Genomic DNA, 130729 nt, shown 5'->3' with positions numbered 1-130729 from the left:
TTAAAATTGAAAATAAATACATAAATAATTAATTTAATCCCGATTTATATCATGTAAATATATATATTTCTCTCGCTATTTAATTAATTATTGCATTCTGTTTATTTAATTATTTCATTGCCCTGTGTTCCACCACATCATGAAATAATTAAATCTGTCAACCTCACCCATCAAAGTCTGTGGGCGTATCCTAACACCTGATTGGTTGCCCTGCATATCAAGTCTTGGCAGATCGATTGTAGAGATGATGATCACTGCCTGTACAGAACACACTGGGAAACAAAACTATTGCAATACACTGGGTGGCGCTGTTCGTTTCGCCAGAGCACTCGTGGACACACAATCTAGCGTCGCGTGTTGGCACCGAAAACAGACAGTGGGATGCTGTGCTGTGTTGTTAAACTGTGCATATGAAAACGGAAGAAAATGCGCAAAAGTTGCCCAGAGCTTCTGAGGGAAGCAGCCAGTTTAATAGAAGAAGCCCTACGATGTCCTCCAGCTGTGTCCGGAACATCCTCACATGAACCTGCTGCCGCGCCACGAACACCCGTTCAGGGTAAGCTAATTAATGTTATGTTAGACAGGTGCACTAGTAATCATTAAGGATTCAAGACACGTGTCAATTTGGATTAAGACTTTAAAAATAAATTAGCCTGGCTCATTATGGGTAATAGTTGTTGCCGATGTGTAAATGGTATGGGCAATTTGTTGGTAGGCCAATGGTTTAGATGGGAGCTAGTTTGCTAATCTGTAAAAATACTTTAGCCAGCGGCCACGTTTAAAGATAGAGGCGTACGCACTTATAGCTCAGTGGGCGTACGGCTTGACGTTAATTTGTATTCAAAAACTGCTCCCATAATGTTGGTATTCGATTTTATTTTTTGAGAGGTGGTTGCTAAGCTGATATTGCTCTGTGTTATAGCCGAAGTAGCGAGACTATTTGCGCCTTACGCCAGAACAAGCATGGCAAGACGACCAGGAGTCCAAGCTACTCCTAGAAGAAATTACAGCTACACACACATGTTCTGCTGTGTGGCTGACCACCGCACCGACACAGTCCCGAGCGGAGGAGTGAAAGCAGACCTTCTCGCCGCAGGACTGGGAGAGCAGAGAGTGACATTTTCAGGTTAGTAGGCCTCATTGCAAGAGGTTTTTTTTTCTGTATGCTGCAGTTAACCGGTCTCATTTCATCTCATCATCTCTAGCCGCTTTATCCTTCTACAGGGTCGCAGGCAAGCTGGAGCCTATCCCAGCTGACCACGGGCAAAAGGCGGGGTACACCCTGGACAAGTCGCCAGGTCATCACAGGGCTGACACATAGACACAGACAACCATTCACACTCACATTCACACCTACGGTCAATTTAGAGTCACCAGTTAACCTAACCTGCATGTCTTTGGACTGTGGGGGAAACCGGAGCACCCGGAGGAAACCCACGCGGACACGGGGAGAACATGCAAACTCCACACAGAAAGGCCCTCGCCGGCCCCGGGGCTCGAACCCAGGACCTTCTTGCTGTGAGGCGACAGCGCTAACCACTACACCACCGTGCCGCCCCCAGTTAACCGGTCGTTTAGTGTAATCTCCAAAATGACTCAACATTCCTACTGCCTAGCTTGGGGGGATGAGCCAATAACTTGGTTTTTGGATATCCATTTCTATGTAGTCTTTTTTTCTAATACAGGGAATCCCAGTGATCCTATGGTTACAGTGGCGATCCTAGAGTGATTTACTCCCCGGGCGAAACCCCCTGCTGGCCCCCAACCCCCCCGCCCGTCTTTTTTTTTTTTTTGGGGGGGTTTTTTGGGGAACCTTTTTTTTTTTTTTGGGACCATTTTTTTTTTTTTTTTTTCGCGCCCGCTGTCTCCTTTTTTGTATTTTCGACCCTCCGTTTATTTTCTTTCCTTTTCTGAAAACCCGATTTGTGTCCAGATTCCGCGCGCTGCCGTTATTTCCCCCTAATCACGAGTTTGTTGGTCTTCCAATATGGCACAGGGTTTGTTTACTTCCGGTTTCTGGTGACGTCAGTGAAAAGGGTCTATTCGGCTTCCTCATCCAAAATGTTCACACAGACACACACACACCTTGGTTTTTTTTTTTCTGGGTTTTTTTTTGGGGGGGACCTTTTTTTTTTTTCGCGCCCGCGCTCATGCTGCCCCCCCCCGCAATGCCGCCCTGGGTGGCTGCCCGGTCGGCCCGCCCCCAGGACCGCCCCTGTATGGTTATAACGAATAAACTGATGGAAGTTTATCCAAAGCTGCAAGAAGGAGGAGGCTTTGAACTTCTTAAAATTACAGGGCCAACTCGCAGCCGAAGTCTTGCATTACTGCCATGTCCCAGCACAGGATACACCTTAGCCTTTTTGAAGGATCCATCAACGATGATTGGACAGGCCACACTCTACATACGTCCACTACAACAGGATCTACCCTTAGACTGTGTAAGTTTTTATTTACAGAGACTTTCAAGCTCAGTGGTGTATTTTATTTATTGAAATTATTGATCAAAAGTCATTTGTTGTTCAGGAGAGGCCATGTCATACCTCTGGTCCTGCCATACCTTGCATCACTTGTCAGAAGGTTATTTTTTCTGAGATGAAGTGTCACAGATTGACCTGCAATGAGTATGTATTTTCTGAAACGTACCATATTTGCTTAAAGAAAATGTCTCTTGAGTGTTTAACAAAAAATGAGGTAGTATGACGCTTCTATATTTAATTTTTGTTAACTTTTAGGGCACCAATGCAGGATTCAGAGAGAGATCAAGAGGGAGGCCCAAAAGAAGATAATGGAGAGACCCCAGTCAGTGATGTTGAAGTGCCTGGACCATCGGTTGAGAATGCAGTAAAACCAGTAGTGATTGACTTGGAGGAGTGTGATTACAATGAAACAGACAATGGTTAGTGACACAACAATGGACTGCTAGGAGATTGGAAATGTAAAAAAGTAAATAGGAAATATTGATTGACAACATAATGCTATTTTTCTCACATAATGGCTTTGTAAAATACAATACATCTTAGCATTTCAGACTTAAAGTTACTGAAAAAAGTCATTACAATTTGGGACACAACCTTAAAAATCACATCTTGCTTTATTTGGCCCCCAATGTATATTACAGCTTAAAATATGTAGCCGGTCAGAATGCTGCTTTGCTTGCTTTCTCTCTGTCTTAACATGCCTATCAATATTAGATATCCTTTTAATTCTCTCGATTGTTTTTTAGATGGGAAACTTATTTAAGAGCCAGCTCGAGCGGCTAAAGTTTTTAAAGAGAATCTTCTAAGGGAGCATGCCAATGGGGAAACACTTAAGATGAAGATGGATGTTCGAGACTCAGAAGAGGAGCGGGAACAACAGCTTCTGTCATTCTACAAGCAGCAGCAGAAGTGGGCATGTCCACTCAACTGTACTTTTGCTGGTAGGTGTTAGTTTGTCAGGGTTGTGTTCTAAAATAAAGGACAAATTGAGTAACTAATACATAGTCTGTAACATAAATACATTAAAAGTAGAGTGTGTAATTAAAGTAGTTTATTTCCAGAATTTATGCTGCCGATTCACAAGTTTGGACTATGGAACTATGAACTATGGCTTGGAAATTTACAAATAAATTTAAAAATATGTGTATGAGTGAAAATGGGGTCTCAGTCACTGTGCTTTTATGAGTATATTTCACTTTCTCAGGTGATGCTGCTGTTGGAGAGGGAGTGATCAGGTTCTTCATGACAACAATAATATCCAAACTCCAGTTTGGATTCAGTCTAGGGCTTGGTAAGTTTCCTACTGTTTTGCTGGATAATATGGTGTTATGTTTAATTTAAGTAATTAATAATTGCTGTGATTTCTGCTTTGCTGGTACTTGACAGGAGGAATAGGCCGAACACTATTATTTGAGGGAGAACCTGACCATCTTGTACCAGCAGCATCAGAGGCACTCATTGAAAGCAACCTCTTCAGGGTTGCAGGTAGGATGTTGGCCCACAGCTTTCTGCATGATGGCCCCCTTGTCACAGGGTTAAGTCCTGCTGTGATTCATGTGCTTTTCAATGGAGACCCCGAAGTGGCAACGGTTGTTATTGAAGACTGCCCTGATCTACACATCAGGAATATCATAAAACTGGTAAGCATACAAATTGACATGCTTTTTTTTTGTGGAAATAACGTTTAAGCATGGATTCTAGCTTGATAAAGAAGAACTTACACCTGAAGTGAAGGACACTATTTCAGCTCTCTGCATGTCCTGGGACCTCCCAGCAGTCACAAGAACAAACAGGAGATGGCTGCAAAACAAACTTCTCCTCCATGCAGTGAGTTCCTCCTTGATAAGCTGTTGAATTATATAGTTGCTGTTGTGAAGTTTGTGAAGTCTTATGGCTTATGTTAACACTGGCAGACACATACCATGCGTGCAGTAAATAAGTGGTGAAAATCATGCTACACTTGTTTAAAAGGAGGCTGAATACTTTTGCATGCAGTCCTCTTTTTTTTGTAGATCAAGTTTAATATGAAATGGCATTTTTAAGTTCAAGGGTATGAATGTTCATGTAAACCTCTGTACATCTGATATTGTGAATGAGCGTTATGATAAACCTTTAAAAAGTTATTTGTCAACTGTTCATTATTAACTATTATATAGTGGCTCATTGTGTGATTGTAAACAAGTTACCTACTGAGTGTTGCCAGCATCCTTAATAGTTGAGTTGTGAATTAGGTCTGTAATATGGGTTATGTCTGTCTCTTAGGTCATTGGTAGGATTACACGGCAGATAAAACAACTGAGAAAGGGCCTTAAAGACGTAATGCTCTGGCCGCTTCTCTCCTCAAGGCCAGATGTGGTCCAACTGATGTTCCCCAGAATGTCCGAAATTGAGTTCACACCCCAGGTGAGTCAGTTTTTTGTTTACTTGATTAATTTATGCACCATGTATGTGCATGCTGAGTGACGGCCCCAAAGTATGACTTCATGTGGTACAGTAGACAAATCTTTTCAACATGTCATCATGACGAGGCGTAAATATACACGCCATCCTGACCGTCCAATCTCGTGTTGTCTCTACGCGTTAAGTTGTGAATGTCAACGCCTTTTCACACCGTGTTTCAGCCACCATGATTACAGCTCCACCCTCTCCGTAACGAGTCGTGAGTTGAGTCCCTGTGTAGGTCATTAATTAACTAAATCAATTTGGTAAAGCGCGTTGTGGCAACACGATTTACCGGCACATGGATTGGCGTGTTATACAGACGCAAATTCGTGAGAACAGTCTCTGTACTCTGGGTTGAAAAACATTTGAACGGTGAGGGGAGGGAAAAAGACATTTTTATGACCGTGTAGATTTTTAGGTACCACAAAAACTGTGTCGCTGTGAAATGTTTGTGTTCTTTTAGATGATATTCCTACAGAAAATCACTTGGCCTGTGGAGGAGGACAGTGATGAGGACTTTGACCTGGAGAGCACGTGCCGAATCACAGGGTTCCTGAGAACGTTCGTGGAAGCTGGTATGGAACGCTTTATTTGGCGAGTGTATTGTACACTTTACATTTTGTTCGTTCGTCTCATGGATATTCTAATAGATGAATATGAACATACAGTGGCAAAAGTATTCATACCCCTTTAATTTGTCAACATTTTGCCCAAATCGCATCCATAAACATAGTTTGGCACAATCACTGGAAGTAAATGGCTCCATTAGCATCAAGCCAAGTGTCCACTTGAGGGAATTGAGTATCACTTTTGCGCACTGCTGAATTTTACATTCATTTTGAAGTGCTTTATAAATAAATTTGATGTTTTATTTGGCACCATAGACTTCCATTGCAATGTTAAATATGGCTATACTGTCACATTTTGCAAACACAGAGAAAAAAATTTTTCATATTTTACGAGGGGTTGACTAAAGATAAACAATATCTTGGAATAAGGTGGACACATATGCTGTTTCAGCACTGCACATTAAAGATCAGCGGGCTTTTTAGATCATGGTGATGCAAGATTTTTTTTTTATTACATCTTAATTACTGTTAGGTAGTGGCCACTCACATTTACTTTGCCCTGAAGCCATTTGAACCAGTGTGCTGGTATGCTTTGGCTGACTGTCCATTTAGAAGACCATTAGGTGAAAATTTTTACCATTAAGCCAATTTTACCATTTAACTTCTAAAGACAACTATTTACTGAGAGATACTGGGACTGAATACTTTTGCATGCACAAATATAAATTTGCTTTCACTTCATGATTTAGTCCTTCGCATAAACTTTCTGTTGATGTGGCAACATCTGAACATTCAGCATCTGAAGGGGTATAAGTACTTATGCAAGCCATTCTATGTGTTTAATCCCATGTATTAATTTTAGCTTCATCAGGTACCCTGTCTCAATTGGTTGGGAGAGGCTTCCTGCTGAATTAAGGGTGGAGATTTCAGGCGGGACCCTTCCCACCTCTGCCACCTGCTTCGAAACACTCAAGCTGCCACGTCATTTCACAACATACAGTGACTTTGAAAAAGCACTTACCTCTGCCATAAATACTGCAGACACAGGATTTGGACTAGTTTAATTGTTTGTACTGTTTTAAAGCGGTCATTGCATGCAGTAATCCATGTCAGCTCATCTCACTTAAGTTCAAAGGTGTTAAATTGTGTTTACATTTTTCCGAAACCCTGAAGTTGTTAAAGAAAAGATGCAGTAGTTCAGGAGTGTGCGTGCATTTGTGTGACTGTTTTCAAAGCGTTTTTTAAACATTAAATGAAAGCAGTAAAACTAGTATTTTTGTCTTTACAGCATGTGAATTTTGTGCCGGTGTAACATGCTGAATAAATCTGAAGTTCTTCCGTCAGTTTGTGTCAAGAAATTACTCATTTATCAATATACCTACAGCGAGACTGACAGTATGCAATCTTCATAGGGCCACTCCGACTGGAGGAAAGAGGAAAAGACACAGCACAGTGCAATCTCTTTACCACTCTGAGGGGAGAGAAGCCTCCCTTGGGGTTTATTGTAGCAAATCATGTGGTTATACAAAAGTTGGCAAAAACAACTCATTAATAAAAAGATACAGTGTGACATATGTAAGGAGTCACAGACAGTCAAGGCCACAGACATGATCCCAGACAGAATGTTTTCTCCTCTCATGCGCACCTGGCCTCACAAACAGGACACAGATATATGTGTCCTGATAATGACTGAACATAATGCAAAGCATTTAACTATATTTTCTTTAACATTATGTCATCATTCTTGACACAACTTCAACGGTTTCAACATAACATTGTATTGCATCAGATGCAGATAATCCTACATGTGGCAAAATGGCAAGTTCTTCCTCTGTGAGCTCACGTGCCAACTGAACCTCAGGGACTGACACCATGCCTCCATCCAGACGGTGTGGTCCATTCCAGTCGATTCCATAGTCATCATAAACCTGAAAATCGGAGAAGCATGATCAGTATTGAACTTACAACTAATTTGACATGGCTCTGAGGAAGACGACAGTCGTACGTCGAAACATGTCAGGTAAACAAACCTAAAAACTAGATGTCTGATAAAAAAGAAAAAAAAAACCTAACTATAATTTGACATGGCATTGCACAAGTTAATTAAAATGTTAGGTCACCAAGTTGGGAAGAAATTGAAAGTTGGATCATTCTCCTTTTGTTAAAAAAGTTATGCATACTGTGCACCAGGTAAACTGAATTAATCATGAGTTATTTAGGAAACAATTTGAAGTAGATTTCTTTAACCTGTGTAGGATCCTCCATAGGGCCTTGCTCTCTGTATCGTATCCAGAGTTGCTGAGGTGACTGATTCCTTTCGGTTCTGAGACCATGGAAGTTCCAGGCATCTCTGAAACTGTTGAGGCTGTGCTGAATGACAGGAAGGAAGGAAGGTGTGGTGCAGTGCAAAAAGATGGACCTCGCTATCCGGATTCAGTATTCCCTGACCTTCCAGTGAAGTAAAGATCTGGTAGAAGAGGTCCAGTGTGTGTTCATAAACGTCCCTCCACATCCTCTCAATCCTGTGTTCAGTAAAATAAGAAAATCAATGTTTTAAGACATTTTAGAGTCTCCTTACTACACAACCGCTCAAAAGTTATAGAACACATTACAGTATCACAAAAGTGAGTACACCCCTCACATTTCTGCTGATGATCTATAATGTTTCATGGGGCAGCACTGAAGAAATGATAACTTTCACAGTTTGCTGAAGACCAACAGACTGAGGACATGGATTACTGGAACCATCTCCTGTGGTCTTCTTGGGAAGTAAAGTTCACAGAAGGAAACATGAATGTCAACATGTATTGTTAGATAGTGAAGCAGAGCACGACCCTCTCCCCCCATGTTTCAGTGTCCGGGCAAGTGTCATATTGCTGGAAAGCTTAGATTCTACTCCTTGAAAACATATTCTCACTCATCAATGGCAGAGCTGTGGAGACTGAAAAGCAAAGTTCAATGAACTGAATAATCTGGAATTTCAATGAAAGCACTAGGAAAAAGTGTGGTTCACTAACGTTTGACCAGTAGTATGTATGTACTGTATGTGTTTATTTATTGAAACTATTTATTTACCGCTGATTGTGGACACTTCTTCCAGTGATGTGTGAATTCCTGTCGGCACCTCTACTTCTGATCATAAATTCTGCGACATCTGCATTCTCTCCCCCTTTATCAGACCGTACCCTTGACGGCAGTCCATACTGCTCAACAGCAGTCATGAAGCTCCGTAAGACCGTACTGGCTCTATTATTGCCAGCCACAGTGAGGTAGACCACAAGACGACCGAATCTGTCCACCCCTCCATGGATAACAAATCTCCACCTGTGAAGCAGTTGTAAACACAAAAAGATGTCTGTAAATGAAGTGTTTATGTTGCTTTAAGACAAGCAATTCTTGTATAGTCAAATAGCCCTTGTTAAGAGTCATTGCACCATCAAAGTGTTTTTGGTTAATAATAAAGTTATAATGATAACATTATGGCATAACTGCCATTGACTCCAATCAGCAAAAATGGTCAAGCTACTGAAGGCTTATATAGGCCCTAATGGTGATTAGATTGATAAGATGACAAAAAAGACATAAAAATGTTAAAATAATTTGATTAGTTTCCACTTTCTTCATGTTCAAAGGAGTGAGGATCTTCACAGACATTTTCTTCTTGTGAAATTCTACCCTTGATATTGAAATAAACAGGTGGCCCATTTTAACTAATCGCATACATTTTCACCTGAGATTAAAATGTGTTCATTTATAAATACACACTGCTCAAAAAAATAAAGGGAACACAGAAACAACACAGTGCAACACAATGTCAATCATACTTCATACATACATCTGAATTTAGCCTGTCCAGTTAGGAAGTGACACTGATTGTGAATCCATTTTGCCTACTGTTGTGCAAATTCAACAGGCAACAAATACAAAGGAGAGGCAATATCCAAAACGCGCCCTAACAGCAAAATGGATTCACAATCAGTGTTGCTTCCTAACTGGACAGGTTGATTGAGAAGTATGATTGACTTTGTATTGCACTGTGATTTTTCGATGTTCCCTTTATATTTTGAGCAGACACATGACTTTAAAATCACAGAAGGGTAGATTATAAATGACTTTTGACAACAAATTCAATTTATGGTTATTCACTCCTGAGACTTTACGACAAAAGAGGCTCATTTCACTTAATGTTGTTACTACTAATATGACTGACCTGATGAGCTTATGATTCCCATCTATATGCCACAAGGAATTCGGGCCAGGTACAGAATACTGCCTTCGCCTTGACACACGCAGCCTTAAACGTCTCATGTGAACTCCTTCTGCATTGACTCTGGTAGAGATTCTAGTACTCTTGAGCCTGGACGGAGATAAAGTATAGGCTAAAATCTTTGGACGACATGAATGAATGACAATTTTCACAGACAGTATAGCGACTGGCAACCTCCTTAAAAACTCCTGTTCTGGTCATATTAATATGCTCACTTGGAACATGCACACCTCTTGCATTTAGATGACCACGCATGAGCTTGTACCCGGTGTTTGGGTGTCTTCTGTGGATTTCAATAACCATGCGGTCCAACTCAGCATCGTCCACAGTTGAATAAAGGTCTTGCTTTCTGCACAAACAAAACATCAACTGCAATGGTCCTCGTTGAAACTCCAAACATTGTTGCAATTTCACTTGCTGGTATTCCACTAAGAACCTGCTGCTCAAGAACTGTAGTTGGAATATCAAATACGAAATTCCCCGATCCTTCTGGGTGGTGTAGAGGCCTGGTTGTACTGCGAGCTAAGCGATGGCGTACTTCTTCTAAATTTTCTGCCACTCTCCTGCAAAAGTCGCGGTCGGAAAGTGCGGAAACAACTCCAATAGCTTCGGTCAACTCTTCAATTTCATTTACTGCGTTGTCCGACTCCATCGTTCCTGCTTCCACACTATCTGCTAGGCTGTAAATACTATTTATCAAATTTTGAAACATTTAATTTGAGTCATCCGTACCCGCCATGTTTTCGGACATCATCATCATCATGCGGTCTGCTGCAAACGGGTTGGTTGTCAGACACATGGCACAGCCGCTTTACAGAACTGCACATGGTCAGACATGCAGAGTGCAGACCAAAGCAATCGATTACTCCAGATTGGCGTTAGTCCCGCCCACTGACTTTGATGGGTGAGGTTGACAGATTTAATTATTTCATGATGTGCCGGAACACACAGGCAATGAAATAATTAAATAAACAGAATGCAATAATTAATTAAATAGCGATATAAATATATATATTTACATGAAATAAATCGGGATTAAATTAATTATTTATACATTTATTTTCAATTTTAAACATTTAATTCAAATTTTATTAAATTAATGAAACATTTTATTATTTATTTAAAGGCTTATTTAAATAATTATCCGTGTCACAATTCATCCTCCATAGGTAGGAATGCCGACACTTGTTGCTCCACGGAGTTGCTGCCCAGTTCATCAGATTCTCCCTCCCTTGTCACTGCTTTTGCATCTGACCCGGGTTTAATCCTACACTCAAAGGGAATGGATATTGATTGCAGCTAGTGATGTGTCATGCGCAAAAGCTTTGTAGTGAATCAGAAGAGCCGACTCCCATCGAGTGAGAGCCGACTCCCCACTTTTTTTTCCCCTTTCTCTGCTCAGCTCTCACTCTCAGTGGCTCAGCTCTGCTCACGGCAGAACTCTGTTTTGATTGGCAGCATGGCGGCCTTGTGGCCAATCACATGTGAGGATATAGGATCATACCATTATGTGAAAACAGAGAGGGGGACAGACGCGACAGTCAGGTGGAGCGTCTGTCCGTCCCCGTCAGTGAGTGAGACAGTAGACAGCGGTGAGGAGGACAGCGCGAGTGCGGTGCAAAAACACGTAAATATGACCGACTCCCGTAAACGAAGCAGCATCTGGCTGCAGTTTAAAGATATTGGGAATTGAGGTATTTCACCCACGTGACCAAGTCACGTGACGCAGCCATTTTGGACGGCACGCTTAGGTCCTTCAGTGCAAGGCGGTATGAGATGGTGGAGACCTTTGCACATTTTAACAAGAAAGTAAGCTGTGATTCGTGTTAAATTGGATCTGTCTTTTATCACAAACACTGTACCCAGCCTTGGTCTGGAGCCCTGTTTATTTATTTCTGTGTCCCGTTTCTTTCTAGCCTTTGTTATTGCGTTTTATGTCTGATGTCTGCTACATGCAACCCTAGACAAATTAACACTGCCTTGTTTCACTGCTCCGATGGGTTAACAAACACTGACCCATTTACTTTTTGCTATATATTTTATCAAAATTGCGTTAACTGATAAACTAACCTGAAATGAAATGATCACTGCGAAGTCTGGAGTACTCTGGCTCCCAGTCCTGTCTCTTCACAGCTGTAATCCATTTGGCCCTCTTGTCTGGGTCAGTAGGAAACTGGTAGTGATGTGTCGGTCGCGAACGATCCGGTTCAAAGAGCCGGCTCTTTGAAGTGAATGACGGGAGCCGGCTCTTCGGTGGGAGCCGAGTTGGGGAGCCGAATTAGTTTTTTGTCCTTAGGTGCCTCAGAGAGAGACTTTCACAAAAAAAGTTGCTGTCCGATTGCGTCTTTGTGTTGTCTATTGGTGCGTTCATGTGCTATGGGAATTATGGTAAATACCAAACACCGACATGGAAAGCACACATGAACGCCTCCTCTTGTGGTATTTTCCACTGGGCAACTCATAGAAAATTTTGATACACGAGTTGCCGAGATGAGATGAACTTTAACCTTTTCAACATGGCGGCGAGCGGTACAAGACTAGCTTATGAACCAAGAAAGAAGTGGTTTTCACCTACGGAAAGCAGACTCTCACCTTTTAAACGAGTCATGTTATGTATATTATAGTATTATAATATGTATATTATAGTCTAATACAAAATATTCTGTGGCTGTCCAAAGAACGCCAACAATGATCTAGATACTGGCTACTCTCATTGTGGCTACAGCCAAATTTCCAAAAACTGCGTGGCATTCAGTGTGTTAAGAAAATCTCTACTCGTCATGATCAGGAAATATTCAGCATTATTTACCTTTTGACTTTTGATAACTCATATTCCTGCTGCAGCTGATGAACAAGGCAATCTATAATTGTTTTAGCCAAATAACAGGCCTGATTCTGAATCTGGTCCACCATCTTTAATTTGTCAACAACAACAAAAGCATGTGAACACAACACACTGGTAAATACCACTTCCCAACTGGAAAATATCATCTTCCCATAGCACATGAATGCAGCATATTACCATTCAAAGGAAAAAAAGTAGCATGGTGTACGCCTACTTTTTTAGGTTGATGTCATTCACAGCTGCGAAAATACGAAAATTGGTGTAATGCTTAAAGCTGTGGAGCACAGGGGAGAGGAGTCTGTAAGGCACCTGAGGAGGGGAGAATCAGCTGTGTATTTTATATTGGTAATATAACAGTTTTGCATTATGTTTGTGAGAAAATAATTTATTAATTGGTAAGTAAGTTTTATTTCTATAGCTAGAACATTGTTATACTGCTATACTTTACAAAGCTTTACAATGGCTACAAAAACTAAAAAATAAAATGGAAAACATCCTATTGATAAAATATAAATAATGTAATTAATTAACTAGTTAATTGCAGCAATTAAATCAAAAATAAAATCTCAGGAGCCGTTTGGGAGCCGAAAGAGCCGGCTCCTTATAGTAAGAAGAGCCAAAAGAGCCGAAATTCCCATCACTAGAAGCCGGTAAAAGGAGCGTCCTGCACGCTGTCCCTGTCTGTTGTGGCAGCCCACAGCACAACAAGCAAACACCATGGTTATTTATAGAGTGCTTACTGACAAATTAATCTATTCTAGGTGTCTGTAACACGTTTTTTTTCAAGCTGGTTCTCCCTGTCTGTCTGCAGCGTTAGTATGTAGCTTGACGTTCAAAATGGCAGGGCGTCATGTGACCCTGTGACGTCAGGTGAAATACCTCAATAGCAGAGCAGAGTGCCTTCACTATAAAATGAAAATAACAGTAAGAGCAGGTTCCACCACAAACCTGCACAGACGCATCAGAACTGTCCATCCCACAGTGCAGTTGGAGGAGAGAGGGCAAGCTGGCTCAACGTCTACTGACCCTGGTGTGTCTGGTCCCAAACCAACAACTGCTGCAGCAGCTTGTCCAGGGTGAACCCCGCCTTCCGCCCGTAGTCAGCTGGGATAGGCTCCAGCTTGCCTGCGACCCTGTAGAACAGGATAAAGCGGCTAGAGATAATGAGATGAGATGAGATAACAACATCACGCTTTCACGCTAACACATTTAACACGCTTTAAAATAATTATACTATATTACACTTTATAGAAATAAATTATACTAAAATATACTTTAAGTGAAAGTTATGTGCAATTTCTAAAGTGTACTTAGTGTACTAATTTCTAAAGTGTACTATAATACAAAGTACACTTTAATTTGACTAATTAAGCATATATTAGTACATATAAAGTCATATAAAGTATACAAAATATACTTTAAGTTGTTCCACTTTAGCACATAAAAGTACACTAAATACACTTCAAGTTGCACTTTTCTACAATTTAATTACAATTAAAATATATTTAGTACAAAATTAGTTGTTCCAAAATAGCATGCCTCAAGTTAACTAATCATAAACACACTTGAAGTATATTGATGATTAGTGCGGCTTCAAGTACACAAAAGTCTGCTAAATTTTAGTACACTTAGCACATTTATTTTTCACCAGGGTAAACAACGGAAAATAAAATACCATTTTGGCAAAAATGTTGGCATCCATTAATTTATTGTGTTAAGTAAAAAAATAATGTAAAGTGCACACAGTCCTGTGAATTCTATGAAGATTATCTCTTCATAGAATTCAAAGGCAAACCCATGTGTCTGGTTTGCTTAGAAACCATAGCAGTCAAGAAATATTTCAACTTAAGTCGCCACTACAACACCTTGCACAAAGTTAAATATGAGAAGTACACTGGAGCTGCAAGGGCCGCTGTCGTAGCCGACCTCAAATCAAAAGTAAACCAACAACAGCAACTTTTCACCAGAGCCACAACTACACAGGAATCAGCACTCAAAGCCTCTTATGCTGTTTCGCTTGAGCTTGCCAAAGCAAAGAAGCCATTGTCAGATGGGGAAATTGTCAAGGTGTGCACCGTGGATATGGCTAAAGCTTTTGGTGACGATAAGATGGTTAAACACTTTGAAACGGTCTCTTTGTCCCGACGCACAGTGACGCGCAGAATTTTTGACATTCACGATCATGTTGAAATTAAGCTGAGAAAAGTCATGCATGACTGCAAGTACTTCTCTTTGGCTTTGGATGAGAGTACAGATATGATGGATGTTAGCCAGCTACTGATTTTTACGAGAACTATTGACAGTTCATTTGAAGTACACGAGGAGCTATTACAATTGGTTTCTCTGCATGATACGACTAATGGCCCTTTTCCACTACCCTTTTTCAGCTCACTTCAGCCCGACACGGCTCGCGTTTCAACTACCAAAGAACAGCACGACTCGGCTCGCTTCAGCCCTGCTTAGCCCCTAAAACTCGCAGCGTTTTGGAGTGGGGCTGAAGCGAGCCAAAGCGAGCCGAGTGAGGCTGGGGGCGTGAGCAGACACTCCCCTGTGCACTGATTGGTGAGGAGGAGTGTCCTCACATGCAAACACACGCCCCGCGAGCATGCTGGGATCTGTAAACACCATAAACCCGGAAGAAGAATAATTACGAATTATGAGAATTTCTGAAGCCTTATGCGCCTCGCCTCATCTATACGCTCTTGCCAGTATCTGTTGGCGTTGTCGGTGACAACAAGCCACAGCACCAAGACCAGCAACACTAACGACACCATGTTTATTGTTTACTATTCGGGTCGTGAGACTACCGCTTAAAAGCTCACTGATGTCACTGTTTGCGCTGCTTAACAACATCACGTGACGTCCACCCACTTTCGCTAACTCCACCCAATGTGTCCACCCACTTCCAGCCAGCACGGTTCAGCGCAGTTGTAGTCAAAATGCAACTCCAACAGCCCCGCTCAGCTCGACTCAGCCCAACTCAGCACGGCACGGCTCAGCCCGACTCAGCCGCGTTTGTAGTGGAAAAGCGGCATAAGGGCACTGATATATTCAGTGCCGTTGACAGTGTTGCAAGTGGATATGGTGGCTTTGACAAGCTGTCAACTGTTGTTACGGATGGCGCACCCGCGATGCAAGGAAGACACGGAGGTTTCGCAGGGCTCCTCCGACAGAGCGGGGTAAACTGCCCTATACTGCACTGTATCATACATCAGGTGAGTAGCCTCATATTAACTGTGAGATGTAGGCCTGAGTTTGACATGGCAGGACAAAAATATTTTTTTAACATGCCATGCATTTTATCTCTCCAGGAAGCCCTCTGCGCGAAGACACTGAACTTTAGCCACGTTATGGATTTAGTGACCAAAGTAACAAATCTCATCGGGGGGGAACAGGTCCCTTTGTCACAGGAGGTTCATTGCCTTTTTGGATGAAGTGGACGCTGCGTATGGGGATTTACAAATGCACGCTGAGATCAGATGGATGAGTCGAGGGAAGTGTCTGGAGCGTTTTTTTGCGCTGCGCTCTGAACTACCAGTGTTCTTGGAGAACAGTATTAGTGGTGATACAAGCACCTACTGCAGAAAACTCAAAGACACACAGTTTATTTGCGACATGGCCTTTCTGACAGACATCACCTCGCATCTCAACCACCTTAACACACACTTGCAGGGGAGAGACCAAACTGTTTGCGATCTGTATGCACACACAACCGCATTCCAGCGTAAACTCGACCTGTTCATAGAAGGATTTTCTTCTCATCGTCCAAATTTGGCACGCTTTCCCGCTTGTGAGGAGATGCGAAAAGATAACCCCAGGTGCGAGAAACTACTTCAGAAGTATCGGGCCGACATCGAAAAATTGCAGGAGCAGTTTAACGATCGTTTCCAAGATTTTCATGTGATGAAACCACGAATTGCGCTATTCATGGACCCCGTCTCTGCTGCTGTCAGCGAGCAACCATCAGAACTGCAGCTCGAACTCTGCGAGTTGCAGTCAGATCCATATTTTCAAGCAAAGCGCAACGAGAGGGGAGTTTCATTTTGGAGACTGCTACCAGAGGCACGTTTTCCACTCCTCAGAGATTTTGCTCCGTCGATGGCCAGCATGTTTGGGAGCACTTACATTTGTGAGAGCAGCTTTTCAACAATGAAGCACATTAAGTCAAAAGACAGGAACAGATTCACGGATGATACTCTTTTTCATTTGATGCGGATTGGATGCACAAAGATTGACACTGATATCCAGTCTATTGTGCGCCAGCAGGCAAAACCACAAGTATCCCATTAAGTTGCACTTAATGTTGGGCAGCTGTTTTTTGTTTAGTTTTGTGCCTCATTGAATGTGAGCCCTTTGCACTTTGTTTCTTTTAAAACAAACTTGTGTTTGTCGTTTAACAAGACGGGCATTATGTTAAAAATGCATTTCAGTGTGGAAAATATTAAATAAATGTATGTTGGTTCAATAAACATACAGACATAAGAATATACAAATATTTTGTTCTTATTTAAAATTCTTTTGTAACTTCTCTCATATCTGATTAGTTGAAGTGCGCGGTCATGTGGCCCTCTGATGGTGATGATGAAAAATTGTGGCCCTCTTTATCATGCAAGTTGCCCATCCCTGCTGTAAACATAACACACTTTCAGTAACAGAATTTAAGCCTACATAAACACTGACTCGCACATGCTGCTTCTCTTGAACGGAAACACGGAAGTAAGCAGTGTTGCCAGATACTGCTGACGTTTTCCAGGCCAAAATATGTTCAAAACCCGCCAAAATACACTTGAAACCGCCCAATCTGGCAACACTGGAAGTAAGGCGGAAGGTAGTTTGTCGACGTCACCTCAAGACGACGCCAACGATTGGTCAAATTTGCAGGAAAGTTGCAGTGATTGGATATAATTGCAACACTGCCCTGAATTCGTGGGGATTGGTTGAATTTGCGTTGAAGTTGCAAATCGCAACATCGTGAAATCCTGGAGGGTCTGATTTTCTGATGTAAGATTTCGTCACTTTTAATACCCGCCGGGAGGATCCGACAACTACCTCGGCAGTGTTCGGCAGTTTCCGCCATGCATCTCCCAGAATTCAATGCGGCACAACAAACATGGCTCCCGAGAAGAGGATTGTTTCTTCGGGGCAAGAGTCCGACAAAAACGGCAAGAAAACAAGGACGATTTTGTCGTATCTCGGCAAAACCGGCAGCCAGCGTGACTCCAACAACAACAGCGACAGATCGCGCGTCCGCGAGGTTGACAAAAATGAAGACGGTCGCTGTTATAGTTGGATGGATATATATTGGTAAATTGTATAGGTTTGTATATATTGTATTGTTGAATCATGCAAAATTATACTGATATTATATCCCTTTTGAAGACAGCAACAGTATTTTACCTTTATTCATAGATACTTTTGAATATTTTGTTTTCTCATACCAAGCTACACTAATACATGTTTTATGTCCATGTTCTATTTTTTTTTTTTTTACTAGTGCTGTGTTGCCTGTGGTGCAGACTAGCACAAAGTAAAACAGTTTCCCTGCAAGACAAAGCTCATCGGTTCAGTTCTGTAGCTCTCAGTAGTTCTGTAGCTCTCAGTTCTGCCATGATTAGTTTGTACCCAGTTCTCTGTTGTTAGTTTAGAGCAGTGAAGCCGCTGCAGTCGTTCTCAGTTCAGTTCATGACCTTGCACTTTAGAAGCCAGGCAAACACCATGAACCCAAACGTCTTTCCATTTGCCAGTTGGGTTTTATTCCTTAATGGCATCAATTCTTTGCATCATCATAAGATGTAACAGAGTGTAGAATTGAAACCTTGCTTTCAATTTAAAACTACAGGTTGCAGATGCAAACACTGTGGATGAAGTACATTTTGGGTAACAATCTATTGTTCAAGCTAGAAACTTAATCTTGACAAAATGTAACATGACATGTAACATGAAAATGAATGTTTTGTTTCTTGAAGAACAGCTGTGTTCTATTTTGTATTGTGGTGATACCTTTATTAGTATGTTGTGTGGAAGAATAATGTGTGGGTGTGATAATAGTACATTTATAAATTAGTTGGTATACTTCAAGTTGTAGTAGCCCGTAGTGTCAGGGCGAGGGGGATGAAAGACCTGTGGAGTGATCATGGAATGATAACTTTGCTGCAGAGAAGGATCTGTGAAGACTGAAATTAAAAATAGTGAGAGAATAAAGAATTACAGTAATGCTATGAGTTGTAAAGCTAGATATGATGTAAATATAGGCATTATTAGGTTGAGAAGAGTGTAGTATGGAGGCTTGTGTATTTGCAGAAAAGATTTCCAAATTGCAGAACAAAATTGACATTCTGCAATATTGCAGAACACTGGAAAAAAGTATTTCGACCACTGCATTCATATGCTTTACAGTAGATTAGAGTCTCACAGAATAGCTGAGCCAAAATAATTGGGGATCTTTTTTAATGGGCCCCGACTCATTACAAGTATGAATAGGTGGGCCTTAGAGTAGAAAAGGTTGAGAACCCCCGATCTAGAGCATGTACAGAATACCCACAATGCCCATCTGATATTTATAGAGAACACAAGGTAGGGTGATTATTTCTTCTGTCACTTCCAGTTCCACTATTAAAGCTGGCACTTAATTAATACAAAGAGTCAGGTTTGTTTGAGCAGGGGCGTTGGTAAATAGTGCTGGACTCTGGCCCTTTAGAACTGCAGCTACTTTTAAAGAACTTTCCCTCAAGCATGTAATAAGACTGAAATAGTGTAAATGCACAGGATGTTTTGATGTTCTTATTGCTTTTACCCCAAAACACCATTACGTACAAAGTATTTGCTGAAAACCTGTGAGCAAGCAGAGATTGGCTTGGATACTCTATTTGAATAGGGTGAGGCCGTGATTTGTTTGCTAAAATGACTGTTTGCACTGTTGTCAATAATAGAGTTAACCAGTGAGCTTTGTAGGAAGCTAGAAGATTAGACATGCTGGGTTTCATGTAAAAATGCTGTCTTTTAAAACAATCAAATAATATTAGTTGCACGACGCCATCAAAGTGAGTCCCTATACCGTTTGGTATGTGAAGTTTGTCCTGCCATGTCCTGATAGTCAGGCTGCTAAATCAGGAACAGTGGAGTCAGTCAGTGTTATAAAAGTATCACCATTTTCATATTTCATATCACTCAGCCCTAGTTTTAGATGTTTGTGTTTGTAATTTGGTTTTGGACAAAATACATGGAAATATTTATTACTTATTCATTTTCAGCATCTGCTTTATCCTGGTCAGGGTCACAACTAGGAGTAATTTAGCTTAGCCAGTCAACCTCACAGTATTGCTTTGGGAACTGAAATAAAATTGGAAAATAGAATATTATTCGTGACTCTGCTGTATGTCATTTCACGAGACTCTTAGGCTACATTCACATTACAAGCCTCATTGTTCAATTCCATTTTTCTGCTCAGACTGGATTTGCCCATCTTGACGGTTCACATTCATAATTACAAGTGACCTGTATCTAATTGTAATGTGAATGTATCAGTCCTCCAGAACAGCACGCATTCACACATTAATACGTTTTTCCTTGAGTCATATGCGTCACCAACATGTTTGTGAGACAACTCATGGTATTAAAACTGACTGAATGGATGCACCAGTGGCTCGTGTATGCATTACATTTTGCTCTGGAGGGTGACAAACAGTTCATCAGCCGTACGTGATCAGGTTGAGAAGACAGAAAAAAAGCCAGGCAGCTAATTTCTGCTGTTTTTTGCAGCTATTGTGGCTCTCCTCCATTGCTGTTTTGCCGGTGCTGGCTGATGAAGACAGCATTTAGCGCATGCATATAGGCAAAAAGTTACAAATTCCGCTTTGACCGTTCTCATTCATTTCCCATGGGCATGGTACCAGATATGCATCCGATTTAGGACCACGTATGAAAGTGACTCAAATCAGATTTGAAAAGATTGGATTTCTGTGTCCCCTCCTAGAACTGCCACCTTATTGTGGTGGAGGGGTTTGTGTGCTTGAATGATCCTAGGAGCTATGTTGTCGGGGGCATTATGCCCCTGTTAGGGTTTCCCAAGGCAGACAGGTCCTAGGTGACAGGCCAGACCAAGAGCAGTTCACCAAAAAACCCCTATGGAGAAAAAATCCAGGACCGTGACGTCGCCCGGTAGGACGCAGCCGGGGCCCCACCCTGGAGCCAGGCCCGGGGTTGGGGCTCGTATGCGAGCGCTTGGTGGTCGGGCCTTTGCCCATGGGGCCCGGCCGGGCTCAGCCCGAAGAGGCGACGTGGGCCCGACCTCCTGTGGGTTCACCACCCACAGAGGTAGCAGTAGGGGTTTGGTGCAGTGTGGATTGGGTGGCAGTCGAAGGCAGGGGCCTCGACGACCTGACCCCCGGACACAGCGGCTGGCTGTTGGGACATGGAATGTCACTTCGCTGGGGGGGAAGGAGCCTGAGCTTGTGCGGGAGGTTGAGAGGTACCGGCTAGAGATAGTCGGGCTCACCTCCACGCACAGCTTGGGCTCTGGAACCCAGCTCCTCGAGAGGGGCTGGACTTTCCACTTCTCTGGAGTCGCCCATGGTGAGCGGCGGCGGGCTGGTGTGGGCTTCCTTATAGCTCCCCAGCTCAGCCGCCATGTGTTGGAGTTTACCCCAGTGAACGAGAGGGTCGCCTCTCTGCGCCTTCGGATTGGGGAGAGGGCTCTTGCTGTTGTTTGTGCCTACGGGCCAAATAGCAGTATAGAGTATCCGGCCTTCTTGGAGTCCCTGGGAGAGGTACTGAGGGGTGCTCAGACTGGGGACTCCATTGTGCTACTGGGGGACTTCAATGCTCACGTGGGCGATGACAGTGACACCTGGAGGGGCGTGGTTGGGAGGAACGGCCTCCCCGATCTGAACCCGAGTGGTGTTTTGTTATTGGACTTCTGTGCTAGTCACAGTTTGTCCATAACGAACACCATGTTCGAGCATAGGGGTGTCCATAAGTGCACGTGGCACCAGGACACCTTAGGTCGGAGGTCGATGATCGACTTTGTAGTCGTGTCATCTGATCTCCGACCCTATGTCTTGGACACTCGGGTGAAGAGAGGGGCTGAGTTGTCAACTGATCACCACCTGGTGGTGAGTTGGATCCGCTGGCGGAGGAGGAAGCTGGACAGACCTGGCAGGCCCAAACGTATGGTGAGGGTCTGCTGGGAACGTCTGGCCGAGCACTCTGTTGGGGAGGTCTTTAACTCCCACCTCCGGGAGAGCTTTTCCCAGCTTCCGAGGGAGGCGGGGGACATTGAGTCTGAGTGGACCATGTTCTCTACCTCCATTGTGGACGCAGCTGTTCGGAGCTGTGGCCGCAAGGTCTCCGGTGCCTGTCGTGGCGGCAATCCCCGAACCCGGTGGTGGACACCGGAAGTAAGGGATGCCGTCAAGCTGAAGAAGGAGTCCTATCGGGCCATGTTGACCTCCGGGACTCCTGAGGCAGCCGACGGGTATCGGCAGGCCAGGCGTGCTGCAGCTCGGGCAGTTGCGGAGGCAAAAACTCGGAACTGGGAGGAGTTCGGGGAGGCCATGGAGAAGGACTATCGGTCGGCCTCGAAGAAATTCTGGCAAACCGTCCGGCGCCTCAGGAGGGGGAAGCAGTACTCTGCCAACACTGTTTACAGTGCGGGTGGGGAGCTGTTGACCTCGACTGGGGACATTGTCGGGCGGTGGAAGGAATACTTTGAGGATCTTCTCAATCCCACCGTCATGTCTTCCACTGAGGAGACTGAGGCTGATGACTCAGAGGTGGACTCGTCCATTACCCAAGCCGAAGTCACTGAGGTGGTTTGCAAGCTCCTCGGTGGCAAGGCACCGGGGGTGGATGAGATCCACCCTGAGTATCTCAAGTCTCTGGATGTTGTGGGGCTGTCTTGGTTGACACGCCTCTGCAACATCGCGTGGCGGTCGGGGACAGTGCCTCTGGAGTGGCAGACTGGGGTGGTGGTCCCTCTTTTTAAGAAAGGGGACCGGAGAGTGTGCTCCAATTATAGGGGAATCACACTTCTCAGCCTCCCAGGGAAAGTTTACTCCAGGGTACTGGAGAGGAGAATTCGACCGATAGTCGAACCTCGGATCCAGGAGGAACAATGCGGTTTTCGTCCTGGTCGCGGAACACTGGACCAGCTCTATACCCTTCATAGGGTGCTCGAGGGTTCATGGGAGTTTGCCCAACCAGTCCACATGTGCTTTGTGGATCTGGAGAAGGCATTCGACCGTGTCCCCCGTGGTATTCTGTGGGGGGTGCTTCGGGAGTATGGGGTTCGGGGCTCTTTGCTAAGGGCTGTCCGGTCCCTGTACGAACGGAGCAGGAGTCTGGTTCGCATTGCCGGCAGTAAGTCAGACCTGTTCCCAGTGCATGTTGGACTCCGTCAGGGCTGCCCTTTGTCACCGGTTCTGTTCATAATTTTTATGGACAGAATTTCTAGGCGCAGCCAGGGGCCGGAAGGAATCCTGTTTGGGAACCACAGGATTTCATCTCTGCTTTTTGCGGATGATGTTGTCCTGTTGGCTTCTTCAAACCAGGACCTTCAGCATGCACTGGGGCGGTTTGCAGTCGAGTGTGAAGCGGCTGGGATGAGAATCAGCACCTCCAAGTCCGAGGCCATGGTTCTCGACCGGAAAAGGGTGGCTTGCCCTCTCCAGGTTGGTGGAGAAGTCCTGCCTCAAGTGGAGGAGTTTAAGTATCTCGGGATCTTGTTCACGAGTGAGGGAAGGATGGAGCGTGAGATCGACAGGCGGATCGGTGCAGCCTCCACAGTGATGCGGTCGCTTTACCGGTCCGTCGTGGTGAAGAAGGAGCTGAGCCAAAAGGCGAAGCTCTCAATTTACCGGTCGATCTACGTTCCGACTCTCACCTATGGTCATGAGCTTTGGGTAATGACAGAAAGAACAAGATCGCGGATACAAGCGGCTGAAATGAGTTTCCTTCGCAGGGTGGCTGGGCGCTCCCTTAGAGATAGGGTGAGAAGCACAGTCACTCGGGAGGAGCTCGGAGTAGAGCCGCTGCTCCTCCACATCGAGAGGAACCAGCTGAGGTGGCTCGGGCATCTTTTTCGGATGCCTCCTGGACGCCTCCCTGGGGAGGTGTTCCAGGCATGTCCCCCCGGGAGGAGGCCCCGGGGAAGACCCAGGACACGCTGGAGGGACTATGTCTCTCGGCTGGCCTGGGAACGCCTCGGTGTTCTTCCCGAGGAGCTGGCCGAGGTGTCTGGGGAAAGGGAAGTTTGGGCTTCCATGCTTAGACTGCTGCCTCCGCGACCCGGTCCTGGATAAGCGGAAGAAGACGAGACGAGACGAGACGGGATTTCTGTGTCCACACAGACCAGTCACATTAAGGCAGAAAATCAGATTTGAGTCACTTCAGCCTAGTAATGTGAAAGTAGCCTTAGTCTAGTGCAGTGGTTCTTAACCTTTTCTGCTTTAAGGTCCACCTATTCATACTTGTAACGAGTTGGGGCCCATTAAAAAAGATCCCCAATTATTTTGGCTCATTTGTTCCATTAGAATCTAATAACTTATTGTAAAGTGTATGAATGGGATGTGACATCACTTCCTGTTACAGATGGGAGCCCAGGAATTAAATAAATGCAATAAAACACTGTTTTCAATTGTAGATATTGTATTTAAAACTGTATGGATGTGCAAGAAGCCAAACCATGCATGCAGGGCATTCTCTGTCAAAAAGAATTAATGATCCAAAAGTGGAGTCTGGTCTACAACCCCGATTCCAAAAAGTTGGGACAAAGTACAAATTGTAAATAAAAATGGAATGCAATAATTTACAAATCTCAAAAACTGATATTGTATTCACAATAGAACATAGACAATATATCAAATGTCGAAAGTGAGACATTTTGAAATTTCATGCCAAATATTGGCTCATTTGAAATTTCATGACAGCAACACATCTCCAAAAAAGTTGGGGCAGGGGCAATAAGAGGCTGGAAAAGTTAAAGGTACAAAAAAGGAACAGCTGGAGGACCAAATTGCAACTCATTAGGTCAATTGGCAATAGGTCATTAACATGACTGGGTATAAAAAGAGCATCTTGGAGTGGCAGCGGCTCTCAGAAGTAAAGATGGGAAGAGGATCACCAATCCCCCTAATTCTGCGCCGACAAATAGTGGAGCAATATCAGAAAGGAGTTCGACAGTGTAAAATTGCAGAGTTTGAACATATCATCATCTACAGTGCATAATATCATCAAAAGATTCAGAGAATCTTGAAGAATCTCTGTGCATAAGGGTCAAGGTAAGGTATTAGGCAGAGACCCGTCCACCCGTAAATTTGACGGGCGATTGCCGATTTCAACGGGCAAGTATACACACAGACGGATACTGAAACGGACGATAATGCCGAAAATTTTCGCACATGAATACTCCCACATGTCATCCGATAAATCCAGTTATGTTCCGCCCACACACGGACTGGCCATCGGGAGTAGCGGGAGTTTTCCCGGTGGGCTGGTGGTTCAGCGTGGGCCGGCGGAGAAAAAAAAAAAAAAAACAGTTGCGCGCTGGCCTTTAATATGATAAGCAATGTTAACAGTTTCTTTAACAAACTGTTAACATTGCTTATTACAGTTGCGCGCTGGCCTTTAATATGATAAGCAATGTTAACAGTTTGTTAAAGAAACTGTTAACATTGCTTATCATATTAAAGGCCAGCGCGCAACTGTTTTTTTTTTTTTTTTTCTCCGCTGGCCCACACTGAACCACCGGCCCACTGGGAAAACTCCCGCTACTCCCGATGGCCAGTCCGTGTGTGGTTCCGCCATCATTTACAAATCGTAAGAAACACAGTTTAATACGAAAAATACTGAAAACTTGAAATGAAAAATCAGAATATTTCATCGTTTCCGCCATTTTGGCCCGCACTGAATCTTGTAACATGCGGACTGAATAAATCGCGAATTCTGATTGGTCGAAAATTGCCAAACACCCTGCGTTGTAGTTTTCTCTTTCTTGGCGGGAGAACCGCATTTTTTTTTGCTGACTCACTCTTCTGGATCAAGATGAATCCCAACAAACGCCCCAAATTGAATGTGACAAAAACTGATTCGTTTTTCCACAAAAAGACAGAAAAGGTATGTGTGATACATTGATTAACAAGGGGGTTTCATTGGGGTATGGTAAAATAGAATACTGTTGGTTTTTTTTTTTTATTAAATACTGTAACTAGATCAAAAGATTATATACAATTCATTGTTGTTTATTTTCTTTTCACTTTTGTTACCAAATCAAACACCATACATACATCTGATACATTCAGGAGTGAAACTGAAAAAAATACAAAGTAAAAATATGCAATATTTCTGATCAAAAATTACACGCCATTTCACCCTGAAAATGTCCTAGAATGCAGGAAATGAAGTCTAAATTTCAAAAATTTTCTGGGGGGGCATGCCCCCAGACCCCCCTAGAGGGACTTCGCGCCTGCGGCGCTCGTCTTCGCACCTGCGGCGCTTATCAGGATTATATAAAATATTATTTTTGACTGGTAAATTTCTTTTTCTGCCTAATACCCTAGGTCAAGGCCGGAAAAACATACTGGGTGCCCGTGATCTTCGGGCCCTTAGACAGCACTGCATCACATACAGGCATGCTTCTGTATTGGAAATCACAAAATGGGCTCAGGAATATTTCCAGAGAACATTATCTGTGAACACAATTCACCGTGCCATCCACCGTTGCCAGCTACAACTCTATAGTTCAAAGAAGAAGCCGTATCTAAACACGATCCAGAAGCGCAGACGTCTTCTCTGGGCCAAGGCTCATTTAAAATGGACTGTGGCAAAGTGGAAAACTGTTCTGTGGTCAGACGAATCAAAATTTGAAGTTCTTTATGGAAATCAGGGACGCCGTGTCATTCGGACTAAAGAGGAGAAGGATGACCCAAGTTGTTATCAGCGCTCAGTTCAGAAGCCTGCATCTCTGATGGTATGGGGTTGCATTAGTGCGTGTGGCATGGGCAGCTTACACATCTGGAAAGACACCATCAATGCTGAAAGGTATATCCAGGTTCTAGAGCAACATATGCTCCCATCCAGACGATGTCTCTTTCAGGGAAGACCTTGCATTTTCCAACATGACAATGCCAAACCACATACTGCATCAATTACAGCATCATGGCTGTGTAGAAGAAGGGTCCGGGTACTGAACTGGCCAGCCTGCAGTCCAGATCTTTCACCCATAGAAAACATTTGGCGCATCATAAAACGGAAGATACGACAAAAAAAAGACCTAAGACAGTTGAGCAACTAGAATCCTACATTAGACAAGAATGGGTTAACATTCCTATCCCTAAACTTGAGCAACTTGTCTCCTCAGTCCCCAGACGTTTACAGACTGTTGTAAAGAGAAAAGGGGATGTCTCACAGTGGTAAACATGGCCTTGTCCCAACTTTTTTGAGATGTGTTGTCATGAAATTTAAAATCACCTAATTTTTCTCTTTAAATGATACATTTTGGGCGGCACGGTGGTGTAGTGGTTAGCGCTGTCGCCTCACAGCAAGAAGGTCCGGGTTCGAGCCCCGTGGCCGGCGAGGGCCTTTCTGTGCGGAGTTTGCATGTTCTCCCCGTGTCCGCGTGGGTTTCCTCCAGGTGCTCCAGTTTCCCCCACAGTCCAAAGACATGCAGGTTAGGTTAACTGGTGACTCTAAATTGACCGTGAATGTGAGTGTGAATGGTTGTGTGTCTGTGTGTTGGCCCTGTGATGACCTGGCGACTTGTCCAGGGTGTACCCCGCCTTTCGCCCGTAGTCAGCTGGGATAGGCTCCAGCTTGCCTGCGACCCTGTAGAACAGGATAAAGCGGCTACAGATAATGAGATGAGACATTTTCTCAGTTTAAACATTTGATGTGTCATCAATGTTTTATTCTGAATAAAAAATGGAATTTTGAAACTTCCACATCATTGCGTTCCGTTTTATTTACAATTTGTCCCAACTTTTTTGGAATCGGGGTTGTAAAAATTAGCTTCAACTCGGGGGGGTGGGGAATTTGCGTTCCACTAGATAGCGCTTCGCGGCCCGCTAATGAGCTGCAGCCCAGTGGTTGAGAAACACTGCTGTAAATGATTGCGTGTTTTGTAAATTATAGTATATTGAATGAACAAATTCAATGTTGTTGACTCCAACACTAAGACAAATTCCTTGTACAAGTAATAAAAGTGTAATTATGATTTCTTAGGCTTATTTCTTAGTGTTTTCTTATGATGCCAAGTGTAGGCCTGTAGTAAACAATTATGCTTTACCTTACTGTAACAATAATGTTCACTTCTGTAACCTTTGCTCATGTAGAGGTTTTGTTTCCTTCCAGTCCTCCAAGTGTGGTGATCTCATTCTGAAGACTCCCACAAGTTTTGTTTAAGCCGTGACTCGACCGAAGGTCTAGAAATAATGACTGTTGCTAATGCCAAGTCTGGTACAGGTAAGCCCCTGAGGAAGGGATGTGCTGCTTCATGGCTTATTGTAGATGGCAGTCCAGCATTTCTGTGTTCTTACAGATGTGTACAGAGTGACAGTGTACTGCACTTTAATATTTTAAGGCATACTGAATGATTAATAGCTTTTGTTAAATTTATTTTCCCCCTGTATCTGCATTAATGAATTGTACATGATTTGAACAATTTTTAACCGCGTAGACCGTTCTACTTGAAAGTTTAAATTAAAGGTCTGAAGGTGCAAGGGACTAGTTTATATTCTAAGGAGAGCTGAATCTCATCTCATTATCTTTAGCCGCTTTATCCTGTTCTACAGGGTCGCAGGCAAGCTGGAGCCTATCCCAGCTGAGGCCATCCTTAAAAAAAATCCGTTTCCTGTCCACCGGGTGAACAAAAAAATTTTCAGTTGGGAGGGAGGGATTTTTTCTCTTTAATATATGGATGGATAAGAAATCGCAATGCTGTGTTTGCGTTTTCTTTCAGTACTTTCTTACAAAAGCAGACATTTAATAAAATATGACAGTTTAATCAACTGAAACTTGTACAAAAACTTTAAGTTAGCATTTTAAATGCTGACTGCAACATTTGCAAAACTTTTACAAAGGTACTTAAAATGTCCGACACACAGACTTTTTGTAGTTCTAAATCAACCGTTAGGCCTAGTTCGGATGAAATTACACTATTAAAATGATCACTGAATGATTTGTTTTTCTGAATCTTTACTATTTTGTTCGCTAGAATACCATTTTGCGATTTCACACTTAAGCAAATGTGTGAAAACTCCGGATCGCCTTCCTTCATGGTGGCTGCCATTTTTTGTGCTGCATGGCGCATGTGCAGAGCTGGTTCGATTCTATATTCTGCGTGGAATGCAGAGCTTTCCACAAGCGCCGGCTGCCGGCCATACAGCCGACTACACAATTAAGTCCGGCCGGCTACTTTAATGACTATTATTTTTGTAGCCCACAGGCTCCAAATATTAATTTTCGATTTTAATAAAATTAAATGTTTATCTAACGGACTGACAATAATGTCAAACTGAACCGCACTCATTTAAGTTGTGATTTGTGCTGTTTGTACCGATAATAACCACAAATTCCCCGCCGACTTCGTTGATCAGGGGAGAGTAACTCATCCGCGGCCCCGACATGTGGTGTGTGCGCGCGCACTCGGCGGAGGCAGTAGTGTGTCGGAGGGAACAGAAGCAGAGATAATGCTTATTTTGTCTCCGATAAACCAGTCTTCTCTCGTTCAATTCCGTGCTGGCATCAAAATACATCGTTGGTTGTAAATGAAACCAAACTGAGTGGTTGGAGTGTATTTTCATACACAAATAGAGAAATGTTCGCTGAGTGTGTAATTGTGTAGCCCCACTGCAGACCGTTGTCGTTGTTAATTCATAGCATGCTCAGCTGCATGAATGTGTCATGCACCGAAAATAAGAGATTTACAAGCCAGGAACGCCTCATGATGCAATACGCAAGAAAGGAAAGAAGATTTACTGCCATTTTACTTTGTATTTGAGTAAAGTGAATAAATAAATAAATGGTCTGTGTAAAATACATTTAATCCTGGGAACTGCGTGCACAGGAGTTTATTTTGTGTTTACTCCCGATCAGTTCTGGAGAAATTCTGGCTTTATAATAGGTGTCTATGGCGTTACACTTCAGTGGAGCTCGTTAGAGAGCTTGAAAAAGTAGCTCAAACTTTCTCATTTAAACTGTGTTTTCAGCCACAAATTTCACTCTACACACAATTTTCTCAAAAGTGGGAGTCACACTTGTCTTGATTCACACAATGTGTCTACCTAACCGATGGGATTTACAGTTTTTGAATGAGAAGCCTGAAAGTAAGGAGAGGACAGGCGCGCTGCCCCATAGACTCCCATTATAAACCTGGCAGCGCTGTGACTGCAAAATCACTTGTTTATAACTCGCTCTATTGTCCACATTTTTTTTTACACTAGAGACAAAAAAATTACATCAATGTGTTCATGGGAGCGTTGTAGTGCTCAATGTGAAAAAATTTTGTGAATAGCTCCTTTCATTTCCGTGTAAATCTGCGTTGTTCGAGGAGAGGGAACTCTGAGAAAAAGCGCTCTTTGCTTGTCATATTGTCTCTTCCCTGCACCTGAGCACCGTTAACAAGGCGACAAGCTCCACTCAGGGAGCAGAGAGGGGCGGGGCTGCTCTCTCTCTCTCTCACACACACACAGGCTCAGAGCATCGGAGCCTCACAGCCTGCGATACGCGCCCTGCAGCACTCTCACCATTTCACACAGCCTGGGAATCGTCTCTAGTTTTGTATTTACTCCCCCCCGGGCTGGCTACTTATTTGTCATGGCTGGCTAGTATGAGCCTTAGTGGAAAGCCCTGGGAATGCGTAAATGTCAAGTTCAATTTTAGATTTATGAACCCGAAAAAAAAAATGTCGAAAAACCGGCGTTTAAAAAAAAAAAATTCAACCGCACAAACAGCACTCACCCAGCCGGTGGACCGGAAACAGAACATTTTTTTTATAATGGCCCTACTAGTAGTGCAAATATAATAACCCCTCCTACTGCAACTCGAAGCAAAATAAGTCAGTTTATACCAAAGCAGATGACCCCAGCCAAACAGCACCGTATTGATGAGGAGTTGGCTAAAATGATTGCCACTGATTTCCAGCCCTTTTCCATTGTGGAGGACAAAGGTTTTAAAAGTTTTGTCAAAGCCTTAAATCCCACGTACACTCTACCCAGTAGAAAAACACTGTCCCCAACGATGATCCCAAAACTATATGACACAGAACGTGCATTATGGCAAGACAGGGTGAAAAAAGCTCCATCAGTTTGCCTGACAACTGACTGCTGGACCTCTAGAACCACCTGCTATTTCATGTCCGTCACTTGCCACTTTATTGAAAATTACAAGATGACATCTTGCCTGCTGGACTGCTTCGAGTTCACTGACAGACACACTGCAGAAAACTTGGTAGAGGAGCTATTAAGAGTGGTAAATGAGTGGCAAGTACAGGACAAAGTGGTGTGCTGCGTGAGTGGTAATGCTGCAAACATCACCAAAGCCATAAAAAATCTGAAGTGGACCCACCACCCATGTCTGGCGCATACATTAAACCTGATAAGAGATTCCCTGAAGGTGGTGAAAACAACCGTGGACAAGGTAAAGGCTATTGTGGAGTTTTTCCACAGAAGCACAGTAGCTGCAGAGAGACTGAAGTCCACACAGCGCCAGATGGAGTTGCCCGAACTGAGGCCCAAACAAGAATGTGCTACCAGGTGGAACTCAACATTTTATATGTTAAAACGCATTCTTGAAACAAAAGATACCATCATCTGCAGATGCCAGGTCCCCCCCCCAAAAAAAAAAATCTGTCCCTTTGAGTTACATGTCGGTCCTGGGATCGAGATGCTGACCTATTCTACTCCTCGGACCTGCCTGATCCATCCTGGTGCCCTGTGTCTGGTTGGAGTCTCATCGCATCACTCCTGTGGAGGGCAGCCCCATGTGGACAGTTGGGGGTCGCGCCTGGAGGACGCTCTGGACTCTTAGTGGTGCTTTTGTGGCTGGGGACTGCGGTTGTCGTGAACGGTTTTGTGCTCGGATTTCCATCGGTGAGGGGTTTATAGCATCAATGAAGCTGACTTTATGTTGACTGTTAATGTTATAGTCATGTTGTCTGTTGTTGCCCAAATGAGGATGGGTTTCCTTTTGAGTCTGGTTCCTCTCGAGGTTTCTTCCTCATGTCGTCTGAGGGAGTTTTTCCTTGCCACTGTCGCCACAGGCGTGCTCATTGGGGATAGATTAGGGATAAAATTAGCTCATATTTGAAGTCGTTCAAATTCTGTAAAGCTGCTTTGCGACAATGTTTATTGTTAAAAGCGCTATACAAATAAGCTTGACTTGACTTGATCTCCACCCTGGCCCTCATCAACGCACCTGTTGATACGTTCAGTCAAGAGGAATGGGAGCTGGTGAAAGAGGTCTGCACCGTCCTGCAACCATTTGAGGAGGTGACTGTGGAGATAAGTGCAGACAGGTACCTTGGACAATTGTTTTTTCTCTACTACTATTCAGTCACTATTTTACATTGCAGAAACAACACATATGATTGACAAATCTAAATTGGAAAAAGCAATATGCTGCATAATTTTTAAAAAGGCTAATTTTAAAAGTTGCTGTTTTCTCTCCTTCAGCTATGTCACAGCCTCCAAAATGCTCCTGCTTTGCAAAGGTCTTCAGCCTGTGACAGCCCAACACCAACTGACAGTAACCATGCAGAAAGTAAAGGAATTGGTTGCGGCTCTTTGTTCAGCCATGGACCGAAAATTTCTGCGTATGGAGTTCAACACTGTCCTCTCAGAAACCACATTACTGGATCCTAGGTTTAAAAAGCTTGCATTCAATGACAACAGAGCTGTTGACGAGGCACTTCAGAGAATAACTGCCGCAGCAGCAAAATGCACCCCCAGCAGCCAGCCAGCTCCACCATTAGAGGGCCAAGTGGAGGAGGAGCCACAAACTTCTGCTGCGTGGAGGCTCTTTGATGTAAGAGCTACAGGAGATGCTGCAAGGAGAAATACTACAGCTGATGTTATAACGGAGATGCGATGTTATCTTGAGAAGCCCCTCATCCAACAAGCAGAAGACCCACTGAGCTGGTGGCAGGCCAAGGCCTCAGTCTTCCCACACCTGGTGAAGGTGATGGAGGGGAGACTGTGCATTGTGGCAACATCTGTTCCTTCAGAGAGAGTCTTCTCAAAAACAGGGCAGATACTAACTGAGAGGAGAAACCGCATCAGCCCATCCAAGCTGAGGCATTTGAGTTTTTTGAATGCCAACCTGCACTGAAGACATACTGTTGGGTTACTGAGTTTGGTTCTGTGGATCTGTTTGCAGTGTTTTGTTCATTTGTTTGTGTTAAATTTAAATTAAAATTTTGATTAAAATATTAAACAAAAGTAAGAATGCCTGCTTTTGTAACAGAACAAATACACAAAATTAGGCAATTATAAGGCCTCTCATAAAAACACTAAATGCAAAAGGGTTTATCAACACACAAAGTAGGGGTCGACCGATATGTTTTTTTCAGGGCCGATACCGATACTGATTATTATGGAATTGGGATGCCAATAACCGATATGTGCAACCGATAAATGTAAACATTATAATTCACATGAAATTAAACATAGCACACACTGACACAGACCTTCATATCCATGAAATGCATGTTTAATTGTAAAATTGAACATGAAATTTTGTGCAGGGAGATCCAGCAGCATTTGTACAATAAAGTCAAACAGTTAGAATAAAATGAGAAATAAAATAATAATAAAATATTCACCAATAAATAATAAATCACTCCCTACTATATTACAGCTCACCATTTTCAGTGGAAAATAAATGAAAATACACTCTGGATTCTTTTACACTAAGAACTAAGTAAGACTTACCAACTTCAAGTAGTTTTTAAATAACAAATCAAGTGTAGGGAGCTGCCTGCAGCATTTTTTAAAAAGTAAAATCAAACATAAAGTAGGCTATCACTCCCTATTATGTAACAACTTAACAAGTAACCATCTACATTCTAATGCTTTTAATGCCCTCCCTACAGTATTACATAGCCTACTAGCACCATATCACACCTGGCTTGTTTGAATGTTCAAATAGCGCTTTATAAAGTTACCTAACATATACAAGTACAATGCGCTTTTTGAGCACGAGTCACGTCATGAAGTTTACTCATCACCATAACAAACAGCCAGTAGGCTTGCGCTAGCCTACAGAACACAAACACTATGTTTTATTTCATCTTCCCTTGACCACCTCTCTGTATGGCTGTCATTCTCCTGTTCGAGTAGAACTACTGACACATTCACAACGTTTCCAGACGGGGATTTAAAAATGACTGCAGCCTACGTAATGCTGGGGACTGCTTACTATGGACAACATTACATGTAATTTCAGCGAGACTAGTTGGTTGTAGGCTAATTCACGTGCTTCCTTCCGGAAGCTAAGTTTGCCTGGCTACACAGATGCAAATGGACAATTTTAACGAGTAGTAGATGAAGAATGTAAACAGCCATATATAATAATGTTGTGCTTTTGCAACTTGTGCGTTTGTGACTTATTGCGGCAAAAGCAGCGTGTCCTTACCTTGAAGTGGGATCTGCTTCTGCCCGAGTGCCCATACGGCCACCTTGATACAGTTCACAGCGTTTAGCTACGCGTGTTGATTGGCTGTATCCCTTGTGCTGCTTCTGTTCGAGTGCCCGTACGGCCGCCTTGAAACAGTTCAGTGTTTAGCTACACGTGTCGATTGGCTATATCTCTTGTGCCAAACAAATCAGATGTTGTGGTGGGTGGGACCATGTTCTTGAACTCAGAGAGGCGAGTGCAGGAAAGGACGTGCAGTGACAGTCGCATTAGGAATGAAATGGCTGCAAAAAGGCATGTTATCGGCATATCGTTGGAAATTATGGCTGATACCGATAACCCTAAAAATGCAGAATATCGGCCTGATATATCGGCCAGGCCGATTATCGGTCAACCCCTAACACAAAGCATTCATATTTGCCAAGTTAGGCTAAAATATGAGGCTACAGATGATAAATTAAGAGCCGTTTGGGAGCCGAAAGAGACGGCTCTTCTTTGGGAGCCGTGCCACAAGAGCCGGCTCTCTGAAAAGACCCGAACATCCCATCACTAATTGCAGCAACATTGAGGCCTGCCACATTCTACCCAGGAGAGACAAGGAAAACACTGCCATCATCATGAGATTCATCAATCGGAAACATAAAGCTGCATTGCTGAAACAAGAAAGGAAACTGAAAAGGTACACACGTCTACAATCAACGAGCACCTGACAAAACGCAATGCTGACATCGCCAGAAAAGCACGACATCTGAAGAAAGAAAATAAAAATCTACATGGATCAACAACTGCAAAGTATTCATTAAGCTGAACGGTACACCGGAGGAGGCGAGAGTTCCGGTCACATCGAGGACTTGGACAAATACCAGTGATGGCTATCAGGACTGTAAGGTAATCGATACCGACGTAACACTACACCAAACTCAACCATGACACACACCGAAATAACTCTTCATCCATTACTCGGAACACTACTCGGCTAAAGCAAACGCTTGTTGATTATGAAAACCTGGAACTGAAACCACATGAATTCACTGACCATAAACTATTGGATATAGAAAATGACATCGACCCGGACAATAACTTTTTCTCAACCATTAATGACAATTGCCACCATTACACAGAGGAACAGTACAATCAGTCCACTCAGGCTGTGGGGAAATGATCAATAATACACTTCAACAGCAGAAGCATGGACACTAACTTCAAATACATCAAGAAATACTGAAGTCAGTTTACTCATCCATTCAACATAATTGCCATATCGGAGACCTGGATTGACCTGGAGAAAGGAGTGGATTTCGAACTGGCTGGATATGAATTTAATTCTATAAACAGGAAAAATAAAGGTGGTGGAGGAGGAGTGGCGGTGTATGTGGACTGTAATTTGAATTATAAGTCTTAGGACTGGGACTGTTTTGGCCTCTAGAGGCCGCTGTTATTTCCTTTTCGTGTCATGTTTGTTTTGGCCTCTAGAGGCCACCACTGTTCCTGTGTTTTGTGTTTGGGTTAATTGCCTGTTTAGTCCTGATTATTTTCACCTGTGTTCTATTTAGTTTGTGTATTTATACCCCCTGAGTTCAGTCCTCTTGTCACGGAGTCTTTGTGCTGTTATGTTTATCTTCAGTTTCCTCTCTACTGTGTTCTTTGTTTTGCACTTTGCTTTGCTTTTGGATTTAGTAGTGACTGTGTTTTTGGATCTTCTGAGCTTTTGCATTTTTGCCTTTTCCTTTTTGAACTTTGAACTTTGATATTTTATTTTTCCCTTTGTCTTCCCAGTGTTGGATTATACTCTTTGTTTTTTTTTTTGTTTTTTGTTTTTTTTTGCCCTGGATTGTATATCGTGTATATAGTATAAATAAACCTTTTGATACTTTTTCTACTTCTGCCTCACGCCTCTGCATTTGAGTCATCCCCCTGGTGGCCTAGTGGGGGTTTGCTGGATTATCACACCAACGAACCAGATCCGAATCCCAGCAAAACCCTAACAATAAGTTAATAGATGGCATGACAATGGTGATTTAATAATTTGTTAGAATTTTTAACAATTGAAGTTAATATTGAAAAAAGTAGAAATGTGTTAATTAGCTGTATATATAGAGCGCCAGAAACTAGTATAGAGGCGTTTAAGGACTGGGTAGAAAAGACATTTACAGTAGATAATAATAAAAAAAAAGTTATCTTCATTTGTGGGGATACTAATATTGATCTGTTGAACCCTAATAAGCACAGTATGACTGAGGAATTTATTAATACCATGTACAGTATGAGTCTCCACCCAAAAATTACCAGACCCACCAGAATTACTGACCATAGTGCTACTTTAATAGAGAATATATTTACCAGTGACATAGATAACATTATAAGTGGAATATTAATCAATGATATCAGTGATCATCGACCAGTTTTTACAATTTATGACTAATTGCAAGAGAAATGTGACAGACCATAAACTTAAGTACAGAAGAGTTAGGACAGAGGAAGCCATGTTTGCATTAAATAATGATTTATTACTGCAAGACTGGGAATCAGTTTATACAGAGAATAGCATTGATAGAGCATATGATAACGTTTTAAGTATATTCAAATTATTATATGATAAGAATTGCCCACTGAAGCAATAGAATACAAAACAAAAACTATAATGACCAACCTTGGATTACTAAGGGATTACAAAATGCCTGTGAGAAGAAAAACACTCTATATAGAGAATTTATTAAATTAAGAACCAAAGAGGCAGATAATAAATATAAAAAAATATAAAAAGTTAATGAGTATCATAAGGAGATGTAGGAAGGATCATTATGGCGAATTAATAGATAATAGCAAAAATAATATTAAATGAAGATGGAATATATTAAATAGTATTATTAAAGATGGCTCTGGACAAATACATTACCCTAAATACTTTAATGACAAAGATATCGAAAATTATAACATGGATGTAGTTGCTAATAGTTTTAATAATTTTTTTGTTAATGTTGGACCAAGATTAGCTAAAAATATCTCTGATCCGGTAACAAATGCTGATTGCATTGATAATATTATAAAGAGGAATTCTTGTTCAGTTTGATGGCCCTCCCTTGCTGAGTACTATCTCTGCACACAACTAAAAGTGCTCCACTTCGTAGTATCTTGGCTCTTCACATCACCTACCAGTTTGTTTATCGCTTTGGTTAGTTGAATCGGGTTCCACTCACTGAATGCCGCTCCTTCTTGAGTTAGTTTAATTATCACTTTATACTCTTCAACTTGTTTCCCTGCAGCTCCCATGCTTTCATCACTGTCCGTGTCTTCAACACTCACATTTTTCCCTCGTTGCTTCCGCTTCCTTCGTTTAGGACTATTTTTAAAAGTTTGTCGCATGTTTTCTGACCAGCTGTAGGGGGGTTGAGGTGTGATCCGGGAGGAAGCAGGATGGCAGGTGAGGATGAGGGAGAAGAAATAGATGGTATGGAGCAAGGCATTGACCCGATACAGGCTAATGAAAGACGCACTGAAGCAGGTGAATTTCAGACAGTCAATCACAACAAGAGAAGGAAGGGACAATCATCTGAATCTGACGAGAGTGGTAGGGAGGAAGGTAAACCAACTGAATTAAAAGTAATACTTCGATTTCAATCCCCGTGTACTGTCAATCCCATAAAGGCCAGTGAAGAAGTTCACAAACTGGTCGGAAATGTTCTTGCAGTCTTGCCTTTGAGAGATGGTAATCTAATGATTGTTTGTCGAGATAGAGACCAGCAACAAGGTTTAATGAAGTGTAAGATGTTCTTGGGGAAAGCGATTAAACCACAGGTGTAGGAAGAGAGAGGAAAAGTTTTGGGGGTGATTTCAGGAGTATCGACTGACATGTCTGAAGAAGAGATTAAAACTAGTGTGAGAGGTGCACGAGTTATTAAAGTGAAACGTCTACCTCTCACAAGAAATGGAATTAAAAGTGCAAGTCTGTCTGTTATGCTAGTGATGGATGAGGATAAATTGCCAGACAGGATTAAAATTGGGTATGTCAGTTACAGCGTTAGACCATATATCCCCCCCCCCCCCCCCCCCCCATGAGGTGTTACAAATGCCAAAGATTCGGACACATTGCCGCGGTATGCAGGGCTAAACCCTGCTGCGCCAAATGTGGGGGCGAACATGATTATGGCAAATGCGCTGAAGGTACAAAAATAAAGTGCTGTAATTGTGGGGGCGAACATAGTGCAGCATATAAAGGGTGCGAGGAACACAAAAAAGCAGTGCAAGTACAGAATGTGTGAGTAAAGGAGAAATTGTCTTATGCTGAAGCTATTAAGAAAGTGAATAGCAAAACAAAGCCCATCGCCCGAGTACTTTCTGCCTCCCAGCCTCTACCGCAAACATTTGTTCAAACTCCGAGACACAATGTCAACGACAACACCCTCATTGTAGACAAACGGAAATTTGTTGCATTTGTGGTGGAATGTATTAATTGTTCAGCAACAGTAGAAAGTAGGACACAAAAAACCTATATCATCATACGAGCAGCTAAGAAGTATCTTGGAATGGAAGATCTGTCCTTTGAAGCAATTAATGAAATACTAACAGCAAAGGTAAATGAAAGTCAGCAGTCATGTGGTGGCGGATTGTGATGGTACTGTCCATACTGCAGTGGAACGCCAGAAGCTTAATAGCAAATGGCCAAGAATTTAAGTATTTTATTGAAAAGCAACATGATAAACCAAACATCATATGCGTACAGGAAACCTGGTTGAAACCATCACTGGACTTCAGAATATTTGGATACACAGCTATACGGAAGGATAGAGGTATAGGACCAGGAGGAGGAGTAGCTATGTTCATCCAACAGGGTCTTAGTTATAAGCCTTTAAAATTAAATATAGAAGCGGAAGTTATTGGGACTGAAGCGTGGGCTGGGGATACAAAGTTTGAAGTGGTTAATTTTTACAATCCATGTCTAAAGATTACAAGAGAGCTACTTGAGAGAATCTGCGGGCAAGTAAGTAGCAAATTGATTTTTTGGGGGGATTTTAATGCTCACAACACACTATGGGGAAGTAATAGAACAGATGACAATGGGCGGGTAGTCGAAGAGTTTATGGATGATTGTAAGTTAGTGTGCATGAATGATGGAAGGGGGACAAGATATGATGTGTTGCGTGGGGTGGACTCAGCCATAGATCTCACTATAGTATCAGAACAGGTAGCAGGAACCACTCAGTGGGAAGTGCTTAAAAACTCCTTAGGAAGTGATCACTTCCCTATTTTGGTCAAGATAAGAGAGCACTATGTTCATTTGGAGGACAATTTGCATCCTAGGTGGAATATGAGAGAGGCCAATTGGGGACTATATAGCATGAACGCGGATGTTAAACTTATGGGGGTTCTGTCACATGTCGGTGATGATGTAGAGGAATTGAACTCAGTGATCACGGCTATAATATGTGACACTGCAGAGGAAACCATAGGTTAATCCACTGGCGTCAGGCAAAGGAAAATGGTCCCTTGGTGGACAAATGATTGCAAAGCAGCTGTTAAGGCTAGGAACAAAGCATTTAAGAAGATGAAATTAAATCACTCCTTTGATAATCTAATAGCATATAAACAAGCTCAGTCTAAAGCTCGAAGGATTATTAAAGACACAAAAAAGAAATACTGGAGGGAATTTTGCAGCACCCTTGGGTCAGATACTAAAATTGAGGATGTGTGGGGCATGATTAGGAAGATGGGAGGAATAAGGAGGGATTTTTCTTTGCCAGTACTTAAAGATAATGATTCTGAAGCAGTAACAAATACTGAAAAAGCAGAGATGCTTGCAGCAGCCTTTGTGAAAGTTCATAGCTCCCACAATCTGTCTACTGATGAACTAGTATGGAGGAAACAGGTGATACAGGATAATGTAGAACTACTGGGCAGGAAGGAAGTCAGTGATAATGCACCTGATAAAGATTTTACATTATTTGAGCTGAAGAGAGCTCTCATTGGTGCAAAAAATACTTCTCCAGGCAAAGATGGAGTATGTTATAAACTAATTGAACAGCTATCTGATATGTCTAAGAGTGTAATACTAAAACTATATAATAAGGTGTGGGAACAGGGACGGCTACCTTCCTGTTGGAAGCATTCTATAATTGTCCCTATACCAAAGCCAGGCAAGGACAAAACGGAGGTCAGGAGCTATAGGCCAATAGCTCTAACGTCAAACTTGTGCAAATTAATGGAAAGAATGTTGACTAAGAGATTGGTGTATGAGATTGAAAGGAGAGGTCTATTCTCTCCGCATCAGAGCGGTTTTAGGACTGGGCACACCACCATGGATCCAATTGTCATTTTAGAGAACGAAATTAGGAAGGCCCAGGTGAACAAGGAAATGGTTTTGGCAACCTTTTTCGACATAGAAAAAGCCTACGATATGTTATGGAAAGAGGGCCTTTTAATTAAACTGAACAAAATGGGAATTGGTGGGAAAATGTATAACTGGATTAAGGACTTTCTGAATAATAGGACTATAGAAGTGAGGGTTGGAGCAAGTTTTTCTGGTACATATAATATTGAAAATGGAACTCCACAAGGGAGTGTGTGCAGCCCTATTTTGTTCAATATTATGATTAATGATGTGTTTAATGATGTAGACCTTAGAATTGATAGGGCCCTCTATGTTGACGATGGGGCCCTATGGATGAGGGGTAAAAGTATCTGTAGCCTAAAGAGTAGGATGCAAGCTGCTATAAGTCAAGTGGAGAAATGGTCTCATGAGTGGGGTTTTCATTTGTCTGTAGAAAAGACGCAGGTCATTTGTTTCTCCAAAAAAAGGGTCAATCCTAAGATGGATCTTAGATTGTATGGGCAGCTACTTAAGCAGGTAGAAAGTATAAGGTACTTAGGTGTATGGTTTGATGTGAAACTTTCTTTTAAAGTACATTTACAGAAAACAGTAGACAAATGTAAGAAGAGTATTAACATATTGAAATGTTTAGCAGGAAGTGACTGGGGGGCAACAAGTACATCCCTAAAAAGAATATACACTGCACTGATCAGACCGGCCCTTGATTATGGGTGTATAGTGTATAATTCAGCAACTAAGACTTCTCTTCTAGAACTGGACAGAGTGCAAGCTAAAGCCTTATGCATATGCTGTGGTGCCTTCAGGACCTCATCCATCCCAGCACTTCAGGTGGAATCAGGGGAGATGCCACTGGATCTCAGAAGGCTTCAGTTATCAAGTATGTACTGGTTAACCCTTCAGGGACACAACGACAGTCACCCTACCAAAAGAGTACTTGTAGATTGTTGGAAATATGGACATTCTGTATGTAGCTTTGGGTGGGAGGGAAACCAGCAGGCAAATCAGGTGGGGTTAGGTGGTATCCTTGTATGTAAAACTTCTGCCAGACCTATCATTCCCCCTTGGTTTTTTTGTTTTAACCAAGTCAACATGGAAGCAAAGGAGATTGATAAACACTTCCAGGTTTAACAGACTGTACAACATTATATCGATATAATGTTTGACACAGTCCAAATTTATACCGATGCTTCAAAGGACCAAGATGGCAAAACAGGTGCGGCAGTACACGTCCCTCAATTTAATGTTCAAATTACAAAAAGGACATCAGATTTTCTTTCAGTTTTTTCAGCTGAAATGATAGCGATAATATTGGCCCTGCAATGGGTAGAGGAGACAAAACCCAGTAAAGCGGTAGTATGTGCAGACTCAATGTCTTCATTAACTAGTATTCTTAGCGGAAGGTCTTCAAGCCGTCAGGATCTTTTGGAAGAAATACATCAGATAATATACAAGATAACACAGCAAAAAACATTTCTGCAGTTTTTTTGGGTTCCTGCCCATAGAGGAATTCAGGGTAATGAGGCAGCAGATAAGTTGGCAAAAGAAGCAACTGGGGCTGAGCACGTAGAACTTGAAGTTCCTTTAAGTAGATCAGAAATGAAAATTATACTTAAGGAAAACATTAACAAATTGTGGCAGGGTCGATGGGACCAAGAGGAAAGGGGAAGACATCTGTACAGCTTACAGAAGAAGGTTGGCATTAGATGGAGTGGGGTACTGAAACGTAGAGAGGAGGTGTGGATTACAAGGCTGAGGATTGGACATACAGGTCTGAATAGTGGGTTACACATTGTGGGAAAGCACCAGACAGGAGCCTGTATGCATTGTGGAGAAAGGGAGGGAGTGGGACATGTTTTAGTTCACTGTTCAGCGTACTCTAATGAGAGGGAGAAGATGCAAAGGGCAATTAAGACACCCATATCTCTGAGTACCTTGCTGAGTGCACCCAACAGACAAACAGCAGCTATAGTCAGGTACCTGATGGAAACAGGATTAGCCAATAGAATCTAAAGTTTTCACTGCTCTCCATTTTTTTTTTATATCAGTTTGATAAAGCAGTAGTATAACTCCCTCAAGGATCACACCTCAGCCCTGTAGATGGCGGTAGTGCACGTCGTATGCAAGCTGCCAATAAAAAATACAGAAGAAGAAGGCGTGGCCTGGCTATGTTAGCAAATTGCTGTTCAGTGTGAAGAGATTTGAAACGGTGTGTGTGTGTTTCCTGCAGGGCATATAAACTTGAACAATCTTGCCAGTGGTAGTTTAAAAGAAAAGAAAATCCATTTTTAAAATACAATTATGAAGATAGTTTATATCATAATCTAACGATTCATGTGAATAATTGAAAATTAGGAGCTCACACAACAAAGATCTCCATCTCCGAAAGTCAGTTCCTATGCAGAATGGATGAATTCATGGATACCGCCATTGAAAGTATTTTAACCAATCAGAAAATTCCCCCCGATCGTTTCTGGCAATTCTGACGTCATTTGGGTGCAAGACACAGAAGCTCCGCATAGCCAGTAAGACTTGAAGCTTACAAACGAGACAACACGGTCAGTAGTCCGCAAAAGAGAAATTCAAAGGGTAAGAAAACACTTTATGGCTTCCCTAAGTTTTTATGAAGCGTGATGTTATTTTGAGTTCCTTTGGGCGTAAACGTAATAATTGCTGATGCAGCTAAGCAGCTCGATGTTTGTTGGGTGTCTTGCTTTGATTCAGTGTTCTCAGAAAAGCCTCAGTAATGACTGACTAAAACAACTCTATAAATATTGTTCACTTGTGTGTAACTAATTGATACGGTAAAGCTTGTTTATCATGATCCTCATCGTTCTTTGTGTCATTGTCCGAAATACTCGAGGAAATCAGTGAAGAAATGTCGCTGGCGCTGTGGTCCATTTTATCGAATACGGCCGTGGATTGTAAGTGACGTCAAACACGTGATAACTCTTTCACCTGTTTCTTAAATTTTATGGAATAAATTCCAAACCCAGTTTTGTGTGTGTAACTAATTTTCAATCATTTTGGTACTATTTCTGTAATCTAGTTGTACTCTGTGATAATTACAGTTAGCATATTTTTGTTTTTGACTCATTGTTTATAGAATTTGTCAATTTATTATTGTCTGTTATATTTTATTGTTTCCTGCTGTCATCAAGAGGACCACATTGGAAATAAGTGTATTTTATACTTTGTGTTGTCCTCGGTGCTATTTATACTGTATCCTTTACATGTATGAATTTTACCAGATAAATCCATCCCATACCAGCAGCTCGGGGGTTTCTGGCAATATTTCTGCCTTTTCTCGTACAAGTGCATCCTGCTGTAATGTTCAGGTGAATCCTATATAGTAAAGCAGTTTGTTTACCCTCTTTCTGCGTTGCTGCGGGAGTTGGACTGTCTACCACGGTAATTATGGTAGGCTAACCTGGGGACGTCTTGATGAAGTTTTTCATGAATGAGTCGAGCGCATGCTAAGCGTGCTAACGAGTAGTATAATGCAGTTTCAGCCTCGTTTTACAGGTAAAGAGTTCAGGTTTGTCCAAAAGTCAGGGTTGCAGCTCATTAATACACTATTTCAGATGTATAGTGAAAAAAATCGACATTCTCACCTTAGCAGACCTTTCGCTTTGCTCCTTCAGTACTGAAGAGCTGCACTCAGCCTTGCGCCCAAATGACGTCACGCATCGTCCTTCCAACAGGCAACATGGCGGCCTCCTGGTGGCATTAGAGCAGCGATACAAAAACGCTCACAGCTTTCTTATGAATGGTCAAACATGCCTGAAACTTTTCTTACAGGCTCTCAATATTACAAGCTACCAACCCATGCATGTATTTACTTTACATTTTCTATTCCTTTCAGTGAGCAATGAATGCATCTCTCTCTCTCTTAGGAACAGGATTCTGAAGTGATTAACTGATCTGACCATCCATCCATCCATCCATTCTCTGTAGCCGCTTATCCTGTGCAGGGTCGTGGGTAAGCTGGATCCTATCCCAGCTGACTATGGGTGAGAGGTGGGGTTCACCCTGGACAAGTCACCAGATCATCACAGGGCGACACACAGAGACACACAACCGTTCACACTCACATTCACACCTCCAGTCAATTTAGAGCCACCAGTTAACCTAACCTGCATGTCTTTTGGACTGTGGGATTGATCTGACCAAACACTGCTATTCCTTTACACTTTTCCCCCATGTGTACTTTTCTTTTGTCATTTATTTTATTTGTTGTGTCACATATGACTGGACAATTAAAAAATATCTTTTATATTGAATTTGTTGTAATGTTTGCACATAGTTTACTTACATTATGTTTAAATTTCTGATCCCATTCTGAAACCATAATAATCTAATAAACTACAAAATGGTCAAGCAGTAAAAATAAAAAGATCAGAAAAATGCCCAAGGATAAAATGAAACAGCAGAAGAGAAAGAAAGAGAGTGAGTGTGTGTGTGTGTGTGTGTGTGTGAACTACATTCTAAAAATAAAATCTATAAATACCTGAACAGTTACAGAAGACTTGTAAGAAGAATTAATGTTCTAGTCATCCAAACAAAGTTCATAATGAAATCACTTCATCCTTTTCCACCTTGTTGTTTAATTCACCTCTTCAGGTTTCGACTTGGCGTGGGCCGATCTTAAGTCTCATCATCGTATCATGATTTACACCTAATTATGGCATTCCTTTAGAACAGGACTGGATCCCAGGCGTCCTTCTCCTGATCATCAGCCCTTTTCCAGCTGTTTCATCTGAAGCTGTAGTTTTATTTTGCTTTTTGTTGTTTTGTGCTGTATATTTGTGTCTGAACAGAGAATCCTGATGATACTGGATCGGTGGTGTTTGTGGTTTTTCCCCGTACGCTAGCGCACGTGTGGAGCTGCACATTAGTGAAGGCCTCACAGGAAACCAGTGTGTGGTGTGTGAGGCCTGAAGTGTGTGTAGTTCCCAGTGTGTAGTGATGGAGAGAGACACGAGCGCTTCCTCTGGGATTTAAACTGATCTCTGTTTAATACAGTTTTGTTTTAACACAGTGTTTGGATCTTGAGTTTATGAAGCATCTTTTATAAACCTGAGTTTGATTTAATAATTGTCATTTGGCCTTTAATGGAAATGGAGTAGAAACATAAAGGGAATTTTAATGCTTAGACTTACTTAGACTTGGAGGCTCCCACGTCTTGCGATGCATGAGGCAGTTAGAGAAGTCCAGCACGCTCTGTCTACAGCCAGTCTCATCACATCCTTCCATCTCCTGTTCACTGTCTGGAGATCTCTGTTGATTGTCTGCTGCCAGCTCATCTTTGGACGACCCCTCCTTCTCCGGCTTTGTGGTTTCCATTAAAGGACTTGATTAGCAAATCTCTCAGGAGGGAGTCGGACAACATGTCCTAGCCAATTCAACTGTCATTTACATATGATTGAGGACACTGGTTGCTGTTTTGCTTGTATTCTGATGTCTTTGTTTGAGATGAAGTCACTCCACTTAATATCCAAGATTTTTCTCACACATTTGCTGTCAAAGGCATCAAGTTTCTTCTCATGGCTGGTTTTCATGTTCCAAGTTTCACAGCCATACAGAAGGGTGGACAGAACATTACTGTTGTAGAAACGTAGTTTTGTTTTAAGAGAAAGTTTCTTACATCTTAATTTTAATGCCCTGGTAATTAAAATTAACACTTTTATTGTTTTAATTGATTACATCATCTGTTAGTTTTAAAGTACAATAAACTAGTACAAATGAGTTTAGAACATGGGGAGAGAGACACATCACTGACATTAAATCAGGCATCTGAGAGGAAAAATAGCCCCAAATCAGAAAAAGGTGATATTGTATGTGGAAATTGAAATTAAAACTGAAAACAATTTTTACAAATCAATCTTGATATGGATAGATTCCAAAACCTGCAAAAGGAGTCTGTATTTATTTAATATTTTAGATTAAATACTTTTTTTAAAGGGGTCTGAATACAATGAGTATTATTTTTTTTAACAGAAAATGGTTCAAGACACAAAATTGTTAAAAGTGTTCTTACACACAGTAGAGTGTGTTTCCACCAGCAGCAGGACAGAAAGACGCAGTAGTTTGAGGAAGTTTTATTTCTGAAGAAACAGATTTTGCCAAAGAAAAAACAGAATTTGAGACATTCTAAACTTTCATATCAATGTAATAAATCTCATAATAGTACATATATTTAAAATTGTCTGATAAGATTTCTTATTTTCTAGAAACATCTTACATTCTGCCTTAAGACATTTAGTTATGGAATTTATTTATTATTAATCTATAAAACAGGAGCACTTTGAAAATAATTCATTAGTGCCACAGTTTCTGCACACAAAAGTGTCTTTGTATTTCAGGGAGAAATTCAATCTGACACCTCAGTTATAATTTTACCAACATTTCATTTTTTTCATCAGATCACAAAATCTCACAGACGAGACAGAACCCCACATCCAGACCCCAGCGTATAGAGGCTGAGTGAATGTGGTGTGGACTCTGTGGAGGAGCCTCATCGTGTCAGAGACGCTGTAGAAGGACAGAGTTCCTGCACTGTGATCCACATACACTCCTACTCTGGAGGATGCTGGACCTCGGAGATCAGTCTCAATGTTGTTGTGTCGGAAACAGACAGAGGAAGGAAAACACCGCAGACTCCAGGACTGACTATTGCGTCCAAACATACACTCATCACCCCCTCCTTTCCTGCTGATCTCTTTATATGAGACTGATATTTTCACATCACCCCTCCACTCCACCTCCCAGTAACAGCATCCACACACACACTCTCCTTACACAACACCTGCTCCCAGCAGTCAAATCTCTCTGGATGATCAGAGTATCTCTGTTCTGTCTCACTGCGTGTCACCGCTCTGTTCTTCTCAGACAGAATGAGGTCAGGATTTACTGTGTTTGGATCCAGAGTCAGATAACAGAAATCTAAAACAATAAAATATCCACAGGTTAGATGTTAATCACAGGATTTATAAGAAGTGTGTGTGAGACACCTGTCTGTCGTGAGGCTCCGAAGCGCATATCGAGTAGAAGGGGGCGTGGCAGACAAAACCACATGACCAATGACAAAGGAGGCCTCGGCTCTATATAAAATCTGGAGAGCTCCGAACCCATTCCCCTCTGTTTTAATAGTATTTATTGGTCACATTTTAGACACAAAAGATTCAATTAGCAAAATTGTGGCCAATAAATACTGTTAAAACATGTGAGAATGAAGCTTTTTCTTAAGTCCACACACTGTTCAGCAAATGGGGTAACTTTTAATGTGGTAAACAAATGCAACTTTAATCAGAATTATGAATGATGTATGCATTGGAAAATAAAATAATTCACACCTATGCAAGATGAGTTCTGTTAACTGCTTGTGGAGTGTGGGTTCAGTCCAGTCGTCATCTCACTGAAGCATTTGGCCAGATGGTGCATCCGGTATCCATACTGTCAGACTCTGTATTTCTTATTACATTTGTTTACCACGTTAAAAGTTACCCCATTTGCTAAACACTGTGTCGTCTGAAAAAGAAAAAGCATCAAAATTGAATCGTTTGTGTCTAAAATGACAGTGAATTATGTGATGAATAAATACTGTTAAGACATGACTGTGAGAATGAAGTGAAAATGGCAAATAACATGAGAAAATAATCCTGTTTCAACAGCTGTCCTAAATAGAAAGGAAGTATTGTACAGCCTTTTGTGTTATTATTATTATTTAAATAGATAGAAAGAAGAAATATACAAAAGAGAAAGACACTGTATAAGGAAAAAAATATACGTAAATATACGTATAATCTACGTAAAAATAATTATAGTAGTAAAAGAGCCGTTCAAAAAAAAATGATCAGAGACTGGATTGGAAAAGGAAAAAAATAAACCAGTAGCAGTGAAGGGAAGTACTATAAAGATATGTAAGGAATGGGGGGTAAAGTTGAGAAAATAAGAGGAGGGAATGAAAGGAAAAAACTCAGGAGATACTTTTCTTGGGGCAAATTTGATCAGATACGATGGTTGAACACATGGGCGTAGCAGACGCGGGGTACGTGGGGACATGTCCCCCGCACATCCCATATTTGTGCCTTCTGTCCCCCGCACTTTTTACAGCCATTACAACCACTCAATTCATTTTTAACATGTGGAAACGCGTTTTTCTAAACGCATCATGAGCAGGTGGAGCTCAGATGGCAAACAAACCCCGCTGTCGTGTGTGATCAGAGACGCTTTAGAAAATATTGTATGAGTATCTTTGGTGTGATTCAGATCTGGGCAGCGCTTCTGTATGTTCAGCAAACCAGCCAAGAGGCTAAAGACTTTAGACAGTTTTTTCCAAACAAACTGTGCAAGTTGAGTAATGCTGTTGAATGTAGATAATGTTTAGCTAAAAGATGACAAATAGATGTCAGTTTAGTTCAGACCTGGGCATTTTACAGCCCGCGGGCCGCATCCGGCCCTTTGGTTCATTCTGACCGGCCCGCGTAAGGTTAATTAGAAATTACAAAATAAACGTGTTTTCTAGTTTTATTTATTTAAAAAAAATTTTTTTTTAATAAAATAAACATTTATAATAAACGTATTTTCTAGGTGCTCAGACTGGGGACTCCATTGTGCTACTGGGGGACTTCAATGCTCACGTGGGCGACGACAGTGACATCTGGAGGGGCGTGGTTGGGAGGAACGGCCTCCCCGATCTGAACCCGAGTGGTGTTTTGTTATTGGACTTCTGTGCTAGTCACGGTTTGTCCATAACGAACACCATGTTCGAGCATAGGGATGTCCATAAGTGCACGTGGCACCAGGACACCTTAGGTCGGAGGTCGATGATAGACTTTGTTGTCGTTTCATCTGATCTCCGGCCCTATGTCTTGGACACTCGGGTGAAGAGAGGAGCTGAGCTGTCAACTGATCACCACCTGGCGGAGGAGGAAGCTGGACAGACCTGGCAGGCCCAAACGTATGGTGAGGGTCTGCTGGGAACGTCTGGCCGAACACTCTGTTGGGGAGGTCTTTAACTCCCACCTCCGGGAGAGCTTTTCCCAGCTTCTGAGGGAGGCGGGGGACATTGAGTCTGAGTGGACCATGTTCTCTACCTCCATTGTGGATGCAGCTGTTCGGAGCTGTGGCCGCAAGGTCTCCGGTGCCTGTCGTGGCGGCAATCCCTGAACCCGGTGGTGGACACCAGAAGTAAGGGATGCCGTCAAGCTGAAGAAGGATTCCTATCAGGCCATGTTGACCTCCGGGACTCCTGAGGCAGCTGACGAGTATCGGCAGGCCAGGCATGCTGCAGCTCGGGCAGTTGCAGAAGCAAAAACTCGGAACTGGGAGGAGTTCGGGGAGGCCATGAAGAAGGACTATCGGTCGGCCTCGAAGAAATTCTGGCAAACCATCCGGCGCCTCAGGAGGGGGAAGCAGTACTCTGCCAACACTGTTTACAGTGCGGGTGGGGAGCTGTTGACCTCGACTGGGGACATTGTCGGGTGGTGGAAGGAATACTTTGAGGATCTCCTCAATCCCACCGTCATGTCTTCCACTGAGGAGACTGAGGCTGATAACTCAGAGGTGGACTCGTCCATTACCCAAGCCAAAGTCACTGAGGTGGTTTGCAAGCTCCTCGGTGGCAAGGCACCGGGGGTGGATGAGATCCGCCCTGAGTATCTCAAGTCTCTGGATGTTGTGGGGCTGTCTTGGTTGACACGCCTCTGCAACATTGCGTGGCGGTCGGGGACAGTGCCTCTGTAGTGGTAGACTGGGCTGGTGGTCCCTCTTTTTAAGAAAGGGAACCGGAGAGTGTGCTCCAATTATAGGGGAAACACACTTCTCAGCCTCCCAGGGAAGGTTTACTCCAGGGTACTGGAGAGGAGAATTCGACCAATAGTCAAACCTAGGATCCAGGAGGAACAATGCGGTTTTTGTCCTGGTCGCGGAACACTGGACCAGCTCTATACCCTTCATAGGGTGCTCGAGGGTTCATGGGAGTTTGCCCAACCAGTCCACATGTGCTTTGTGGATCTGGAGAAGGCATTCGACTGTGTCCCCCATGGTATTCTGTGGGGGGTGCTTCGGGAGTATGGGGTTCGGGGCTCTTTGCTAAGGGCTGTCCGGTCCCTGTACAAACGGAGCAAGAGTCTGGTTCGCATTGCCAGCAGTAAGTCAGACCTGTTCCCAGTGCATGTTGGACTCCAGCAGGGCTGCCCTTTGTCACCAGTTCTGTTCATAATTTTTATGGACAGAATTTCTAGGCGCAGCCAGGGGCCAGAAGGAATCCTGTTTGGGAACCACAGGATTTAATCTCTGCTTTTTGCGAATGATGTTGTCCTGTTGGCTTCTTCAAACCAGGACCTTCAGCATGCACTGGGGCGGTTTGCAGTCGAGTGTGAAGCGGCTGGGATGAGAATCAGCACCTCCAAGTCCGAGGCCATGGTTCTCGACCGGAAAAGTGTGGCTTGCCCTCTCCGGGTTCGTGGAGAAGTCCTGCCTCAAGTGGAGGAGTTTAAGTATCTCTGGATCTTGTTCACGAGTGAGGGAAGGATGGAGCGTGAGATCGACAGGCGGATCGGTGCAGCCTCCGCAGTGATGTGGTTGCTTTACCGGTCCGTCGTGGTGAAGAAGGAGCTGAGCCAAAAGGCGAAGCTCTCAATTTACCGGTCGATCTATGTTCCCACTCTCACCTATGGACATGAGCTTTGGGTAATGACCGAAAGAACAAGATCGCGGATACAAGTGGCCGAAATGAGTTTCCTTCGCAGGGTGGCTGGGCGCTCCCTTAGAGATAGGGTGAGAAGCACAGTCACTCGGGAGGAGCTCGGAGTAGAGCCGCTACTCCTCCACATCGAGAGGAATCAGCTGAGGTGACTCGGGCATCTTTTTCGGATGCCTCCTGGATGCCTCCCTGGGGAGGTGTTCCAGGCATGTCCCCCCGAGAGGAGGCCCCAGGGAAGACCCAGGACACGCTGGAGGGACTATGTCTCTCGGCTGGCCTGGGAACGCCTCGGTGTTCTTCCCGAGGAGCTGGCCGAGGTGTCTGGGGAAAGGGAAGTTTGGGCTTCCATGCTTAGACTGCTGCCTCCGCGACCCGGTCCCAGATAAAGCAGAAGAAGACGAGACAAGAGACGTATTTTCTAATTTTACCTCATGCATGGCCTGAATGTGCATTGCTTTTATTTTGAAGTTGTGTTCAACAAAAACGCAATGCGCACGACATGAGCATGACATGAAATCCCACGAAACCTAATCTCGCGATAACTACTTCCGTAATTTGTCCAGACCAACCACAAACTTGTACGTCATCCTTCAAACGGTCCAGCCAATCACAAAGTGTGACGTCACCAGCAGGCGCCGGAGCCCGAGCCGATCTGATACCTACACCGAATCAAAGTTGTTGCGAGCAGGTCACAAGAAGACTTTAGCCCCCAAAATGTCTGCAAAAAGAAGAAAGGTAGATGCCGAATGCAGGGCTTTCAACAAAACATGGACTGCTAAGTATTTATTTACTGAAGTCAGAGATGAAGCCGTGTGTTTAGTTTGCGGAGAGCAGATCGCAGTGTTCAAAGACTACAATTTGAGTTGGCATTACCAAATGAAAAACACCAAATGAGGTGATTAGACTACAAATGTGGGCATCATTATTATAATATGATGTATCTTGCTTGATATTTGGAGTAGAAAGACAATATTGTGATGTCTTTATTGTGTTTTGGGGTGAATGTGACTGCAAAAAATGGTACAAACATTGACATTTTATTAACCATTGTTTTGGGAAATTTGATTGAATAAATTACATTTTTTGTAAGGCAACCTCGTTTTTTCCATACTCTTACCAGTCTTAGCAGCTTGTAAAAACAATGTTATTTACTGCTTTATATCAAGAAATACAATTAATATTATGCAGAATTTAGTTCAGCCTTTTGGACCGGCCCTCCACAAAATTTTCTGTTTTTCATGTGGCCCCATTGAAAAACTAATTGCCCACCCCTGGTTTAGTTAGTTAAGCTAGCTAACTTAGAGGCGGTAGTAAATAGTTACATTTACTCTGTTACATTTGCTTGAGTAACTTTTTGGATAAATTGTACTCTTAAGAGTTGATCTTAAGATCACTTCTAAAATGATGGCTACGGCCCTGGTTTAACACACAAACCAAATCCACGCGATGTGAGTGGTAAGATGGCGTCCAGATGGCTTCACTCGTCTCTACAGAGGGGAATGGGTTCGGAGCCCTCCAGGTTTTATATAGAGCTCAGTGGTTGTGATTCACAAAAAGATTCATGATTCGGAGTCTCATTCAACAGAGTTCACTAGCGACACCTACTGTTCAGAGAAATGTACAGCATGTTTTAATTCCTACATCACAACAGTGTTCTGACACTTTACATTATTATTCACACAGTTTTCCATTTTAAAATAACTTATGTCATAAGGGTTTTTTTTACATACCTTTTTGTTATTCAGTGCGTACTCTTATTTCTCTCTCTCTCTCACACACACACACACAGTCTCTATGAATTTATGCTCAGTATAATCGTGTCTGCACAGCAAAAGGTTTAGATAAACATGAAGAGGATAACGTGTGTGTTGGACTCAGAGTCCTTCTGTAGCCGTAGTAACATTTCAGAGAACCTTTATTGATTTTTATTGAGGAACAGGATTTCTCCTCACTGTGTTTGGATCGAGGCGGTTCCTTTAATGACCTTCTGAATAAGTGTTGTACTTTTGTTTATCATGTCTGGAATTCTGAGATTGATCGTGTCATCGCCATAATTCTCAGCAGTAACGATGTCCGCTCATGAGCTTTATAAAATCCCAGCTTAAAATGTAGATACCATGTCTATAAAATCAACCTTCAAGCTTAGATTTGTGACTTTTGAAGACCATTTAAGTTTAAAAGATGGTGCTGATGTGTTAATAAACTGTGGTGAGGAATGTAGATCAGTTTTCCAAGTCCAGTGCATTTGTTGTTAAATATGAAGCCCTTTTTTATTACATAAAAATAAGATTAAGCTCCAACTTGACACATCAAGGATAATGTGCATTTAATCCACGCATGTCACGACAGTCGAGGCGAAAGAAAAAAATCAAACGTTGTTTATGCATTGATAACCAAGTTAATGAACAAAATCTTGCTTTTGGTGGTCCGTCTTCACCCACTGAACCTCATCCCCTTTAGATTCTGCAGTTGCTGCCCCCCATCGTGAAAAACAGGCCCTGGGGTCGCTTCACATTCCTGATGGAACCACTCCAAACAGCTTTCACATTCAGCCATTTTTTTCTTTTCCTCCCTTTTCCCTCAGCATTCTGTGCACACAAAATACTTCAGTCTTTAGTGTTGTATCGTGGTGTCTTTTTCTGTTTTGACCTTAACTTTGTCAGTATAATTGTGTGTGAATCAAGCTGACATTCCCTCAGCATTCTGTGCACACAAAATACTTCAGTCTTTAGTGTTGTATCGTGGTGTCTTTTTCTGTTTTGACCTTAAATTTGTCAGTATAATTGTGTGTGAATCAAGCTGACATTGTTACTGCTTAGAATTATTCATCTCATCTCATCATTATCTCTCATTTCATCTCATCTGATTATCTCTAGCCGCTTTATCCTGTTCTACAGGGTCGCAGGCAAACTGGAGCCTATCCCAGCTGACTATGGGCGAAAGGCGGGGTACACCCTGGACAAGTTGCCAGGTCATCACAGGGCTGACACATAGACACAGACAACCATTCACATACTCATTTCACACCTACGGTCAATTTAGAGTCACCAGTTAACCTAACCTGCATGTCTTTGGACTGTGGGGGAAACCGGAGCACCCGGAGGAAACCCACGCAGACACGGGGAGAACATGCAAACTCCGCACAGAAAGGCCCTCGCCGGCCACGGGGCTTGAATCCAGACCTTCTTGCTGTGAGGCAACAGCGCTAACCACTACACCACCATGCCGCCCGCTTAGAATTATTATTAGATTAATTATGATTATTAGAATTATCACCAAACCTACAGTACACGTAAATGATTTCAATCCTGACATTAATACTCCTTGTCATATTAATTCTAGGTACTATTCCCCACACAAATTTCATTCTTCTCAAGAACTTCGTAATTATCCCACGCCCAAACGAAGGTTGGAGAAGGATATAGAAACAGGTTCTCTCAATCCATCCGTCCGTCTGGTCACGTTTTCATTTCCGGCCCATATCTTTAAAACTACTGAAGATATCTTCATGAAACTTTGTATACATATCAAGCAACATGTGAACTGGTGCCTTTTGCTATTTTCGATTTTTGGAAAAAAGTATTTTTCAAATTTTTACATAGTAATAGATTTTGACTTTGAGCAATGTTAGTTTCTGGAGCATATATCCAAAACTATTCATGATACAGATCTGAAACTTGGTATACATGTCAACAAGGTGATGTAGATGTGCCTTTTCATACTAAGGCATTTGAGAAACTTTAATTTTTCATGTTTCCATGGAAACAATTTCAGACTTAGTCTCTAGGGTAGGTTTAGTTTTCAGAGCAGACGCTGAAAACTATGAGTGGTTTGGTCGTGAAAGTTGGGATATGTGTTGATGAAGTAATGTATATGTGCCTTTTGATACTAAGAAATGTGAAATTTTAATTTTTAGCTCACCTGGACCAAAGGTCCGGTGGGTTTATGTCATGGGCTGTTGAGGTCAGTGTAAAGAGGTAGGGTTGGTTTCCTGCAGCAGAACTTGAAAAACGTGACAAATAATATCTTGAAACATGGTATATAGTTGGTATATAGTGCGGGGGCTATAGATGACTATCTTCTTGTTTATCTGACAAGTTGTTCTCTTTCCTTCACTATATTATCAGGAGCCTCTCAGCTAAATTTGATGAATTTCAAGACATACTCAGTATTTTAGATCATCTATTGAAGATCCTTTGCCTTTCAGAAACCTCGCATTGAACTCAGATAGTTTTGTCAATTTTTACGTACCTGACTTTAATTACATTTCCCAACACTCCAAATTGGACTCTTCATAAATTCCTGAAGTTATAATCTAAGAGATGAGCTTAATACTTCTTCTGATCAAGACGAATCAGTTTCTGTTGAGCTCCATAATGAAGGCAGTAAGAACATAGTTTGTGGTGTGAGATACAGACACCAAAACAGTTCTTTTCAGCCATTTCTGGATAAGCTTTCAATAATAATTGATAAAATCCATGAGGAGTCAAAGCTTTGTATTTTTGTGAGCAACCTAAACTTAAATCTGATGAATTCAGACACTCAGATACCTACAGGTGAATTTATCAATACTTTATCTTCCTATTCTTTTCAACAATGTTTATTGACAATATATATTTTAATTCACTTAAATATCCTGTGCAGGGTCACAGGCAAGCTGGAGCCTATCCCAGCTGACCCTGCACAGGATAAGCGGTTAAGGATAATGGATGGTCGGATGACTTAAATATGCTACATATCAGGCCCGTAGCCAGCATTGTGGAGGGAGGGGGATCTTTTTTCCCCAAAAGTGGACTTCATCTGGCCCCCTACTCCCGTACCCCCCCCCCCCCCCCCAAATACACGAGCACACTTCAAATCTTCTAATTTAGACATTTTTTTATTCGTTATAAGTTCTCTGTTGTCTGAGGCGAAGTGGCCAAGTGGTTAGAGTGCTTGACCACTAAGCGAACGGTCCCCGGTTCGAGCCTCGTCTCGGACGGTGATCTGGGGCTCGCCTCCTGTCCACCCAGCAGTGAATGGGGACCTGGTGGAAACACTGGGGGAAGTCAAAAGGTGGCGAGGAAAGGAACTGGCCACCCTACCTCATCATGCCGTGGCCTAGACATAGTGTGCTCTCTAACAGGCACTCTCCCCAATGTACGAAAACGTATATGGGACTGACTTCTTCTTCTTCTCTGTTGTCTAACTTATTATTGTTATCTTCCTACAACTGTGCTGTGACTTCATTGTCTGTCTCTGTTGCTCACCTCAGTTGTCTGTTGTTGCTCTCCTTCATTGTCTGTCTCTGTTGTTGCTCTCCTTCATTGTCTGTCTCTGTTGTTGCTCTCCTTCATTGTCTGTCTGTTGTTGCTCTCCTTCATTGTCTGTTGTTGCTCTCCATTGTGTCTGTTGTTGCTTTCCCCTCCTCTGTCTGTCTGTTGTTGCTCTCCTTCATTGTCTGTCTGTTGTCTGTCTCTGTTGCTCACTTCAGTTGTTGTTTATGGCATCAGAACACTCCTGATCTGCCCATGCTTTAGCATAAAAAACAACAATAATTTCTAACTGAGATAAATGTTTCAAGTAATCCTGAGATTGAAATAATATCGCACAGCCCTATAAGGACAATTGATTTAAAAATGCCCAAATGCAGCAACAGTGGGTGTTTTCACACACACTGGTCTGAACATTTTCATTTTTCAGCTAGTGCACACGTTTCTTTTCACTCTGATCCAAATGCCAAACCACTGACAGGGCGTCATGTTACCATGATGCCATGTTACCATGACGACTGAAAAACACGTGCTCTTAAAGTCGCATTTTACTGTCTTCACACCACACCACAACTCCGATTTCCCAAGCTGAAAAAATAAAAGCAGCCCCAGGTCCGATGCTACTAGTACCCAGCCATCGAGCCACCTAACTCATCTGTGTGTGTGTGCGCGTGTTACTGACACACATAGACTGACGGACGGGCTGATGCTACCCCCCACCCCTACTGATCACTCTGACAGATCGATCTACCACTACTGTTGTAAACAAAAGAAAAACAAAGTCCTGCACTCAGCACCTTACCCATTTTGGCCCTTTTCTGGAACATGGCGCCAACATTTTGGGACAAAGTAGCAGCAGATTTCCTGCATTTTCTGTCTTTATCTTCTTTTATAGAGGGCTACTGCGTGACGTCACCGTACCGCGAGATTGTGCTAGGGCGCCATATTGGAAGACCAAGTACATGCATACATACATACATACAATATAAAACAAAGTACGAGCGAGAGTAAAGTGACACGATGGCTGATAATTCTGGTTATGTGAGTACATTACCAGCTGCAGAAAGGGCACGGTATGTGGAGAAACTGGCTGTGATTGATGGGTTTGACCCATATGATAAGACTCGGGGCAAGGGAGAGTGGATTTTTTTATTTCATAATTTATTTTTAAATTTACTACTTATGTGTTTTTATTTATATATATTTGAATTATTTGGACATGGGGAAAACTATATTTAAAATCCAAAGAGGAATGGAGGGAGGAAAATTAAAACAAAAGAAAGAAATGAAATATAGAGTAGAGTATATTTGATAAAATTAAGGATGTTTTTATTCAGTAAACATTTAAAAAAATGTTCTACAACACTCTAGCCTAGTGACTTACCAGTAACAAAATAGACTTGAAGTATTCAGATCCGCTCTGCATAAAGCAGCTAAATCCTCTCTCTGTCTCCTGGCAGAAAGCTCCTTGGTTTGCTTGTGTCTCAATCACAGCTGGTATTCTGTAGAAAGACTTCTTTTCACCTTTCCCATCAGCTTTGTTAGAACCCTAACACAGCACAAAAGTTTACCATTGTAGGTTTTTGATGAACCAAGTGCCTCGTGGGTTCACATACCGCACGCTGCCGTTATTTCCCCCTAATCACGAGTTTGTTGGTCTTCCAATATGGCGCAGGGTTTGTTTACTTCCGGTTTCGGGTGACGTCAGTGAAAGGGGTCTAATGGGGGCATTACCGCCACCCACTGGATTGGGGTGTAAAGCAGTCTGAACAAAACGTGTAAACATAAACATAGGAGAAATGAACCCGTTTTTCTAACTCGTCCTCACTTAGTCTACTTTTCTTTTTTGATTAGTCTGGATTTGATATTGTAAATTTAAATGAGAATCAATGTATATTCATCGGACATGAACAAATGAATAAATCTTGAGTAATCTTGAGGGGCGTGTGTGTTGCAGGGGGGGATCGAACGAACCCTCCGATCCCCCCTGGCTACGGGCCAGCATATAGTGGGAATATTTTATAATGACCTAACTAACCATGTTCCCAACTTTTTGTCTATTGAATCAATTCATCCTCCCCATTGAATAAGCAAGTTTAGAGAAGAGTTCCTACAGCAGGCAGCACAGTGGTGTAGTGGTTAGCACTGTCACCTCACAGCAAGAAGGTTCTGGGTTCAAGCCCAGTGGCCAATGGGGGCCTTTCTGTGTGGAGTTTGCATGTTCTCCCTGTGTCTGTGTGAGTTTCCTTCACAGTCCAAAGACATGCAGGTTAAGCTAATTGTTGGTTCTAAATTGACTGTAGGTGAGAATGTGAGTGTGAATGAATGATTGTCTCTGTGGGTCAGCCCTGTGATGACCTGGTGATTTGTCCAGGGTGTACCCTGCCTCTCGCCCGTAGTCAGCTGGGATAGGCTCCAGCTTGCCTGCGACCCTTCACAGGATAAGCGGTTATGGATAATGGATGGATTTCATATGGTTCAATGAAGATGCATTCATTTATGATGTTCAACAAATTGACTGCTCTAGCCAGTCCGATGGTGAGCCTGATATTCATGACATTCTCCAGCTTTCTTGAAAACTCTGGTGAAATTATTACCGCTCATGTTCCTCTGAAAAACCATGTCAAGGAAGGAAATCAAACTCAAATCTGAACCTTGGATTTCCCTTCAGTCTTAGAACAATGAATTATAAAATCAAATTGTATAGAAAAATCGATCAAGATGAGAAATCAGTGCCTGCATGCCAAGTACAAAGTGTAGAGAAATAAGCTAAACCATTTGACTCCTATAGGTAAAATGATCTAGCAAATGAGTTCAATGTTTATTTTGCAGACATTGGTAAAAGTATCAGCCAAGCAATACCAAAGGTCAACAAAATATTTTCAGATTTTCTTGCTTCTCTGACAAGCGACAGCTTTTTTCTTCGTCCTACATGGACACAAGAAATTCAAGACATTTTCTCCGGCTCAAGTCTGGAAAGGCTTGTGGCTGCTTTAGTATTTCTGTAGCCCTGTTCAAGATATTAAACTCAATCTCAAAGCCTGTGAAGATCCTACACCACTTCTCCTTTACTTCTGGTACTGTTCCTGATTCTTTTAAACTTGCTCGTGTCAGACCTGTGTTTAAAGCAGGAGCTCAACTGTTAACTTCTAATCATAGACCAATTTCTCTTTTGTCAATTTTTATCAAAAATATTAGAAAAACTCATGTAAAATAGGCTGAATACATATCGAGAGAAGTTTGATTTAATATATTCTGGTCAGTTTGGTTTCCGTGACAACAGATCTACAGAACATGCACTTTTACTAAATCATTGATAAAATCCAAAGAGCAATTGAAGATGGCAAATTTTCCTGTGGTATCATTCTTTGTCTGAGTAAAGCCATTGATGCCATAGAGCATGATATTTTGTAAGCAAAGTTATATCCTTATGGCATCCGTGGGATTGTACATGATTGGTTTGCCTCATATCTATCAAATAGACATCAGTTTGTTTCAATCGGTAATATTTCATCCAGCTCTTTACCAATTTCATGTGGAGTACCACAGGGTTCACATCATGGCCCCTTCTATTTCTCTTATACATAAATGATTTTATGAACTGCTCCAATAAATTTGATTTTCATCTTTTTGCAGGTGACTCAAATTTATTCCTGGCAGATTCATCTTGAGATTCTCTAGAAGCCAGGGTAAATTCTGAATTAGTCAATATTCGGGAGCTTGGTTGCAAATTTGAATTTCCCTCCGGGGATTAATAAAGTAATTCTGATATCATTGCGTGGCTTTGTGCAAATAAATTCTCTCTGAATGTTGACAAAACAAATTTTGTTCTTTTTTAATCCACCCCAAAAGAAATTGAGCAGAACCATTTCCTGAAAATTAATTATAAGCCGATTAAACAGAAGAACCACAACAGGTATTTTGGAGTAGTTTTCGACTCTCACCTCATCAGGAGGAAACACATCCACCAGTAGAGCAAGAAAATCTCCAGAGGCTTTGGAATTATTGCTGAGCTCCATCACTGTGTTTCTCAAAGTATTCTAACTCAGCTGTACTACTCTCTTATTTATTCTTTTTTAATATATGGTGTTACAGTTTGGGGTAATACTTATGAGACTACCCTTCGACCGATAACTGGACTCCAGAAGAAAGCTGTCAGAATTATTAATTTAGCTTCTTTTAATGAACACACACCTCCTATTTTTAAAAAGCTGGAGATGATGAAATTCTCTGATTTTATAGATTACTTAAACAGTATTTTTATGTTTAAATTTCATTCTAGTTTATTTGCTGCCTGCCTTTGATAACTTTTTGACACTTTTAGCATCAAGGCACAAGTATAAAACTTGACTGGCTTCGAGATCTTCATTTTGTGTTCCTTCAGCCAGAACTAATGATGGCAAGTTTAATATTTGCTTCAAAGCTGCTGCTCTCTGGAACAGTATTGATGAATCTTTCCAGAGTCTTAGCTTCAGCAATTTCAAGCGTTCTATCAAAAGTACAATTTTCGCTTCAGATCAGCATTCCTTTCTCTTTTCCTCACACTGTCATTTCATTCTTTCCCTCATTTTTATTGTTTTTTGTATTTGTTGAAATATTGTATTTTATCATTGTGCCTCTGTGCGACTAGCTTTCTTCTTTATAACAGTAATACATTTTTTTTTCTGCCGAGTGAGATTAGATTACGAGTTATTTCTAGGCAGAATTTTATGCTTCGTATGTATTAAATTTCTGTATGTGTAACTTGATTTCTGTGTGTGATATAAATAAACTATTATTGATACACATTCTGTATGTTGTAGGTCGAAAGAAAGGCCATCATGTGGGCGGTCCTCCTCTGATTTGAAAAGTGTGTGTGTGTTTTACACCTACACTGCAGGAAATCTTCTCTGCTCTTTGGTTTTGGGGGTAAAATCATGTGAACTGCTGCAGCTGTAGAGACACAGAGACAAAATGGAGACTGAAAAATGACACAAAAACAGTTTAAAGCATGAAAATGAAAAATTAGATTCCTCACTGCTCTCAGTCAGACACGATTTAGAGATCGGCCAAAATGGCATCACACTGTGCAGCATTTGAATGTAAGAATCATGAGAAGCAAAAAACTTTTCCCAGCTGAACCTCTGACAATGTGTGTGTTTTTACTTTCTGATGGATTTTATGGAGGAATTAAGGCCTCGGTTCTGATCTAATGTTCATCATATTTGTTATGTGTAAAGTTCAATTAGATTAGTTTGTGGATTTGTGATTAAGGTCCTGTTTATCTGGGAAATTTATTTGTAATTTGCACATGTAATTTCTGAGGCTAATACTAATGCTTTGTGATTTGATGCAGTTTTGTTCCTGCTTACGTTTTATTTCCATTACATTAATTTTATGGCTCTCTTTACTGTGATACAGAACAAATGTTTGCTTGTTTACCTTGTGGATGGATTACGCTGAATTCCTCCTCAAAGATTTCCTTGACTCGTTTTTTGAGATCTGAGAGAGATTTCCTCACTCCATCAAATGAGAGAAGTTGATTGACAGTGAAGCTGGGTGAGTCGTCACATCCAGGAGAAACACAGAGAGACGGGAAACTCTACAGAGAGGAAACAAAGAATAGAGAAGGAGAAAAGTGTAAGAGAGGAACGAATGAATCTCAGACTGAATCGGACCAAAGACACACTTGGGATCTCAGACAGGAACATTTATTGTTGCTGTAATGAGCTTTTAGGAGGAAACTTTGTGAGGAACAGCACCCTCTGTAGATCAGACAGTGAGTGTTACCTGGAGGAAGTGGACGTGATCGTGTGTGTGTGAAAGCTGCTCCAGCTCAGTGACTCTCCTCTGAAGATCAGCAATCTCCTGCTCCAGTTGCTTCAGGAGTCGTTCAGCTCGACTCAGTTCAGCTTTCTCCTGAGCTCTGATCAGCTCCATCATCTCCGAGCGCTTTTTCTCCATGGATCTGATCATCTCAGTAAAGATCCTCTCACTGTCATCTACTGCTGCCCGTGAACGCCTCTATTAGTACACACACATGATTATTTTTATTTGGACCCAAGAGAAAAACAAAGAATACAAGATCCAAATAACTTGGAAGAGGTTACTGACCGGCTGACAGGTCTTAATGGCTTACACACTTATACTAATATTGTTGTTAATAAATCAATCAACTTTCAAGGATAAACAAAACATCTTCATTTCCATATTTGCATGCTACCAATGATAGCTGAAACAGAACAATATTTTGCCAATACTTTTGCGCCCCCCCTTTTTCAGTCCCCCTATCTGCAATCCTCGGACAACATTCTTATGTATATGACCTAAACTCCCAAAAACCAATACTATTAGCTTGCATTTATATCCCAGCTGGAGGATGCGTTCCTGTAATGGTTGGTATTTTAGTAGCTTGGAATAATAGCAAGTATCCATATAGGAATCAAAGCAGCACCCCACTTCTGTAATAAGCACAGAGTTCTCTAATTTGTTTACAATCACAATATCTGGGGTATTTGGAATGTTTTTGAAATAGTCATTGTCTGTGTTTTGGTTAAACCAGTTTATTTTTACAGTACTGTGTAGAAAAACATTACAATAATTTCCTTGATTTATCTTTTTTAAATCATTTGCAACCAAACTGACTAAACGGTCATGCCTGGCTACATACTGTCCCTTGTAGTAATTACATCCGGTTAATATGTGGGCTACTGTTTCATTTTCTTGATCATTTATATGCAGTATGCAATTGGGGGTATATTTGGAAGGATACCATGTTGCCAGGTTATATCTTGTTGGGAGGCATTGAAGTCTTGCCTTAATTGTAAAAGTGAGAATTTCTTCTGAGATGAAGTTGTTTTTTAAAACAGAATGTGAAGTTAAATGATCAGCAAATGGTAAATATGCTAGCTTTCCCTGTAATTTAAGACTTTTCCAATGTTGTACGCTTTGTGTCTGTCTGTGATGTAAAAGTGAATGTCTAATGTTTTTAAGATGTAAATGACAGGGTGGGGCGTTATTTGTATTCAGGACCACCAGCGTGGAGATTTGATGGTTAGATAGGATGTCCTCAAGCGCTGCTGCTGCTCCATCGGGTCCTAACCAGGAGAGTTCTACTCCTGTACGTTGGCAAAGGTCATTGAGATCGATCCAGTCCAAGCGCACACCGAATCCAGCCGCCTTCATGTCTAGCTTTCCGTTTGCTTTTAATTTGAACCCAAGAAACTGGGGCTCATTTAGGGAGGCGACAGGAATTTTACGTCGCTGTAGATGTAAGAGAAGCGATTCGCACGCCAGCTCTCTGACAGCTGGATCGTCGTTATTCAGCATATTGATCAGATGGGCAATTCTAACCGAGGTGTAAAGCCATTCAATATTTGGGACACCTAGGCCCCCGCTTCTGCGCGGTTGGTGAATGATGTCTCTTGTCGTATGACTATTTAGTCCAAGCAATTTTCGCGTCAATCTCACGGTTTCATTATTCAACATTGCCAACGTCTGTTGTGCAATATGAACATTAGAGAAGAGATGCACACACACACACACACACACACACACACACACACACACACACACACACACACACAAAATGGAGGTCTAATGGGATACTCTGTAAAAATAAACTCTCTCTCGAGATATTTGAGTTGTTTTTGTTAAACTCCGGGTTTTCATTCCTTGTTTTTTTAGTTCACTATTTTAAGGAGATACGCAGAACCTTTATTTTTAAATGCTTGACTCTTGTATGCTGCATAAATGGGAATCAAAAATTTTTTTTGAGAGTTAAACTCGACCGCAAAGTTGGCATTCGAGCTGCCCCGCTGAGCCAGCCAGCCCTGAGCGCGTGACATCACTGTGGGAACCAGTTTTAAGGCCGAGGTCTTTGACAGCTATAGACCAAAGTCATATAAATAAAAATTTATGGTGAAAGTAAGAAATAGCGTTACCGACTTGCTCAACTAAGACTGATTTGACTTCATTGATTGTGGGTTGACTCTCATTAAAACAGGATGGGTGTTATATATACATGCATTCATTTTCACTGATAAAATGTATAAGGCTCATTAAATAATCAGATGAACTGAGACAATCACATTCTGAAGCAAATTAAATAATCTTATCCCGGTAACTTAAATACACAATACAAGTTACATGTATTAATCTAAATGCAGGTAAACAACGTGTTGGTTTTGTTGTTTTGTATCCAAATGAGAGTCGGAGCTTACCCGTCTGTGTTCTCGCTTCTTGAAGGCCGATCTTGTGGCCGATTGTTTTGAAACAATCTGACGTTCAGTTGTTCATTCAGTTCTCTGTTCATTCGCTTCTTCCACGTAAGGGCGAGATGGCAACAATATCCAGTTTAGAAATCAGACGGCTGCTCCATTCATTCTCCATTTTCTCTATACTGAGTACTCCACCATTACTCCTCGGCTCAGGCAATTACTAAAACCCGGGACATCGCCGGTTTTAGCAACAACCACGGGGAGGTCACTGCCTGAGCGATAATATGTCACGTCCCGTTCCATCCTGGGTTTTACCAACAGCCCTCGGCTCAAACTGTGGGAGAGCTGGTGCCACTGAACTTACTTTCCTTTTTTTTTTTAAATCAAATAATTTTTTTCCTTTTCTTGTAGTTTTATTTAATTGCTGATTCTGCACCCTCTTTCAAAACGGGCTTATAGCCAACGCTCCTCAACAGATCAGAGGTTTCGTACGAGTCTTCAGTAAAATGTGCAGAGCAGAGGAGAGACCACTTCATAGGCACCAGGGGTGAAAGTAACTTTTATTTCTTGCCGGTACTATTATTTTGAGTCATAGTGCGCTCACATAGCGTGCACCGAAAAATACACCTAATTATTTAATATTGTCTACTTATCAAGCATTCACTAGGACTTCTTATCACTCAGTAGTACTAGTATTAGTACTTTTTTATTACACTATCACTCTTTCATCCACCTGTATCAATTTTTGATTATAAATAAATTGCAAACATCATTTCAACAACATAATCGTTTTACTAACATTTTTTTTAGCTGAACAGTTGAAAACTAGCTTTTCATTTTGGACACTGGACACAGAACAGTGTAACAGAACAGAAAAGTGAAAGTTTTTAGGTAAAAGTTGTCCTCTCTTCCTTATCTTATTAAATATATCATTGTGGTTTTCTGTTGGTGTTTTTTGGATTCTTTGTATTTTCCCACGGGTGTGTCAGAACGTTTGAGAAAGTGCGTGCGTTCTACAGTCAGTGCGTGTGTTCTCAGTGCACGTGCCATGCATTGGTAGCCTAGTTACTCTGCTCACTCCAACCAGACAGTAATCTAGAATCTTTGCCCCAACTTCCACTCGATTTACGAATTCTGATCAAAGTAATTTTTAAATAGCCTATCATGAAACATTAACATGTTTCTTTATATGCCTTTTTATTTGGGAGACTTTGCAACTAACGTCTGTCTGCTAAAATACTTTGATTACCAGCTGCGCATGTTATAGCACAAGATCTGGTTAAGCCGTACGCGAGCTGGAGCTCGCTTGCTATTTGTCCAGTGAAACAATGCACACCTCATCTCATTTCATTATCTCTAGCCGCTTTATCCTGTACAGGGTCGCAGGCAAGCTGGAGCCTATCCCAGCTGACTACGGGCGAAAGGCAGGGTACACCCTGGACAAGTCACCAGGTCATCACAGGGCAACACTGCACACATAATAGAATATTGTAACATCAACATATATGTTGTTTTTATTTGGGAGACTTTGCAACAAACGTCTGTGTGGCAGCGGGGGCATGGTCAAGCGCCGGTCTGTGACCGGAGAGCGGAGTCAGGGAAGGTAAGTGGCAGAATCACTACACCTGATGTCAATTATACGGTTTGTGTCTTCCCAGTGACCGCGCTCTATATAAAGAGAAAGAGAGAGCAGAGGAAGGGAGCTCTCTCCCCAGCCAGACGACTTGTGTGTGTGCGTGCATGGCTGAGAGAGATATTTTGCATCTGAAAAGAGCAAAATAAACAAAGTTATTGAATTTTATTCTGGCCTGCCGTCTTTCGGTGCTCCTCCCCCTTCTACGAACTGCTACAGTGGTGCCAAAACCCGGAAACCAAGCACAGGAAAAGAACAGCCCCATGGAGTCCTCCCCCTTCGCAGACCTGGTCCACGCCCTCGCCATGGCCCAGCAGAGCCAGCACCAGGCGCTAGTCACCCTCCGGAAGGAGCAAGAGCACCGGTTCGAGGCCCTAGTGCTGGTGCAGCAGGAAGATTGCCAGGCGTTCCGGCACCTCCTCGCGTTGGCGGGGTCCACCATCTCCACCGCCGCGGGCCCTTCTTCCCTCACCCTAACTAAGATAGGCCTGCATGACGACCCCGAGGCCTTCCTCACGCTCTTCGAGCAGGCAGCAGAGGCCTCGGGCTGGCCGGTGGAACAACTCCCGGCGTGCCTCCTCCCCCTGCTAACGGGTGAGGCACAGCTGGCCGGACTACAGCTCCCCGCCGACCGCCGGCTGGCCTACGCAGACCTTTGCCGGGCCGTCCTCCAGCGGGTGGGGTGCACCCCCAAACAACAGCGACAGCACTTCTGCGCTCTGCGTCTGGAGGAAGTCGGCCGGCTGTTCGTGTTTGGCCAGCAGCTCCGGGACACCTGCTGCCGGTGGTTGAGGGCCGACAATCGTGACGCCGAGGGAATCATCGATCAGGTGGTGCTGGAGCAGTTCATCGGCTGCCTTCCAGAGAGAACCGCGGAGTGGGTCCAGTGCCACTGCCCGGCGTCGCTGGATCAGGCCATCGAGTTGGCGGAGGACCATTTGGCGGCTGTTCCGATGGCAGGACAGCGGACATCCTCTTCTCTCCTCTCTCTCCTCCTGTGTCTCGTCCTCACCCCATTCCCCCACCATGGAGGCAGGGGCCGGCCCCACCCCAGCCAGCCCGTTGCACCCGCAGTGCCCTCCCGTTTTTCCCTTCTGTGTCTGTCTCTTCCCCCCCTCAGGTGAGTGAGCCCCAGAGCGCCGGTGCAGAGAGGAAGCCCGGGCCGGTTTGCTGGCGCTGCAGGGAGCCGGGCCACCTCCAACAGCAGTGCTTGGAAATGGAAGTGGACGCGGTGGTTTGGATCCCCGACGTGCCAGGAGCCGCCCTCAATCAGGGCAGAGCATATCGCATACCGGTGAGTGTCCAAGGGGATATACATCAGGCATTGGTGGACTCTGGCTGTAATCAGACCTCAATTCACCAAACCCTGGTGCAAGATGAGGCGTTGGGGGGAGCACAGTGGGTGAAGGTGTTGTGTGTGCACGGGGATGTTCACAGCTACCCTTTAGTGTTGGTCCACATTTTTTTCAGAGGGGAAAAATTTAGAGTAAAGGCGGCGGTTAATCCTCGCCTCACCCACTCAATAATTTTGGGGACTGATTGGCCAGGATTCGGGGAGTTAATGAGTCATTTAGTGAAGAGTGGGTCCTGCCATAGTTTAGCAGGGGGAGGTCCCAGTGTCGCATTGGCGGGAGCAGCTGTCACAGAGCCATCTACGTCATCTCCGCATCAGAGTGAGGAGCCGCAGGCTCCTCCTCCCTCTCTCGGGGAATCCCTTGCGGATTTCCCGTTAGAGCAGTCGTGAGATGAGACTCTGCAGCATGCGTTTGACCAAGTGAGAGTAATCAATGGTCAAACGCTCCAGCCAAACGCCACCCCGTCCTTCCCCTATTTTTCTATTATGAAGGATAGATTATACCGAGTGACGCAGGACACTCAGACTAAAGAGCAAGTCACACAGCTTTTGATTCCGAAGAGCCGCCGGGAATTGGTATTCCAAGCGGCTCACTTTAATCCCATGGCTGGACACTTAGGGCAGGATAAAACACTAGCCCGAATAATGGCCCGGTTCTATTGGCCAGGGATTTGCGGCGATGTCCGTAGGTGGTGTATGGCGTGCCACGAATGCCAGTTAGTAAATCCAGCAGCCATTCCAAAAGTGCCTTTGCGCCCTGTACCATTAATCGAGACCCTGTTCGAAAGAATTGGGATGGATCTCATTGGGCCATTAGATCGGTCACCACAAGGGTACCGCTTTATTTTAGTTCTGGTGGACTATGCAACGCGATACCCGGAAGCAGTGCCTCTTTGCAATATCTCAGCATGCAGTATTGCGGAAGCGCTCTTCCGCGTCATCTCCTGAGTTGGAATCCCGAAAGAGATTCTGACTGACCAAGGCACCTCGTTTATGTCACGTACACTGAACGAACTGTATGGGTTATTAGGTATTAAGCCGATCCGCACCAGCATGTATCACCCACAAACAGACGGTTTAGTTGAACTGTTCAATCGCACCCTCAAGAATATAATTAAAAAATTCGTAAGTGAGGATGCACATAATTGGGATAAATGGCTCGAACCCTTGTTATTTGCAGTGCGAGAGGTCCCCCAAGCCTCCATGGGGTTCTCCCCGTTTGAATTATTATATGGGCGTAAGCCGCATGGCATTCTCGATGTGCTGGGAGAAAATTGGGAGGAGGGACCTTCACCAAGTAAAAGCGAAATTCAATACATTATTGACCTGCGTGCAAAACTCCACACACTCACACACCTAACCCAGAAGAATTTGCAGCAGGCCCAAGAACGACAAACCCGCCTGTACAACAGGGGTACGCACCTTAGGGAGTTCGCACCAGGAGATAAAGTACTCATACTGTTGCCCACATCGAGCTCCAAATTGATCGCCAAGTGGCAAGGACCCTTTGAGGTCACACGGCAAGTCAGGGACATCGACTACGAGGTGAGGTGAACGGACAGGGGTGGGGCGCTACAGATTTACCACCTCAATCTGCTCAAACTCTGGAACGAGGAGGTCCCCGTGGCATTGGTGTCGGTGGTTCCGGAGAAGGCGGAGCTGGGGCTGGAGGTTCAAAAGGGAGCATTGGCATCGCATACCTCTCCGGTCCCCTGTGGAGACCACCTCTCCCTGACCCAACTCGCGGAGGTTGCCCAGTTGCAGACCGAGTTTTCGGATGTGTTCTTGCCCCTGCCTGGCCACACCAACCTCACAGAGCACCACATTGAGATGCCCCCGGGGGTGGTAGTGCGCAGCCGCTCTTACCGGCTACCCGAACACAAGAAGAAAGTGGTTCGGGAAGAACTCAAGGCCATGCTCGAAATGGGCATCATCGAGGAGTCCCACAGTGACTGGAGCAGCCCGGTGGTCTTGGTACCCAAGGCCGACGGGTCGGTCCGGTTCTGTGTAGACTATAGAAAAGTCAACGCGGTGTCTAAATTCAACACGTACCCAATGCCTCGTATTAATGAGTTGCTCGATCAACTAGGCATGGCTCGCTTTTACTCGACATTGGATTTGACAAAGGGTTATTGGCAGATCCCCTTGACTCCATTATCCAGAGAAAAAAAAAAACGGCCTTTTCCACACCGTTCAGCTTACACCAGTTTGTCACACTTCCTTTTGGGCTGTTTGGGGTGCCTGCTACGTTTCAGCGGCTGATGGATAGGGTCCTCCGCCCCCACGCCACCTATGCGGCCGCATACCTCGACAGCTTCATTATTTATAGTAATGACTGGCCGCGGCACCTACAACACCTGAGGGCCATCCTTAGGTCGCTGAGGCGAGCGGGTCTCACAGCCAACCCAAAGAAGTGTGCGATTGGGCGGGTGGAAGTACAGTATCTGGGCTTCCACTTGGGCAACGGGCAGGTGCATCCCCAAATTAACAAGACAGCAGCAATTGTGGCCTGCCCGAGGCCCAAGACCAAAAAGGGGGTGAGACAGTTCCTGGGGCTGGCTGGCTACTATCGTAGGTTTATACCTAATTATTCGGACGTCACCAGCCCACTGATTGATCTCACTAAAAAGGGGGCACCAGATCCGGTCCAGTGGACAGAGCAATGCCAGAGGGCTTTCTCTGAGGTGAAGGCTGCACTGTGCGGGGGGCCACTGTTACACTCCCCTGACTTTTCTCTCCCTTTTATGTTACAGACGGATGCGTCGGACAGAGGGCTGGGGGCCGTTTTGTCCCAGGAGGTGGAAGGGGAGGACCGTCCAGTGCTGTACATCAGCAGAAAGCTGTCGGTACGCAAGGGACGCTACAGCACCATCGAACCATCAAAAAGGAGTGCCTCACGATCAAGTGGGCGGTCCTCGCCCTCCGCTGCTACCTGCTGGGACCACCTTTCACCCTCTGTTCAGACCATGCGCCCCTCCAGTGGCTCCACCGCATGAAGGATGCCAATGCGTGGATCACCCGTTGGTATCTGGCACTCCAACCCTTTAACTTCAAGGTGGTCCACAGGCCGGGGGTGCAGATGGTTGTGACAGACTTTCTCTCCCATCGGGGGGGGAGTCGGCTGCAGGCCAGACAGCTGCCCGGTTTGAGTCGGGCAGTGGGGGCATGTGGCAGCGGGGGCGTGGTCAAGCGCCGGTCTGTGACCAGAGGGCGGAGTCAGGGAAGGTAAGTGGCAGAATCACTACACCTGATGTCAATTAACTTGTGTTTGTGTGTCTTCCCAGTGACCATGCCCTATATAAAGAGAGAGAGAGAGAGAGCAGAGAAAGGGAGCTCTCTCCCCAGCCAGACGACTTGTGTGTGTACATGCATGGCTGAGAGAGTGATTTTGCATCTGAAAAGAGAAAATTAAACAAAGTTATTGAGCTTTATTCTGGCCTGCCGTCTTTCGGTGCTCCTCCCCCTCCTACGAACTGCTACAGTCTGTCTACTAAAACACTTTGGATACCAGCTGCACATGTTGGCGCAAGATGGTTAAGCAGTGGGCTCCGCGCACTATCTCGCATGCTGTCTGTCGAGTGAAACACAAAAGGAATCACTTCAGACATAATTCAGAGACCGGTCAGAACGAGTTATATGCAATATATATTGAGGAAAATGTGTTGCTTTTGGTAAATTGACGTTAGCAGGTGTGTTATGCTCAAAGTGCATTTTTTTCAGAGACAGTATATTTTTCTTTCTGGTACGGCCAAATCTTTTAGTGGTACGCTGGACCGGCTTACTTTGGCCCCTGGTAGGCACCCAATGTGCTTGCGAACTTCTCACAAAATGCATCCAAATCTTTGCAGTTTGAACATTCTTGGTCCATGATTGCAACATAAATCCACCTTTTGTCATGTTGCTGCACCGGCCAGTAACACATCTACGTGGCATGGTGATAAATTAGCTCAAAACGGAAGCTGGAAGTTGCAGTTAGCTCTGCGTTTTAGTATAGCGGAAATGGCAATGAGACCGATAGCCTTCCTGCTGTGACGATACGGACGTCAAGGTCATTCAAAAGAAAGAGAAAGGTGGTGTGTGTTCTGAGCTAGGTGTATTTCTGTCAAATGAGAGAGAGAGGGGGAGTGAAATACAGTGACACTCTTGTTGTGAATACAAACTATGACAAGAAAGATGTGTGATTATTGTCCAGTGTGGCAGCAGGGGCATGGTCAAGCGTCGGTCTGTGACCGGAGGGTGGAGTCAGGGAAGGTAAGTGGCAGAATCACTACACCTGATGTCAGTTAACCTGTGTTTGTGTGTCTTCCCCAGTGACCACACCCTATATAAGGAGAGAGAGAGCAGAGGAAGGGAGCTCTCTCTCCGACCAGACGACTGATGTGTGTGTGCGCGCGTGTCTGTGTGACTGGGAATATTATTTAAGCTGAAAATAAGGAGTTTTTGCAAACTCAGTTCTCGCCTGCCATACTTCTGTGCTCCACCCATCCGCTCAAGGTCCTACATCCAGTATGAACCAAAAGTCTAGTTTTGATCATCACCTCTAACCAAAGACAGAGAGAGAGAGAGAGAGAGAGAGAGAGAGAGAGGTGTGTGTTTCTGAGATGAGGGTAAGATTTCTGTGTGAGAGAGTGAAGGATTTGAAGTTACTGTCCAGTTCAGAACTGAGAGACAGCACGAACCAAAACTAACAATAATAACAAAGACAAGTTCTGATTCAACAGTGGCGTTATGTTTACACTCGGCAGATTTAGTCCTTGCATCTCCTCTGTCCAAACTCCAAAGGGAGAGAGTGATGTTCCTACTTTGAGTCAGTGTGTGTGTTTGTGAAGTTGGACTGTATAGTGAGTGAGTGAGTGAGTGAGTGAGTGAGTGAGGAGAGAGAGTATGATGTGATTTTTAAGTGGGTGAGTGGGAGTCTGAGTAGGTGGGTATTTGTATGTCTGTATGCAAGTGTGAGAGAGTAGATGAAATGAGTGAGTGAATGGGGTGGAGAGTTCTTATTTGTACAAGAACTTTGCTCGTCTGTCTGTCTGTCCCCGCATTGCTAGTTCAAAAGCACCACAAAATTTAACACAATCGATGATCTTAGATAAAATATGATGGTTTTTAATCGACTTCTTCATTGTGCCTTCTTACAGCAATGCGGTGCCCATCATCTAGCTGCGCCGCTATGCTAATCCTTCCAAGCACAGCTAGCTTTACGCAGTTTCCCATGTGAACTCTTGATCTTTCCTGCTTCTTGATGCATTCGGAGAGCTGCTTTAAGTCAGTTTGTCCAGACTGTGTCCACGTCAAATCACACCTGTCACTTTTGAAAAGGATGCAGGGGAAACAAAAAAGTGCATTAGCTGTTCCACAGCCTGTCAGCCATGACTTGCGCTGGAACTAACTCCTGCAAAAAACCTTTGTAGGCTTTAACTTTCTCCTTGGTTGGCTGGGTGATGTTTATTTCGGGCTTGTCGGGTCGCAGCTCCTTACCATGGATTTTTTCCACCATCGTCCTTCTCGCGAAAGAGTAGTTCAACAAAGATCTCACCGAATTTGGTGGAAGCTGCCCCTCAACTGTTGTCATTATCTCTCTGACTGACTGACCTGAGACCTCAAGTTTATCACCATAGCAACCAAAACTTTCCCACATTTTCTGTAGCAGGGGCGAAATTTCCAGCACCCCAAAACCATTAAATTCGGCGATGCTGATTGTCCAAATATTTATCATTTTTCCCTAGCAACCATACACGATTGGCTATTTCGCTGCACTTCTGGGGTGTTTTGACGAGCGCCCAAAAAGAGAAATGATACGAGTCTGTCAGTGGAAATTCACTGTTGAATGAGAGTCAGTTGGTGGAAATGTTGTTTAAATAATTCAGATTACATGTAGGCACACACTATTAAGTAAAACTGACTTTGCTAATAACATTTGTTTATATATATTTTTTCTCCACCACATCTGGGAGGGCGGCGCCCGAGCGCCCCCTATGGGCCAGCCACCACTGTTCTCAAGGCATTTATAAACAAAAAATGAGGCCATGGTTCTGCATATCTCCTTTAAGCAGGTTAATTGAAACACAGCTACTCTTCACTCCTCACCTTAATAGTGTCCACAGTCTGTTTCAGCTCCTGCACCTCCTTCTGCTTCTCCTGGATCCTCTGCTGGGATTTCATCTGCTCCTCTTTTAGCTCATTCTAAGACCAAATGAAATACATTTTAAATACATTTCATCATCATCTACACAATTATAACAAAAAAAAACTAAACTAAAAAAGTCAATAAAAACATTTCAATGAAAACTAGAAATATCGCCTCTAGAACTAACTAAAATTAAAAGACACCCAAAATGAAGTAACTTCTATCTTCATATGTTTGCACCACTTATAAAATTATAAGTTTAGTTTTCTGTGCAAATGTCAACTGATTGAAATACCAATGTTATTTGTGTGACAGAAACATCAAGGTAGTTCAGTAATATTCTCTGGAGTGAAACTGTTCAAAAGGCAGCTGTGCCTTTCAATGGGATTCACAGACAGACTGATCTGAGAAAAAACGCAATGAGTGCTTCCAGGAATGCGAAAGAGCTGCCAGATTCATTGCAACTGGTGTTTGGTGGACTGGGGTGCGACCATGGATTGAAAGGAGTTCTAGAGGAGTGTGAAACTAATGATTTGGAGGAGTTTTCAGAAGAGAATGACAGTGAGAGTACTATAAAAGTGAAGGTGAAGATAAGTCAGGTAAATGGAATTTGGTTCAAAGAGCATCGAAGAAAAGAAAGGTGAAAGCTAAACAAGATGAAGTGAAAAGATCGAGGACTGATGTTAAAGTTGTGATCCGATTTCAAACCCCTTGTATACTAAACCCATTGAAAGTCAGTGAAGCCATTTATAGGCAAGTAGGTGAAGTTCGCTCCATCACAACATTAAAAGATGGTAACCTGTTAGTTGTTTGTCAAGATAGAGATCAGAGAATGGGATTAATGAAGCTTAAAACTTTACTGGGGAAACATGTTAAAGCCCAAGACTGGGAAGAAAGAGGTAAAGTAATGGCAGTGATATCAGGTGTATCGACTGACTTGTTAGAGGACGATATTAAAAGCAATGTTAAAGGAGTTAAAATCAACAAAGTCAAGCATTTGCCAGTAATTAGGAATGGAACTAAAGGACCAAGTTTGTCTGTCTTGTTAGTGTTGGATGAGGTTAAGATGCCCGAGTGGATCATGACTGGATATTTAAGTTATATGACGAGGCCTTACATCCCCCCACCAATTAGATGTTTTAAATGTCAGCAATATGGACACATTTCTTCTGTGTGCAAGTCAAAACCTAGGTGTGCTAGATGTGGAGGTGAACATGAATATGGTAAATGTGAGGAAGGAACAAAAATCAAGTGCTGTAACTGTGGAGGTGAACACAGTGCGGCCTATAACGGGTGCGAGATGTATAAAAGAGCAATTCAAGAGCAAAGTGTTAAGGTGAAAGAGAGTGTTACTTATGCCGAAGCTATTAAAAAGGTTGACAAAGAAAACCAAGCAAAATCAAGGGTTAAAGGAAGTATGACTCCTGTAGTTTTACCCCCGAGTCAAACTCAAATGACTCTGAAATGCTGTAAAGTAACTGAAGAGACCTTAATTGTGGATAAGAAAAATTTCATTGCCTTTATGGTGGAAGTGGTTAATTGCTCAGCCCAAGTAGCAAGTAGAATTGATAGAATTAAAATAATTTAAAAAACAGTTTAAAAGTATCTAGAGATTCATGAATTGTCAGTTGATTCCATTCACAATATGGTATTAGGAGTATCTGATAGTCAAGCACCACGTGGCAGTTAATAATGACTATTTATTCTATAGTGGAATGCCAGGAGCTTAATTGCTAATGGTCAGGAACTAAAACACTTTATTGAGGAACAAGTTGTTAAACCAAACATTATCTGTATACAGGAAACCTGGTTAAAACCATCACTTGATTTAATAATATATGGATACCTAGCAGTGCGTAAAGACAGGGACAGACATGTGGACTCGAGTCATGTGACTTGGACTTGAGTCAGACTTGAGTCACCATTTTGATGACTTGAGACTTGAAATCCCTAGATGAGGAATGACTTGCAACTCGACTCGGACTTGCACGCTGTTGACTCGAGACTTGACTTGGACTTGACAGTTTTAGCTTGCAATGACTTGGCGTATCAGGTATAAATATTCTTCACCCCCCTCGATTTTGAATCCAAGTACACTCGTTATTATTTGAATGCGGTGTAGCTCCTTGTCCTAGGCTACGGCAGCTCAATCCACTAGCACTAGGTGTCACTCAAGCACTTCAACTGGTTCAAATGAAAAACCAAACGGTGATGGGCAATGAGGACGCTGAATGATGAACAGACGGATAAAAACATGATTCCCCGCGTAATTTCCTTTGGATTTAAAGAATACTCCAATACAGATGGCAAACGCATTGCTACGTGCAGAACATGTGGAGCCACAATTTCGGACAGCCAGTCAACCACATCAAACTTCACTCGTCACCTGAGGCTGCATAAGGACAAGTAAGTAACAAAGCTAGGCTACAGCTAGGAAGAATCTGTACAGGCTAGTTGGTGGCTAGAAGTGGAATGTGTTAATATATTAACGCTGTCAAGGATTTGTTTTGCTTTGCTGAATATAAAATAGTGAAGTAGATTTTTTTATTGGATTGCTTTTGTGTTCAGTCTAGTGTTAGATTATGTGGGCTAGGCTACCAGTTAACACACATTGGGAAGGCATAGCCAGAAGGTGGTGATTTGGTCAGAGCAGAGAACGTTTACAAGATTGTTATAAAGGCTCTGGTCAGAACGACACAGACTTATGATAAGAACCGGACAGCAAAGGATAAAACGTGAATCAAATAAACAGTTACCCAGGCTGCAAACTAAGTATGTAAAACAGAAGTTCGCTCTTTGCAATGGGAAAATCAGTGCTTGTCATGAAAGGCATTTAAACCACTGAGACGAGATGACTAGCAATGCAAATTAAACCAGGCGTTTAACTGTTTGCTACGTACTGCACCAAGTCGTGGACGCTGTGCGATGTGTGTTATTAGTGCTGGGATTACGTGTCATCAGAGACATTCAATTCTATTCTCTTCCTCTCTCTGGTGTCATGTAGGCAATGTGAATAATGGGCCATTTGGGCTATGTAAAATGTAAGCTCAGCTGACGTTTTATAGCGCAGTACATCCCGACAGATTGGAGTGTAGCCTACTCCGACGCGAAGCGTTATCCCACAGTCTTACCCAAACGACAGGGCACACAATGCCTCTACATAGCGTGGCTTTACCAGTGCATTTATTAGTCTCTGGCGAGAAACCAAATTCGCCAAAAGCCCGCAACTTGGATCTGGAGGATTCCGCTGAACATTCTGAAATTCACAACAACTGTTTATTCTACTTTATTATACGGCTCTCTAGAATGTTGCCAGGGCTTCATTCTCACATTCTGGCCAGAGCCCTAGAGGACTCTGATTCTGGCTACATCGTCACAACGTTCTGTGTTTACTGAGGCTACCGGTATTTTAGCGAGTGTTTAGTGAATGCATTGTGGTCTAGCTAAACTGCTTAAGGGAACATCCTGGCTGGGTTGTATTAAACATTATACTGTGTATAAACAAATATGTTCAGATTAAATGAACTCAGACTTTGATATTGAAAGTGATAAAAACATGTTAATGTCTACATGATTAAAAACAGAAAACAAGTAGGCCTACTAATTTTACTTTTTTTTTTTCTTGTTTAGATTTGCAGAATATCTGAAGAACAAGATCATCCCAAGTGAGACAGAGCAGCCGTCCATTTCTGGATTCCTTACTGCAAAAGATACACAGTACAATGCTACCCACCCACAACAAAAAGCCATCACAAATTCAATACTAACAGATTTGGTCATTGGATGCAACATCCCTCTCTCAGTAGTGGAGAACAGATATTTCCAGAATTTTTTGTCAGTTAGTTGGTCTCTCTCACACACACAAACGTACTCAAGTCACGTTGTATTGTGTCAAAGGCATGTCATGTTGTATGTTGGGACAGTGCCTAACTTCAGAAGGAAAACCATTCTTTGATTCTAAAAGTACACAGATCATCTGTTAGCTTGGACTTTGAGTTTCATGTCTTAAAATGCACATGAAAAGCATTTTTATGTGAAAAATGACATGAATGAAATGAAAAGAAAATGATTTTTGTTACACAGTACCAGTACTAGTTTTGTTTAGAATTTTGTTTTAATTTCTCACTAATTTTCCAATAAAAAATTTAAGGAAATGGTCATACTTTCACTCATTCTCACACCCTTAGCCTCAGATGTACACTGACTCACTCAAACTAAACTCACTGAAAATTTAGGATGCTTTACTAACGTTAACTAACTAATCATTGTCTCCTCTGAGATTCTTTGATTGTCTTGGGGCACAAGCTCTAAAACATTTTAAAACGGAAAAGAATGGGTGTACTGTAGTTACTTGTGCTGACTCTATCAATCATTGACATTACATTTAGCAGACATTTTTATCCAAGGTGACTGGCAAAGGAGGACATACACTGCAGTGTGGAGAGGTAATACATTTGTGATCAAAAATGTGTTGATTGCCTGTAGAATAAATGGTGACTTGTTAGGGACTTGGAAAAAAACGAGACTTGGACTTGACTTGGCTTGGGTAGGACTTGGACTTGGACTTGACTTGGTCAAAAGTGCCTTGACTTGTGACTTGACTCGGACTTGAGTGGTAGGACTTGGGACTTACTTGTGACTTGCACATTAGTGACTTTATCCCACCTCTGGACAGGGATACTGCAGGAGGTGGAGTGGCCACATTTATTCAGCAGGGGATTAATTACAGAGCTTTAAATATAGATAAAGAGGTTGAAGCAGTTCTGGTTGAGATTTGGGTCGGTAAAACTAAGATTAAAATCATCAACTTTTATAACCCTGGTAAAATAATCTTGAGAGAGATGCTAGATGGTATGTGTGAGGGGATAAATAGAAAGTTAGTATTGTGTGGAGATTTTAATGCACATAACACTCTGTGGGGAGGTACTAAGGTGGATGAAAATGGGAGCACTATTGAGGAGTTTATGGATGATTACAAGTTGGTTTGTTTAAATGATGGAAAGAACACTAGCTTTGATGCATCTCATGGAACAGAATCAGCAATAGATCTTACAATAGTATCTGATCAGATAGCAGGGGTAAGTGAGTGGGAGGTAGGGATGAGCAAGTACAGCATTATCTGTATCCGTTAACTATATGAATTATCTGTATCCGTACTCGGAGTGGGCGGTGCCTAACCCGGAAGTGGGCGGGTTTTAACCCGGAAGTGGGTCTGGTTGTCTTGAAACGGGCGGGGCTTTAACCAGTATGTTATTCTAAGCATGCAATTGATATGGGTTGATCAGAAATTGTTATATTTATTGCTGATTAGAAAACTATTTACAGGACAGCATCAGCATTGAGCTTCAGATCAATGGTTTTGATCACGATAGCAAACGAACTATTTACAGAACAAGTTTTGAAACAATGAATACAACACATGCAGTTGCAATTATGAAATGAAATGTAATGAACAAGAGTTTTCATACTCAACATAACTTTCTTTTTTTAACTTTTAATTTTTTTATGATCAGTGTGATTTTTTTTTTTTTGGTTCTTTTTTTTTTATTTTTAATTTCCACACCAGGTGTGTGTGTGTGAGAGAGAGAGAGACAGAGAGAGAGATGGGGGGCAGGGGGACTGTGTTCTACAGATCAAATTGTCCGATGCTGTTTTTCAGATCTGCATTGACTTTAATGAAGACCAGTTGTTCCACATGGCTAGGGTCTAAGTTTGCATGCTGTGGACTGACCACATTTCCAGCTGTGCTAAAAACATGCTCAGACTGGACACTTGTAGGTGGACAACTGAGAAGCTGCAGTGCAAAGCCTGTAAGATTGGGCCAGCACTGAAGCTTGCCTGACCAGTATTTCACTGGGTCATCAGTAAGGCTGATGTCCCCATCTGCCAGGTAGACCTCCACATCACCTGATGGTAAATGTGTCCTCATTGGAATAGCTGATTTCTTTTTCTGCAGGAAAGACAAGACTGAAGTGCTGCTGGTGGCAGGTGTCTCTTCTGTTTTTTGCAGGTGTAGCCACAGGGTCACAGAGCTCCATCCTGAGGAATAATGTCCTCTTCAGTGCCTCCACATCAACATTGTTTGGAAAACAGCTGGCCTTATATCTGGGGTCAAGGAGAGTGGCAAGCAGAAATGTGGAGTTTGCAAAAATTGGTTCGAAACGCCATTCTAGTTCTTTGCTCAGATTGGCTGCCAGTCTCTTTGCTGCTGTGCCTAACTTTTCCCTGGACTCAGCTGCAACATCTTGGCCCAGCCCCACTGTGGCATCCTGATCATCATCACCAGCCATGAACTGATCAGATTCATCCTCAGATTCCTCACCAGCTGCAAGACCTCCCACATGCAGTGACCTGATGATGGAGCACAGGCCATGCAGGAGGGGGATGACCTCAGAGATGGAGGCGCTGTGTTTTGAGAGCGCCCGTGTGACCTCCTCAAAAGGACTAAGAACAGTGAGCATGTCTGATGCTAACTTCAACTCATTTGGATAGATGATTGTTGGAGCTCTACCCATGTTAGACTCCTGTGTCATAATCTGCACAGCCCTGCACTGCTCCACCAGCCGCTGGAGCATATAGAACATATAGTTCCACCTTGTTTTTATATCTGTTATGAGCGTGTGCTGGGAGAGGTTCAACTGTGTTTGCAGCTCATGTAGTCTGTTGCTGGCTTTGCTTGAGCGATGAACATGGCCAGATATGATCCTGGCTTTGGAGAGAAGGGATGTCACAACCCTGTCCTTCTCCAGTGCTTTGATCACCACCAAATGAAGCATATGGGACATGCAATGGATGTGCCCATATTCAGTCAAAGCTTTCACCATGTTGGCTGCATTATCTGAAACAACAAACCGTATTGTGACAGACTGACCAACAGACTCTTCCCACTCTCTCATCTTTTCCTTAAGGCAGCACAGAATGTTGTTTGATGTGTGCTCAATGTCCAGCACACCAACATTTAGCAGCCCTGCTTTCCTCTGTACTGAAGCTTCCCCTACACGTTCACACCAGTGCCCAGTAAGACAGAGATATGCATGTGCATTGTGATTGCTGGTCCAGAGATCTGTAGTGAGGTTGAGGACACCTCCTTCAGCTGCCTTCAGAAGTGACTGGACCAACTCCCCTCTCATTGCCTCATACAGCTCAGGCACTACAGTACGACTGAAATAGTGCCTCGATGGGATCTTATACTTGGGCTCTAAAAAGCCAACAAGTGTCTTGAAGCCTCTCCTCTCCATCACAGAGAAAGGTTCAAGATCAGTGCAGATCATTTTACCAATCATCTCTGTAATTTATTTTGACCGGGGATGGTTTGCTGAGAATGGCTGCTTTGCTGCAAATGCAGTGAGTATTGGTGAAGAGGAAGAAGAATGTGAGCCCTTAGCAGCACCCAGCTGAACACCAGTGACCTGAGAAGGAAGAGGAGAGGAGGAGGAGGTGGCTGATACAGTGGGCTTTATAATGTGATGGGCCTATAGCAGATGGTTATGTAGAGATGTTGTGTTGTAATGTTTTGCATCTCTACCTCTGCTTAGCTTGGACTTGCAAAGCTTGCAAATGGCTTTGGAGGGATCATTTTCAGAAACAGTGAAAGAGTCCCATACTGCAGAAGTCCTCTTGGTCTTTCGTGGAGGAGGACCTCCATCACCAGATGCAATATTGGTCTCAGTAGGGGAAAGGTGGGTGCTACTGCCACTGTTTTCATTGTCACTGATTTGACCCTCACTGTCCTGCAAGGTTAAGCAAACTCTGACTGGAGGTTCAGTGTCAGCTGAAGTACTCTCTATACCACTCATTATTCTGTATCACTGATCATGGGGGGGGGGGGGGGGAGAGTGTGTGTGTGTAGCTTAATTTGTAACATTATTTATTACCACTACTACCTAGAAAGTGTCAGACACTCAGTGCGTGAAGTAAAATAAAACTGGTTAGAGCCAACTGATGGTTTAAAAAAAAAAAAAACTCCGACGACCAGCAGAGAGAGGGAGGGAGGGAGAGAGAGAGAGAGAGAGTAGCTTAATTTGTAATACTTATACCACTACTACCTTTATTTTTACATGAATTACAGCAAGAAAGTGTCAATCAATGCGTGAAGTCAAAAAAACTGTTTTTAACCGACGGTTAAAAAAAGGAAAAAAAATCTCCGACAGGCAGAGACGCAATGCGAGTCGCTTTCTACCACGCACCACGTCTGAACGAACCCACGTTTACCAGAACTCTACTGGTTATAAGTACAAACTGAAATAAAAACAAACTTGAAGCTGAAGAAACCCGCAAACCTGAGTGACTGAGGGACAGACAGTGAGCTGTTCTCTGTGTGAGTGAGCAGAGCGGTGTGTGTAGGGGAGGGGCGCTGTGACGCTGTGTGAGGATTTTCATTCAGTCCGAGTATAGATATTGACTTGTATTACTCGTATAAGACTCGTACTCGGCAAAAGTGCTTTATCCGTACTGGATACTCGTTTCAGCCGAGTATCTGGCTCAACTCTAGTGGGAGGTTAATGAAAATTCTCTTGGTAGTGATTGCTATTGTAACAGGTGGAATTGCGTCCTACTCCGCAATTCCCCTGGGATCTGCCTGGATTGGAGGAGCAGGTTCACTTAAATTATGGGGTGGGCTTTTATTTTGTTATAACTAGACTGGACTGAGTCATTGGTAACCCTGTTGCTTCCTTCTGCGTTACTTCCGACAGTCCGGGGGTTGAGTTGGTGGCGTGGGGTACACACTAGATGGTGCTCCTCGCTAGAAATGAGTGTTTGTGCTCACATTGTCTTTCCTGCCGTGAATGCTCATAGTCTAACTTGTTGCTGTTGCTGGGGCATTTAAGTCATTGCGGGCTGAAGCGTTTGTGAGGTAGGTTAATTGATTTTATTATCAAGCACCGTCAGTATTTCATACCCGTATGCTTGGGTTAAACTGTGTTTTTATTATTTTAGCTTCACTATGGAGATTTTCTTGCGCCATCATTGGTTCAGAGCAAGACAAAATATGCAGCATTCAATCACTCGGTATGTATATATAACATACAGATGTTTGTAACATTCCGTGTCAGTAGTATTAGTAACAATCGGTTTGCACCCAATGTTTACAGGGCGGGCAGTGATCAGCGTCTAGGGTAACTCCACGCCACCCCAGGCTGCTGTTTTGTTGGGGTTGGATTGTAGCCCCATTTCGTTTGCTGCCTTTTATTGATGTGGATGGGTCATATTGCCCCTTGAGTTCTACCGATGCCAGAAGACTGTCAGTCACGCATGTTTTGATTTAATGGCTGTATGAGATCGCATGTAACAACGTTTATGTTCTTTTTTTTTGTTGTTTGTCTTGTTTGTTTGGTGTATTGGTGTGCGTGTGCACGTTTGCTTGTGTGTGTGTGTGTGTGTGTGTGAGAGAGAGAGTGTTTTGTGGTTGACTGACAGTCGTTCACCCCATTCTTTTAATCAGGGTGGCTGCACCCCTACGGCGGGCTGGAGCGTCTTTGCAAGCAGCTTCGCCATAGTTAAGCGAAGTAGCTTGTACTGTGCCAGTTGGTTTTGTATTGACATATTGTATGCACTGTGTTAAATCCTGTGTTTTAAGCTCTTTCTCTTTTATATCTTTTGGACAGGTGTGGTTGGGCCTAGGCAACCGGCAGGCAGATCTTGCGGTGGTGGACCCCTTTTCACTTTTCTTGCTGTGTTGCATGATGGGTGTTTATTTTATTCTTTTTGTGTTTGTTATTTCTTTTGCGAGTGGTGTGTATTCCAAGGTTCCTTTTTCTTTTATTCTGATTGCCGTGGTAAGCCTTAGCCCCGCCCCAATTACCTTCTAACCTTTGCATAGGCTTTCGATAAGCAGTGTAGCTACCTGTTTTGTATGTAGATGGGTGTTGCAGCCGCCCTGAGTAACTTTCTTTTTTTGTATTGTATTTGGTAAAGGGGTAGAGAACCCCAACTGTGTCTGTGTGGAATATCACAGTCTCCCAAGATTTTAAGTGTGTGTTTGAATTTAAAAACTGATTGAAAAGAATTAATAAATTGTTTTTTGTGGAACTCGTGTCTCTTCCTTGAAGTGTGTACGAACCTGGGTGCCTATTGAAGTAAAAAGGGGTTAGTAGTTGGCCTGAGGTGAACCTCCCTCAGGTGTCGTAGTCGATTATTACAAATTACCTAGCCTCTGCTACACTATATTATTTGGTTAAGTATTAGAAATCAAAATGTGTGCCTTGAAGAGAATTGGTTTCCAAGATGGAAAATGAGAGAAGCAAATTGGGGGTTATATAGCATGAAGGCAAGTGGTAGGCTGATGGGAATAATGTCAGATATGAGTAATGATGTTGAGGAGTTAAACTCAGTCATTACAAATATATGTGAGTCAGCAGAAGAGGTTCTTGGCAAATCTTCTGGGATGAGGAAAAAGAGAATGGTACTTTGGTGGTCAGATGATTGTAAGGAAGCAATTAAAGCTAGAAATAAAGCTTTCAAAATTGTTAAATCAAACCATTCTTATACTAATTTAATGGAATACAAAAAAAAAAAATCACATTCCAAGGTTAAAAGAATTATAAGAGAAGCTAAAAGGAAATATTGGCGTGATTTCTGTTCTAAAATAGGGGCGGAAGTCAAAGTGGATGATATTTGGAGCGTGATTAAAAAGATGGGAGGCATTAGAAGGGAATTTTCCTTACCTGTGATTAAAACCAATGATGTGGAGGCAGTAACTAATCAAGAGAAAGCAGAGATGCTTGCGAAAAGTTTTGTTAAGGTTCATAGTTCACAGAACTTAACTGATGAAGAATTGTCTTGGAGAGTTAAAGTAATAGATGAGAATAGAGGATTGCTGGAAAATCAGGTAATAAGTGAGAGTGTACTTGATAAGGATTTTACATTATTTGAGCTTAGGAGAGCTTTAAATGGGGTTAGGAACACTTCACCAGGGAAAGATGGTATATGTTATAAAATGATTAATGAAGTCAATGACGTGGCTAAATATGTAATTTTAAGTCTTTTTAATAAGATTTGGGAGCAAGGTAGATTGCCTTTGTGTTGGAAACATTCTGTAGTGGTTCCGATTGGAAAACCAGGGAAGGATAAAACTGAAGTTAAAAGTTATAGGCCAATAGCATTAACATCTAATTTATGTAAGATTATGGAAAGAATGATCACTAGAAGGCTAGTATATGAAATTGGAAAAAAAAGGTCTTGTCTCCCCACACCAGAGCGGGTTCCGTAGTGGACGTACTACAATGGACCCTATTGTATGTTTAGAAAATGAAACAAGGAAAGCACAAGTCAATAAAAAATCAGTTTTAGCAACATTCTTTGATATAGAGAAAGCGTATGATATGCTATGGAAGGAGGGGTTGTTAATTAAGCTGAATAGGATGGGTATTAATGGCAAGATGTTTAACTGGATTAGAGACTTCCTAAAGGACAGAACAATAGAAGTAAGAGTTGGGGTTAACTTCTCTAACATCTATTCAATAGAATATGGAACATCTCAAGGTGGTGTATGCAGTCCAATACTGTTCAACATTATGATTAATGATGTTTTTAATAAAACAGATGACAGAATCAATAGAGCATTATATGCTGCTGATAGAGCTTTGTGGATAAAAGGACGAAATATTGATATTAGAACTAAAATGCAATTAGCTATCAACAAGGTAGAAAAATGGGCATGTGAGTGGGGTTTTCATTTGTCTGTAGAAAAGACTCAATTTATTTGTTTTTCAAAGAAAAGAGTAAGTCCCATGCTAGAGCTTAAGTTGTATAACCAGTCCTTAGAGCAAGTTAATATTGTTAGGTACTTGGGAGTTTGGTTTGATGTCAAGTTAACATTTAAGGAACATATTCAGAAAATAATTGAGAAATACAAAAAGGGCATTAATGTTTTGAAATGTTTATCAGGGTACAACTGGGGAGCCTCAGGGATGTCCCTTAAAATAACTTTTATTGCACTGATAAGATCAGTTTCAGCTTATGGCTGTATTGTGGATCTTTCAGCATCTAAGACATTGCTTAATGAACTCAATAGAAAGCAGGCTAAAAGTCTCAGTCCGTCTTACTAGACGATGGATCGTCTCGCCTGTTGTGGACTTGTAGGGTTGCAACGTCTACTGTGGCTGAACAAACCAATGCGCAAGTGGCAGTCCTTCCCGTACTTCTGACAGGTGAAGGTGGAGCATTCCTGGGCTGTGTGAGGGAATTTTAATGGATGAACATTATTATTCTCTGTGTTTCTATATGTTGAGCTCAAGTGACTTAATGGATGAACATTATTATTCTCTGTGTGTTGAGCTCAAGTGGCCTATACTGAGAAAGATGTTTTTCCTATGTTGTAATCGCTTTTCTGTGGCCTTGGTGGTAATGAGCAAGGTGCTTGAGTTCGTCCTAACTATGCATCTTATGACGTAACCACCTTTTCCTGACCTCGGTGGTGATAAGCAGGGAGCTTGAGCTCTCCCTAACTCGCATCTGCCTGCACATACCAGAGCACGCCAGGTGCACTCATTAGTAAAACTTCATAGAAAATCTTGAGCCAATCACGTGAAGATACAAGCAGTAAGCGAATGCTTTAGAGTATAATAGATAGTAGCCACAAAAACACAACTCAGAGAGCGTGCGCATACTCTCACATCACTAGAGTTGATGTTCTGCTTTAATTTTCTTTCTTTCCTTTCTTATATACCTTTGTATGATTTACTATAATAAATGACTGAAAAGATGACTGCTAAGTGTTCTGAAGTGCTTATTAGAAATTTCCATTACAGCTGTTATAGCCAGTTTCCTCAATCTCCGCTTCTCTGCTGCTTTCTCAGCTCTAGTTGTCTCGGATTCCAGGACACCTTTTCTTACACTGCTTCTCCAGGCTACCCTGTCCTCTGCCAAATCTTACCATTCATTTACTGAGATGTTACAGGCCTTCATGTCCCTCTTGCACACATCCTTGTATCTCAGATGTGGGCGGCCCCTGGGTCTTGTTCCTTCAGCTAGTTCGCCATACAGTATGTCTTTGGGAATTCTGCCATCGTCAAGTCTTCTTACATGGCCAAGCCATCGGAGGCAACGCAGGGACAGTGTTGCAAACAAGCTGGGGACCTTGGCTCTTTGGAGGACTTCTGTATTTGTCACCTTGTCCTTCCAGGTGATTCCCAGGATTCGCCGCAAACACCGAAGGTGGAAACTGTTCAGCCGTGACTCCTGGTGAGCATAAGTTGTCCAGCACTCGCTGCTGTATAGAAGTGTGCTTAGGACGCATGCTTGATATACCTGCACCTTGGTGTTTATGGTGAGCATTCGGTTGTCCCACACTCTGCTTTTAAGTCTGGACATTGTTGCAGCAGCCTTGGCTATTCTGTTGTTGATTTCCACATCCAGAGATAGATTGTCAGTCATTGTGGATCCAAGGTAGGTGAAGGCATTTACCACTTTGAGAGGTGTGTCGTCAATCATAAGCACTGGCGTTTCTGTTGGATCCTGTCCCATGACCTTGGTCTTTTTGGTGCTTGTGGTCAGACCAAATTCCTTACAGGCATGGGAGAATCTGTCCAGCATGTTCTGCAGTTCCTCTGCTGTGTGAGCCACCAGTGCTGCATCATCTGTGAAGAGCAGCTCGCGAATTAATAAATGTCTAACTTTAGTCTTGGCCCCGAGTCTTGCCAGGTTGTATAATTTCCCACTGGACCTGCTATGTAGATGGACACCATCCATTGACTCCTGGAAGACATAGGATAGCATGGCCGAGAAGAATATCCCAAACAGGGTTGGAGCCAGAACACAGCCTTGTCTAACGCCACTGCTGGTCTTGAAGGGTTCAGATGAGATGCCATTGTTGATAATCACACAGTGAGTATTTTCGTGGAAGGATTTAATTATGCTGAGAAGGGTGGGTGGGCAGCCAAACTTTTCCAATATCTTGAACAGACCATCTCTGCTGACTAGATCGAACGCTTTTGTAAAGTCGATGAAAGCTATATACAATGGTTTCTGCTGTTCCCAGCATTTCTCCTGGAGTTGCCTGAGGGAGAATACCATGTCTATGGTCGACCTTTGGGCTCTGAAACCACACTGTGACTCTGGGTATATACGAGCAGCAATAATCTGTAGTTTTCCCAAGGCTACACGTGCGAACACTTTGCCAACTATTACCAGCAAGGATATATCTCGGTAGTTATTGCAGTCCATTCGGTCACCTTTGCTTTTATACAGGTTTATTGTGTTGAAGTCCTGCATTTCTTGAGGCACAGCACGTTCAGACCAGCAAAGTTTTAATAGGTTGTGTGGATGTTGGATAAGAACTGGTCCTCCAGACTTGATCACTTCGCCAGGGATACCATCACTTCCTGCAGCTTTTCCACTGGTGAGGCTGTTTATGGCTTTTGTGAGTTCATCTACTGTTGGTTCAGCATCCAGCTCTTCAATGATGTCAAAACTGGGAAGCGAGCTGAGTGCTGCTTCCGATACAGTGTTCTCAGTCCCATATACTTCCAGGTAGTGTTCCACCCATCTATCCATCTGCTTGGATGTGTCCGTGATCAGCTGTCCAGTCCTGGATTTCAAGGGGGCTGTTTTGGTGTGGACTGGTCCAAAAGCATTCTTCATGCCATCATACATCCCTTGGATGTTGCCTGTATCAGCACATGTCTGTACCCGTATCTCCAAGCTGAGCTTTGTCCAGTATAGGTTGGCACATTCACGGGCAGTGCATTGAGCTGTACCCTTGGCTGTCCTCAGTCTTTCCCAATTTTGCCTTGTTGGATGCTGCTTGAAGTTTAGCAGGGCAGTTCGTTTGGCTTCTGTGACTTTGGACATCTCGGGCCAGGAGGCTTCAAACCAGTCGGCATTCTTCTTATTTCTTTTTCCAAACACCTTGACTGCAGACTCATGAGTGATGGTCTTGATAGAATCCCATTTGTCTGATGCAAGGTCATGATGTAGGTCTTCTGCTGAGAAGACATGCCTCAAGGTGTCTAAGAATTCCTCTGCTTTAGCTGGATCTCTGCAGCTGCATGTGTTGATACAAGGGATTGCATCTCTCTTATGCCCCTTTTCCACCAAAGCAGTTCCAGGGCTGGTTCGGGGCCAGTGCTTACAACCCCGATTCCAAAAAAGTTGGGACAAAGTACAGATTGTAAATGAAAACGGAATGCAATGATGTGGAAGTTTCAAAATTCCATATTTTATTCAGAATAGAACATAGATGACATATCAAATGTTTAAACTGAGAAAATGTATCATTTGAAGAGAAAAATTAGGTGATTTTAAATTTCATGACAACACCACATCTCAAAAAAGTTTGGACAAGGCCATGTTAACCACTGTGAGACATCCCCTTTTCTCTTTACAACAGTCTGTAAATGTCTGGGGACTGAGGAGACAAGTTGCTCAAGTTTAGGGATAGGAATGTTAACCCATTCTTGTCTAATGTAGGATTCTAGTTGCTCAACTGTCTTAGGTCTTTTTTGTTGTATCTTCCGTTTTATGATGCATCAAATGTTTTCTATGGGTGAAAGATCTGGACTGCAGGCTGGCCAGTTCAGTACCCAGACCCTTCTTCTACGGAGCCATGATGCTGTGATTGATGCAGTATGTGGTTTGGCATTGTCATGTTGGAAAATGCAAGGTCTTCCCTGAAAGAGATGTCTGGATGGGAGCATATTTTGCTCTAGAACCTGGATATACCTTTCAGCATTGATGGTGTCTTTCCAGATGTGTAAACTGCCCATGCCACACGCACTAATGCAACCCCATACCATCAGAGATGCAGGCTTCTGAACTGAGCGCTGATAACAACTTGGGTCGTCCTTCTCCTCTTTAGTCCGAATGACATGGCATCCCTGATTTCCATAAAGAACTTCAAATTTTGATTCGTCTGACCACAGAACAGTTTTCCACTTTGCCACAGTCCATTTTAAATGAGCCTTGGCCCAGAGAAGATGTCTGCGCTTCTGGATCATGTTTAGATACGGCTTCTTATTTGAACTATAGAGTTTTAGCTGGCAACGGCCGATGGCATGGTGAATTGTGTTCACAGATAATGTTCTCTGGAAATACTCCTGAGCCCATTTTGTGATTTCCAATACAGAAGCATGCCTGTATGTGATGCACTGTCGTCTAAGGGCCCGAAGATCACGGGCACCCAGTATGGTTTTCCGGCCTTGACCTTTATGCACAGAGATTCTTCCAGATTCTCTGAATCTTTTGATGATATTATGTACTGTAGATGATGATATGTTCAAACTCTGCAATTTTACACTGTCGAACTCCTTTCTGATATTGCTCCACTATTTGTCGGTGCAGAATTAGGGGGATTGGTGATCCTCTTCCCATCTTTACTTCTGAGAGCTGCTGCCACTCCAAGATGCTCTTTTTATACCCAGTCATGTTAATGGCCTATTGCCAACTGACCTAATGAGTTGCAATTTGGTCCTCCAGCTGTTCCTTTTTTGTACCTTTAACTTTTCCAGCCTCTTTTTGCCCCGTCCCAACTTTTTTGGGATGTGTTGCTGTCATGAAATTTCAAATGAGCCAATATCTGGCATGAAATTTCAAAATGTCTCACTTTTGACATTTGATATGTTGTGTATGTTCTATAGTGAATTCAATATCAGTTTTTGAGATTTGTAAATTATTGCATTCCATTTTTATTTACAATTTGTACTTTGTCCCAACTTTTTTGGAATCAGGGTTGTAGTTTGGAACCGGGATTTCTGTTTCCACTGACAAACAACTGGCTCTGGGGCCAGAAAAAATGGTTCCAGGCTAGCACCAACTCTCTGCTGGGCCAGAGGAAAGAATCGCTTATGTCAGCCGGGGGGGGCGGAGTTGTTAAGACCAACAACAATAACAAGACCGCAAAAGATCGCCACTTTTAAGTGACGAGAAGCAGCAGCTGTACAAACGCAAAGTTATCCATTATTATTATTATTGTTGTTGTTTTTGTTGCTGCTGCTGCTTCTTCCGTGTTGCTTTTGCTTCGATATTCGCGCCAAGGTTTATGCAAACATAGCGATGTAACTGACATATACAGTGACGTAACTGATGTATACAGTGACGTAACTGATGTGGCTTCCCTTAGCACCGCGAGCTATGGAAAAGCAAACTGGTTCTCAGCTGGCTCGCAAGTTGAACGAATTGTGAACCAGCACCAGCCCCGAACCAGCTCTGGAACTGATTTGGTGGAAAAGGGGTATTAGAGTGATGCATCTTCTTCAGCTGTAATCTTGTCTTGGTGCACACTAAGGAATGGTCTGTGTCACAATCTGCACTGTGATAGGTTCGGGATCTGAGAACACTGTTGAGTGTCTGGTGATAATGAGATCTAATTGATGCCAGTGGCCTGATCTGAGGCGTCTCCATGACACTTTATGACAATCCTTGCTCTGGAAGAAGGAGTTTGTTACACATAGGTTGTGGAAACAGCAGAGCTCCAAGAGCCGTTGACCGTTTTCATTCATTCTGCCAATACCATGGTGACCTAGACAAGTTGGCCAAGCAGCTTGATCACTTCCTACTCTTGCATTAAAATCACCAAGGAGGAGGAGGATATTTAGGAAGTAGGTACTATAATACAACACAGGTTTATACAGATGCATCTAAAGATTCAGAGGGAACAACAGGTATTGCAGTTTATATCCCTGATTACAAAATCTCTATTAAAAAGAGAACATCAGATCATCTGTCTATATTTGCAGCTGAAATGACCCCCATTATTATTGTATTACAGTGGATAGAAGAAACTAGGCCCCCTAAAGCAGTTATTTGTTCTGATTCTTTGTCATCTCTCACATCCATTCAAAGTGGAGAATCGTCATGTTGAGAGGACTTATTGAATGAAATTAATAATATCTTATTTGCAATCAGTCAACAGGGAATATCAATCGAGTTTGTATGAGTTCCAGCCCATAAAGGAGTCAGTGGCAATGAGGAAGCAGACAAGCTGGCAAAAGAGGCAACCAAAGAAGAGGAGGTTCAATTAAGTATTCCACTCAGTAGATCAGAAGTTAAAGTGCATATTCTGGACCAATTTCATTTTTTTTATATGAAAGTATGTCCCTTTACCCACTCATCCAGAAGGGTAATTTTGCACAAGGCCATCTGTCTACAGCAGAAAAAATAAAATAAAATGTGTCTGGAAAAATCCCAAGGGAGTCTGGAGCCAGATTCGTGACATCACCTGTGGAAGTGCCAGCAGGCTGCGAGAGCTTGCACAGTTTCAGTGCACAGCCTGTGTAGACCAAGCGCTCCCATTTCTCTCTCATTGTCTGGTCTTTTGGAAAACGATGAGAACTAATCCCATCAAGATTGGTGTTGCTACACCCTCCTACTATACATCTGTTAACCATTTTAATAATTATGCGATAACGTTGAAGAAATTTGCAGAAAACCACCACCAGGTCATTTTCTCAGAAACAAACCAGCGCTGATGTAGGATTCAGAGGGAGGCGTCCCGCAGATGACGTCACGAAAATCAATGTTTGCCGGGAAATTCAAATGCCAAGTTTTTTCAGAGGCGGACCAATTCGCCTCACATGGCTTGATTTCAACTGAATTTTTCTGGTATTGCGCAAGGTAAAAAAAAAAAAATGCAGAGAATGCAGAATGTGACAGATATTTGCCCAAAGTTTAATATAAAATAGGAGAATTACATTGATCTTGCTCCTGAATTTACCCGTGATATGCACTTTAAGGTACTCATTAAACATAAAGTTAACATATGGCAAGCTGAATGGGATAAGGCTGGGCTGCCAACTCTCAGGCAATGAGCGTGAGACACACGCATTTGACTGTCTTCACACGCTCACACGCCATACCTCCGATTTCTCATGCTGAAAAAAATCTAGTTTATCTATCTGATCTCAGCTACCCATTGCGTTGCACCAACCACTTGCGATTGATCAATTACGCCTTACGCACGGCTAAACAGGCAGAGAGGTGTTCCCTTCTGTACACGCTCCCCTATGGTAGGTGGCGCATCTAATGATGCTGCACTCGCCGGAAGTTGGATAATTGCCTACCGTCAATTTAGAGGAAGAGGAGAGAGAAGAAGGTATCCGAGTTGAAGACGAGTGTCTCAGACAGGTTTGTACATATGCACGCCAATGTGTGGCGTTACTGGCGTAATTATGAACTTATATAAAGTTTCTTAATCATTTTAGCCTATATGTGTTGTGAGAATATTTAATGTCATATCGAGAGCTGTGTACTAGGCATGCTAAATCATTATAGGCCGACTGCCGTGCCACAGCCTCTATCTTCCCCAACAAGCAGCATGGGAGAGCACCTCCTTAGCACACGTTTATTAAGGCGCATTTTTAGTTTGTTTACTGTATGTTATCATACTTTATGACTTTATTTGAAGCCATACTGGAAATGTTGTAAAATAAAGCAAGTTAGAGATAATATTACAAATGCAAGAAGAGCCATTAGCCACCATACCTATTGTTTATTTACAGGGTATTTAAATTATTTATGATGTATGTAATTGTTCAGTTAAAGTAAATAAAGCATGGTCACCTGTAATATCAAAGAACTTGAACTTGTTGTGAATAATAAAAAAAAAAAAGACAGAGAACAATATACTGAGGAGACAGGGTTTCAAAGAGGGCAAGACAGGTAGAGAATATTTGTCAGATAACAGGCCCTGATGAATGCTCTATTACTAATAAGAAACATAGATAAGAAATAAATTAATAAGAAATATATTAATATAGCTTATTTAAGTATGACCAAAATTTTTAAGCCCAACTTTGTGTGCACATTCCCACCTATGGCCAAGGTTCAGCTTTTTGTGTTTCAATACTGTTCAAACTTAATCATTTTAGTGTTTCTTGTAGCACATGCACATTTTGCTTACTGTTTAAGCATTTTATTTGTTCTTTTGCTGTTGATATTTTTCCCCATGCCAATCTTCTGCTGAACCCAGTGGTGGGGAAAGCCCTTAAATGCATTATGAATAGTCAGTGAGGGACAATCTTATTTTTGCAACAGTTATTAAAACCTTAACATTTAGTTTCAATTCAGAAGGTGTTTAGGCTTAGCTGATGAAATATTTTCAAACATGAACTTGCCTTTAAATCTGAAACACAGGTCTATAGGGCTACAGGAACATTGGCAGTCATCTGTAGTTTTCTAGTGTGGGGGCTTTTAAGCCAAAACTTGGTGCTTTTGTTGGCCACAAGCTGAAGGCCTGGCAAGTCAGGGTGTGTAAGAATGTAGGTATGGCACAGCAGGCCACTCCAAAAATCCACCAGAATGCAGGAACATCTACTAAATCCAAAATCTCAACCCCCCCCCCCCATTGTCCATCTCCAGCTGGACGACCCACAGACAAAACACCAGAATGGAGGGGGACAAACTGAATACAAAATTCCCACTTACTGCGTGGTGTGCGGAAAAATTTTGCTGTCGACCCCCCCCCCAAAAAAAAAAACCTCACTCCAAGGAATTTTGAAAAGCTGGCAGCCCTGGATAAGGAGAAGAAAGGTAGACACTTATATAATATACAAAAAGATATCTCAAGTAGCAAACCGAGTTACTCAAACAGACAGGAGGAGGTTTGGTTTACAAGACTGAAAATAGGCCATACTGGATTAAATAACAGCTTATACGTTGTAAACAAACATCCATCTGGAAAATGTGAACTTTGTCGAGTGAGAGAGGATGTAGATCATGTTCTTTTAAGGTGCTTAAAATTCTACAGACAAAGAGAAAAACTGAAGAGGGAAGTGAACGCAGTCAAGAAAGCCTTTTCTTTAGACACCTTATTAGGTGAGCCGAGATCAGAAAACATCACTTGTGCTATAACATTTATCAAAGAAACAAAATTAGCAAATAGGATTTAGTTTGTTGTTTTGTGTTGTTTTTCCTTTTTATTCAATTTTTCTTTGAAATGGCATCCATTTGATTGCACCTCAGTCCAGTAGATGGCGGTAATACACTTTGCTTGTAAACTGCCATAAAACCTGACAGAAGAAGACTGATCTGAGGGCAGTGCGGGTTATCACTGTTCCCTTTTATTTCTCAGTGAGTTTAGAGGGGGGAGACATGCACAGTGCACACCTGGATTCATGGGAGTTATTTATTTGTTCAGCAGTAAAATCCAGAGTCATAGTCAGGTTTACTTCTTTAAGGTGCTGTGTACATTCAAAACCACACCCAATTCTACCGGATTAAAGGAACCATCAGTGAACATCGGGATTGAACTTCATCAGTCTAGAGAATGTTCACATTAACGCCGAGTTTTGACCAAAATCTCTGCAGAGATTTGAACTTTCCAGAATCAGGATCATTCATCCCAAAGAATTTCTCAGAAATGGACCACAAATCCACTCATATTCAGAAAGATAAAGATGTTTTTTAACCTGTAGATCATTAAATGTTATGAAATATGATATCCAGTTACAGAGCTTTAACAGAGTCACGTGAGCACTATAGCTGTAAAATGCTGGAAGAAGGTTGTTGGGTGTTGGCTGTTTAAAGCAGACTGACTGGTCTGACCTCTTTAACATTCATGGGCGTAACGACCATAGGCACTGGGGGGGACATGTCCCCCCCCCAATATTGGGAAAGTACCAATCTGTCCCCCCCAATATTTGGCGTATTAAATCAATATGAGACAAATAATATGCCATCCTGAACCATGGCTATATAATGAATCCTTGTTATGTCCGATTTACTTTCAATTTAGGAAGCACAGAGAAACAAACAAAAAAAACCTTTGCGACCACCCCCTATGATTGTGCACTTGGGTCAGCCCATGTGGTTCGTTGGTTTGAAAATCCACTCAGTCGGACTGTCAGGTAGGCTGCTGGTGGACACATTCAAATGGCGGTAGCCGCAAAGAAAAGGAAGGACCCATGGGCGTAAAAATGCGTATGGACGCGTCCATACCAATATTCAGCTGAGTTTAAAATGTCCATACCATTTTTGAATGGAGAAGCCGCGATGCGGGAAACGCTGAATAAAAACACCAAACGCGGTATCGCTTCCAGCTGATTTTCAGTTGTAAACAGACCTCTCAAAGACGGCTGACTATTGGTGGGGACAGCAGGTAAAAAAGCTTTATGAAGCTTTGATTGGCCCGCCTTCCGTTGCCTTGACGTTGCTATGGTTTTTGATTGGCCCGCCTCCCGTTGCCTTGACGTTGCTATGGTTTTTGATTGGCCCGCCTCCCGTTGCCTTGACGTTGCTATGGTTTTTGATTGGCCCACCTCCCGTTGCCTTGACGTTGCTATGGTTTTTTGTTGTCATTGGCTGTAAGCAGTAGCAAGCGGTAAAATCAGCATCCAGCTCGCTGCTACAGCAAAACAGCACGCAGTCAGTGATGTCGGGCAATAAAAGAAAACGTAAGGAAGACATAATATGACATTTTTGTCATATGATCCTGTAACAGCAAGGAGTTTCTGTTTGCAGTCTCTCTCTCTCTATGTCTGTCTCTCTCTCTCTCACACACACACACTAATAAATGCTTGTAGGTAATGCTAAATGTTTACTTATATTTACTTTTTTCTTGCTCATTGTTTGCATGTATATACATATGTATATATGCATGTGTATATGCGTATGTATGTAACCTCTGCAATAAAATGTAAAAATGTGAAACAATGGTCACTTAACCCTTTCAACTTAATGAATAAACATTTTTGCAAAATGCACTACAACTACCAAAACTCTTCACACTTCTACCACCCATACCTACATTACTTCCAGATTCTGAAATTGCAGTAACTCAAAAGGAAGCACATGATGTTTCAAATGTGTGAAAATAGTAAAAGTTGTGTGAAAATGAAGCAGCAGCACATAATTTTGATTGATTGTGTTGTTGTATTTTGGGTAGGTCATCCACTACAGCGAAATTCACAGCAACTTCAATGTCCACTTTCTCTGTGTGATAATGTATTGCCCGTATACATGCAGATGTTAGCCTAAGTCTAAGACTGAGTGTACCTGGTGCTAAAAATCAAAATAACACAAAGGAATGGACAACCAATCATTTGTACAGTGTAGGCCACATTTCATGCGACAACCATGGCGCACTGGGGCGCTTGGCCAAATTATGTCCCCACCAATATCAACACCGTTTTTACGCCCTTGGAAGGACCAACGGGCTGACATTCGCCTTTTTTTCCAGACGAGTCACAGACATGATGAGTCTGTCACAGAGAGTCACAGGCATGATGGAGGAAGGGAACAGACAGAGACCTGCTCTGAAGATGAACTGGTAAAGAGCATTGTATTACGAGTCCTTAAAACAACTTTATTTTTAACCTCATCATAGGCTGCATGTCATCAGTAGGCTAGTAATAAGAGCATACTGTCCTTTAATTAAATGTAAATAAATTAAATAAAATTATTATTTTGGTCAGTCATTATAGAGGGATTTCACTGACGTCACCCGAAACCGGAAGTAAACAGACCCTGCGCCATATTGGAAGACCAACAAACTCGTGATTAGGGGGAAATAACGGCAGTGGTATGTGAACCCACGAGAATAAAGTGGAGTGGCAAACGACTTAAACAAACAAATCTGAGCTGCTTTATTTATGATTTATTGGCCCAACAGTAGACTTGAAAGAAACCTGTGTGAGACTTGGCAAAAAACTGTGGATATAATGGATAAGTCTGTGCATGATCTGCGGACACTTTGAGGTAAGCAAACGCAAGAAATTCAGATTTAAAACATGCTAAACTGGCCCCAAGTTGATAACTGTATGAGGAGCAAGCCTCCCAGACTTCTACAATTTAATAATAATAATAATAATTTTAGGATGGTTTGGGGCTTGCTCTCCCTCCTATTATATAAATAAAGCATAGTTGTTGTGTAGGCATATATCATAAATACATATGTATAATTTGGATAAATTAACCTAAATTATGGATACCTTAATAGTAGCAAAAAGTATTAATTTTTCAACTGAAAAGATATCCACTAAAAGATAAAAAGATAAATTAAAGATAAAAAGATTAAAAGATAAATATCAACAAGATTACCTTGGCCATAACTATATGTAGGTTATTCTTAACAACAGCTGTAATATCATGAACCAAGCCGCTAACAACATAATTGTAAGCCTGTAGCCCTTTGTAGGCCTTCAAGTCATCAGCAGTGTAGGCACTGGGTGTAAACAACAAATAGTTTACAATGTCTGGGTAGCAAACAGATGGCAGAATTGGTGTCAGGTCCTCCTTATGTTTCCATTCTCCCTTGCCCCGAGCCTTATCATATGGGTCAAACCCATCAATCACAGCCAGTTTCTCCACATACCGTGCCCTTTCTGCAGCTGGTAATGTACTCACATAACCAGACTTATCAGCCATCGTGTCACTTCACTCTCGCTCGTAGTTTGTTTTGTATGTATATACTTGAGGTCTTCCAATATGGCGCCCTAACAAAATCTCGCGGTACAGTGACGTCATGCGGTAGCCCTCTATTCTTGAACGCCTCCATATTTTTGGGCCATTTATTTAGATAAAGTCAATATATTTTCTACAAAGTTCTATGTTGTTTTGACCTATTAACCAGGGTAATGCTCCTTTCTATTGCTTTGGTAGCCATTTTTTTGTAGCAATTTGGCATTTCTGCATTTGTTTGAAATGTGTGTGTGTGTGTGTGTGTGTGTGTGTGTGTGTGTGTGTGTGTGTTTGTTTGTGTGTGACTAGCTCTGGTGTGACAGATTTTCATGCAATGTTTTACATGTTTTTTGTATGTTGTATTGCGTTACATGTTTTGCAGTTGCACATTCTGTTTTGTGTTTTGCCTGATACACAATAAAAAAAAAAAACAAGATGTTAACATGTTCATTGGTAATTGTATTCATCAAAACAATGTTCTAGATAAGCACATCTTTATCAATAGGCCCATATAAAAACTGCACGAAATGCACTTAAAAATATTTTGGGAAGGGCTCAAATTTGGACCCCCCCAATATTTATACCATGGTTACGCCCTTGTTAACATTCCTTTACATATTACTGTTTGGAAATAAAAATTTACTTCACGGAGAATGATAGTCAGAGAACCAATTAAATCCACTGAATAGAAATTAGATTAGAAATAGAATTTGTATAAAATGACTTGGGAAAGAAGAATGATGTTCAGTTCTCACCTGTTTTTCATTTCTTTCTGCTTTAGCTGAAACTGTATCATGGCCTCTGTGCTGATCCATTGTGCACAAATAACAGATGAAGAGTTGGTCAGTACGACAGAAGATCTCGATTAGTTTGTCGTGTTCAGAGCAGATCTTCTCTTGGAGCTCTGCACAGGCTTCAACTAACTTGTGCTTCTTAAAGGCAGGAGACTGATAGTGAGGTTTAAGATGATCTTCACAATAGGAGGCCTGACACACCAGACAGGAATTAGTGGCTTTGCGTTTTCTCCCAGTGCAGGAATCACATTCCACATCTCCAGGTCCAGCGTAACAATGAGCAGGAGAAGCAGCTTGGAGTTCAGTCTTCTTCAGTTTCTCCACCACTTCAGCCAGCATGTTGTTCCTGCACAGAACAGGCCTTGGAGTAAAAGTCTCTCTGCACTGGGGGCAGCTGTAGATGCCCTTCACATCCTCCTGATCCCAGCAGCCATTAATACACACCTTACAGAAACTGTGTCCACAGGGAATAGCTACAGGATCCTTCAGGAGATCCAGACACACTGGACAGCTGAACTGATTCACAGAAAAACGATCTACTGAAATACCAGCCTCTGCCATTTTCCTGTACTGAGAGAGAGAAAGACTCTGAACTTTCTGCTGAGTTTCGTTTTCTCTGAAATGAACTTCCTGGTTCTGTGTGGCAGAGAGAGTGGGCGTGGCTATAAAGATAGGGCTTCTTTTTTGTAATGTGTAAGTAGGGGCCTGGCTATGTTAGCAAATTGCTATTCAGTGTGAAGGGATTTGAAACAGTGTGTGTGTGTATTTCCTACAGGGCATATAGACTTGAACAATCTTACTAGTGACAGTTTAAATGAACAATGAACACATCTCTCTCTCTCTCTCTCTCTCTCTCTCATGAACAGGATTATGAAGTGATTAATTGATCTGACCATCCATCCATCCATTATCTGTAACTGTAATTAAAGCATCTTTTATATTGAATTTGTTGTAATATTTGCACATAGTTTACTTACATTATGTTTAAATTTCTGATCCCATTCTGAAACCATAATAATCTAATAAACTACAAAATGGTCAAGCAGTAAAAATAAAATGATCAAAAAATGCCCAACGATAAAATGAAAAAGCAGAAGGGGAAGTGTGTGTGTGTGTGTGTGTGTGTGTGTACATTCTAAAAATAAATCTATAAATACCTCAAAAGTGGAAGTGTTTCTGATCAAAATTAAAAAATAAAAATTTCTCCTTAAGATAACATCGCATCTCCATTATAACATCAGCTGTAGTATTTCTCCTTGCAGCATCTCCTGTAGCTCTTTCATCAAAGAGCCTCCACGCAGCAGAAGTTTGTGGCTCCTCCTCCACTTGGCCCTCTAATGGTGGAGCTGGCTGGCTGCTGGGGGTGCATTTTGCTGCTGCGGCAGTTATTCTCTGAAGTGCCTCGTCAACAGCTCTGTTGTCACTGAATGCAAGCTTTTTAAACCTAGGATCCAGTAATGTGGTTTCTGAGAGGACAGTGTTGAACTCCATACGCAGAAATTTTCGGTCCATGGCTGAACAAAGAGCCGCAACCAATTCCTTTACTTTCTGCACGGTTACTGTCAGGTGGTGTTGGGCTGTCACGGGCTGAAGACCTTTGCAAAGCAGGGGCATTTTGGTGGCTGTGATATAGCTGAAGGAGAGAAAACAGCAACTTTTAAAATTAGGCTTTTTAAAAATCATGCAGCATATTGCTTTTTTCAATTTAGTTTTGTCAATCATATGTGTTGTTTCTTTCAATGTATAATAGTGACTGAATAGTAGTAGAGAAAAAACAATTGTCCAAGGTATCTGTCTGCACTTATCTCCACAGTCACCTCCTCAAATGGTTGCAGGCCGGTGCAGACCTCTTTCATGAGTTCCCATTCCTCTTGACTGAACGTATCAACAGGTGCGTTGATGAGGGCCAGGGTGGAGATCAAGTCAAGTCAAGTTTATTTGTATAGCGCTTTTAACAATAAACATTGTTGCAAAGCAGCTTTACAGAATTTGAACGACTTAAAACATGAGCTAATTTTATCCCTAATCTATCCCCAATGAGCACGCCTGTGGCGATGATGGCAAGGAAAAACTCCCTCAGACAACATGAGGAAGAAACCTCAAGAGGAACCAGACTGAAAAGGGAACCCATGCTCATTTGGGCAACAACAGACAACATGACTATAACATTAACAGTCCTAACATAAAGTCAGCTTTGTTGATGCTATAAACCCCCCACCGACGGAAACCCGAGCACAAAACCGTTCACGACAACCGCAGTCCCAAAGTCAGCAAGTCAACTGCAGTCCCCAGCCACAAAAGCACCACTGCAAAAGTCCAGAGCGTCCTCCAGGCACGACCCCCAACTGTCCACATGGGGCCGCCCTCCACAGGAGCGATGCGATGAGACTCCAACCAGACACAGGGCACCAGGATGGATCAGGCAGGCCCGAGGAGCAGAAGAGGTCAGCATCTCGAACCCAGGACCGACATGTAACTCAGAGGGACAGATTTGGGGGGGGGGGAGAAAACCTGGCATCTGGAGATGATGGCATCTTTTGTTTCAACATATAAAATGTTGAGTTCCATCTGCTAGCACACTCTTGTTTGGGCCTCAGTTCGGGCAACTCCATCTGGTGCTGTGTGAACTTCAGCCTCTCTGCAGCTACTGTGCTTCTGTGGAAAAGCTCCACAATAGCCTTTACCTTGTCCACGGTTGTTTTCACCACCTTCAGGGAATTTCTTATCAGGTTTAATGTATGCGCCAGACATAGGTGGTGGGTCCACTTCAGATTTTTTATGGCTTTGGTGATGTTTGCAGCATTATCACTCACACAGCACACCACTTTGTCCTGTACTTGCCACTCATTTATCATTCTTAATAGCTCCTCTACCAAGTTTTCTGCAGTGTGTCTTCAGTGAACTCAAAGCAGTCCAGCAGGCAAGATGTCATCTTGTAATTTTCAATAAAGTGTCAAGTGATGGACATGAAAGAGCAGGTGGTTCTAGAGGTCCAGCAGTCAGTTGTCAGGCAAACTGATGGAGCTTTTTTCACCCTGTCTTGCCATAATGCACGTTCTGTGTCATATAGTTTTGGGATCATTGTTAGGGACCAGAGGCGCATCTTGTCACCAGTCAAGGCAGGCAGCTGCTTGGGGCCCCTGATCCACTAGGTGGCGAAAGAGAGTCGAGATTTGACACTTGCGTTTTGAAAAGTCATTGCGCGTATTAACCTGCAAATAGAAAATTGTGCCTGTCGTACATAAACCAGCTATTCTTCTAATTACGACGTCAAGAAGAAAATGAAGAGGAGCTATCCACCTGGGAATGTAAAAAGAAAAAAGAAAAAAGAGGAAGAGGAGAGAAGAAAGCAAGACAGTGGTAAGTCAGTTGAAATAATAATGAATGATGTAGTGCTATATAATGGTGCTAGTCTAGTTTCATTCACGTTAGCATGGCCATACTTTTCTTTTGTTGATTTTAATGACTGTACTACAGTCACTGCCTGGTTTAATTTGACAGCAAAGTTAGTTAACTTAAGTTGGCTCTCCAACAGACCGCACGGTGTGCCATGCATGCCCATACAGTGTGATTGGTCAGCCCTAGCAGCAGATAAATAACTACCACCGTCGTTATCAGGCTGGGACCAACGCAGCTAGAGGAAGACACTCGAATATTTTCAAACCGGAAAATTTATGAAAATGCTGACATCTATTTGTAACTTTTTGTAACTTCACTTTTTGTAGCGTGTGAAATAAAAAAACATTACTGTTCACAATTTGTTGTTGATTTATTGAACTGCATGTGTTCGTAACTTCACAATTTGTAACTTGTGAAATAAAAAAAACTATATTGCTTAGAATTTGTTGATCGTCTCGTCTTCTTCCGCTTATCCAGGACCGGGTCGCGGAGGCAGCAGTCTAAGCATGGAAGCCCAAACTTCCCTTTCCCCAGACACCTCGGCCAGCTCCTCGGGAAGAACACCGAGGCGTTCCCAGGCCAGCCGAGAGACATAGTCCCTCCAGCGTGTCCTGGGTCTTCCCCGGGGCTTCCTCCCGGGGGGACATGCCTGGAACACCTCCCCAGGGAGGCGTCCAGGAGGCATCCGAAAAAGATGCCCGAGCCACCTCAGCTGGTTCCTCTCGATGTGGAGGAGCAGCGGCTCTACTCCGAGCTCCTCCCGAGTGACTGTGCTTCTCACCCTATCTCTAAGGGAGCGCCCAGCCACCCTGCGAAGGAAACTCATTTCAGCCGCTTGTATCCGCGATCTTGTTCTTTCTGTCATTACCCAAAGCTCATGACCATAGGTGAGAGTCGGAACGTAGATCGACCGGTAAATTGAGAGCTTCGCCTTTTGGCTCAGCTCCTTCTTCACCACGACGGACCGGTAAAGCGACCGCATCACTGCGGAGGCTGCACCGATCCGCCTGTCGATCTCACGCTCCATCCTTCCCTCACTCGTGAACAAGATCCCGAGATACTTAAACTCCTCCACTTGAGGCAGGACTTCTCCACCAACCTGGAGAGGGCAAGCCACCCTTTTCCGGTCGAGAACCATGGCCTCGGACTTGGAGGTGCTGATTCTCATCCCAGCCGCTTCACACTCGACTGCAAACCGCCCCAGTGCATGCTGAAGGTCCTGGTTTGAAGAAGCCAACAGGACAACATCATCCGCAAAAAGCAGAGATGAAATCCTGTGGTTCCCAAACAGGATTCCTTCCGGCCCCTGGCTGCACCTAGAAATTCTGTCCATAAAAATTATGAACAGAACCGGTGACAAAGGGCAGCCCTGACGGAGTCCAACATGCACCGGGAACAGGTCTGACTTACTGCCGGCAATGCGAACCAGACTCCTGCTCCGTTCGTACAGGGACCGGACAGCCCTTAGCAAAGAGCCCCGAACCCCATACTCCCGAAGCACCCCCCACAGAATACCACGGGGGACACGGTCGAATGCCTTCTCCAGATCCACAAAGCACATGTGGACTGGTTGGGCAAACTCCCATGAACCCTCGAGCACCCTATGAAGGGTATAGAGCTGGTCCAGTGTTCCGCGACCAGGACGAAAACCGCATTGTTCCTCCTGGATCCGAGGTTCGACTATTGGTCGAATTCTCCTCTCCAGTACCCTGGAGTAAACTTTCCCTGGGAGGCTGAGAAGTGTGATTCCCCTATAATTGGAGCACACTCTCCGGTCCCCTTTCTTAAAAAGAGGGACCACCACCCCAGTCTGCCACTCCAGAGGCACTGTCCCCGACCGCCACGCGATGTTGCAGAGGCGTGTCAACCAAGACAGCCCCACAACATCCAGAGACTTGAGATACTCAGGGCGGATCTCATCCACCCCCGGTGCCTTGCCACCGAGGAGCTTGCAAACCACCTCAGTGACTTCGGCTTGGGTAATGGACGAGTCCACCTCTGAGTCATCAGCCTCAGTCTCCTCAGTGGAAGACATGACGGTGGGATTGAGGAGATCCTCAAAGTATTCCTTCCACCGCCTGACAATGTCCCCAGTCGAGGTCAACAGCTCCCCACCCGCACTGTAAACAGTGTTGGCAGAGTACTGCTTCCCCCTCCTGAGGCGCCGGACGGTTTGCCAGAATTTCTTCGAGGCCGACCGATAGTCCTTCTCCATGGCCTCCCCGAACTCCTCCCAGTTCCGAGTTTTTGCCTCTGCAACTGCCCGAGCTGCAGCACACCTGGCCTGCCGATACCCGTCGGCTGCCTCAGGAGTCCCGGAGGTCAACATGGCCCGATAGGACTCCTTCTTCAGCTTGACGGCATCCCTTACTTCCGGTGTCCACCACCGGGTTCGGGGATTGCCGCCACGACAGGCACCGGAGACCTTGCGGCCACAGCTCCGAACAGCTGCGTCCACAATGGAGGTAGAGAACATGGTCCACTCAGACTCAATGTCCCCCGCCTCCCTCGGAAGCTGGGAAAAGCTCTCCCGGAGGTGGGAGTTAAAGACCTCCCCAACAGAGTGCTCGGCCAGACGTTCCCAGCAGACCCTCACCATACGTTTGGGCCTGCCAGGTCTGTCCAGCTTCCTCCTCCGCCAGCGGATCCAACTCACCACCAGGTGGTGATCAGTTGACAACTCAGCCCCTCTCTTCACCCGAGTGTCCAAGACATAGGGTCGGAGATCAGATGACACGACTACAAAGTCGATCATCGACCTCCGACCTAAGGTGTCCTGGTGCCACGTGCACTTATGGACACCCCTATGCTCGAACATGGTGTTCGTTATGGACAAACTGTGACTAGCACAGAAGTCCAATAACAAAACACCACTCGGGTTCAGATCGGGGAGGCCGTTCCTCCCAACCACGCCCCTCCAGGTGTCACTGTCATCGCCCACGTGAGCATTGAAGTCCCCCAGTAGCACAATGGAGTCCCCAGTCTGAGCACCCCTCAGTACCTCTCCCAGGGACTCCAAGAAGGCCGGATACTCTATACTGCTATTTGGCCCGTAGGCACAAACAACAGCAAGAGCCCTCTCCCCAATCCGAAGGCGCAGAGAGGCGACCCTCTCGTTCACTGGGGTAAACTCCAACACATGGCGGCTGAGCTGGGGAGCTATAAGGAAGCCCACACCAGCCCGCCGCCGCTCACCACGGGCGACTCCAGAGAAGTGGAAAGTCCAGCCCCTCTCGAGGAGCTGGGTTCCAGAGCCCAAGCTGTGCGTGGAGGTGAGCCCGACTATCTCTAGCCGGTACCTCTCAACCTCCCGCACAAGCTCAGGCTCCTTCCCCCCCAGCGAAGTGACATTCCATGTCCCAACAGCCAGCCGCTGTGTCCGGGGATCAGGTCGTCGAGGCCCCTGCCTTCGACTGCCACCCAATCCACACTGCACCAAACCCCTACTGCTACCTCTGTGGGTGGTGAACCCACAGGAGGTCGGGCCCACGTCACCTCTTCGGGCTGAGCCCGGCCGGGCCCCATGGGCAAAGGCCCGGCCACCAAGCGCTCGCATACGAGCCCCAACCCCGGGCCTGGCTCCAGGGTGGGGCCCCGGCTGCGTCCTACCGGGCGACGTCACGGTCCTGGATTTTTTCTCCATAGGGGTTTAGAATTTGTTGATGTTTTATTAAAATAAAGAGTTTGTCCTAGTGAATTTCTGTTGTGTGGGGTGGGATGGAGGGGGGGGGGGGGATTTCTGCTTGGGGCCCCACCAGACCCTAGAATCGCCTCTGTTAGGGACAGTGTTTTTTTACTGGGTAGAGTGTACGTGGGATTTAAGGATTTGACAAAACTTTTAAAACCTTTGTTCTCCACAATGGAAAAGGGCTGGAAATCAGTGGCAATCATTTTAGCCAACTCCTTTGTTTTTATTTACAATTTGTACTTTGTCCCAACTTTTTTGGAATTGGGGTTGTAAATTCCAAACCCAGTTTTTTTTTTTGTGTGTGTGTGTGTGTGTGTGTGTAACTAATTTTTAATAATTTTGGTGCTACTTCCAATCTAGTTCAGTGGTTTTCAAAGTGGGGGCCTCCAGGGGGCGCTAGGGGGGCCTCAGAAAGTTGGAGGGATGATAACAAAAAATTGCAAAAAATATATATATTTTTAAAATAATAATTATTAAATATATTGTAATTAGTTTTTAATCATTATTATAAAATATAATTATTAATAATAATACATCATATTGAAACGTTGTTTGCCATGCTCATCGCTCCGATTGCCTGTGACATTGCGGTTTGCACCATTTATCAAGCTGCTTTGCTCCTCAAACTAGTGTATTGCTAGTGAAAAATGGACAGGTTTTTGAAGAAGAGACTGAAGGAACAAACCAACAGCCCTGCGAGGCACTGGTCACAAAAAGGATGGATAACGAGTTGAATCAGGTACTACAGGAGGTTATACAAGTAGCGAATTTTATTAAAGCCCGTCCCATGAAACACAGACTGTTTACTCTGCTTTGTAATGAGTTAGGTGCTCGTTTTGAGGGGCTGCTGCTTCACTCGAACGTGCGCTGGCTGTCACAGGGGCAGTTTTGAACCGTGTCTATGAGCTGCAGAGGGAGGTTGCAGAGTTCCTCTCATCTGAAAAGCATCAGCTGGCAGATCGGTTCACCGATGCAACCTGGATCTGCAAACTTGCATACGTCAGACATTTTCCAGCATCTAAATGTACTGAATCAAAGCATGCAAGGACGTGACACGTACATACTCCAGGTGCAAGACAAAGTGCGTGCTTTTTCCAAAAAAGATCATGCTGTGGTCAAACAAGCTCCAGGAGGGAGTTACAGAAATGTTCCCACTACGTACTTCACCAGGAGCTGCTGTCATGTGATGATTTGGGCTCCGTCTCTCCATTGATCCAGTCCCACCTGGAGCACCTCCAAGGATATTTCAAAGACTATTTCCCTGACCTCGAAAACACACATTTAAACTGGGTTAGGAACCCCTTTGCCCCCGGTGTCGGTTCTAGTCTGGACTTAAAGTCACAGGAGGAGCTGATTGAGATGACAAACTCAGGGGATTTAAAAATGGACTTTGAGGCTCTTCCCCTGTCTAACTACTGGCTACATGTAAGAAAAGACGATCCCAGCTTGGCTGACAGGGCATTGAAATGCCTTCTCCCTTTTGCAACAACCTACTTGTGTGAGTCTGGCTTTTCAACTTTAAAGGTACTCAAAACCAAACATAGAGCACGTCTACATGTGGACAATGACATGCGTATGGCACTGATGGAAATTAAGCCCAGGGTTGACAAACTATGTAGGAGCCACCAAGCCCATCCCTCCCACTAGTGTAAACCGTCTGTCATTCCCAGACACACACGCACACAATTGAGAGTGGTTTGATTTCTTTTGTGCTGTTCTTATCAACAGTTTGTTGAAAAGTTTATTGTTCAGTGCAAAAATGTGTTGGAAACATGTTAGTTAGTTCTTATGCTAAACAAATGTAACAATTATTGAATAAAAGTAAGAGAAAACATTCTAAAAGTTGATGTTTCTTTACATATTTTGTAGCATTGTCTGTGGATTTGAAAGGGGGTCCCCGGCCAGAAGCTAATGCTGTTTGGGGGGCCCTGATCTAGTTGTACTCTGTGATAATTGCAGTTAGCATATTTTTGTTTATGTCTTTTTTCCATCACTGTTTATAGAATTTTGATAGTTTATTATTGTCTGTTATATTTTATTGTTTCCTGCTGTCATCAAGAGGACCACTTGTTGTTAGCCTGGGGATGCCTTGATGGAGTTTTTCATGAATGAGTCGAGAGCATGCGAAGCGTGCTAACGAGTAGTATAACGCAGTTTCAGCCTCGTTTTACAGGTAAAGAGTTCAGGTTTGTCCAAAGGTCAGGGTTGCAGCTCATTAATACACTATTTCAGATGTATAGTGAAAAAATCGACATTCTCACCTTAGCAGACCTTTCGCTTTGCCCCTTCACTACTGAAGAGCTACACTCAGCCTTGCGCCCAAATGACGTCACACATCGCCCTTCCAACAGGTAACATGGCGGCCTCCTGGTGGCATTAGAGCAGCGATACAGAAACGCTCACAGCTTTCTTATAAATGGTCAAACATGCCTGAAACTTTTCTTACGGGCTCTCAGTATTACAAGCTACCAACCCATGCATGTATTTACTTTACATTTTCTATTCCTTTCAGTGAGCAATGAACGCATGTGTGTGTGTGTCTCTCTCTCTCTCTCTCTCTCTCTCGACAGGATTCTGAAGTGATTAATTGATCTGACCATCCATCCATTCTCTGTAGCTGCTTATCCTGTGCAGGGTCGTGGGTAAACTGGATCCTATCCCAGCTGACTATGGGTGAGAGGCAGGGTTCACCCTGGACAAGTCACCAGATCATCACAGGGCGACACACAGACACACAACCGTTCACACTCACATTCACACCTCCAGTCAATTTAGAGCCACCAGTTAACCTAACCTGCATGTCTTTGGACTGTGGGATTGATCTGACCAAACACTGCTATTCCTTTACACTTTTCCCCATGTGTACTTTTCTTTTGTCATTTATTTTATTTGTTGTCACATATGACTGGACAATTAAAATATTTTATATTGATTTTGTCATGTTTGCACATAGTTTACTTACATTATGTTTAAATTTCTGATCCCATTCTGAAACCATAATAATCTAATAAACTACAAAATGGTCAAGCAGTAAAAATAAAAAGATCAGAAAAATGCCCAAGGATAAAATGAAAAAGCAGAAGGGGAAGTGTGTGTGTGTGAACTATATTCTAAAAATAAAATCTATAAATACCTGAACATTGGAAGTGTTTTTGATCAAAGTTAAAAAAATTAAAATTTTTCATCTCATTTCTTGACTTCTTGTTCACACCCATTTAACACATTATACTAAAATTAAAGTCAGAAATGGCCCTGATCCTGCTCCTGAAGACCTTTCCAACACACTTAGCACTTTCTGACTCTATTGTGTCCAGTTAGAGAAGACTTATAAGAAGAATTAATGTTCTAGTCATCCAAACAAAGTTCATAATGAAATCACTTCATCCTTTTCCACCTTCTTGTTTAATTCACCTTTTCAGGTTTTGACTAGGCGTAGGCCGATCTTAAGTCTCATCATCATATCATGGTTTACACCTAATTATGGCATTCCTTTAGAACAGGACTGGATCCCAGGCGTCCTTCTCCTGATCATCAGCCCTTTTCCAGCTGTTCCATCTGAAACTGTAGTTTTATTTTGCTTTGTGTTGTTTTGTACTGTATATTTGTGTCTGAACAGAGAATCCTGACGATACTGGATCGGTGGTGTTTGTGGTTTTTCCCCATACGCTAGCGCACGTGTGGAGCTGCACATTAGTGAAGGCCTCACAGCAGTGGCGGCTCCTGAATTTTTTTTCGGGGGGGGGGGGGGGGGGCAATTTTCCCCCGTTATGTCTACACGGACCGTAAATGTCCACAGGACTGAAGTAAATTGACCTAGGTAGCAAATCAATTGGCCAAACTTGTTTTTGCCTGGTAAATTCAGATATCAATATAGACAATATCTCTTCTCTCCACTAGGTGGCAACACTAAACAAGTTAAAGGTGGCAAACTAAGGTCGCCTAGTAAACTAGACCCACCCGCCTAGCGGCCAAAAATATTTTTGCCTACGAGTGGCAAATATTCACATTTAGTCTGGCTTGCCAGGCTAAAACTAAGGAAGATTCATTGTGAAGTCTTCAAAGCAAAACATCTGGCATCACAATCAATTAATATTACATTACTCATTTATTTTCTCATATTATTCCAGTATTCTATCTCATATTATTCCAGTATTCTATAATAAGTAGACACAAATTCTTAATTATAAACATATTCTAATTTCTTCAATTCTAAAGAATGCAATTAAAGTGGCAGGATATAAATCCAAAAACAAGTGTTTAAGTTTTGGAAAAGATGAAGAAAAGCAGAACCATCAAACAAACATGTGCAGCTTAATTATGTGGGGTTTTTTTATATGGAATTGCACCATTTTAACAACAAATAATTCTAAATAAATTCTGCAGTTTTTTTCCCCAAGAATTCCTCCAGAAAGCCATGCCTTAAAAGGAAATTTAAAGTATTACAAGCATGTCAATGAACACAAAAGGCTTTAGTTATTTAGCTATATACACACAAGGTTACACAAGGTTTTGTAGTCAGTGCAACTTGGCTTAACAAGTTGGAAAAAAGGTAAGGTGCTGCTGGCTCCAATGAACACATACTGTACAATATATAAAAACTGAAAATATGCTTAATTTACACCAAGTCAGAGAGAACTTGAGGCTACTGAAATATTCCAAGCATGGCAATGTTAAACTGCCATTGGTAAAACAAAAACATGGCAATGTTAAACTGCCATTGGTAACACACACACACACACACACACACACACACACACACAAAAAAACAACTTTTGCCTAGTAAATTCAAATATCAGATATCACTGTACTGTCTGCTGTGCTACTTCCAGGGTGGAAGAGAACGCAAGGGTAGCAAAAAAGAGCATTGACTACATCACAGCCAGCTAGCCAAGTTTTCCGGTGGTACCAGTTCTTGTTAAAACCTCTTGAGTAGGTCTTCTCCCCCTTCGTAGACACTTGCTTGATGTTTAAATTCGGTCTAGGAGGTCCTAGCTGTTTGATTGCCGTTTTCTCCTCATTGGCACGACGACTAAAGGGAACTTCTTTCAGAGACGCTATCATATTGTTGCACTCAACACTCGCCACCATCTTCATAGAATGTTCACACATTTCCCGCGCAAGTTGCGTTTTCCAGCCCAAAATTATGTTCAAAACCCTCCAAAATGCACTTAAAAGCCCCAATCTGGCAACACTTGCGCGGCGCAACAGGCGTATGACGTAAGCACGCTGCTTGTGCGAGCACATAAAACCTAATAGAAAATGCATTGGGAGCATGATTTTCGAAAAAAAATGTGCGTACCATTAGTGTCAATGGGAGATTTTGGGGCAAATCTGAACCTGACAGAAATCGCCCCAAAAGGGCGTGGCTACACCAGGCGCGACCTTAGCCTGATTGGACAATGACATTACTGTTGCCGTGGTAGTAGGAGTAGATAAAAAAAAAAAAATCTCCCTCCCTGTTTGGGAGTGCGTCGCCCAAATCGCCCCTATTAACGAGCCGCCAGTGCCTCACAGGAAACCAGTGTGTGAGGCCTGAAGTGTGTGCAGTTCCCAGTGTGTAGTGATGGAGAGAGACACGAGCGCTCCCTCTGGGATTTAAACTGATCTCTGTTTAATAAAGTTTTGTTTTAACACAGTGTTTGGATCTTGAGTTTACGAAGCATCTTTTATAAACCTGAGTTTGATTAATAGTCGTCATTTGGCCTTTAATAGAAAGAGAAAAGTAACAACACAGATGAGTTTTAATGCCCTGATAATTAAACTTAACACTATTTTATTATTTTAATTGATTGCATCATCTGTTAGTTTTAAAGTATAATAAACTACTACAAATGAGTTTAGAACATGGGGAGCGAGACACATCACTGACATTAAATCAGGCATCTGAGAGAAAAAACAGCCCCAAATCAGAAAAAGGGTGATATTGTATGTTGAAATTAAAACTGAAATTCAATGATTTGCAAATAATCTTTATATGGATAGATTCCAAAGCTTGCAAAATAACTCTGTATTTATTCCCTATTTTATATCTCATCTCATTATCTCTAGCCGCTTTATCCTGTTCTACAGGGTCGCAGGCAAGCTGGAGCCTATCCCAGCTGACTACGGGCGAAAGGCGGGGTACACCCTGGACAAGTCGCCAGGTCATCACAGGGCTGACACATCGACACACAACCATTCACACACTCATTCACACCTACGTTCAGTTTAGAGTCATCTAACCTGCATGTCTTTGGACTGTGGGGGAAACTGGAGCACCTGGAGGAAACGGACACAGGGAGAACATGCAAACTCCGCACAGAAAGGCCCTCGCCGGCCACGGGGCTCGAACCCAGACCTTCTTGCTGTGAGGCGACAGCGCTAACCACTACACCACCGTGCCGCCTCCTATTTTATATTTTAAATATTATTTTTTTGAAGGGGTCTGAATAAATTCAGTGCATTTTTTGAACAGAAAATGGTTCAAGACACAAAATTGTTAAAAATGTTCTTACACACAGTAGGGTGTGTTTCCACCAGCAGCAGGACAGAAAGACGCAGTAGTTTGAGGAAATTTTATTTCTGAAGAAACAGATTTTGCCAAAGAAAAAACAGAATTTGAGACATTCTAAACTTTCATATCAGTGTAATAAATCTCATAATAGTGCATACACTTAAAATAGTCTGATAAGATTTCTTTTTTTTCTATAAACATTATACATTCTGCATGAAGACATTTATTTTTTATGGAACTTATTATTAATCAGAATCAGAATTACTTTATTAATGCCCAGAGCGAAATTCAAATTTTCTACAAAGCTCCTGAATCAGAGAAAAAGTAAAGCATGTCTGAAAAAAGAAGATAAAATCATCTAAAAAATAAAAATAAAATAAATAAAATAGTAGAGGGGCGGCACGGTGGTGTAGTGGTTAGCGCTGTCGCCTCACAGCAAGAAGGTCCTGGGTTCGAGCCCTGGGGCCGGCGAGGGCCTTTCTGTGTGGAGTTTGCATGTTCTCCCCGTGTCCGCGTGGGTTTCCTCCGGGTGCTCCGGTTTCCCCCACAGTCCAAAGACATGCAGGTTAGGTTAACTGGTGACTCTAAATTGACCGTAGGTGTGAATGTGAGTGTGAATGGTTGTCTGTGTCTATGTGTCAGCCCTGTGATGACCTGGCGACTTGTCCAGGGTGTACCCCGCCTTTCGCCCGTAGTCAGCTGGGATAGGCTCCAGCTTGCCTGCGACCCTGTAGAAGGATAAAGCGGCTAGAGATAATGAGAATGAGATGAAAATAGTAGAGCTTGTAGGACTTGATGGTACAATCCCTTAAATAATCAGCACTGCTTCTTGCATGTTGTCTTGAGTGGGAGAGTGGTAAAACTTCATTGGGGTCATCAGGTGGGGTCATCATCCTTCCTTGATGTTTCATTGATTTAGGCCCACGACACCTCCAGAGGGCTCCACGGTGACACCTGGCATCCCAGGTGTGCCCCCCTCTGTTTTTACCCCTCAATGGTCATCTCATAGCCCAACTGGAGTCCTTCCTCTTGATCCACAGCCAGTTGCTGCTTCACTCCGCAGCCTCTGAGAGTGATTTCACTGCTTGTCGGAAGGCCTGTCCTTTCACTCCCATTCTGTTCAGGAGCCTAGTTGTAGTCTTGGCAACAAACCCTCTACACCCAACTTCTACTGGGAACACCTTGGTATGCCAGTTGCATTGTTCTGCCTGGGCTGCTATTTCAGCATACTTCAGGCTTTTCCGCTCTGATGCCTCTTCAACAGCAGCTTCCCATGGTACCGTCAGTTCCAGGATGTATAGAATTTTCTGGGAAGTTGACCACAGAATGAAGTCTGGCCTGAGAGTAATTGTTACTATCTCTGTCGGAAAGACAAGTTTATGATCAAGGTCGACCTGCATTTCCCAGTCATGGTCCTGTCAGTTTTGCCCATTTCTACCACCCACAGTTTACTATGACCTGGATGATTGAGAATATTCACAGACTTGCTGTACTGATGTTTTGCCTCCCTGATGCCGCGGGACAGGTTGGCTCTGGCTGTTGCTAGACCTGTGGTGTCACCGGCCCTAAAGGCTGTGTCCCAAGCCCGCAGGAGCATGTGAACCTCTCCTGTCAGTCAAGGCTTCTGGTTAGCACAAACAGTGATGGTTTTGCAGTGAGTGACATCATCAGTGCATTTAGCGATGTATGACGTGACGGCCTCAGTGTATTCCTCTAAGTCTATGTGGTCATTGTAAGTGGCTACTTCTTTGAAAATGTCTCAGTGTGTAGTGCTAAAACAATCTTTCAAAGCATAGGAGGCCCCCTCTGGCCACATACGTACCTCCTTTTGCAATGGTCTGATGGCTCTCATTCTGGGTCTATAGACCTCTTGCAGTCACGTGACTGAATCCCAGCTGGAATGTAAACAGCCGCCATCTTCAAGATGGCGGCTGTTTATCTGTTCGTTAGAAAAATGAGCCATGTAGTCTGTCGGTTGAAATTGATCCATTTTGTATACGAGTGCAACAATATTCAGCTGTGTTGTTGACCGACAAGAAGATCAACACAGCTGAATATTGTTGCACTCGTATACAAAATGGATCAATTTCAACCGACGGACTACATGGCTCATTTTTCTAATGAACAGATAACTAGATATATGTCTAAAATAAACGACCTACAGATTAGTGACCCTTATTGATTACCGGACGTAGTTTTCACGACCGTGTCAGTGGATATTGAACTGCCAGAGGTGGAATACCCAGATGTGTATAATTACCTCATTAACTTTCCCTCGCTGTTCAGTGGTGAAGCATTGCGTGCTTATAAATCTCTGGACAGTTATCTTTACAGAAATTCAGGATTTGTCAGCCCCCCTCAGATGTGGCATCTTGTAAACAAGAAAATAACAATCCTCATTGGATGGGTAAGTCACTTAAGTATTGAGTACTAGTACTGATACTAGATATATCAGTAGTATCTAGTATAGCACTGACCAGCCGATTATAGAATAGAATAAGGTAATTCCAGCTGTAATTCCAAATAGTCCGTCTTGTTTACCATGGATCTGGCGTCGGAGAGGTAGAGGCTTGGCAGTGGAGGTTTGAGTGGCTGTTTTCTGAGCTTAGTCAACAGGCCGGCTCTGCAGTCTCGCTTTTGTTCCTCTCCCGACGCCGCCTCCTTCGCCTGCCAGACCCGATAACAATCCACGGAGACCCCACTGGTCTCGCTATCTCATCCGGAATGTTGTGCATGCGATGGAAATCACTACAAACCGTCATTTTCTGCTGGAAACCAATGGCCAGTAAGTCCATACGGTTGTAGTGGATATTGAAGTCTGGTACAGATGAACAACATGCAAAAATACACACAAAAAACATAAAAAACGTGCACAGGTAGGGAGAGCTTGTAGCCGCAGCATCCCCATCATGCGCCACCATATCCACTATTATGGTTGAATATTTTATATTATCAGTTAGATCAAGTATCAGTAGTCTATCACTATTACTGTATATATGGTATACCTGATAGCAGCAATCCATTTTGCACGCCTGTCAGGGTCCCGTGGCAGCCTACTGTCAAGTGTATGTGAGCATCATGGGTTTCCCACACTTGAAAGGGAAGGACTCGGACACAGGATTCCACTCGTCTTATGTTTTATTGATTTTCAGTGGTGTTGATGTAGTAGAATTGTATATAGTAGGGTTTTCCAGAAGGTAGAAGTAGAACCAGAAGTAGGTGAAGTTTAATTGAAGATTGGGTAAAAACTAAACTTTTTATGTCGGTCAAATGCCATATTTCCTCCTTCTACTTCCACTTCTAGAACCAGAAGTAGAAGTAGAAGGTGGAAATATGGCGTTTGACCGACAAGATGGCGTCTGTTTACAATCTGGATCGGATGTGACGTCACATGCAAGTGGTCTATATGCAGGTCTCAGCATGATGGTAATGTGATCAGAGAGACCCAGGTGGGGGAGGGGGAGGCTTTATAAGCTCCTTTCTGAGTTGTGTATACCAAGTCCAGTAAGTTGTCACCTCTTGTTGGAAAGTCCATATGCTGATGTAATTTGGCCAGTAAAACCTTTAAATCTGCATGATTGAAGTCACCTGCTGTGATGAGGAATCCGTTTGGGTGCGCTGTCTGTTGTTCACTGATGGCCTAGTAGAGTTCACTGCGTGCCTCGCTCATAACGTTGGTGTTAGTGGTGGGGGGGGATATAAACAGCGACGAGCAGAATTGATGTAAACTCCCTCGGTAGGTAGAAGGGTCGGCACTTGATGATGATAAACTCCGCCAGTGGAGAACAGTGTTTGTGCACAACAGCAGCATTCTGGCACCAAGCATCACTGATGCAAAGACACACTCCCCCGCCGCAAGTCCTTCCTCCTTCCATAAAGGCTCAGTCAGCATGGTAGCATGCCCAGCTAGCTGGATAGCAGAGTCCGGGATGTTGTCATTCAGCCAGGATTCCGTAAAGATGAAAACACAGCAATCCCTCACATCACGTAGCGCAGATCTCATGAGTTCTATGTGATCTATTTTGTTGTCTAGTGAGCATACATTGGCCAGAATGAGGGATGGTATCATGGGTCTGTGTGGGCTAGCGGCTGGGCTAGCCTGGATACCTCAGTGCTTACCACGCTTCTGTTTCCTTTCAAACCGCTTCTGGTGCCTCCTCTCTGGGTGAGACACAGCAGGAGAGTCCGGTGATGTGGTAATCCGGCGGAAGCCCCAGGCCTCGAAATTCCTCAATGACTTTCTGGTCCAAGATGAGATGTTTGGTCATATTTCCTATAGCTAGAAAGCAGTGGTGACAATATCTTGTGACCGACGTTGTCAGTGCACGACTCACACATGTACGCAGATATAAAGCACACAGACATACATTAGAACATGCACTTTTAGACACTAAACACAGAGAGAGAGGGGCCGCTGCTTCCATACACGCCGCCATCTTGAAAGTTTAACAAATCAAATATCAACATTAACCTACCAGTGGTATCCCCAAAAATGGCCAGTAAGTTTAGTTTTTACCCAATCTTCAATTAAACTTCACCTTCTATTGTCTGCTGCAACATGTGCTCTACAGCTTCTAGCACCTGTGCTACTTCTTCTTCTTCTGGTTTAATGGCAGTTGGTATGCCAGCTTAAAGGTGCATCACCGCCACCTACTGGATTGAGTGTGGAACAGAAGCTTGGCAGGGGGAAAAACCCCTAAATGTTCTCTATTACACCTGTTTCTTTTAAAAATGTTATTAGTTGGCCATATATATCTCCTAATGCCTTACCTAAGATGTTCTCTAGTGTGAAGTTAAGCTTTATTTCTTTAAGTGCTTCACTTAGCTTCTTTCGCTCTTCCTTATCGAAGTCACACTCCACTACCACATGCTGCACTGATTCTGGCTGATTACAATGTCTGTGTAAGCCAGTGACAATAAAGGGTTAAAAATGTTCATGATGTGTTAATATAATGTTAGTATTTTCTGTGTTGAACAATAAGGGAGATGATCAGCCATATAGCTTTACTGTTTTTCTCATCTGAACCAACAGAGAGATGATCAGCCAATCAGAGCGCAGAGTTGGTAAGGTCCCACCTTAATTGAAGATGATTGGCAGGTCATGACGCCCCTGTGTGGTCAGATCTGTGTGAGAGACAGAGAGAAGACGAGCTTGTGGCGACCGGAGCAGAGAAAGTTAAAGTATTTAAAAGGAAAGTAAAGGTTAAAAATAAAAATAAAAGGGGCATCGTGGCTCAGGTGGATAAGGCACCATACCATAAATCCACCTATTCTTAGATGGGTGATGATGGTTTCCTCTCTTCTGTTTCTCCCGTCACCCACATGCTTTTGTATATTGTAGAGATGTCTTCCTGTATCACTGGTGTCCCAGTTCTCCTGCCATACTTTTTCTGTTTGACTCTTAAAGGGCATATTCTGGACCAATTTCATTTTTTTTTTATATGAAAGTATGTCCCTTTACACACTCATCATCCAGAAGGTTAACTTTGCACAAGGCCATCTGTCTACAGCAGAAAAAAATAAAATAAAATAACAAAACGCATCTGGAAAAATCCCAAGGGAGTCTGGAGCCAGAATCGTGACGTTATCTGTGGAAGCGCAAGCAGGCTGCGCAAACTTTGTATGGTTTCAGTGCACAGCCTGTGTAGACCAAGCGTTCCCATTTCTCTCTCATTGTACGGTCTTTTGGAAAACGATGAATACTAATCCCATCGGGATTGGTGTTGCTACACCCTCCTACGATACATCTGTTCGCCATTTTAATAATTCTGCAATAAAGTTGAAGAAATTTGCAGAAAACCACCAGGTCATTTTTTCATAAACAAACCAGTGCTGACGTAGGATTCAGAGGGAGGCATCCAGCATGTGATGTCATGAAAATCAATGTTTCCCGGGAACTCCAAATGCCAAGTGTGGCAGCGGGGGTGTGGCCAAGCAGCAGTCTGTGAATGGAGGGCGGGGTCGGGGAAGGTAAGTGGCTAGGTCATTACACCTGATGTCAATTTGTGTGTGTGTGTGGGGGGGGGGTTGTTGCAGGGATGGAGTATAAAGGGAGGGGGAGAGGAGAGAAGGGGGGATCCCTGACCACAACACTTGTGTGAGAAAGAAAGAAAGAAAGAAAGAAAGAAAGAAAGAAAGAAAGAAAGCTGAATAAAGTGCGCGTGTGTAAACACAAACTCTCGCCTGCCGTGCTTCTGTGCTCCACCCACATCGTGGTTTACTACAGTGGTGCCGAAACCCAGGACGCACAGAAGGGAATCGCCCCATGGAGTCCTCCCCGTTCAAAGAGCTCATCCTTGCCCTCGCTACCACCCAGCAGAACCAGCATCAAGAGCTGATCACCCTCTGGAAGGAGCAGCAGCAGTGCTTGGAAGCCTTGATGCTGGCCCAGCAGGAAGATCGCCAGGCGTTCCGGCACCGGCTCACATCGGCAGGGCCGCCAGCCACCGCTACCGCCACCCTCATGAAGATGGGACCGCAGGATGATCCAGAAGCGTTCCTCGCTTTCTTTGAGCAAACAGCCGAGATGTGGGGGTGGCTGCTGGAGCAGCGCGTGGCGCGCCTCCTCCCGCTCCTAACTGGCGAGGCGCAGCTCGCCGCACAGCAGCTCCCTGCTGACAGACGGCTGGTCTATGCAGACCTGAGGAAAGCCATCCTGCAGTGGCTCGGCCGCTCCCCGGAGCAACACCATCAGTGCTTCCGGACGCTGACACTGGTGGAGGTCGGCCGGCCGTTTGCATTCAGCCAGCAACTCCGGGACGCCTGCCGGCGGTGGCTGAGGGCTGAAGACCGCGATGCCGAGGAGATCATCGATCTGGTGGCACTGGAGCAGTTTATCTCTCAACTTCCGGAAGGAACGGCAGAATGGGTCCAGTGTCACCGCCCAGCATTGCTAGAATGAGCCATCGAGCTGGCGGAGGACCATCTGGAGGCGGCTCTGATGGCAGGCAGACAAGGCGCCTCCCCTCGCTTCTCTTCCCCCTCTCTCTCTCTGGTCCCCCTCCCCACCCCGTTCCCCTGCCACAAAGGCGTCGGCTGGCTCCTCCCCAGCTGGCCCGTCGCACCTGTGGTGTCCTCCTATCTCCCTCTTATGTGTCTGTGTTGTCTCCCCCTCAGGTGAGTGACACCCATAACACCAGTGCAGAGGGAAAGCCTGGGCCGGTGTGCTGGCGTGGCGGGGAATCGGAGCGTCTCCTGATTCAGAGCCCCACAAAGGAGGTGTGGGCTGTCATCCAGATCCCCGACGTGCCAGAAACCGCCCCCGATCGGGCCAGAATGTATCGCGTACCAGTGAGTATTCAAGGGGATACATATCACGCTTTGGTGGATTCCGGTTGCAATCAGACCTCAATTCACCAACGCCTGGTGCAAGGTGAGGCATTGGGGGACCACAAGCGGTGAAAGTGTTGTGTGTGCATGGGGATGTTCACCATTATCCTCTATGTCTGTCCATATTCTATTCCAGGGCCAAATGCATAAAATGAAGGCAGAGGTTAATCCTCGTCTTACCCACTCGTTGATCTTGGGTACTGATTGGCTGGGATTTAAAGAATTAATGGAGTATTTAACACACAGTGGGTCCTGCCCTAGTAGGTCACGGGAAGATCCTGGTGTGGCATTGGCTGGAGAAGCTGTCGCAGAGCTGTCTGCGTCAACACCGCATCAGAGTGAGGAGCACTCCGCTCTTCCTCCCTCTCTCGGGGATTCTCTTGGGGATTTCCCATTAGAGCAGTCACGAGACGAGACTCTGCGGCATGCATTTGACCAAGTGAGAGTAATCGATGGTCAAACTCTTCAGCCAAGCGTGGCACCAACCTTCCCCTATTTTGCCATTATTAAAGATAGATTGTACCAAGTGATGCAGGACACTCAAACCAAGGAACGAGTAACCCAGTTGTTAATCCCAAAGAGCTGCAGGGAACTCGTATTCCATGCGGCTCACTTTAATCCCATGGCTGGACACTTGGGGCAAGACAAAACACTAGCTCGAATAATGGCTCGGTTCTATTGGCCTGGGATTCGCGGGGATGTCCGTCGGTGGTGTGCAGCGTGCCGTGAATGCCAACTAGTAAATCCCGCGGCCACTCCAAAAGCGCCGTTGCGCCCTCTTCCTCTAATCGAGACCCCGTTTGAGCAAATTGGGATGGATCTCTTTGGGCCATTAGATCGGTCAGCACGGGGATATCGCTTTATTTTAGTTCTGGTGGACTATGCAACGCGATATCCGGAGGCAGTGCCTCTCCGCAATATCTCAGCACGCAGTATTGCGGAAGCGCTCTTCAGCGTTATCTCCCGGGTTGGGATTCCGAAAGAAATCCTGACAGACCAAGGCACCTCATTTATGTCACGCACACTGCGCGATCTGTATGGGTTACTGGGGATTAAGTCCATCCGCACCAGAGTATATCACCCACAAATGGATGTATTAGTAGAGCGACCAGCAGTTCAGCGACCATAACCTGCTGTAAGCTACATCGCCACGCCGCATTGGGATGGGGCCAGAGCATACTACGGCATCGGACATCGCCTTCGCTAATTTAAACACCTCTACAAAGTTACTCTTAGTAACCTCAGACTGACGAAGGCGTATATCATTAGCTCCTGCATGGATAACTATCTTTGAGAACCTGTGCTTGCCTAGGACCCTAAGATTACCTGCTATGTCCGGCGCCCTGGCTCCCGGTATACACCTGACTAAAGCTGCTGGTGCCCCTAAAGGCTGAGCTAATTTCACGTGCCGTATGATAGAGTCCCCTATAACCAGAGCTCTTTCAGGTTTCTCAGTGGGTGCATCACTAAGGAGAGCAAACCTGTTCGACACGTGACGTGGAGAGGAGTGGTGCTCCCGTGGGCGAGCCTCAGTGGTAGCTTTGGCTCTATGCTTATGCCGTTGAGCCGTCACCCATTCGCCCCGCTGTAAGGGCTCTAATGCCGGAGTTGGGGGATTGCTAACTCCACCTAGGGCGTCCAGACTTTCCCTAACAGAAACTACACTGTTTTCACGCTCACTAACCTGCTCTAAAGCCTGGACACGCGCTTCTAGCACTGTAATCTTCTCCGTCAGAGAGCTAACTAATCTGCACTTATCACAAGTAAAGCTAATAGAGCTATCGCTAGTGACGGAGGAAGAATGACTAAACATCCTGCACTCAGCACACTGAACAGGCTGAAGGTGTGCCATGATGAAAAGATTCACGTACCTTAAATGAAGATCTGTTGATATTAAAGCAGATCAGATGGCCTCCGCTTGTGGACTTTACACAGGAGGACAGAAAAAGAAAGCTTCCGGTCTTGGCGTTCTTCCGAAAAAAGAAAGAGAAAAAAACGGGAAAAAAAACGGAAAAAGGAAAGCGAAAGTGAAAAGTACAAAAATGAAAGCGACAGTATAATAAAAATGAAGAGGATACTGGAACTTTATTTATAGAAAAAAAGTTAAAAAAGGATTAGTAATTAACGCCGGCACTCGCGGGAAAAAGGACTCAGCGCGAACAACTCAGGAAACAGGAAGTGCGTAATATTTGGGTAAAATGTCTCTTCTCAAGATTCACCTTGACCAAACGTTTTTAACATGAACAAGCTTCTGGCAGAATTCTGGTTGGATATTTCACAACTCTTCATAGTAGAATTGGTAGAGTTCAATTAATTTTTTTTTTCTTGGCATGGACTCAACTTAAGCACGGTCCATATATTTTCAATAGGGTTGACGTCAGGACTTGTTTTAAGCTTAATGTTAGCCTGCTTTATCCTCCACAACCAGCTCTGATGCGTGTTTTGTGTTCATTGTCCTATTTTACCTCCCAGGTCCCATGTTGTGTTCAAGTTTCTGATGTTTTATGTTGAAGAATTCTGAGGTGGTCCTCCTCCTTCATTATTCCATCCACTTTGTGCAATGAACCAGTTCCACTGGCAGCAAAACAGCCCCAGAGCATGATGATCCTACCACGACCACCAGCTGGTACAGTGTCTCTCTGTACATGGTGGTCATTGTGGCCAAACAGCTCAATCTTTGTCTCATCTGACCATACAGCTATCCTTCAGAAGGCTTTTCTGACCATACAGCTATCTTCTAGAAGGCTTTTTCTTTTGTCCTTTCAGCTGAGGGTGACAGTTTGGGTTTTCTTGAAGCAAAGTGGCTTGGAAAAGTGACTGACTACACCTCACAGTAACTTGCATACAGTTGTTTGACTTGATCTTGGAATTTGCAGTTGTTTAGAAATGGCTCCAAAAGACATTCTGGAGTTGTGTATATCTGCGATCCTCTTTCTCAGATCTGCAGTGAGGTCCTTGGAATTTCCCATTTTACTGTGGGTTAGTCAATCCAATGAGTATTGTAAACAAACCCTTTTTATGAAGGCACAGAGAAGCTACCAGCTGTAGTCAGTCATAATCACTAACAGGAAGGTTCAGCACCTCTGAATTAATAATCTAAGTGAGCATATGTACATTTTTGACCTTGTATGTATAATTTTGACCCTGGTTGAGTTCAGAAAACCCAAAGAAAATTAAAACTTGTGGACCAAATTCTATTGTTTTTTTAATTAAAGCTGTATGCTTTACATTCATTCTGCCACAGAAAAAGAACAGTTCAAATAAATTACTGAAAGCCCAAATATTGCCATGACATTCATATCCAAGATGACATTCATATGGTTTACTGCATGTAAACTTCTTTACCACTTCTTTTTCATCTATATGGTGGGGATATAGATGATTCTTTCTTCTTGTTTATCTGACAAGTTGCTCTCTTTCCTTCACTGTATTATCAGGAGCCTCTCAGCTAAATTTGATGAATTTCAACACCTACTCAGTATTCTACAGTGGTGCTTGAAAGTTTGTGAACCCTTTAGAATTTTCTATATTTCTGCATAAATATGACCTAAAACATCATCAAATTTTCACACAAGTCCTAAAAGTAGATAAAGAGAACCCAGTTAAACAAATGAGGAAAAAATATTATACTTGGTCATTTATTTATTGAGGAAAATGATCAAGTATTACATATGTGAGTGGCAAAAGTATGTGAACCTTTGCTTTCAGTATCTGGTGTGATCCCCTTGTGCAGCAATAACTACAACTAAACATTTCCGGTAACTGTTGATCAGTCCTGCACACCGGTTTGGAGGAATTTTAGTCCATTCCTCCGTACAGAACAGCTTCAATTCTGGGATGTTGGTGGGTTTCCTCACATGAACTGCTTGCTTCAGGTCCTTCCACATTATTTCGATTTGATGGTCAGTGTAGAAGCTGTCTGGATGTGGGTGGAGCACAGAAGTACAGCGGGCTGTTGCAGTAATGTTCAGATTTGGTTTTATTTGGCTTTTCAACACACTATTTTTTTTTTCTCATTTCAAGTTCAAGTTTTATTTGTCACATATATAATTACAAGTAATTACAGTGATATTCTTCCAGCATTTTAACAGATTGAAAATTTGCAAAATTTGTAAATTTGCAATGCCCCACCCCTGTCCATTTGCCTCACCTCATAGTCGATGTCCCCGACTAACCATATGACTTCAAAGGGCCCTTGCCACTTGGTGATTAATTTGGAGCTCGACGTGGGCAATAATACAGGCACTTTGTCTCCCAGCATGAACTCTCTAAGCCGCATGCCCGTCATACAGTAGGACTTGACGTTCTTGTGGCTGCCGCAAATTCTCCTGGGTTAAGTGCATGAGGGTGTGGAGTTTGGCACGCAGGTCGAACACATACTGAATTTCATTTTTACTAGGTGAAGGCCCCTTCTAGAACTGCCACCTTATTGTGGTGGAGGGGTTTGTGTGCTTGAATGATCCTCAGAGCTATGTTGTCGGGGGCATTATGCCCCTGTTAGGGTTTCCCAAGGCAGACACGTCCTAGGTGACAGGCCAGACCAAGAGCAGTTTGCCAAAACCCCTTATGGAAATAAAAAAAAAAATCAAGGACCGTGACGTTGTCCGGTATGGCACAGCCGGGGCCCCACCCTGGAGCCAGGCCCGGGGTTGGGGCTTGTATGCGAGCGCCTGGTAGCCGGGCCTTTGCTCACGGGACCCGGCCAGGCTCAGCCCGAAGCGGTGACTTGGGCCTGACCTCCTGTGGGTTCACCACCCACAGAGGTAGCCGTAGGGGGCTGGTGCAGTGTGGATTGGGCGGCAGTTGAAGGCAGGGGCCTCAACGACCTGATCCCCGAACACAGCGGCTAGCTGTTCGGACATGGAATGTCACTTCGCTGGGGGGGGGGAGAGCCTGAGCTTGTGCGGGAGGTTGAGAGGTACCGGCTAGAGATAGTTGGGCTCACCTCCACGCACAGCATGGGCTCCGGAACCCAGCTCCTTGAGAGGGGCTGGATTCTCCTTCTCGGGAGTCGCCCACAGTGAGCGGCGGTGGGCTGGTGTGGGCTTGCTTATGTGCCGCCATGTGTTGGAGTTTACCCCAGTGAACGAGAGGGCTCTTGCTGCTGTTTGTGCCTATGGGCCGAATAGCAGTATAGACTATCTGGCCTTCTTGGAGTCCCTGGGAGAGGTACTGAGAGGTGCTCAGACTGGGGACTCCATTGTTCTACTGGGGGACTTTAACGCTCACGTGGGCGACAACAGTGACACCTGGAGGGGCATGATTGGGAGGAACAGCCTCCCCGATCTGAACCCGAGCGGTGCTTTGTTATTGGACTTCTGTGCTAGTCACGGTTTGTCCATAACGAACACCATGTTCGAGCATAGGGGTGTCCATAAGTGCACGTGGCACCAGGACACCTTAGGTCGGAGGTCGATGATCAACTTTGTCGTTTCATCTGATCTCTGGCCCTATGTCTTGGACACTTGGGTGAAGAGAGGGGCTGAGCTGTCAACTGATCACCACCTGGTGGTGTGTTGGATCTGCTGGCAGAGGAGGAAGCTGGACAGACCTGGCAGGCCCAAACGTATGGTGAGGGTCTGCTGGGAACATCTGGCCAAGCAGTCTGTCGGGGAGGTCTTTAACTCCCACTTCCGGGAGAGCTTCTCCCAGCTTCCGAGGGAGGTGGGGGACATTGAGTCTGAGCGGACCATGTTCTCTGCCTCCATTGTCGATGCAGCTGTTCGGAGCTGTGGCCGCAAGGTCTCCGGTTCCTGTCGCGGTGGCTATCGCGGAACCCGGTGGTGGACACCAGAAGTAAGGGATGCTGTCAAGCTGAAGAAAGAGTCCTCTCAGGCCATGTTGGCCTCTGGGACTCCTGAGGCAGCTGACGGGTATCGGCAGGGCAGGCGTGCTGCAGCTCGGGCAGTTGCAGAGGCAAAAACTCGGAACTGGGAGGAGTTCGGTGAGGCCATGGAGGAGGACTATCGGTCGGCCTCAAGGAAATTCTGGCAGACCATCCGGCGCCTTAGGAGGGGGAAGCAGTACTCTGCCAACACTGTTTACAGTGCGGGTGGGGAGCTGTTGACCTCGACTGGGGATATTGTCAGGCAGTGGAAGGAATACTTCAAGGATCTCCTCAATCCCACTGTCACATCTTCCATTGAGGAAGCGGAGGCTGATGACTCTGAGGTGGTTTGCAAGCTCCTCGGTGGCGAGGCACCGGGGGTGGATGAGATCCACCCTGAGTATCTCAAGGCTCTGGATGTTGTGGGGCTGTCTTGGCTGACACACCTCTGCAACATCGCGTGGCAGTTGGACAGTGCCTCTGGACTGGCAGACCGGGGTGGTGGTCCCCCTTTTTAAGAAAGGGGACTGGAGAGTGTGCTCCAATTATAGGGGAATCACACTTCTCAGCCTCCCCAGGAAGGTTTACTCCAGGGTACTGGAGAGGAGAATTCGGCCAATAGTCAAACCTCGGATCCAGGAGGAACAATGCGGTTTTCGTCCTGGTCGTGGAACACTGGACCAGCTCTATACCCTTCGGGTGCTCGAGGGTTCATGGGAGTTTGCCCAACCAGTCCACATGTGCTTTGTGGATCTGGAGAAGACATTCGACTGTGTTCCTTGTAGTATCCTGTGAGGGGTGCTTCGGGAGTATGGGGCTAAGGGCTGTCCGGTCCCTGTATGAACAGAGCAGGAGTCTGGTTCGCAATGCCGGCAGTAAGTCAGACCTGTTCCCAGTGTATGTTGGACTCCGGCAGGGCTGCCCTTTGTCACCGGTTCTGTTCATAATTTTTATGGACAGAATTTCTCGGTGCAGCCAGGGGCCAGAGGGAATCCTATTTGGGAACCACAGGATTTCATCTCTGCTTTTTGCAGATGATGTTGTCCTGTTGGCTTCTTCAAACCAGGACCTTCAGCATGCACTGGGGCGGTTTGCAGTCAAGTGTGAAGCAGCTGGGTGAGAATCGGCACCTCCAAGTCCGAGGCCATGGTTCTCGGCTGGAAAAGGGTGGCTTGCCCTCTTCAGGTTGGTGGAGAAGTCCTGCCTCAAGTGGAGGAGTTTAAGTATCTCGGGATCTTGTTCACAAGTGAGGGAAGGATGGAGCGTGAGATCGATAGGTGGATCAGTGCAGCCTCCGCAGTGATGCGGTTGCTTTACCAGTCCGTCATGGTGGTGAAGGAACTGAGCCAAAAGACGAAGCTCTTGATTTACTGGTCAATCTACGTTCTGACTCCTTACCTATGGTCATGAGTTTTGGGTAATGACCTAAAGAACAAGATCACGGATACAAGAGGCCGAAATGAGTTTCCTTCGCAGGGTGGCTAGGTGCTCCCTTAGAGATTGTGCTTCTAACCCTGTCACTTGAGAGGAGCTTGGAGTAGAACCGCTGCTCCTCCACTTCGAGAGGAATCAGCTGAGGTGGCTCGGGCATCTCTTTCGGATGCCTCCTGGTCGCCTCCCTGGGGAGGTGTTCCAGGCATGTCCCCCTGGGAGGAGGCCCCGGGGAAGACCCAGGACACGCTGGAGGGACTATGTCTCTCGGCTGGCCTGGGAACGCCTCGGTGTTCTTCCCGAGGAGCTGGCCAAGGTGTCTGGGGAGAGGGAAGTTTGGGCTTCCATGCTCAGACTGCTGCCTCCGCGACCCGGCCCCGGATAAGCAGAAGAAAATGAGATGAGACTAGGTGAAGGTCCCTCCTCCCAATTTTCACGTAGCATGCCCAATATGCCACGTGGCTTACGCCCATATAATAATTCAAATGGTGAAAAACCTGTGGAGGTTTGCAGGACCTCTCATACTACAAATACCAGGGGCTCGAGCCATTTATCCCAGTTACATGCATCCTCACTTATGAACTTCCAAATTATGTTTGAGTGTTTGATTAAAATGTTCCACGAAGCCATCCGTTTGTGGGTGATAAACACTGGTGTGGATATACTTATTTCCCCCATAGCCCATACAGTTCGCGTAGTGTGCATGACATAAATGCAGTGCCTTGGTCTGTCAGGATTTCTTTTAGAACCCCGACCCGAGAGATAATACGGAAGAGCGCTTTTGCAGTACTGTGTGCTGAGATATTGCGGAGAGGCACTGCTTCCGGATATCGCGTTGTCCACCAGAACGAAAATAAAACAATATCTCTGTGCTGACTGATCTAATGGCCTGACAAGATCCATCCCGATTCTTTCAAAAGGGGTCTCGTTCAAAGGGAGGGGGCGCAAAGGCATTTTTGGAGTGGCCGAGGGGTTCATTAATTGGCATTCACGGCATGCCGCACACCACTGACGGACATCCCTGCTAATCCCTGGCCAATAGAACCAGGCCATTATTCGGGCTAGTGTTTTGTCCTGCCTTAAGTGTCCGGCCATGGGATTAAAGTGAGCCACCTGAAATACGAGTTCCCGATGGCTCTTTGGGATGAATAACTGTTATCTTTTCACCAGTTTGAGTGTCCTGCATCACTCGGTATAACCTATCCTTAATCATAGAAAAGTAGGGGAAAGCCGGCATCACATTTGGCTGGAGAATTTGACCATTGATTTATTCTCACTTGGTCAAATGCATACCACAGAGTCTCGTCTTGTGACTGCTCTAGTGGGAAATCCTCAAGGCAGCTGGGCCATAGAAGGTTCACGCTGCACGCTGCATGCTGCACACTACACGCTACACGCGTGTAAAGAAAAGTGGACAAACGTAGCATGACTTGCTCTGGGCCATAGAACGGTGTTCACGTTGCATGCTGCACGCTGCACACTTCACGCGTGAAGCGTGAAATGAACATGCACACTTTTTTCTAGGCGTGAAGATGGAAATTCCAGTCAATGCATGCGGTCACCGCCGCGCCAGCCAATCAGAACGGGTCTAGGGAGATAACTCTATGCTTTCAGGGGAAAACTTCAGAAAAAATATAATTGAATGGTATAATTGAAAAATAGTTCTTCATCGGGATTGTCAAGCAGATTATAGAATGTTCAGTGAAATTCACCACGGGTTTCTCTCAGAAGGAAGTGTTCTCGGCTCCAAATTCTGTTCCTTTTTCTCTTCCTCTGTCTCAGTAAAAGCAGAATGAGGCAATCGTCGTCATCCAAAGAGTCCATATTGTTGGTTACTCGGTCAAAGTAGAACAGACGCAACACGTGAACATCCAAGCATGAAGTTTAATGGCCCAGGGTCCGGTTCTTCACGTGAACGTGTAGCGTGTAGCGTGCAGCATGCAGCGTGCAGCGTGAACCTTCTATGGCCCAGCTGCCCAAGGGAATCCCTGAGAGGGGGAGGAGGGGCGGGGTGCTCCTCGCGCCACGTATCGCCCTGATGCGGTGCTGACGTAGATGGCTCTGTGACAGCTTCTCCCACCAATCCTAGTCCGGGATCTTCCCAAGACGGATTACTGCAGGACCCACTTCTTACTATGTGTTTCATTAACTCTTTAAACCCTGGCCAATCAGTTCCCAAAATCAGCGAGTGGGTGAGACAAGGATTAACCACCTCCTTTACACTATGCTTTTCTTCTAGAAATAGAATGTGGATGGACACTAAAGGGTAGTTGTGAACATCCCCATGCACACACAATACCTTCACCACTTGTCCTCTCCAAAATGCCTCGCCTTGCATCAGGCTCTGGTGGATTGAGGTCTGGTTACAGATGGAATCCACCAAGGCCTGATACGTATCCCCTTGGACACTTACCAGTATATGATACACTCCAGCCTAATCAAGGGCAGTTTCTGGCATGTCAGGGACCCAGACCACCGCACCCACCTCCACCGCAGAGCACTGATTTTGGAGGTGTCCCAGCTCCCCACAGCACCAGCACACTGGCCCAGGCTCTCCTTCTGCACTGGTGTTATGGACATCACTCACCTGGGGAGGAGAAGACAGACAAGGAAGGTGGAAATGGGAGAACACCATGGGGGCATCGGGCTGGCTGGGGCAGAGCCGGCCCCCGCCTCCATGGTGGGGGAACAGGGCGAGGACTGGAAGCAGAGGGAGAGCGAGAGAGAGAGGAGGAGAAGCATATTTCTGCCATTGGAACCGCCACCATGTGGTCCTCTGCCAGCTCGATGGCTTGATCCAGCGATGCCAGGAGATGACAATGGACCCACTCTGCCATTCCTTCCAGAAGTCACGCAATGAACTGTTCCAGTGTCACCAGGTCGATAATTCCCTCAGTGTCGCGGTCATCTGCCCTCAGCCACTGCCGGCAGGTGTCCCAGAGTTGTTCGCTGAACTCGAATGGCCAGCTGGCTGACCTCCTCCAAGCACAGCAAACGGAAGTACTGATGCTGTTGCTCTGGGGAGCAGCTGACGTGCTGGATGATTGCTTTCTTGAGGTCCGCGTATACAAGCTGCCTGTTGGCAGGGAGCTGCAGTGCGGCAAGCTGCGCCTCACCGGTCAGCAGGGGAAAGAGGCGCACTGCGTGCTGCTTGACCGGCCGACCCCACACCTCCGATGCTTGCTCAAAGAGCACGAGGAAGGCTTCTGGTTGTGCAGACCCATCTTTGTTAGGGTGAGGTGGGGAGGGTCTGCTACAGTGGCAGTCGTGGACCTCAGTGATGCGAGTAGGAGTTCATTGGGGGGGGGGGTTCTCTTCTGTAATCCCGGGTTTCAGCACCACTGTAGAAGCTGTCCGGATGTGTGTGGAGCACAGAAGTACAGCAGGCTGTTAACGTTCAGATTTGGTTTTATTTGGGTTCTCAACACAATGCTTTTTCTCTTTTGGGACAGACACTCAGAGAAACAGACACACACCCCGTCGTGCTCTGGTCCCAATCTCCCGTCCTCTGCTCTCTTACTCCTTTTGTTGAGCACCATCACTGCAAGAGACACACAAACACACATTAATTGCCAACAGGTGTAGCGATTTGGCCACTCACCTTCCCTGACTCCACCCTT

General features: G+C 43.7%; 1 protein-coding gene and 1 pseudogene across 1 annotated transcript; both read right to left on the bottom strand.

The window, feature by feature from the left end:
- Window positions 1-46944: 46944 nt before the first annotated feature.
- LOC132901262 (tripartite motif-containing protein 16-like protein) lies at window positions 46945-47587 on the bottom strand (annotated as a pseudogene).
- A 9098-nt stretch (window positions 47588-56685) lies between these two features.
- LOC132864408 (E3 ubiquitin/ISG15 ligase TRIM25-like) lies at window positions 56686-99503 on the bottom strand. The gene is made up of 6 exons (XM_060897827.1): window positions 98904-99503; window positions 73779-73874; window positions 62276-62509; window positions 61928-62087; window positions 61379-61438; window positions 56686-56767 (listed from the first exon to the last, which is right to left on the bottom strand). The coding sequence occupies exons 1-6, from the start codon at window positions 99501-99503 to the stop codon at window positions 56724-56726; spliced, it is 1194 nt and encodes a 397-aa protein (XP_060753810.1). The 3' UTR covers window positions 56686-56723.
- Between the last annotated feature and the right edge of the window lie 31226 nt (window positions 99504-130729).

The sequence above is a fragment of the Neoarius graeffei genome, chromosome 17, assembly GCF_027579695.1.
Source record: "Neoarius graeffei isolate fNeoGra1 chromosome 17, fNeoGra1.pri, whole genome shotgun sequence".
NCBI classification, from domain to species: domain Eukaryota; kingdom Metazoa; phylum Chordata; class Actinopteri; order Siluriformes; family Ariidae; genus Neoarius; species Neoarius graeffei.
This window is presented reverse-complemented; position numbering and strand designations above follow the sequence as displayed.

What these genes read in the sequence shown, in the direction of transcription:
- LOC132864408 (XM_060897827.1), bottom strand. Translation starts at nt 99,503, where the DNA reads ATGGCAGAGGCTGGTATTTCAGTAGATCGTTTTTCTGTGAATCAGTTC. An exon ending in CAGAAAGAAATGAAAAACAG is followed by an intron (nt 73,875 to 98,903) that starts GTGAGAACTGAA and finishes ATTTGGTCTTAG; the next exon opens with AATGAGCTAAAAGAGGAGCA. An exon ending in CAGAGAAGATTTCCTGCAGT is followed by an intron (nt 56,768 to 61,378) that starts GTAGGTGTAAAA and finishes TTTATGCTAAAG; the next exon opens with CATGGGCAGATCAGGAGTGT.